The sequence below is a fragment of the Globicephala melas genome, chromosome 18 (genome assembly GCF_963455315.2).
Source record: "Globicephala melas chromosome 18, mGloMel1.2, whole genome shotgun sequence".
NCBI classification, from domain to species: Eukaryota; Metazoa; Chordata; class Mammalia; order Artiodactyla; family Delphinidae; genus Globicephala; species Globicephala melas.
The window spans coordinates 45032228-45176406 of record NC_083331.1 but is presented as its reverse complement, the minus strand read 5'-3'; the positions used below and the strand labels follow the sequence as shown (position 1 = coordinate 45176406).

At 35.1% G+C, this 144179-nt stretch overlaps 1 protein-coding gene and 1 pseudogene across 1 annotated transcript; both read right to left on the bottom strand.

The window, feature by feature from the left end:
* Window positions 1–35527: 35527 nt before the first annotated feature.
* LOC115843031 (transcription factor TFIIIB component B'' homolog) lies at window positions 35528–115223 on the bottom strand. The gene is given in 4 exon segments (XM_070044073.1): window positions 35528–35673; window positions 114197–114290; window positions 114292–115064; window positions 115067–115223. Coding segments are annotated over 4 exon segments (1170 nt in total).
* Window positions 115224–115761: 538 nt separating this feature from the next.
* LOC115843036 (heterogeneous nuclear ribonucleoprotein H3 pseudogene) lies at window positions 115762–116341 on the bottom strand (annotated as a pseudogene).
* Between the last annotated feature and the right edge of the window lie 27838 nt (window positions 116342–144179).

The following is a 144179-nucleotide window of genomic DNA, read 5'->3' as shown; positions in this document are numbered from 1 at the left end:
TTTTTAATAGTAAATTAAAGTCATACTGCAAGATTTTTCTTGAGCATTTTAGTTTTTGAAGGATGCTTTCAAAACTAACCTTTCTTTATTCTATCTCCTCTGGGTAATTATGTGTGAAATATTTTGATACAATGAGGAGGGACATTGTCTAAACAATTACTTTTTCCTGTTAGTAAACTTTGCATGACTCTATTACTCATAATCTAAATTTGGACAAAGCAATGGATATAGCAGACATTCAATACTATTCTGGATGGATATAACCCAATCTATATAGCAGTATATTTCCTGGAATTGTTTTCCAGAAAAATCATGCACTTTTCCATGAACAGTAGTTCTCATGTACAATGTTAACCGGCAGGTCAGGCATTCCTATCCTCTCATGTCATTAATACTGCTCAAAATCGGAGATTGAATTAACTTCAGTAAAATTCTAGTTAAAAAAAACAAACAGATCTGTTTAAAGAATCATCTAAATTTATAACATTAACTGTTATGATGGTTATTTAGCATTGGAATTTAATGTAATAAATTTTATTAAACGCCAACTCTGTAAGCACCTACACAGAGACTACAAAGAGAAATATAGGAATATCAAAATTAAAATGTTGTGCTCAAGAAAGTTATAATTTTATAAGGGCATATTAAATAATTAAGGCAGTGATTTTTATAACTAGTAGCTGTATAAGAAAATTAATATTTATTGAGAACTTACTATATGCCTGGTCCTGATTTTAGCACTTTAAAGTTTTTATGCTGTTTTATATGAAGGAAGTTTATATTTTCCCCACAATACAAAGAAAGGCACAGACTCAAGAGTTTAACAATTTTCTAAAATAGATCCAGTATTCAAATGTCTGTTGGAAGCCTGTGAAACACTGTGGAGCCTCACACAATATTCTGGGGATACTTACCAATACAGTTGCAAGCAAAATGTCACAGGAATTGATAGAAAAGGAAAGAAATCTACATGTTTGACCACAAGTAGTTCATGGAAGTGGTGGTACTTGATATTGGTAGGGTTTTTAACAAATTTTTATTTTATATTGAAGTATAGTTGATTTACAATGTTAGTTTCAGGTGTAGAGCAAAGTGATTTGGTTATACACATACCTATCTGATTCTTCTCTCACTTAGGTTATTACAGAATATTGAGTAGAGTTCCCTGTTCTATAGAGTAGATCCTTGTTGGTTATCTATTTTATATATAGTACTGTGTATATGTTAATCCCAACCTCCTAATTTATCTCTCCCTCCAACTTTCCCTTAGTGTGCAAGTGAGGGCACTCATTATATTTAGAAAGTGAAGACTAAACTAGAATCCAGAAGATGGAAATCTTAAGATTATTTCAGTAAACTACAAATGCTAGAGTTTTAGGGTGTCCACAGTGGAGCGGCATGTAGATGGAGCAGAAAAAAATAAATTTAGGTTGAGGAGTTTGCTTGTTGTTCATCAGGTAGGTGATATTCACTGTAGGTCATTGAGAGGAAGAATGAAATCATTGTTTATCAAGGTAAATCATAATTCCTTAGGTAGGAAATAACATGGAAAAGAAAGACACTGGAAAGAACAGACATGAGTAGAGTACATATTATTGTAAGAGTTTAGAGAAGAAGGTATTAACAAGCAGACAAATGTGAGGAATATTAGGGGAGATAGAATAAATTAAAACTAGCTAAGTATATTTTATAGATCAGGAACAGGGAGGCATTAATTAAATAATAAAAGTTGGGTCACTATAGTTGAGAGAGCAGAGGTGCCCTTGAGGGAAAAAGAGAAAACAAAATAAAGCATTTTGAGAAGATTATATTTTTAGTATTGGGTACATTTAGTTTGAGGTGAGGATAAAATACCTATGTACATTTATCTATTAAGACATTGGAGATTCTTTTAGATTTGGGCTGAAGATCTAGGCAAGGCCAAGTAACATCAATGTGGGAGGTATCTGCAGGCAAATTATCATTGAAACTCTCAAAGTGAATGGAATATCCCAAGAATCAAGTGCATAGGAAACAGAGAAAAAATTTTAAAGCACCATAAATTTAGGATTCCAGAAAACAAACAAAATCAACAGAAGAGAAAATTAGAAGCTGTGTTTCATACATAATACATATAAGCAAGATTCAAAAAGCAGAAAAATAATTGTAGCTCTCTTTCTTTACACTTAAGTGCAGTCACATATTATCTCATTTAATCTCAACATTCCTCAGAAGTAGGGCTACCATCATCCCTTTATAGAGGAGAAACTTGAAACTCTGATGAGCTAAGAAACTTCCCCTGGTCACACAGGAATGGATGGCTGAACAAAGATTCACACCAAGCAGCCTGCATCTAGATTTTATACTTTTAATTTTTATGTTATACTGTCTCTTGGTTATCAAAAAGCTTTTCATTTTCTAAATATGAATAATTGGAGATTTATAATTATTCTTGTTTATAAGTCCTTATTTTACTCTTGCTATCTTGATAAGCAAAACTGACCAAGAGACAGAGAAGGATTAAAGTGAGTTAGGAGAGATTTCAAGGTGGGGCATAATCTATGGGTGATACAGCGTCACTGAATTAAATATAGATATGGTGCTGTTAACTCCATTTTCCAAGAGTGACCTCTTATACAGCTGATATAATTTAAATTCATCATACTCCTAATCAGTACATGGAATAGTTTCTTAGCTTTAATTTATTCATGTCAAACACACAGAATTGTGGATCCTACTAAAAGGTAATTGTTTTTCTGATAGCAAAGAAACTTCATCCTTAGCATAATGACCTTTGTTATGCTTTAAGACATGTTTAATGAGTGGATTGGGGTATCTATATTTTGAGATAAGTGTTGAGAAAAGCATAATGCTCTTTACTACACTTAGAGACTCTACATGTACTCTACATCATAAACCCCTTGCTCCATTGTGCTTACAGAGGATTCAGCAACTTTTAAATAGCTCATTATACTCTGATGAGATTATACTCTGATGATAGTGAAGTTTGCTTTTGGTCAAGCTTAAAGAAAAGGACTATTCGATACTCACGTATGAGTCATACACCTAAAGAAGTAGGCTTATGCTTTTATTAACAGAAGACAGAATAGCATGGAAGCTAAGTGTGGGCTCTGGAGCCAGACAGCTTATGTTTGAATATTAGCTTTGCTGCTTACCCTAGCTATGTGATGGTAGATAAATGTTGTGTGCCCTATAGTTTTGTGTGTGTGTGTGTGTGTGTGTGAGGATTAAATTAGATTATCCATATATGATGCTTAGAATAGTGCCTGATGTGTGGTAAGTATACAGTAATCTTTCCCTTCTCTTAAAAATGAAATTTGAATGAGTATTTAAAGCATATTTGCTTAAAGTGGTACCTATTTATTCTGCCTGTGGCAAGACATAGGGTTAATTCTTTATTCCTGATGAGCTCTGTTTGAATTATTCTTACTTAGTAATTTAAATAAATTTAAAAATATTCCAATATTTTCATCACAAAAATGTATTAGAGTTTTAACCTCTTCTGTTACACAACCTTACTAATTTTAATGCTATCTTTTTCTTGTTACAATTCTCTCTTATTCTGGTTTGCAAAATTTGTCTATTTTATTGATCTTCTTCAAAGAACCAGTTTTTGGTTATATTCATGAAACCAATTTCCTTATTATCTTCTGTTCCATTATTTTTTGTATTTATCTCTATTTTTTATATTGCTTTTGCTTCTTCTTGTTCTTCAAAGTTTTGAATAATAGGTGGATTCCTTTATTTTCAGTCCATCTTAATTTGAAATTAATACACGTCTTAACATATTACAAACAATACTTTGGCTACTCATACAGCTTTTTTTTTTTTAATGGGAAACACCATTAGTTTTTGCCTGATATATAGCTTATAAAATATGCTTTTAAATATTATTTTATTGAGGTTTTCCTTTGGACTCTAAGGTCAATTTTGTAACAATTTCATGTGTTTTGAATAAATGCATTTTCTTTGACACATTCAAAATGGTCAGTGGATATATTAGTTCCACACAATTTTGTTATTCATATCTTAATATTTTTTTTAGTTTTCCTTAGTTTGGGGGTTTTGATATGTCAGTTGCAGAGGGAAATTTGTCACATCTTTCAGTATATATTATGTATTTGTCATTTGGCCCCTTTCCTTTCTCTTTTATATTTCAATATATATATTGATGAATAATAAATTTTAGCAAAATATAAAGTGTAGTCCAATTTTGACCTGAATTCTATTTTGCCTGACATTACTAGTGCTAAAATTGGTTTCTGTTAGGAAATATTTCTTGATAGGTATAGTTTTTCAAATCAATTATATTTATATGTTGAGATGTATGTAATTTTGCTTTTTTTAAACTTCTCATATATAGATTTTTATTTTCCCACATTATGAATTTTCTTTTAACAATGTTGCATAATTTGTATCTTTAATGAAGGTATGAACTCAGTCTTATTTGTTAGGATCACTCATAAATTTGGGTTTATTAACATGCTGTACTACCATTTTATTATATTTTCTTTTATGGTTTTGCATTTTTACCAGTTTTTTCCTTCTCTTTATTTTTTCTTTTCTAGTGGTTTAGGGGATGCATATCCTATTTCTAGTTTCCTTCTCACTATTTACTAACATTTAAGAGATAAATATTTTTAATCAATATATAAATAATGATCATCTATATCTTTCTTCTGAATAAGACAAGAACTTTGTTATTAACCTTCTCCCCAGACCTTCCACCCATATCCTGCCTCAAACACCAGTCATGACCATCTGGAGAGTTAGTGACAGAATTATAATAATGTTTAAACAGAGTATTATATGGAGTATTAACCTTGAGTATTTTTTTATCTGAAATATCTTTATTTTGTTGTTTTTGTTGTTTTCACATGTAAATGAAAGTTTAAGTAATTAGTAAAACTTAGGTTTAAAATTATGGTTTCTTACAAATTTGTTAAATGCTTTTTTAGAATCCTGAAAAACTTTTTTTTTCACTCTACAAGCTTTTAGGATGTTCTCTTTAACCCTGCAGTGCTGAAATATCATGATTTATCTAATTGTGTGCCTCTTCTATTAATCCTGTACAGTATTTTGTTCATCCTTCAATCTGAAGACTTGTGCTTTAGTTCTCAACTATTTTCTTCTATTATTTTATTGATTATTTTTACTCTTTTATTCCCTTTTGGGACTTTTAATTTTCTAATTATTTAAAACACATTTGAGAGCAGTTTTAAGTTCATAGCAAAACTGAGCAGAAGGTACAGAATTTTCTGTATAGACCTTGCTCCCACACACGCATAGCTTTCACTTTTATTAACATCCCCCGCCAGAGTAGTACGTTTGTTACAATCAATAAACCTGTATTGACACATTATAACCACCCTAAGTCCATAGTTTACCTTAGGGTTCTCTCTTGGTGCTGTATATTCTATGGATTTGCACAAACACATGTAATCATAATTATAGTCTTTTATAGAGGATTTTCACTGCCTTAAAATTTCTCTGTGTTTCACCTTTCATTTTTCCCCTACTCAACCCAACCCCTGGCTACCACTGATATTTTTTCTATCTCCATCATTTTGCCTTTTCCAGAACATCATATACTTAGAATCATAAAGTATGTAGACTTTTCAGACTGACTTCTTTCACTTAGTAACATGCATTTAGGATTCCTCCATGTCTTTTTATGGCTTGATAGCTCATTTCTTTTTAGTACTGAATCATATTCCACTATATGGATATACCAGAGCTTATTCATGCATTCACCTACTAAAGGACATCTTGGTGGCTTCCAAGTTTTGTCAGTGATGAAAAAAATCTGCTATAAACATCTGTATGCAAGTTTTTGTGTGGACATAAGTTTTCAACTACTTTGGGTAAATTCCCAAAGTGTGATTACTGGATCATATGTAAATATTCTTCTGGAAATTTTATGAGTTAAAGGTTAGAATAAATGATCATGCTCTCCATCCTTTCCCTGTCTGAATCTTTCTGAGATGATCTAGAAGTCTGATACACCATCAAGCATGGCTGCTAAGAGCACACACTCTGGGGTCAGATTACTTAGGATCAAATGCCAGTTAGTTCTTCTGCTTCTTAGCTGTATGACCTGAGGGTTATTATTTCATCTTTCAAGCAGAAAATTCCTTACCAGTTAAAATAAAATAAAGTGGAACTACTGTTATTTGTTATAAGTTATTGTAGAGATTAAATCAGATAATGAATATAAAGTACATAGCATAGTGCCTGTCACATAAATTTTTGATGTCTATTAACTATCATTGTTGTTGGTTGATTTTCCTGAAATTTTGGGAATTCTTAATATGGGTTAATAGTCTCTAGTGTAGATATGTGGATTATCTTTTCTGGTAATTAGTGGTTACCTAAACCATAGTCCCATTTTTTTTTTCCACATGCACTAGATCCACTGCTATAGTTTGTCTATAAATATCACAATTACTAATGCTTAGGGCAATCAGGGAAAGAAGGAGAATCTGGGCCACCTAACTACTCTAAATGCATCTCTCTGGTTTATCACCCCAAGACAGTGACACTGCTTATTGATTCAAGACCTGGTCTTTCTCCAATGTTTCTACTTTGTCATATTTCAGCCTGAATGTGTTTAGGACTCAAGTTTACTCCAGTTTTGTTCTTCAGCATATTCATATTCATAGATTTTCTAACTTTAAGAATTCATTATTTATGGACTACTGAAAATGTAATGTACTTATTTATCAGTCAGTATGGATTTGCTCTTCTTTAAAATATGCTTTCTGTTATATCATGAGATTTGGGGTAGAAGGAAGTCATTGACCCCCTTAAACCAATCTCAACTGTTTGTTGGGAGTGTCTTGAATTAAGTTTTTCAGTTTATGTTTGATGTTTTGCCCATCCTCCATGCCTAGTTTCTATGATCTATTCTAAGCAAGGGGCTCTAGTGGAAGTATACCCTTGGCTATGTGGACTTTTATCATGGTTTCCAGCCAGTCAGAGACACCAGAATTCCAACAGTGTTCCTAGGAGAGTTGTCCTGCTTGAAGACCATTACAAACCTTTTCACTTTTTGTTTCAAGAAATCAAATATTTTTCTAAACCTCTTTCCTGTCCTTCAACTCTTGCTGTTCCTCCTCATAGACAGTAATATAACTGCTTGAAATTTATTAACATTAGTTACAGCTTGAACAGGAATTAGGCCATGTTTCTTGCAACAGTACATTATAACATAGAACATAACATTTTCTTTCTTAAGCTAATCTTGAGAAAAAATACAGACATCCCTTCCATGTTGTAAAAAAATAAGCTATTTTCTAAATAATCCACTGCTATTTAGTCTTACTAAAGAATTAAAATTCCATTTAGCCAATAATTTTAAAAAGTAAAATAAAGGGACAAACACATGTTCTTTGGAGGTGTTACTTGCCAAGAACTTTAAAATATTTTATTCTTTAATGTTCAAAATAATCCTATGAAGTAAGTGTATTCTCATTTTACCAAAGAAATAGTTGAGGTTCAAAGAATATAAGTAACATGTCAAAACACCAGGAAAGGCTACAAAATGGGTCAGAGATATAAGGTCTGCTGGACAACAATGCCCATTTCACTTAATTTCACAGTTACAGATAGGCAATTAATAAATGAACCCTTTAAGCAATAGAGGTCACTTGCTTCTTTTTAAGATTTACATGAATGTCATATATTACAATATAAAATATATACATGACTACAAAATAGACTCAAAAAAGAAACGATTAGAGAGTGTGATATTTCTATATCAGGGGAGGAACTTATTGAAAATGTACACATAAATCTTTGGCCTGAGACTAAAAAGAAAATAAAATCTGTTATACATCATTCCCTTAATCTAGTTAACTTTAATGATAAAATTCTAATATGTTTAATTCATTTTTCTTTTTTAATTGAAACATAGAAAAAGATTAATAGTTTACCTACCATAATACACTTAAATTCTTCCATTTGCTTCCCTATGAAAATGCATTTTGGAATATGGGGTTAAAAGTACAATGCCTCTAAAATTAATTTGTATGATTAGGCAAGTTATGTTTTAGCTAAAGCACTGAATGAAGTAATACGTGCAAAATAGTATCATAATATTTATAGCAAACAGAGTTGAGCTTTGGTACAAAGAGGGAAATGAGATTCCCAGATCAATTTCAAACTATTGTATTGTATGAGTCATTTCAAATGTCTCTTCTGGGACTATTTAGATTGTGGGGTTCAGGGTAACTATGCCTTCCATACACATGAACCTTTTCAGGATATAATCATTAGTATATGTGGCTTATGTGATTAATCATTGGTTAAGGAAAAAATTCATTGGAAAATTGAATAATAAAAGTGCCATGTTTCTCTATAACTTGATAACATCAGTTCAAATTAGTTTGGTGGCAATTACATATATCAGTTAACACTGAAGAATGTCAACCTAGGCTATTATTTTAAAAATTGCCATAACTTGAATGGAGTCAAAATATACTCACTGAATGAGTTTAGTTTTTGAATCAGTTACAGTATATTCCTTGAAAAATAATTTATTTTGTTTTTATAAATTGTTTCCTTCACTAACTGAGCAGAGATGAATATGATATCTTCCAATCCTGGAGTATATTGTTTCAATTTAGATGGTAGAAATAAAGATGAGTTATAGGTAATCCAAAGGAAAAAAGAAACATTTTAAAGAGGAATGTTTGTCACATAGGGCAGAAGGTGAGAATGTTTATTTAAGAATTTCATTGAGAGCACCGTTGTGTTGTGATGTAAGTGATTTGAACTTTGCGCTAAAGGTAAGGTTTCCTTATCACACCTTCAAATATTTAATTTTCAAAAACCTTGAAATAAATTTAGAAATATGAATATATTGTTAACCAAAAGGTTTTTTTTCTTTTCTATAACCTAAATTATTTAACTTACATGAACACATCATTCACTATAGCATGCGTTCTAAAGTATGGAGGGAATTCTAGTTCAAATCAACCACTAGCTTCACTAAACTTAAGAAAGTGAAAGCATTCTCAAAAATAACATTGCCAGAGACTAAACTGTTAACTTCCACTTCAGCTGGCAGATCCTGTATTTTATTGTTCTTAGTGTACTAAAGCACAATTGTGTGACTGTGTTCCTTCTGGATCCTCTATAAAAATAGATATATATCTTAAAAAGCTGTCTAAGGAAGTAGAGTTTTAAGTAAACAATATAATAACCTGTCTTAAGGCTAATCAGCATTTTCAAATATCAGAAAAGAAGCAGTTGAATTGAATTTTTAGTTACTGTTTCTTTAGGTGAAACAAATACTGTCTAAATCTTTTGAACTGTAAAATAATATAGCTTATTTGAAATTCTCATAATTATAAAGGGTTAAAATTTTGTCTGTATATCTCATTTCTCCTTTTAAGTGTCTCTAGCATACACTGTAAGTGAATGGACAATACATTTATGAATACGTGGAATCACAAATAAGTTAGTAAACAGAGAAAGCATTTTGAGAAGCACTGAAATATAATAGATATGTAGATAATGACACATTTCAACTGCGAGTTTGCAATAGTTATCTTCCAAGCAAAATGTAAAAGCTTGAGTGAACAAAAGATAAAGCTAATACTATCTAATAAGAACAGACCATTATAGATCAGTGAAACTGCAAAACAGATTTGTAAGACAAGGGGCAAGCCACATTATCTAGATTAACATTTTTCCAGCTCAAGCAAGAAGGGCCACTGTAGGAAAGTAAGAACTAAGTAGTATGGCCTGCATTTAGTCAATCTGAAGAAATTATTAATTTATGGTTGTCTGTGATTTTAATGAAAATGAAAGTTGTGAGGAAAGAATTGAGAGAGATAATGTGCCGTGAAATTGAGTTTCATTTACTTAGGGGCCACCTTTTCCTTTTTTGTTGTTGTTAAAGGAAAGAAAGTTAAGGCAAAATGTCTACATTAAAATCTCACTAGGATTATGTAACCACCAAGTTAAATGGTAATCATTATATTCAAGGTAGAGTTAATGCAAAAGAAATTGAAGCCTGGATTTAGAGCTTATTGGCAAGGGCAGAGTAAAAAAAAACACCAATGGGCTGCAATTAATGTCAAAGTTATAATTATTGTCTTTATAAATATGAAGAATCCAATAGCTATTTCATCAGACATTTTATTCTTATTGTCATCATTAAATGTCCCTTTCAGTGATGCCATTGTTGGAAAGAATGTATTTCAAGAGTAAGGAGGAAGCCATAGGAGGCAAACCAAATCATCAGAATGCAACCTCTTTCTCTGACCTCAAACAAAGTGTTTCTAGAGAGTCATAAGAATGACAAGCCTTCCAGAGAATAACAGGCATATCTAGTGTAATAGTGTGGAAAGAACAACTGTTCATGAATTGAATTTTGTAGCTTCCCTCTACAAAAATAACAACTCTGTTCCAAGAATCATCTGCAAACAAGAAGTCAAGTGCTAGGTCTAAATTCCTCTTACTAATTGTAATGGGAAAAATAATGTTCAATGACTTTTCAACATCTTAGTTCTTTCATGAAAGAAAAACTTATTTTCTGATATTTTAATTTTAAGTGTTAAGAAATAATAAGAAAACATTCAAAATTGGGATAATGTCAGTGCTTATTCCCATCTTAGATGTGAAACAGTTACCTTTGCTCTAGAAAATGTTAGGTGAAGTCCACGTAATAGAATGCATACATGACACCTGATTTTTCTTGAAAAGCTTATTATAAAATATACTTTACCACATATATATTATGTCTTTTTATTAGGCATTTATTAAGTGCTGACATTGTGCTGAAGTGTTGGGAATACAAAATTAGATAAGCATTACTTCTATTATTAAGAAGCCTACATGTGTACAGATGATTTAGTGCTGAATATGGTACGTTTCTGCAAAAGAATAAAGATCTAAACGAAGCTTAGTGAATGCAGTCTTGCTTTCTAAGGTGAGAGGGAAGGATTTATGTAGGTGTGGGCATTTGAAAAGCACATTTTTGAGGTATCCAAGAGGATAGAGCATTTGAGGATGTTTATAGAAGGCAATAGAGAATGAACATTTACTACTAAATGAGAGAACTGGCATTCAGAATAGTATCCTCCAAGGATTGCCAGAGACCTATGATATTGGAAGTAATCCTTAGAAGAGTGTACTAACAAAGCTGCAGTATCAAATGAAGACTGGAATTTGAGAAATATCTATAAATCAGCCGATTTAAGACAACAGCGAAAAGTGGAGGTTGGTAGTGATGGGGTATAAATTTCCTCTCCTTGCAGAAGAAAAAGAAATGTTATCCATTTCTTGTTTATTGTATGTAAATTATCTACTGGGATTGAAGTGCAGGGAAAGCAATGTGGAAGCAAAAGCAACAAATACGTTTTACTCCATGAGGCAAAGATAACTATATTTCTCAAATGACCTAGGAGGACTCAAATAGTAGAAATTCTGGATGGTTCTGAACTCAAAGATCCAAAGCATCTAGATACCTACATGGTACTCCAATTCAGAAAAGAGAGATAGTTTGTATTGACATGTTCTTATTAACAAATTCCACATGTATTTTTTACATTTGAACAACTCTCTATATAAGATTGATATTTAAAAATCCTGTACTGACTTGGAATATTTAGCCAATGGCTAAATGTTGCTCTACTACAGCACTCCAAATTCTGGGCATTAGACCCTCCTGAAGTAATAGCTTCCCAACCCAGAAGAGAGTTGTCATGTTTGACACAATATAAGGAGCAGATGATAACCCATTTGAACAGAAAACATTCCTTTGCCTGTTTACATAAAACAAGGAGAAATAGAACCTCTCCCTTAAAATGAAAAAAAAAAAAAAAAGGTTTTGTAATACCACCTGAGTTGATCTTACTTGTAATGTGCATTGACTAAGACACAAAATCAAACAAAAAAACAAACAAACAAAAATCAGAAACTTGGCAGTAACAGAAAAATTCACAACTTGTTCCCAAACTTCCTTCATTTTCTCCTTATGCCTTATCACCTGGTAACAATCTCTTACTGCAAGAAAGAGCAGCTCCTGATTTCCTGAACAAACAATGCAGTTGGAACCTTCTCTTTCCAAAAATTCTTGAACTGAATGCTCTTTTTCAGTTTCCTACTCATCTTGAACATGTCCCTAGTGAAAACTTTCTTAGGAGTCTCTCTCAAAGTAGGAACTCTTTCTCTGTGCTTTCTTCTTTCTGAAAATGTAACCATATCATTTTTTGTTCAAGTTAGTGGTATCTAAGGTCCTTCAGCTTTTCAACCATACTTCATTCATTTTTACAGTATGGACCCATTTTTATCATTTAAAATAAGTATGCAATACATGCTAGTTGAATGCTGAAAACTAAGGAAGCCATACCATAAAAGAAGTTTCTAAAGCTCAAGATTTCTACTGCCTAGACAATTCTATGGATTTGGAACACTCATGACTCATCTTAAAATAAAAATTAAGAGTTGTCATCATTCTTTAAAGACTAAGTACATTTGTCCATCTATGAGGGCATCATAGGCTGGGAAGTGCAAACATTATTAATAGAAAGACATTCAGCAAAATATTAATGTATCTATTATTATTTCCATTACTCCACTAAGTTTCATCAATAAAACAATAGAAAATAAAAATTAAAGAAACTTTTCAATTAGAAAAATTACTAAAAAACAGTATTATTGAAGATGGGCTGAACCATTTGTCAGAAAATGATAGAACTGATTTGTATTAGCACCATGAATTTTCTTCAGAATACACTTTCTTATTGAAGAGAAAGAAATAATGAGTCTTCATTGTTCTATCTTCAGTAGGTCACATCCTAATACTAGGTTTTTAAAAAATTAATTAATTAATTAATTTTTGGCTGTGTTGGCTCTTCCTTGCTGTGCGCGGGCTTTCTCTAGTTGAGGCGAGTGGGGGCTACTCTTTGTTGCAGTGCACAGGTTTCTCATTGTGATGGCTTCCCTTGTTGCAGAGCATGGGCTCTAGGCTTGTGGGCTTCATTAGTTGTGGCTCACTGGCTCTAGAGCACAGGCTCAGTAGTTGTGGCACACGTGCTTAGTTGCTCCGCAGCACATGGGATCTTCCCAGCCCAGGGCTCGAACCCGTGTCCCCTGCATTAGCAGGCGAATTCTTAACCACCGTGCCACCAGGGAAGTCCCCTAATATGAATTTAATGTTTATATTCACACAATGGTAAATGGAAAGGAATTTCTTACACTGTTAGATATTTGAACCTAAGAGAACATTTATTACATATTACTGAGTCAAAGTGCAGGAATCTGAATCTGATGTATCTGCAGAGACCAGGAAAAAAAACCCACAGCAATTAACTTTGTTTTTCATTCTTGTATTCCATTATGAATACTTTCAAAAGGATTTCCCCTCTAGATTTGCCTACCTGCTAGAGTCCAAACACCTCTTTAAACAAAGTGGTAATAAAAAGCTTTAATAAGTGCAAGTCTTGCTGAGTGAGGAATCATTAGTGTAGAGGTGCAGAAAAATACACTTTCTTATTTGTAGAAAAGTGTCAGGAAAGCAGAGTGTGGAAATAAGAGTCATCAAAATGCAGATATAATAAGCCACTTAAATAAGCAAATCTCACACTAATGTTGTGCACTAAATCCTGTTTTCCCTAGCCTCCCCTGAAGTAGAATTTTCATTTCTTCTCCTATCTCAGCCTAAATTTTTATTTACTTTAGACTCTGGTGGAATACTTCCACCTTAGCAAGGTTCACATGTGAATAAACTGCAGAGTTTGATCTTCTAACTCTGATAATTTCTTTCTTCTTTTATAGATGTCTGTTTACAAAAGGAGCAGGGTTTTTACTCTTACTACTGGCCTTCTTAATGTTATACCTATCTTACAGAGTCTTGAGGAAAAGAAAAGCATGGCACTTGAAATTAAAGAGTTTAAGAAAAGTGATTTTACTAGCTACCCCAGGTCAGAGGCTGAGAAATGTAATTAAAATGATAACTCTAAATCATTCTAGATAAAATAAAACAAAACAAATTTTCTTAATCAAACAAGTAGCAGTATTTTGGCACCTTCATAATATCAATCAGTTTTTCATTTTATATAAATGATTGGTGCACAGAAAATGATGTTTAAATAATAGCCCATATACCTGACTACCAAAATAAATAGATATTTTTGGTCCCATCAGAGCAAGGGATAGAAAGATCTGAAAGCAAATAGTGGAGCTAAAAAAAATGCTTGAAAGGTGTTTTAAAAGATTTTTGTCATTGAGATATGTATCTGGTTGTGTGTATTAGGAGTTAATTTAAGAAAAGAGCTGAGGTAGAAATACATACCTGAGAAGAAACAATATTTATATGTATAATTCATGGAAATACATACATTTTTTCTTAGACCCGAATGGTAATTTCTTATTGGCAATTTGCAGCTGGTATTACTCTTTTTATTTTTGGGTAAAAATGGCAGAGAGAGATGAACAGAAAGGTAGCTTGAAGTTTGAAAGGGACACAATTCTCAATTTCCATGAGTTTTAGGATATATATTTATGTTACCTCTCACTTGATTAGGATACAAAATTATGAATGTCAGAATTATGAATTTGATTCTCATATAATTTTTATTTACTTTTTCTTGTTAGTCATTGATTATACAAATTTATAACTCTAAAATGTTGTAAATATTGTTCAAGAGTGACTAGACCACAGGGCACATTTAGATAGATACAATCCAACATCCTATTCTGAAAAACTGAGTGTTTATTTCCTGCTGCTTAGATAATACTAGTACTACCATTTGCATATACAGTATAATTTATTATAATGAATATCATCTATCAATTATTTATAATGTGTCAGGCACTGTGCAAAGCATTTTTTAATTCTCAGAATGATTCTCTGATATAGGTATCATAATTATTTTTTCCAATTTATGGAAGAAAAAAAAGCAGGTTAGAAACATTTTAAAATTTGAGCAATGCTGTAAAATTACTCAGTGAAAGAGCTAGGATGTGAATCTATGTTGTCCAATGTGATATCCAACCTATTGACTAGAACTATACAGCTATTGCTACCAAAAACAAATGTAAAAACAAGAAACTTTTAATAGTGCTATGAAAAGATAGCAATAGGGTAAATTCAATTATAAAGTATTAAAGATGAAAAAAACATGTTGGTAGCTCTATCTTCCAGCAATTCAACTGCAAATATAAGATATGAAAAATAATGGTTTAAAGAAGATAGTGGCTTAAAGAAGACAGAGGTTTTTATTTATTTAGTTTTTCTCTTGTAAAATAAGTGCAAAGGTAGATAGTCCAGCACTGATATGGAGGCTCTTCTGGCTGACCTCATAAATATTCTGAGTGCCTTCAGTCTTTTCTCTCTATCTATCTATCTCTATCTCTGCCTGGCTTTTATATTCAGTCTGTGGTTACAAGATGGCTGCTGAATCTCAAGCAATTACATCCACGTTCCAAGTAAGAGAGATTAAAATCAAAAAGAAATAGAGGGACTAAAACTACCTTTTGGCTAAGTCAGATACCTTTATAAGGAGTTATCTAGGAAGCCCCCATTAAAACCTTAACCAGCCTCATACAAGCCACAAGTTAGTCACGTGGCCACTGCTATCTATAATGATAGGAGTCAAACACTATTTTTCAGTGAGCATGTTTCTTATTCATTCGCCCCAAAAACGTGTGTTGGTAAAGAAGGAAGAGTGAATTTTTTTTGAGGTTTCAGACATAATTTATTATTATTACTTTTAGTAATAATAATTACTCATTAGTTATCTACTTTATACATATAAGTGTATATATGTTAGTCCAATATCCCATTCCATCCCACCCCCCTTTTTCCCCCTTGGTGTCCATACATTTGTTCTCTACATCTCTGTCTCTATTTCTGCCTTGCAAATCAGTTCATCAGTACCATTTTTCTAGATTCCACAAGTATGCGTTAATATACGATATTTGTTTTTCCCTTTCTGGCTTACTTCAGGAAGAGGGTATGTTTATCTTGTAAATAATCAACAGACTCTTCCCAATGCCTAAAATTATGGAAGTTTTATTTTAAAAACTATACATAAATATGTATGCATAACTGTATATTTGTATGTTTCATGTCTTTTTTTCTCCTCCTTAGGTAAGACCCAACAAATTGTATATTTCATTATATTTTAAATATAGTGTAAAGAAAGGATTATAAGGAAATCTAATTCTAATAAAGGAAAAAAATCTGTAAGAACTATTCTACATCCAGAAAAAGGCAACTTTCCTCAAGATCCACCGGTTCTTGGTTTCTCCAGGAGGACCCTGTTCTGACTGTCTGGGAAATCAGGAGGGCATAGCTAGGTGATGGCCAATTCAAAGTGGGATCACAGAAAAAAAGACACACTAGATTTTTAATTTTATTATTATTACTATCATTTTTTAAAAACTCGGTGAGGGAGCACTAAATTCAGATAAAATAAATACATGCAATTTAGAGTAGAGTTAACACACACACATTCTATCTTTAATAAAATTGTCACTGTAATTTTATCTATGCACACAAAGTTAACCACTTCTTGTCTCTTCTGGTTCTTTGGTTTTAGGAGAAGTTCACTCTGGATAACTTAAGCAAACAGAAAAACTTATAGGAAAATTATGAGCATAAATGAAGGAAGAGCTGAGGGAAAAAGTTTGAGAAGTCTTGAAATCAGGACAACTGTACACTTCCCAAGTTGATGATAATGGCAACTGAGGGACAGTTCTTTAAGATTAAACCAGCCCCAAGGTCTCTAGTTTTTTGTTTTTTTAAAATTTTTATTGGAATATAGTTGACTTACAATGTTGTGTTAGTTTCAGGTGCTCATTAAAGTGATTCGGTTGTACCTATATGTATAAATATATATATTCTTCTTTTTACATTCTCTTCCATTATAGGTTATTACAAGATATTGAGTACAGTTCCCTGTGCTATACAGTAAGTCCTTGTTGGTTATCTATTTTATATATTGTAGTGTGTGTATTTTAATCCCAAACTCCTAATTTTTCCCTCCTGCTTTGGTAACCATAAGTTTGTTTTCTATGTCTGTGAGTCTATTTCTGTTTTGTAAATAAATTCATTTGTATCCTTTTTTTTAAGATTCCACATACAAGGGATATCATATGATATTTGTCTTTCTTTGTCTGGCTTACTTCACTTAGTATGATAATGTCTAGGAAGTTTCAGTTCCAGGCAGAGAGAAACCAACTAGTTTATTGAGCATCATTCCTTGGTAGGGACAATCACTTGGACTGGCAGAAGGATCAGACTGCAACCAATGGAAAAAAGATGGTTCTCTAATACAAATTCACAGTGCTTTTACCTAAAGTGGCAAAAATGACTCACATTTAGTTTAGCTTCTGAAGATTTTAACTTTCTCTGAGGTAGCATAGTAAGTTTTCAGTGACTCAAAAGTGTGAATATTGGGAATATTTGGAAAAACAGAATAATAGGCCCATTGTAAAAGAATAGGTTGTCCTTACAACTTCCTTTAATGTTTAAATGCCAGGTGCTGTGGAAACTTTTTATTTGTCTTATTATATCAAGATGAAGGTCACATTTTTATGACCATTGATGTCACCCTGTTTTCCTCCTCATTCCTTGTATATTTTCAGGCACTGTGGCCAAAAATGAAAAGCACTTCCCTTCGTTTTCCTACGGGATCCCATACAACACAACAGTGGCAAAGGATCCAAATGACGTTTTCCTACTGTGAGTCTGGCACCAGAAACTATTTCATCTCTACACAAGCAGTTGCAATTGAAATTGCTTCTTGATCCACAGATATATTTATTTTCCTGTTTTCTTCTTGCTATTGCTTTTGTTTCTCTTCAAACACACAAATATAATACAGATATTTAAATTCACCTCTGAAAAGAGAGGAGGCAAGTATGCCTTTTGTATAAACTGGGTGAACATTCACATTTACAGGTCAGCTTGTTTTATTTGTAGGAATGATAGGCAGATACCAACAATGTGACCAACACTTTACTTTTCATTTCTTTATGTATTTCTCATTTTATTTCTATACACACAACTTGATGTTTTCAAGTGCATTTCCTATTTTTTCAGCCACTTCAGACAAGTTTTGCATAGGTGAAGGTTTGATAACTTCATGGCCCACTATTAAAAATTTTATGGAAATCATGAGGAAAACCTGAAAGTTAAGTTTGCTGCTGGAAAGCTATAGCAGTTGACCTTGGACCTGGAACATGTTAAAAAAACAGTGGTTATTAAGAAATTAAATTAAGGAGATGTATGAAATATATTCATAGGTAAAGACACAGAGGACCAGGGCCTGAAATATATTTATCAACATATATCATTATTAATATCTTTGCTATCTTTTTTATATCTTTTTTGTCAGAATGTTAATTCCACTAATATGATTGCTGTAGATCCTTGTAAGAGACTAGTCAAGAGCTCCTCTGGATGTATATTTCTATTCACTCATCCAAATTATAAAGAAAATCCTCAGTTATGAGAAAAATGAGATGAAATGAGATATCTGCTAAATATTTCTGCTAAAATTCTTTTTGAATTGTCTTTTTTTGAAAAAACTTTAATTGTGAATATAATGTATTTTTGGATATTTATGAAAATACAGACAGTAAATTACTTTCATGGTCTACAGATAGAAGATTATGTAAAACAAGATAAAACCTAAACAAACATGGTTAGCTGGCTCACAGTTTGAGTGAGGTCATAACCCTAAGCAATATTCTTAGATATTATCATCAGCAATACTTCAAAAATAAAGACTGAGAATTTTTCACAAAAGGTCAAAATTTATAGGAAAAATAACACACAATAAAATTGAATACACGTGCTATACTTCCTTAGTTGTAGAAAAACAAGATTCGTTCATAGAGTCACTTAGTTAACTCATGGGATTTGAGAAGCTGTGAAGAAGAACATGGAAATGCTAGGGTATAGACTTTGGCCTGGGGGATTTGAGTAGAAGCTACTCTAAGAAGAGGGCAGGGACATGGTAATGACATAAATATTTGCAAGTGGCAGTGAAAAGGGTGTGTCCCATCTCAGGCTAGTTGCTAACTACATTATTATTACACACTTAATTTGGAAGAACAAGTTCTGGAGAAGTAAAATCATACACATTCCCTGAGATGGACCTGTTTCTGAAGAACTGCTCTTGTCTGTTATACACTTACCCAATTTGCCTAGGATTCAGTGTTAACAGTTGACTGTCTTCATAAATAGGCAAATAAAAGCTCTGTGTGTGTGTGTGTGTGTGTGTGTGTGTGTGTGTATTTGGAGTGTGCTTGTGAATGCCTACGTTTAAAGCCTGTGTAAAGACTCCCTAATCCAGAGTCAGCAGATCCACATTTTACTTTTGTCAGAAGTGGTGGAGGACCTTGATGAGCCTGTTGAAAACTGTGTAGCTAGAGAAGCTCCCTGTGTAGATTAATTCAGTGCACAGCTGGGGCTAGGATGGCAAGCCCATTCTAGGGAATGAAGAACGACCGATCGGGGTGGAGCTGCCCGCCTCCCTCTCCACAATATACTAATCCTCAATTTGGCACTGCTTTAAAAGAAAAGAAATCTAAATTGAGGCCAGCTGATTTCTTACTGAATCAGCCAGCTGGATGTGGAGCCAATTTCTGCAGCTTCCACGCTGTGGTAGCCAGGAAATATTTTAATTGAAAGAACTCTATGTTGACAAATACCGAAGACAGCCTATTTATAACTTTTAACCAATATTTATGGAATTCCCTGATTTAATAACATTTCCCTTTAAACTCAATTGCAAAATAGAAAAATTGTTAAGCTAGAACCAAAGCTAAATGATGTGGAAGGATAATAAGTAAAATCAGAGTAAAGGAAAAGGAAAGAACTGGTAAAGGTTGTACACATATTAATAGGCACATGTAACTGAGGAATGACATATATATGTATATACATATATATTCAATAAAAATGGTTTCAAATTGTAATTAAAATATAATTTAAAAGATTTAATATAAAATCACCGATGCTATGATTTTCAGCACATATAGTCTTATGAGGTATGTCTAAATGATGCATATTAGCAGGGAATTTTATTTTTCTAGATAATCTGAATGACTTGGCTTTTTCATTCCCCTTTGATGAGGAACCAGCTTGTGCTTAAATAATCTTAAAACACAAACAAAATCCAATATAAATGTTCTCTTTTCTTTAACATTGGTACAGTGATTGGAAACTACAATCTTGATTATAAGGATGATATCATATTATAATCTTTAAAATATATACCCTTCATTATTAAAAATTGTGGCAGAGTTTATTTGCCTTGTTCCATAGTCAAAACTGCTTAGTTTTTGCAGTTGTTTTTTTATCAATGTTTTTTAAATGTTTAAAAGCAATGTTTTGCTTTTCAGTTATTTCTTCTTTACATAAATCTATTTTATTTTAAATAACAACTTTTTATAATATTCAGTGAGATGCACATGGTGATTTGTTTTTTCTTATAATCGGGAATATTATCATAAAGTTATTTTTCCTCAGCCAAAGAGGAGACAGGATTTGGACAATAACAATGGTTTGGAACAGGGTTCTTTCCATAATGAAATGGGAGCAAACTCCTAAGTTGATGATTTATGTTGTTCCAGATACCTGTGAATCATAAATAATCACACAGTGATATGGAATGTTGGGAAGATACTATTACTAACTTTACCTGGTTGGGAAATCTACTGTTATTTTTTCCATTACTGTTACTGATGATGGAGAGTTATCAAGTTTGGCCGTGCTGTTAGCTGTGGTATGCTGTAAGGCAGCTCTCCCTAGTGGACACTTTGCTATAACCATGCTCAGTCTATGCCTCAAGAGTAAAGAATATTCCCATGAACTTTCTGAATATCTATCTATCATCTATCTATAAATATATATATAAATAAATATCAAGGATGTTAGGTATAGTATATATACATTTAAGAATATTATCTCAAATGATAAATCAATTTTGGGGTGGAGATATTAAAAATCCAATGCTATATTAATCTCTCAAAATAGGCAAAGTATTTTTGAGCACTGTCACCCTTCATATTAGTTATTATTTATGAAAGTAACTAGTAAGAGGTGATAAGAGAAATATTTGGGTTCATTCAAGGGAGAGATAAGAGAAATATTTGGGTTCATAGAATCTGGAATAAAAACATTCACAAATAAAACCCAAGTGTAATATTTTTCAAAGTTTGGCAGAGAACTGTTGAGAATTATTTAATCATAGATGAATATGCCTGCCATAGAATTTCATAAGTAATCATATTGGGGAGATAGATGCACCTCATTACTCACTTTCCATTTTTATGAAAGGTTCATCCACGTGTGCAATGATGCATTTATAGGTTTACGCCCTCTTTGAAAAAAAAAAAGCATTTTGCATTTAAATTGCCCTTCCTATTACTAAAGAAACTCCAAGGAGAAAAGTATGAACAGTATAATGTATAGTTTGAAACAATATTACATGTTTTAATTTCTTATAATTCATTTTGTTAGTTAGGTGGTTTACTTTTCATTGTATGACATTGTGAGGTAATAATTATAGGGGAAACAATGTCTTCTATAGTACTTGAGGCAAAGTGATGGATAATGGTGTGGCCTATGGGTTACAGTCAGCTAGATAGAAACCCAACTAGGCACGTAGTCTATGTTCATTGCTATTCCTCACCTATTCTCATTTAGAATGTAAGGAGAGATTAAAAAGACATAAAAAAGAATTACTCCACGTGCAATCCTCAATATAATTTTTTCCATTCCTAGAATACCTTAACCTTTGTTCTGAAGAGGCATAGTTAAAGCAGCTACCGGGCTTTGTTCCCATGTTGTTGTCAAGGGAAGTAGAGGTGGTTAATATTATTTTGGAGACAAGGGGGAGTCTGCATCAGCCCCAAGGACTATCAAAATAATATTTAAATAGTAGCTCATATGGGCTTATTGCCTATGTAACTGTCTAAATATGTGAATAACTTAACACTACCTAAGGAAAGAAGAAATTCCATTTCCCAATCTGCCTCTGCATTTATGTAGGTTTTTAGATCTCTACTTCAATTAAAGAACAGATTAGAAGAATAGGGGTCACCCTTAAAACTGTAGCCTCTCATTCAAAGCAATACAGGAGACTCAAATTAGCATATCATTAAAAAACACCAGGAAACATAAAATTCATACTGTAAAAGATGCTCATTTCTGTACTTAAAATCCTGGGCTAGCTAATTTCTACTAAGAGAAAATGAGGAGTCAAAGAGAGGTGCATAGATAGGTTGAGAGGGGAGAGAGAAAGATTTGAGAAAGAGGAAACTGCAGAACTCAGTGGCCTGCAGTGGGGTTAGTGGAAATCTAAACCCTCTGCAGATTTCTGAGGTTGTAATTCTCATATGGAGAAACTGAAGAGAAAAACAGGAGAGTCATGTTATCCACATAGAAAGACTAGGTGACTTGGGTGCTAACACTCCTTAAAAAGGGATTTTTTTTTCTTTCTTCCTCTGTCTACATGGGTTACAAGAGCAAACTTTGCAGAGTAGCTGCAGGAAAGCAGCACGTGTTGTAGACAGGAGCCGGAAAGGACAGATGCACTAGATAGGCAAGTAGAAGCACAGTTGTCACCGTTCTTGTAAGGAAGACTTCTCCATCGTGTTTCCATGTTAAATTCTCATTTTCAGAGGCCAAATCAACATTTAAACAGAAAAAAGGAAAAAAGAATGAGATGAAGACTTGGGCTCCTCACTTGCATTTATAGTTATTTAGGATGATGTTTAACAAGTTACTATTTTATCCTTATGTTAACTTTCCCTTATCAATGCATTGCTCTTGATTGAATTTTTAATCGTTTTAAATGTGAGAAGCAATGCAGCAACTGAGCTTCATTTTATATTAATTATACATGCAGATTTGCTATTATGAAATAATTTTCTTCATTACTATTGTCAGAAAATTTAGGGTTATTGAATAGGTTCTAGATATATTTTCTAGCTACATTCATATATTCGCCCAACTGTTTAAAAAGTTATTTGATTTTAAATATAAGAATATAGCATATATATGTTTTATGACTTGTCTAAATGTCACTTAAGTTTATCATTTAATTAAATTATTAAATAAATATATATTATAACTACTTCCTTTAGAAGTGCTAGGTTTAGGAGTAATTTCTATATATCCAGTTTATTATGATTCAGAGAAATTGCAGCATTTTTTCTCTTTTCAGAAATTTATATTTTACTATATTTGTATAATACTATCTACAACAGTGGGAACATGATGATTTTTAATAATATCGACATCATGTGGGTCCAATTATTTGTGCTAAATATGGCAGGTGTAGAACTAAAGATTTGTTCACTTGCAGGGGAATAACTCTTGTTCTCATAAACCATCTTCACCATAAACTGTGTTGCTACATTTTTACTCCCATGAAAAATCCCTTGGTATTTCCTGAATCAATTGTATCCTTTCTCAAACAATGGTAAGCAGCATGATATTATTTATACAAGGTAGTGTATCCCAATGATGGCACATGCTTATAAGTATTCCTAAACAGAGATAATTGCTAAATGATTAATAAAAAATACATCTTACCAATGTTGTAAGCAAGTATTATTATTATTTTTAAATTTTTATTTATTTATTTTTGGCTGCGTTGCATCTTCGTTGCTGCGCATGTGCTTTTCTCTAGTTGCAGCGAGCAGGGGCTACTCTTTGTTGTGGTGCGCGGGCTTCTCATTGCAGTGGCTTCTCTTGTTGTGGAGTGTGGGTTCTAGGCACGTGGGCTTCAGTAGTTGTGGCACACGGGCTCAGTAGTTGTGGCTTGCGGGCTCTAGAGCACAGGCTCAGTAGTTGTGGCACGTGGGCTTAGTTGCTCCGCAGTATGTGAGATCTTCCCGGACCAGGGCTCAAACCCGTGTCACCTGAATTGGCAGGCGGATTCTTAATGACTGTGCCACCAGGGAAGTCCCAGCAAGTATTATTTTTAGATATGAATATAAAATTTCATCTGACATTTTCCAAAGATAATACAGTGCTACTATTTCACATATTTGTTAAATGTCTTGAAGTCTTTCAGTAATATTGCAGGAAAAATTTGAGAAAAAATCTAAATAGCTCTCTACAGAATTAATAATTCTATAGAATTATTAAATGAATAACTTTGTTTTGGCTATTAGTGACACTGGCCCTTTAAAGGCCAATAACACATAATCAGTCATTCCTTGACCATTCAAATAGAAATCTAAGGGTGTTTTCAGTTGAATAGTTGCATTGCAATGTGAAATGGGGTGTATCAACAGAAATAACCCTTTCATTTTACCTAATCCCAGGAAATAAAAGCTTTAGCTAATAATAACCCATCCTTACATTACAAATGTAATTTTAGTAACGGAAAACTCTGAAATAGCTGAGCACATACCATTCATCATGGAATGTCAAACAGCTATCAGTTCAAGAATAGACTTGAGGTGCCAAACTAGTAGATATGAAGGTTTATTTGCAGGTACTTTTCCTATGAAAAGCAAACAACAGTGGAAAGCTTGCCAGTCCACCTCCTTTAAAAATGTAACATTTGTGATGGAGTCAGAAATACCAAGCATTCAAAATCATACTTGATTTCTTCCCTTTCACATTTTAAAACACTTTATTGCCAGATATATTCAAAAGTAGGCAAACCAAGCTTTATTAAAAGGAGCTTCAGTACATGATCACAATTACTGTATAACCTAAGAAAACAAATTTGCTTAGAAGGCAAAAATTACTTTCTTCCATCTCATGCACAAAAGTCTCATAGATTAGTCCACTGAATAGTAAAATACTTATTTGAATTTTTTATATTTAAGTATTATCTTAATAGTTTATATGATGATACATATTATAGCAATTGACATATATCATTGGAAAATATATAAGCCTATATATATGTTGTATATATTAAACATAATATATACAATATACATATTATATATATCATATATTAAACCACAGGCTAACATTATACTCATGTGGTCTCCAAACAGCAGATGGTTAATACAAGTTTGTAGAAGTAACAAAAGTGTTTTGCCAAGATTTTCTTTTTAAAATGAGTGTCATAGATTAAAATTTTATACACACAACACTGATCCAAGTAAATATCAAGAAGGTGAATAATTAAGAAATTATGTACAGTTCAGTAGCTTTTCCACAGTCTATTTTTTTCTGTTAATTCCTTCCCACCAATGCATTGGATTTTACATGAAAATTTTTGCTTTCTTCAAAAAAATAGTTTTAGAATTTATGACCATATCCTTAAATAATATGGTTTAGTTTTGCCTGTTCTCAGAACTTGTAAAAGTGGAATCACATTGTAATTATATTTCGTGTCTTGATTTACCCTTTCAAAATTGCATTTGTAAGAGTCATCAACGTTGTTGGGTGTAGTACTAGTTGATTCATTTACTTTGCTATATATTTCACTGTGTAGCATAATTTATTTATTTATTCTATTACTGATGGACATTAAAATTGTTTCCAGTTTCAGACAATTATAAACAATGCTTCTCTGAATATTCTTTTTTACATATATCTTGGTGCATATAAGATGTATTTTTATGGTTCTATATTTGGAAACGCAATTATTTAGTGGATCATAGCATAAATATTTTTTCAACGTTATGAAATATTTCACATAAGTGTTTAAAACATTTTACCTTCTCATTAGCAGTGAGTTCTTCAGGTTAATAAAATGTTTAACAAATGCATAGCCTGTGTAACCTAATCCTCTTCTGGGTGTAAATTCTTATTATTACCCAAGGAAGTTCCCTCCTGCCTCTTTCCAGTTAATATTATCCTACATCTCCATAGAAGCATCTGTTGCTATGATTTTTCTTTGCCATAGATTAGTTATGCCTGCTCTAGAAATTCACATAAGTGGAATCCTACGATATATATTGTTTTAGGTAAAGTTTTTTCTCCTTTTACTTGGCATGTCATTTGGAGATTCACCCATATTATTGCGTGTATTTGAAGACTGGTTATTTTTATTTCTAGGTGGTATTCCATTGTGTGAATATACAAATATTTATATTGGGTTATCCATTCTCTTCCCAAGGGGCATTAGGGTTCTTTACAGTTTTGAGGCATTTGAATATAGTTGTTATGAACATTCTCTGTCAAGTATTTTTTGTTTGCTTGTTTGTTTTTTATATGTGTGGCATTAAATTTTCTTAGATAGAAACCTAGGAGTGGAATTGTTGGGCCATCAGGGAGTATTATTTATTTTTTATAAGAGAACTGCCAGCCATTTTGCATAGTGCTAGTTCTTCTTTATTCTTATCAACAGTGTATGAAAATTTGCACTACTCCATGTTCTTGCCAATGTTTGGTGTTGTCAATCTTTTAATTTTAGCCATTCTTATGGTGTGTTGTAACTCATGGTTTGAATTTTCAGTTCCCTGATGACTAATTATTTGATCATTTCTTCATGCAATTTTTGGCTGTCATACATTTTATTTTCTGAAGAGTCTATTCAAGTGTTTTACCCAGTCTTTTAAAAAATTGGGCTGTCTTTTATAGCAATAATTATAATGCCATAGACATATTTTATCTAAGATGGAAACTCTTTGACATATATACATGGCAAATATTTTTTTTCCGGATATGGCTTGTGTTTGGATTTTCTGAATGATGTTGTTTTGGTGAGCAGAAGCTTTTAATTTCTGTTTTACATTTTTAACTGATGTGATATTCATATAACATAAAATTACCCACTTTAGTGTAAAATTAAGTAGTATTCAGTACATTCAGAATGTTGTGCAGCTACCTCCTCTATCTAGTTCCAAAATATTTTCATCACTCCAAAAGAAAGCCTTGTGCTCATCGAACAGTAACTCTCTATTCCTCCCACTCTCCAGGCCCTGGAGAGACCATTAACCTGCTTTTTGTCTCTATGGGTTTAACTATTCCAGATATTTAATATAAATAGAATAATGCAATACCTGTCCCTTTGTGTCTGGTTTCTTTCATAGAGCATAAAGTTTTTGAGTTTCATCAATGTTGTTGTGCTTACGTATTCTATTTTATGACCAAATAATATTCCACTGCATGTATATATCACACTTTGTTTATTCCTTAATCAATTGATGGACACTTCATTAATTGTCATCAATTTTTTTTATGTTATGATATATAAAAATAGATAATTTAACCTATTTTCTATAAAACTCAGTATCAGGATAATCTCAGGGTTGTTTTTTTTTTTAATGTATTCATTTATTTATTTCTTCTTGGGTGCACTGGGTCTTCGTTACTGTGCGCGGGCTTTCTCTAGTTGCAGCGAGCGGGGGCTACTCTTTCGTTGTGGTGTGCAGGCTTCTTATTGCGGTGGCTTCTCTTGTTGCGGAGCATGGGCTCTAGGCGCATGGGCTTCAGTAGTTGACGCACACAGGCTTATTTGCTTCACAGCATGTGGGATCTTCCCGGACCAGTGCTCGAACCTGTGTCCCCTGCCTTGGCAGTGGATTCTTAGCCACTGCACCACGAGGGAAGCCCAGGACTATTATTCTTTTTCTCTATTTTTTAAACATTTTTATTGGAGTATAATTGCTTTACAAGAGTGTGTTAGTTTCTGCTTTATAACAAAGTGAATCAGTTATACATATACATATGTCCCCATATCTCTTCCCGCTTGCATCTTCCTCCCTCCCACGCTCCCTATCCCATCCCTCTAGGTGGTCACAAAGCACTGTGCTGATCTCCTTGTGGTATATGGCTGCTTCCCACTAGCTATCTATTTTACATTTGGTAGTGTATATATGTCCATACCACTCTCTCAGTTCGTCCCACCTTACCCTTCCCAGCCCCATATCCTCAAGTCCATTCTCTAGTAGGTCTGTGTCTCTATTCCCGTCTTGCCCCTAGGTTGTTCATGACCATTTTTTTTTTTTTTTTAGATTCCATATATATACGTTAGCATGCGGTATCTGCTTTTCTCTTTCTAATTTACTTCACTCTGTACGACAGACTCTAGGTCCATCCACCTCACTGCAAATAACTCAATTTCATTGCTTTTTATGGTGGAGTAATATTCCATTGTATATATGTCCCAATCTTCTTATTCCATTCATCTGTTGATGGACACTTAGGTTGCTTCCATGTCCTGGCTATTGTAAATAGAGCTGCAATGAACATTGTGGTAGATGACTCTTTTTGATTTATGGTTTTCTCAGGGATTGCTGGGTCGTATGGTAGTTCTATTTTTAGTTTTTTAAGGAAACTCCATACTGTTCTCCATAGCGGCTGTACCAATTCACATTCCCACCAACAGTGCAAGAGGGTTCCCTTTTCTCCACACCCTCTCCAGCATTTATTGTCTGTAGATTTTTTGATGATGGCCATTCTGACTGGTGTGAGATGATATCTCATTGTAGTTTTGATTTACATTTCTCTAATGATTAATGATGTTGAGCATTCTTTCATGTGTTTGTTGCCAATCTGTATATCTTCTTTGGAGAAATGTCTATTTAGGTCTTCTGCCCATTTTTGGATTAGGTTGTTTGTTTCTTTGTTATTGAGCTGCATGAACTGCTTATAAATTTTGGAGATTAATCCTTTGTCAGTTGCTTCATTTGCAAATATCGTCTCCCATTCTGAGCGTTGTCTTTTCGTCTTGTTTATGGTTTCCTTTGCTGTGCAAAAGCTTTTAAGTTTCATTGGTCCCATTTGTTTATTTTTGTTTTTATTTCTATTTCTCTAGGAGGTGGGGCAAAAAGGAACTTGCTGTGATTTATGTCATAGAGTGTTCTGCTTATGCTTTCCTTTAAGAGTTTGATGGTGTCTGGCCTTACATTTAGGTCTTTAATCCATTTTGAGTTTATTTTTGTGTATGGTGTTAGGGAGTGTTCTAACTTCATTCTTTTACATGTAGCTGTCCAGTTTTCCAGCACCACTTATTGAAGAAGCTGCCTTTTCTCCACTGTATATTCATGCCTCCTTTATCAAAGATAAGGTGACCATATGTGTGTGGGTTTATCTCTGGGCTTTCTATCCTGTTCCATTGATCTATATTTCTGTTTTTGTGCCAGTACCATACTGTCTTGATTACTGTAGCTTGTAGTGTAGTCTGAAGTCAGGGAGCCTGATTCCTCCAGCTCCGTCTTTCTTTCTCAAGATTGCTTTGGCTATTCGGGGTCTTTTGTGTTTCCATACAAATTGCGAAATTTTTTGTTCTAGTTCTGTGAAAAATGCCAGTGGTAGTTTCATAGGGATTGCACTGAACCTGTACATTGCTTTGGGTAGTAGACTCATTTTAACAATGTTGATTCTTCCAATACAAGAACATGGTATATCTCTCCATCTATTTGTATCATCTTTAATTTCTTTCATCAGTGTCTTATAATTTTCTTCATACAGGTAGGTCTTTTGTCTCCTTAGGTAGGTTTATGCCTAGATATTTTATTCTTTTTGTGGCAATGGTAAATGGGAGTGTTTTCTTAATTTCACTTTCAGATGTTTCACCATTAGTGTATATGCAAGAGATTTCTGTGCATTAATTTTGTATCCTGCTACTTTACCAAATTCATTGATTAGCTCTAGTAGTTTTCTGGTAACATCTTTTGTATTCTCTGTGTATAGCATCATGTCATCTGCAACAGTGACAGATTTACTTCTTCTTTTCTGATTTGGATTCCTTTTATTTCTTTTTCTTCTCTGATTGCTGTGGATAAAACTTCCAAAACTATGTGGAAAAATAGTGATGAGAGTGGGCAACCTTGTCTTGTTCCTGATCTTAGTGGAAATGGTTTCAGTTTTTCACTATTGAGAGCGATGTTGGCTGTGGGTTTGTCATATATGGCATTTATTATGTTGAGGAAAGTTCCCTCTACATAATAAAGTGATTATTTATTTAAATTTTCTTAAATTTACCAAGGCTTGATTTGTGACCCAAGATATGATCTCTCCTGGAGAATGTTTCATGAGTACTTTAGGAGAATGTGTATTCTCTTGTTTTTGTATGGAAAGTCCTGTAAATATCAATTAAGTCCATCTTGTTTAATATATCATTTAAAGCTTGTATTTCCTTTTTTATTTTCATTTTGGATGATGTGTCCATTCGTGAAAGTGGGGTGTTAAAGTCCCCTACTATGATTGTGTTACTGTCGATTTCCCCTTTTATGGCTGTTAGTATTTGCCTTATGTATTGAGGTGCTCCTGTGTTGTGTGCATACATATTTACAATTGTTATGTCTTCTTGGATTGATCCCTTGATCATTATGTAATGTCCTTCTTTGTCTCTTGTAATAGTCTTTGTCTTAAAGTCTATTTTGTCTGATTTGAGAATTGCTACTCCAGCCTTCTTTTGATTTCCATTTGCATGGAATATCTTTTTCCATCCCCTCACTTTCAGTCTGTATGTGTCCCTAGGTGTGAAGTGGGTCTCTTGTAGACAGCATATATATGGGTCTTGTTTTGTATCCATTCAGCCAGTCTGTGTCTTTCGGTTGGAGCACTTAGTCCATTTACATTTAAGGTAATTATCAATATGTATATTCCTATTACCATTTTCTTAGTCATTTTGAGTTTGTTATTGTGGGTCTTTTCCTTCTCTCATGTTTCCTGCCTAGAGAAGTTCCTTTGGCATATGTTGTAAAGCTGGTTTGGTGGTGCTGAATTCTCTTAGCTTTTGCTTGTCTGTAAAGGTTTTAATTTCTGTGTCAAATCTGAATGAGATCCTTGCTGGGTAGAGTAATCTTGTTTGTAGTTTTTCTCCTTCATCACTTTAAATATGTCCTGCCACTCCCTTCCGGCTTGCAGAGTTTCTGCTGAAAGTTCAGCTGTTAACCTTATGGGGATTCCCTTGTGTGTTATTTGTTGTTTTTCACTTGCTGCTTTTAATATTTTTTCTTTGTATTTAATTTTTGATAGTTTGATTAACATGTGTCTTGGCATTTTTCTCCTTGGATTTATCCTGTATGGGACTCTCTGTGCTTCCTGGACTTGATTAACTATTTCCTTTTCCATAATGGGAAAGTTTTCAACTGTAATCTCTTGAAATATTTTCTCAGTCCCTTTCTTTTTCTCTTCTTTTTCTGGGGCCCCTATAATTCAAATGTTGTTGCATTTAATGTTGTCCCAGTGGTCTCTGAGACTGTCCTCAATTCTGTTTTCTTTATTCTGCTCTGCAGTAGTTATTTCCACTACTTTATCTTCCAGGTCACTTATCCTTTCTTCTGCCTCAGTTATTCTGCCACTGATCCCTTCGAGAGAATTTTTAATTTCATTTATTGTGTGGTTCATCACTGTTTGTTTGCTCTTTAGTTCTTCTAGATCCTTGTTAAACGTTTCTTGTATTTTCTCTTTTCTATTTCCCAGCTGCTGGATCTTCTTTACTATCATTATTCTGAATTCTTTTTCAGGTAGACTGCCTATTTCCTTTTCATTTGTTAGGTCTGGTAGGGTTTTGCCTTGCTCCTTCATCTCCTGTGTGTTTCTCTGTCTTCTCATTTTGCTTAACTTACTGTGTTTGGGGTCTCCTTTTCACAGGCTGCAAGTTCGTAGTTCCTGTTGCTTTGGTGTCTGTCCCCAGTGGCTAAGGTTGGTTCACTGGGTTGTGTAGGCTTCCTGGTGGAGGGGATTAGTGCCTGTTCACTGACTCCTGGCTGCAGCACCAAGAGCCTTTCATCCATGTGGCTCAGAATAAAAGGGAGGAAAAAAAGAAAGAGGACAATAAAATAAAATAAAGTAAAATATAAGTATTAAAAAAAAGAATTTTTAAAAAGTAATAAAAAAAGAAAGAAAGAAGAGAGCAACCAAGCCAAAAAACAAATCCACCATTGATAACAAGTGCTAAAAGCTATACTATTTAAAAAAAAAAAAAAAAAAGACAGACAGAACCCTAGGACAAATGGTAAAAGCAAAGCTATACAGACAAAATCACACACAGAAGCATACACATACACACTCACAGAAAGAGAAAAAGGGGGAAAAAATATATATATATATATATATATATATCATTGCTCCCAATGTCCACCTCCTGAATTTGGTATGATTCATTGTCTATTCAGGTATTCCACAGATGCAGGGTACATCAAGTTGATTGTGAAGATTTAATCCGCTGCTTCTGAGGCTGCTGGGAGAGATTTCCCTTTCTCTTCTTTGCTCGCACAGCTCCCGGTGTTCAGCTTTGGATTTGGCCCTGCCTCTGCGTGTAAGTCGTCTGAGGGCGTCTGCTCTTTGGTCAGACAGGACGGGGTTAAAGGAGACGCTGATTCGGGGGCTCTGGCTTACTCAGGCTGGGGGGACGGAGGGGTATGGATGCGGGGCGAGCCTGTGGCGGCAGAGGCCGGCATGACATTGCACCAGCCTGAGGCGCACCATGCGTTCTCCCGGTGACGTTGTCCCTGGATCACGGGACCCTGGCAGTGGTGGGCTGCACAGACTCCCGGGAGGGGAGGTGTGGATCGTGACCTGTGCTTGTACACAGGCTTCTTGGTGGCTGTAGCAACAGCCTTAGCGTCTCATGCCCGTCTCCGGGGTCCGCGCTGATAGCCGCAGCTCTCGCCCGTCTCTGGAGGTCTTTTAAGCAGCGCCCTTTATCCCCTCTCCTCGCACACCAGGAAACAAAGAGGCCAGAAGAAGTCACTTGCCCCTTCGGCAGCTCCAGACTTTTTCGCGGACTCCCTCCTGGCTAGCCGTGGCACACTAACCCCTTCAGGCTGTGTTCACGCAGCCAACACCAGTCCTCTCCCTGGGATCCGACATCCGAAGCCTGAGCCTCAGCTCCCAGCCCCCGCCCGCCCCGGCGGGTGAGCAGACAAGCCTCTCGGGCTAGTGAGTGCCGGTCGACACCGATCCTCTGTGTGGGAATCTCTCCGCTTTGCCCTCCGCACCCCTGTTGCTGTGCTCTCCTCCTCGGCTCCAAAGCTTCCCCCCTCTGCCACTCGTAGTCTCTGCCTGCGAAGGAGCTCCTAGTGTGTGGAAACCTTTCCTCCTTCACAGCTCCCTCACACTGGTGCAGGTCCCGTCCCTATTTGTCTATTTTTTCTTTTTGCCCTACCCAGGTACATGGGGATTTTCTTGCCTTTGGGAGGTCTGAGGTCTTCTGCCAGCATTAAGTAGGTCTTCTGTAGGGGCTGTTCCACCTGTAGATGTATTTCTGAGGTATTTGTAGGGAGAAAGGTGATCTCTGCGTCTTACTCTTCCACTGTCTTGAAGCCGTCCCTCTCAGGGTTTTATCGTTACTGCTTTTTTCCTTGCCTTTCAGTCACAGTTTCCTATTTCTTCATGTCTTCATTATTTTTAAAATATATTCTGAGCAATATAAATGGCACACTGTAGAAAATATGATTTTTGTTATGTGTCTCTAAGAAGTTTTGATTTTCATGAAAGCAGGCACTTAACTTGGGTAGACTCATATTTCAGACTCTATCTTCCTGGAAGTAGGTGGCACCTGAGACTGCCCATTTCATTTAGTTTTATAGCTTTTCCTTTTCACAGGAAAATTTTCAAATACATTTCAGTGTTCATTCAGGGGTTTAGGTCGGTGAATGACATAACTGGATTTCAGCTCTGATACTCCTTTTTGTCCAGGGCCTTCTTGCTGTGCCAAAGTACAAAAACCATTTATTTAGGAAAGCCTTGATAAAGTGAAATTACCCAGAATTGAATGAATTTGCTAAAATTAAAATCTTTGCCTGGCCTCTAAGTTATGTAAATAGATATTTATAGTCTACTCCACCTTTCAAGTATAACTTGGGTTAACCCCTCAATTTTGCCATTGGGAAGTATGTTAAACCATCTCAATAGAAGAAGGATTTTGAATAATAGACAAAAGTGTAAGTTGTGAGAAAGTGGACAGAAAATCTGTAGTTGGTCCATACTAGTTCTCTATAAAGGTTTTGTCATAATTTTTATTCATATCACTACCCCAGAAATGTTCAAATTGTGACTTATTCAATCTCTTCTTTCAAAAGCTATTTTACATATAACTTCTTTAATTGTCATTGTGGTAAAAGAGAAAGAAAATCTGGAACACTTGTAAGTTAAATTAAAATTAAATTGATACTGACACATAATCCCATAGTAGACATGGATGACATAAGACAAACTAATTTTCACTTTCTACTTTAAATTAATGTAATAAAAGACAAAACAAGAATCAAGTAATGCCCAATGAGACTTAAAGCATAGCTTTAGGTCTAAGAAGTGTTTTCCAATTATTAGGTCATATTTTCTTTTTTTGTGTGTATTTTTATTTTATTTACTTCTCACTCTTACTCATTGGCTTACATTTCTTTTTCATAAAGAGATAATATGTGATTGTGGGGAGCATCTAGAAGTTGTATCCTTAGTTTTTATTTCAGGAATCACAAACGTTAGGTGTTGAAATTTCATTTTTTGGGAAAATGATTTCAAATTTAGTGATGAAAGGTTATATATAAAAAATGGTAAATGATAAGACAGGCAAAATTATTCCATGCTGGGGCTTCCCTTGCAGCACAGTGGTTGAGGATTTGCTTGCCAATGCAGGGGACACGAGTTCGAGCCCTGGTCTCGGAAGATCCCACATGCGGCAGAGCAACTAGGCCCGTGATCCACAACTACTGAACCTGTGCATCTGGAGCTTGTGCTCCACAACAAGAGAGGCCACGACAGTGAGAGGCCCGTGAACTGCGATGAAGAGTGGCCCCTCCTTGCCACAACTAGAGAAAGCCCTCGCACAGAAACGAAGACCCAACACAGCCAAAAATAAATTAATAAATTAAAAAATATATTCCATACTGTTAGAAATTAGGAGAGAGGGTAATCTCTTAAAGCTAGTTCAAGGGGGGCATCCCCAGTGTTAGTAATGTTCTGTATTTTTACTATATGAGCATGTAAAAGTTTGTGAGAATTCATAAATGGTGCAATTATATTTTCACTTTCTATAAGCATAAGTAAAGTGGGATATACACATGTATAGCTATATCTATATGCTGAATTAGAATAGTTGCCTGTATTAGAAGAAGCAAAAGAGAAATGTGGATTAAAGTTGGAAGGACCTTGTAATAATCAAGAAATAAATGATTTCAGGTAGACCGAAAGTGATACAAAAGGAGAGCGGAAGAAATTAATGACTTGTACTGTATTTTGAAAGTAGAATTTATAGGGCTTGATAGGTGGCATTGGGAAGAAAGAATATTGTCTCAATTGTCTCTTGGTTTTTTGGTATGACACGTCACATGACAATTTTTGAGATTATTAAAAATAAACATGGAGAATCAGCAGATTTCAAGTGGAAGATCAGTAATTTATTTTTATCTATGATCAGTTGAGATGCATGATAAAGAGATATCAAGCAATCAGTTGTACATATTAATCCAAAGTTCAAAAGGAAAGTTTAGTTTAAAATTAAAATATTTTGAATTATTGATGTCTTGATAATATATAAATGTGGGGAGTAATGAGGTTACTGTGTAGATTATGAAAGCTAAGAAGGAATAGAGTCATGGAATGAAGCCTGAGTAATTTTAAGCGAATAGGTAGAAGAAAATGAGTAATGAAGGAGACTGGCAAAGGTAGGGCAAGTATGACTTAAAGGATACCAGCTGAGGGAAAAGGATACCAGCTGAGGGAATTCCCTGGCGGTCCAGTGGTTAGGACTCCATGCTCCATGCTTTCACTGCTGAGGGTGCGGTTTCCATCCTTAATCAGGGAACTAGGATCCTGTAAGCTGCATACTGTGGCCAAAAAGTAAAAAAAAAAAAAAAAAAAAGGGAATACCATCTGAAGGTGTCATAGAAGTCAAGATAAGGGTATCTTCAAGAAAGAGGGAAAGTTAACTTTATAGAATACTGTTGAGTGGTCAGGTTCAAATGAAATATAAAAAATATTGTTCAGGGCTTCCCTGGTGGCACAGTGGTTGAGAGTCCGCCTGCCGATGCAGGGGACACGGGTTCGTGCCCCGGTCCAGGAAGATCCCACATGCCTCAGAGCGGCTGGGCCCGTGAGCCATGGCCACTGAGCCTGCGCGTCCTGAGCCTGTGCTCTGCAACGGGAGAGGCCACAACAGTGAGAGGCTCGCATACGGCAAAAAAAAAAAAAAAAAAAAAAAAAAAAAATTGTTCAGTGATCTTAGCATAAGAAAATATCTATAGCGATTTTAGCCACAGCAGATTTTAATGAAATATTGGCAATCAAATCAATATAGGAATTTATTGAAGAATGAAGGAGAGATGAAGAGAAAGCAGTGTATATAGTCAACAACTGGTTAGATTTTATAATAGAGGTAGAACAGCCATAAGAGCTTTATGTGTGATGATCAAAATAATGTTTAAATTCTGGCAGGAAAGATCCATAAAAAATGAGAAGTTGAAAATATAGGAGAGTGAAGAGATAAAGATGAGGATAGGATAGGATAGGATAGTAAGATCTGGCATCTAGAACAAATATGAAGGGTTTTGTCTTTGTTAGGAAAAGGGATAATTCTTAAATTGAAAAAAAAAAAAGGAAGGCATAGAAAATTAGTGTAATTGCAGGGGGGCCTTGTAGATTTTTGGAAGTAAGATGAGGAAGTTTCCATCTGATAGCTTCTCAGATTAGAGAATGATTGAGTGGGCGAAAGGGACAGGGATGTGGTTTAAAGAGAATGCAGACTGTATTGATTAGTCATAGTGGTGAGTAAATCCTTTGGAATAAATAGATGGAATGAAAGTAAAGTCCCTAGAGATGATGAAGGCAAGGAGCTGAGAGACCAGGCAAATGGGAGAGTGCTGAATCTTAACACTACACCACCAGGGACGGTTCAGGCAAATGGGTATTTATTTATCATGGCCTTGGAAGATCTTCATGATGATATCAAGAGTTAGGGAGAACAATCACAATTATTTTCAATGAATTGGATGTGGATAACATAGTCCATAGATGACAGCAATGAGGAGGGAGAATTGTGAAAGAGCCTAATAAACTGAAGTTCAAAAGAGTATGAATTTTCTTTATTTAATTGAAATACAGTTGATTAACAATGCTGTGTTAGTTTCTGGTGTACTGAAAAGTGATTTAATTATACATATACATATTCTTTCTTATTTTTTTTCATTATAGGCTATTATAAGATATTGAATATAGTTCCCTGTGCTATATAGTAGGACCTTGTTGTTTATCTATTTTATATATAGTAGTCTGTATCTGCTAATGCCAAACTCCTAATTTATCCCTCCCCACCTTTCCCCTTTGATAACCATAAGTTGGTTATCTATGTCTGTGAGTCTGTTTCTGTTTTGTAAATAAGTTCATTTGTATCATTTTTTAGATTTCACATATAAATATTATCATATGATGTCTTTCTCTATCTGACTTACTTCACTCAGTATGATAATCTCTAAGTCCATCCATATTGCAAATGGTATTATTTCATTCTTTTTTATGGCTGAGTAATATTCCATTTCATACATATACATTACACCTTCTTTATCCACTCATCTGTTGATGGACATTTAGGTTCCATGTCTTGACTATTGTAAGTAGTGCTGCTATGAACATTGGGGTGCATGTATCTTTTCAAATTAGAGTTTCTCTGGATGTATGCCCAGGAGTACGATTGCTAGATCATACAGTAACTCTGTTTTACTTTTTTAATGAACTTCTATACTGTTCTCCATAGTGGCTGCACCAATTTATATTCCCACCAACAGTGGAGGAGGGTTCCCTTTTCTCCATACAAAAAGGGCAGGGATTTTCATAAGACTGGGATTTCATAAGATTTTCATGATCTGGGACAATGAACAGAAGAGATAACAGTAATACCATTTTCAGACCAAATGTAAAGAAGAAAGCTTCCATTTAAGAAGCATACGAGGGGTCTTTTATGTTTCCATACAAATTGTGAAATTTTTTGTTCTAGTTCTGTGAAAAATGCCAATGGTAGTTTGACAGGGATTGAATTTAATCTGTAGATTGCTTTGGGTAGTAGAGTCATTTTCACAATGTTGATTCTTCCAATCCAAGAACATGGTATATCTCTCCATTTATTTGTATCATCTTTAATTTCTTTCATCAGTCTCTTATAATTTTCTGCATACAGGTCTTTTGTCTCCTTAGGTAGGTTTATTTCTAGATATTTTATTCTTTTTGTTGCAATGGTAAATGGGAGTGTTTTCTTGATTTCACTTTCAGACTTTTCATCATTAGTGTATAGGAATGCCAGAGACTTCTGTGCATTAATTTTGTATCCTGCTACTTTACCAAATTCATTGATTAGCTCTTGTAGTTTTCTGGTAGCATCTTTAGGATTCTCTATGCATAGTATCATGTTATCTGTAAATAGTGACAGCTTTACTTCTTCTTTTCTGATTTGGATTCCTTTTCTTTCTTTTTCTTCTCTGATTGCTGTGGCGAAAACTTCCAAAACTATGTTGAATAAGAGTGGTGAGAGTGGGCAACCTCATCTTGTTCCTGATCTTAGTGGAAATGCTTTCAGTTTTTCACCATTGAGGATGATGTTGGCTGTGGGTTTGTCATATATGGCCTTTATTATGTTGAGGAAAGTTCCCTCTATGCCTACTTTCTGGAGGGTTTTTATCATAAATGGGTGTTAAATTTTGTCGAAAGCTTTCTCTGCATCTATTGAGATGATCATATGGTTTTTCTCCTTCAATTTGTTAATATGCTGTATCACGTTGATTAATTTGCGTATATTGAGGAATCCTTGCATTCCTGGAATAAACTCCACTTGATCATGGTGTATGATCCATTTAATGTGCTGTTGGATTCTGTTTGCTAGTATTTGGTTGAGGATTTTTGCATCTATGTTCATCAGTGATATTGGCCTGTAGTTTTCTTTCTTTGTGACATCCTTGTCTGGTTTTGGTATCAGGGTGATGGTGGCCTTGTAGAATGAGTTTGGGAGTGTTCCTCCCTCTGCTATATTTTGGAAGAGTTTGAGAAGGATAGGTGTTAGCTCTTCTCTAAATGTTTGATAGAATGCACCTGTGAAGCTATCTGGTCCTGGGCTTTTGTTTGTTGGAAGATTTTTAATCACAGTCTCAATTTCAGTGCTTGTGATTGGTCTGTTCATATTTTCTATTTCTTCCTGATTCAGTCTTGGCAGGTTGTGCATTTCTAAGAATTTGTCCATTTCTTCCAGGTTGTCCATCTTATTGGCATAGAGTTGCTTGTAGTAATCTCTCATGATCTTTTGTATTTCTGCACACAAAAGACCCCGAATAGCCAAAGCAATCTTGAGAATGAAAAACGGAGCTGGAGGAGTCAGGCTCCCTGACTTCAGACTATACTACAAAGCTACAGTAATCAAGACAGTATGGTACTGGTACAAAAACAGAAAGATAGATGAATGGAACAGGATAGAAAGCCCAGAGATAAACCCATGCACATATGGTCACCTTACATTTGATAAAGGAGGCAGGAATGTACAATGGAGAAAGGACAGCTTCTTCAATAAGTGGTGCTGGGAAAACTGGACATGTACATGTAAAAATATGAGATTAGATCACTCCCTAACACCATACACAAAAATAAACTCAAAATGGATTAAAGACCTAAATGTAAGGCCAGAAACTGTCAAACTCTTAGAGAAAAACATAGGCAGGACACTCTATGACATAAATCACAGCAAGTTCCTTTTTGACCCACCTCCTAGAGAAATGGAAATAAAAACAAAAATAAACAAATGGGACCTAATGAAACTTAAAATCTTTCGCACAGCAAAGGAAACCATAACCAAGACCAAAAGACAACCCTCAGAATGGGAGAAAATATTTGTAAATGAAGCAACTGACAAAGGATTAATCTCCAAAATTTATAAGCAGCTCATGCAGCTTAATAACAAAAAAACAAACAACCCAATCCAAAAATGGGCAGAAGACCTAAATAGACATTTCTCCAAAGAAGATATACAGATTTCCAACAAACACATGAAAGAATGCTCAACATCACTAATCATTAGAGAAATGCAAATCAAAACTACAACGAGATATCATCTCACACCAGTCAGAATGACCATCATCAAAAAATCTAGAAACAATAAATGCTGGAGAGGGTGTGGAGAAAAGGGAAGCCTCTTGCACTGTTGGTGGGAATGTAAACTGATACAGCCACTGTGGAGAACAGTATGGAGGTTCCTTAAAAAACTACAAATAGAATTACCATATGACCCAGCAATCCCACTACTGGGCAAATACCCTGAGAAAACTATAATTCAAAAAGAGTCATGGACCAAAATGTTCATTGCAGCTCTATTTACAATAGCCCAGAGATGGAAACAACTAAGTGTCCATCATCGGATGAATGGATAAAGAAGATGTGGCACATATATACAATGGAATATTACTCAGCCATAAAAAGAAATGAAATTGAGCTATTTGTAATGAGGTGGATTGACCTAGAGTCTGTCATACAGAGTGAAGTAAGTCAGAAGGAGAGAGAGAAATACCGTATGCTAACACATATATATGGAATTTAAGAAAAAAACGTTGTCATGAAGAACCTAGGGGTAAAACAGGAATAAAGACACTGACCTACTAGAGAATGGACTTGAAGATATGGGGAGGGGAAAGGGTAAGCTGTGACAAAGCGAGAGAGAGGCATGGACATATATACACTACAAAACGTAAGGTAGATAGCTAGTGGGAAACAGCCGCATAGCACAGGGAGATCAGCTTGGTGCTTTGTGACCACCTGGAGAGGTGGGATAGGGAGGGTGGGAGGGAGGGAGAGGTAATAGGGAAGAGATATGGGAACATATGTATATGTATAACTGATTCATTTTGTTGTAAAGCACAAGCTAGCACACCATTGTAAAGCAATTATACTCCAATAAAGATGTTAAAAAAAAAAAAGAAGCATACAAGGAAACGGTTTTATTTGCACTCACATGTGATAGTGTTCAAAGAGTTTTAAAATGAGAAGGGTAGAAAGAGCACAGATCCAGAGTTCAGGGGATACAACAGTAGAGTGCGAGAGGGAGGCAAAAGTGGAGAGCTTGGGTCAAAGGAACAGATGCACAAAGTATTATGGGATCAGATAATGAGTTAATTATGATAGGGATGTCTTTGTTTTGGCAACAACAAAACAAAGTAGTAGTGTAAATACGCGCTTGAGGCCGCATGCATTCAGCAGTGATGATGTCTTAGACCAATGGCTCCACTATCTACATGTTTGTTTCAAACACAGGAGTTTTTTGGTGTTTGCTTATTTTCTTTTGCTTATATGTAGTCAAGAGTTCTTCACTAATAAGAGAGGAAAGAGGAAATAATAAGAAAAAGGAAAGGGTGACTGAGAATGATAAACATTGATCATGATCATAAAGAATTTAGATATTAACCACTAGTTTAACAGACCCAGCCTTCAATCTCTAGGTTGGTTTTTATGTGACTGTTGGGGCTGGCTGTAGATTGATGCTCTGTCTCTCTCTGTACAGGTGGATGTAGTTTTAGGTTGAAAAAATGTTGGAGGTTTTAGGGGACAATGTTCGTACAAATTCATGAGGAATTTTTTTTCTTCCCCGAGGGTAAAATATTGTGCTCAAATAGGATAAAGATATCACTTTAAACTCTACCTCATTCCCCAGAGAGCTTTGCAAAAACATTTTTAGCTATTCTCCAATACTTTGATTTATTTTAATGCAAAGGAAAATACATGAGTACATAGTATCTTCAAGATATAAAAAGAAAGGAGTAAGATTTAGAATTATTTTTTTAAGACAGAAACAGGAGTAAGTGGGATAATCTACGATTTAAAGCCCAAACTTCAACCAAGAATCTGACTTTTTCCCCAGCACTTGTTCAGTGGTATATATCAGTTTGACAGTGAAAGGACACTCTAATTCCTGTGTAATACCCTGGGGAGTGACATTTGTGTGGAATGTCAAGTTCTGGGAACTTGCTGTTAATTACTATGCTTTTCAAGATATTTTTAATTTAATATGAATTAGTAGATTTGTGTCAGTATCTCCTTTCTTTATATGATACAATATAATTTCCAACTTATCCCATTCTCTAACCCCCATCAAATTTCAAAGTGACCTTTTGTTGCACTGGCAGGTCTAAGATTGTATCAATTATGAATTGCAATGTATTATCAATCAAATGTTACTCATTAGGCTGCTTTTCTGCTCAGATCAAATACATTTTCAGAAGTTATAATTTTATATTTGAAAATATGATATGAAGAATTTTATTGTCCTATCAATGAATGCACATACATTTTTATTTCCACTAATATTAATGGGTAAGTTACATGTATGTGTCAAGTATAGAATAAAAAATATCTTAAATATATTCTTAAAAAAGAATATTAGATAGAGATTTATCATTAAAATTTTTGAAAGAGGATTAAAAAGTGAAATACCTTAGCAGAGTTCTAATATATACATTCTTAAAAACAATCATACCTAAAGATGTTATGGTTTTGAGAAATGCATTTTTTAATATTATAACTATTCTAGTTAGAGTCAATATGATGCTTGCTATTAATCAGTATCTCAAAATTGAAGTGAAACACTATATTTATGTTCATTTACTTAGAGGCTGAAAATTTTATTTCCGAACAAAATTGATCACTCAGACAAGATGAATGATCACAAAAATGTTGTGTTGAAAGTGTACGTTATTATAAACAGAAGTAAATAGAGGTAAGTGTATTTATTATTTTTTTTGTACAGCATTTTCTCTTTAATTCAATGTTCCTCAAAGTTTGATCTTTACCAGAATATTCTGTAAAACTTTGTAAAAAGACAGGGGAAAGGCAATCCCTCCCATTCCAGTTTCCTGTGTGTCACCTAGGGATTCACAACAAATTTTCAGAACCAGTGCTCTAAAAAACTTCTATTTGGTATAACTTCTGTATTTCTTTAACTCAGAGAAATACCTTTTCTATTTTCTTCCTCTGTTCCAACTATTTTCAAATCAATTATGCATTTTATAATAAAGGACACATTCAAATTTAGAATGTGAGGGATGCCCAAGAAACAGCACCACTACTCTCCCAGTGCCTTTACACAGCGTCATACTGCACAACTCTTTTGGATACTGAAGAGTAACAAAATGGATGAATTTGGTAAAAATGTAATCTCTCCTTTGATTATGTAAATAGATATTCAAGGCCTAATTTAGTTTTCATGTTAAAATTCCCTTACCTGATTTCTCATTTTCTATCACCTGCAAGTATCTCATCAAAAGGAAACTGGTTTCCATATTGTCTTTCTTAACAGAATGATCTGTGAAGACCTCCATGGGTGTTAAAGTTTGAGGTAGGGTAAAACTCTTCTCCGTGTCTCCAAATGCTTAGAAAGATACTATGTATGAAGTGCACAGTTTAGTAGCCCTAAATTTATTCCCCGGATGCCATGGTGTTCCCACTTGACCTACTCTCAGATACAAAACTCCTTTCTAGCAGTCAAAAGTCTTATATCTATCCTCAACCCTCAAAGCAAACCCAGGCTCTGATGTTCAGCTCTGGTATTTTGTCCAAGTGCCATGGTAAGCTTTTCCCCATAGTTCTGTGGTTTGCTTAGCCACTGATGCAGCCAACCCACACTGTCTTTTTCTGGACTTTATTCATCAGTTTCAGATGGCACTGGTTAACACTGTCTCTCTGGAAACCCTTGGTCCCTTGGTTGCAATCTCAAAACCACAGCAAGTAAGCAACTAGGAATCCATTAAAATATAAAGTGAATAAAATCATACTGTTCCTAGATTTAAAAATCTATGTAGTACCTACTGTATAACCCAGGGAACTATATTCAATATCTGGTGACAAGCCATAATGGAAATAATGTGAAAAAATGTGTATATATATGTTTCCTCGGTTTTATATATACATAACCAAGTCACTTTGCCGTACAGAAGAAATTAACACATTATATATCAACTATACATCAATAAAATTTAAAAAAAGAAAATTACAGTAGCAGCTACCATGCCAGAACAGTATTAAGTTCATAATAATCAAGTATAATTGAATCCTTACAACAAGCCAGGTTGCCATCCCCAATTTACAGGTTAGCAAACTAAGGCTCAGAGGGATTAAATAACTGTTGAAGGTCGTCCAGCTAGGCTAGTGGCCAAGCTTTGATGTGAGTCCAAGTCTCTTGAGCCAATCTCTTAAGCCTCAGAGTACACTCCAGTGTCTAAAGATGTGTGTAAGGAATGATCACGGAGGAGAAGCCAGATGGAAGGCAGCTGTCACTGTCCAGGTGAGAGTAGGGATGCCTAAGGGGGCTGTGGCAGAGGCACTGGAGAGGATGAGACAGGTGACAGCAGCTCTTTGGAGACAGAATAATAAGCAAGAAAAAAAAGAAGAAGAAAAAAAAAGGAAGAAAAAAAAAGTAAATTGAAAAGGGAAAAGAGAAGGAAAAGCAAAGGGAGAGAAGGCATGGTGAGGATCTGGCACCCTGGTCACATGAATCTATGTAAGAGACTCATGCCTTTGTTAACCTAGATGACTGTTCCACCCTCAAACAGAATTATATCAATGTTCTGAGAATGGGGGCTGGAGAATATATTCATTTCACCACTTGCTTACTACTGTGGGTCCAATAATGGATATTGCATGCTAGTCATACAGAACTGGTAAGAGGCACATCTGTGACATGTAAGTAGCATGGGCAGAGCAGTGAGGGAGTGGTTGTTTTCATGTATCCTTTTTTTTTTTTTTTTTTTTTTTTGCGGTTCACGGGCCTCTCACTGTTGTGACCTCTCCCGTTGCGGAGCACAGGCTCCGGACGCGCAGGCTCAGCGGCCGTGGCTCACGGGCCCAGCCGCTCCGCAGCATGTGGGATCTTCCTGGACCGGGGCACAAACCCTTGTCCCCTGCATCGGCAGGCGGACTCTCAACCACTGTGCCACCAGGGAAGCCCTGTTTTCATGTGTCTTTGAAAGGACGCTCTGTGCCATTCCTCCTGTACAATATATCTGAATACCCAGAGATTAATCTCCAGTAAGGAATATGATATTGCCTGTTTCTCTGCAATAGGTGTTGTCTGAATAATGCCATGTATTTATTTCTCCAGCATTTTCCTTCTTTAATGCTGCCACCACTGGTATCATGTGAAATATGGAAGGCTTTTTGTGGCTGGCAAGTCAAGGCATTATAAAATAGTGTTTTCCATTTCCTCTTGGATGTACTAGCATGAGAGGTGTTCAAGAGTTGTGTAAAAATGGGAACTATCCTTTGAGGGGCACTGAAGCAGCAGAGCTAAGGTGAAGAGCCAGAAGATTGGGAGAATTTGAGGTTGAAGCAGTTATAACATTATCATGCATTGAACCTAAAGGACAGATCAAGAATAGGAGTAGATGAGCAGGTACATACAAAAGCCAAGAGCAGAATGAGAACAATTTGAGGAATACATCCAAAAATGTGGTTCATCACATACTGTGAGCCAAGTGAATCCTTGAGTACCTCTTTACTTCCTGTCCTGTGGGAGTAAGACCTTGTGGTCAAAGGAGCCACGCTAAGTTAAGCATTCAATTTTGTCCCCTCTTAGACAATTTTGTCATTATTGGTGACTTCGGTTTCTTCTTGTCTACTGAACCCTTCTCCTTGCAGCTATTTTAGGTGATCCTCAAAGCGATTAGCTCATTGTTTTTATTTCTATTGTTTTCCTCTTTGTCAAACTCTGATTGGATCCATTAAAAATATTAGTGATGAAAATCAATGTCCTCCCCACGTGCTTTTCAGTAAATTTCAAGCACATATCTCAACATTCAAAGAACTCTTGTATCCTCTATCCACTTTTTCCCCCTCTTTTTTCCCCCAGTAGCTTCTCTGATCAAATGTTTGCTTTCTTTTTCTCCTTCTCATCTTTACTCTTTTTCCTCTTGTGTAAAGCATTTTTTTCTGCACATCTGTCAAATCCTCTGTCATTTCTCCTTTAGTTCTTTACTGCCACAGAGCTTAGACTTACACATCTAAAGACCAAGGTTGAATCAGCTGAGACTGATGAAGAATCAAAAAAACAAGACACCACACCTCCCTGGACTTGCCTTTACCATCCATTATTTTCACTGCTTTTTATTCTTTTAATCATGGGTATATTAATATCCTCATTGCTATACCTCACAGAACAGGAGACAGCATCACCCACTTAATTTAAATTTGTGGCTAATGGTTTTTACATTAAAAGTTTATTCCTTCTACATGTTCATTTCTGGGGGGAAAAAAACACAACATTTTGAAGTGCCAAGCAAAAGAAAAATGCTAAGTCAAACACAAGTAACAGAGAATCTTATCGTTGGAGTGTAATTTAATAGCATGCTAGATTTTGAGGTTTTTTTTAAAAGGTTATTCTATCAAAGCCTTTCTTACAAAAGTGTAAAAGTAAGCTAATTATATAAATGGTGTGCCTGTGGTGACTGGTATCAGAATTTGTTTCTCCTGATTTTAAGCTCATTGTTTCAGAAAATAACAGAAATTGAGTATAAAAAATATATTTTAAGTATTGTTATATTATAAACAAGTAATTTTTGAGTAATAAACTTATGAGCAAATTTCACATATTGGAGGTAAACATGAGCTGTTAGCATTATAAGCAGTGTAATGTTTGTGTTTTAAAAATAATTCTGGGCAAAATTAACTGAAAATTAATTTCACTTAGCTTAGGCAAGAATATTGTCACAAGACCCAACACTGACTAAAAAAATAATGATGAATGGCTATTTATTGAGCTGAGATGCTAGATATCAAGTAGAGTGAAGCAAGAATCAATGTAAGATAGGTTTTATTTAATATCTTCATTATGCTTGAAGATTGTAGGAACAAAAATGACAATGGATCTTCAAGGATTGATTCATGAGAAAAAGATTAAAATCGCATAGTATTTATAGATTTGCTAAAAAATGACTTGTGGGTAATGATAAATATTTACAACAATGGAGATTAATTATTCAAGGGGAGAAAACTAGATAAAAATAAGCTAATTTGTTCTCCAATTGTTTTTAGTGTGCTAGAACATAATGTATCTTCTCCAGCTCCAAATTGTAGAGAATACCATCCCTTTAAAATTGGAGGTTATAATAACAATCAGCATTCATTGAGTTATTGCTATGTGCTAGGTATTGTTCTCAAGTGCCTTACTTTTATTAACTCCATTAGCCCTCATGATAATCCTCAGATGGGCTCTATCATCTGTAATTATAGAAGATACCAAGGCACAGAATAGTAATATATAGTAATGGTAATAGTAATATGATTTTTCAAAGGTGTCACACCTTGAATGAGGTAGAAAAACTGTGGGGATAATTAACCTCTACTCTATACTGTCTGAGATTAGATTTCAAAATAACTATAAAGTTGCTGCAGGAATTATGTGGTGCCAGATATGGGAGATTTAATGGATTCCATTCAGAAAACATTTATTGAGAGCACACTACATTCTAGGAATTAACAGGAGCCACCAGACCCTGATAGAAAAATAAAATTTCAACTTGTATATTTCCTTCTCTTTCATTTTCTTTTTTCTCCAGTCTAATAGGTTTGATTATTGACCCTTACTGAATTCATGATGTTACTTAACCCCCCTCTAGCAAAACCTGCTCCCAATTAATTGCCATGTTGTAACTGATATATTAAGTCACACCAAGGGAGAAATAACAATAATAAATAGCATTTTTATTTTAATAACACATAGTCACTTTTCTTGAAGAAATAATTCATGAACCCAGTATCATTAACTATGGAGAGAGATTTTCAAGTTAGGGTCTTTCTAGGCCTATGCATGCTTATAACTTTAATAGTAAAAAAATATGACTTTCAATAAATTAGTCCTTCTTACTTGGAAATGTCTGGAATTGTTTGAACAACTCAAGCACAGTCCCAATTGGGTTCCTTTCTAAGCCACCTTGGTTATTTGATTTGGTACATTTTGTACCCCAAGTCCTGAAGGAGAAGGGAGTTATGAAATTCTTATAGAATATTATTTTTAATTGAAAGCTCCCTCTTAAAAGAGCATTTTAATTGAGATTTAATAACACCATAAAAGATAAATCTAGCTGCCATGTAATAAACAGTAATTAATTAGTTAATATCAATTAGATAGTAAAAATATTAATTTACATTTAACATCTAACTACTGTAATTTGCTATAGCTATCTTATTAAATGCTAATTAAATTCCTACATATTCTCACAAATTTAATGCCTTAATGACAATAATGTAAGTACATATTTACTGTATCTGCATTTCTGAGTTCATTACCTGGCAATGAGATTTATCTCTTTTACAGTAATTAAATATACTAAGCAAACCTCAGTAACTTTTCCTAACACATACCATAACTGTTTTATTAATTTCAAATTAAATGCTCATTTAAGGTTTTTAATCTACAGCTGCCCCAAACAATTTTCTACAGGGAGAGCGAAGGTTATTAAATGTGTAATTAAATTTTAGTTTTTAACTTTGGTTTGAAGCTTTTTAAATATGACTTTTGTTTCTCAATGCATTCAATATTAACTTTTTGATAATAATATTTATTCACATTATCTATATCTACAATTTTTTTTCCTTTGCCCTGTCTTTGTACCTTTGTTCTCCAACTACTAAGTCTATAACTATTTTTTTTTCCTCTGTTTAATACAGGTCAGCAAAGTGTTTTCTTTCTTTTTCTGTCATTGAAGAACAAAGCTTTTACTAGCAACCTCTTCAGGTATCTTTTATTTCCATTAATTACCACTCTATTGTTAGAGAAACATCCCCATCAGGAACATTTATAAAAATAAAGAAGAAGAAGAAAGAAAAGAAAGAAGACAAAGGTCCTGTGACATTTGTAAGCAAAAGTGAGTTCGGTTAGAAAGGCTGAAAGAGAAATTAAGTTCTGCCAAGGTTCCAGCCTCAGGATTGTTTTTGAAAGACTAAAAGAAAATACAGTCCTTGCATGTATCAAATGATTTAGAATCTTCAATCCTTCCAGATATGATGGGGGATGTCATAAAGACAGGAGGCGGCTGAACAGCAAGGAAAGCACATTAGCTATTAACCTTCCCCCAGCCGATCAACTTTATTTTGCAATCTTCCCTCAGAACCATTAGAATACCCTGAAGAAATAACTTTCCAATTAAAAAGGATCTCAGAGAACAAAGCCATTTTATCTCTGACTACTGGTGTTCTTTATTCCAATAATTTAAATTGGAATTGATTTTTCAATTTAGCCGTTGACTTGCTATGGACACACAGCTGAAAAGGCCGAATGGAATTGCATGGCTGAAATATTTGTCTCTGTGATGCACTTCTCATAAATTCACAGGAGCCCTTTCTTTTTTTAATGCATTTTCTTCTGCTGCCTTTGCCTTAGACAACAGCTTTTTAGCACAGCATGGGCAAACTGAGAAAACACGTCCACCATGACCTCAGGGGCCGCATCCTCCATTCCTCATAGATCTATCTCATTGTTACATCTCTTAGAAAATAAATAAATCCAATCTATCGAAAACAGCTGGGCTTCTTGAAGCCTAAATGTTTGTTTTCTAATTTACATAGGAGATTTAATTTTTTGAAAAAAGGAAAATACCCTTTTCAGTATCTTTTACCTCAAAAAATATGTTGTAGTGGAGATTGAACTCTCCCATAATTACTTTAATTGTTAGTAGCTAAAAATAATGGATTTTCAATTAACACTTGATAATTTTGAATTAAATACTCCAAGTATTAAATTGTTCTTTATTACCCTTTTATATTTTATAATAAAAGCACTAGTAATATCTAATTATTAAGACTCTTGATTAGCAGTCAGAACTTTCTTGTCTATTCACATTTCTGACCATTTGCTTTCTGTGACCTTAGATGAAATGTCATAGTCTTTGTCACCAGCTCCTTCCTGTTTCCTCACCCTGTCACTCCAGCAGGTGTCTCTACTTTCCTTTGTCTTATAGGCTCAAGTCTTGTTCTGCGATCAGTACTGATGTGAATAGCAGGTATGGAAGGAAATCCTGAGCTCAAAACATTGTTTAATTTTTACTAAACACCATATTGCTTATTACTCACACCCCTTGTGGTTTTGCTAGGCATTGTCCTTCTCAGAGCCATCCAAATGCATGAGCTCAGACCTGGCCTTGAATACTGGCATAGCAATCTCTTTTACAAAATCAAGAGCAAGAGAGAACATGGAACACGCAGAATGTAAAGGCCATAAGAACACGTTCCTTACAGGTATTTCTTACTCACCACTTTAGTCCTTATGACAAAACACTGCTTGGCACCTACTTGGTATTCAAAAATCTTCTGAATACATGAATTTCACCCTGGCTTCTGTCTGAATTTTCTTCCCTACAACCAGTTATGAATTAATGCAGGGAGAGAAAATATTTATAGTAAATATAATAAATATACTTTTGTGCTGATTGTTATAACAGAGTAGCTATTAGTTACTACTATTAAAACGTATTTTCCATAGCAGTTTGATAAGGTTTTGACATTGTTTTTTCACCTCTGGGTATTGCATGGTTTATACCACTTTTAAATTCACAGTGATTAAAATAACAACACATGGCACCATTGGTCACACGCTTATGAGAAGCATGAGTTTCTCACCAACTAACATAAGAAGTCAGCAAAAATGTTTTTACAGCATTTATTCATTTAACAAATTGATCATGTCCTGTGATGTGCTTGGCACTGTTCTGAGCACTAGGGATGCACCAACAAATATACTGGAGAGAAACTCCTATCCTTGTGGAGCTTAGTCTAATGAGAGGAAACACATAAAAACATAATTTACAAAGTGATATAGTAGGTTAAATCATTATAAGAGAAGAAACATGTAGTAGTAGGTTAAAACGTGACTAGATCAGTGTAAAGAGTTTCCCCGGTAGGGCAGGGGGCATGGCAGCAATTTAAAGAAGGATGGCCAGAAAAGGCTCTTTGTAAAGGGATTTGAGCAAAGACTTGGGGCAGGTGAGGAGAGGAGCTATGTATAACCTGGGACAAGCGCCTTCCAGGAAAAAGGAGCAGATTGCCAAGGACTCTAACCAAGAAATGTGCTTGGAAGGCTTGGCAGCCAGAAGCCAGTGTGGCTGGAGCAGAGTGAGTGAGGCTGGGAGAGTTTAGGTCAGAGGAACTGACACCAGATTCTGGCGAACCTTGTGAAGTGACTGCATACTTTATCCTGTGAAAGAATCAGAGCCACTGCTAGCTGCTCCTATTCTGACCCTACTTTGAATAAATGTAGCTTTCTCTGCAGTGACAACTGAATACACATTGTGTTGCTTTTGGTGGGGGGATGGGGGATGGATTGAGGCATTTCTCAAAGGAAGACTTGTATCTTCATTCTGATAATAAGTTTTGCAGAGATCACACCTCTTATTTTCCCATTTCCTCTTGACTCTGAACACTTACTCTGTCCAACTACATCTGTCACTCAAGAGTATGAGAAACTGTTTCCAGGCTTTCCCCACTGAAATGTACGTAGCTTGAGGACAGCCTTGTTTCTTTTCATTTATCTATTTTTTGGATCTGACACAGGATAAAGGCTCTATCAGTGTTTGATGAAATATTGAGCTTAACTGAGAATTAGCAGAAAAAGAAGAAAGAAAATTTATGGAATTAAAGCACTACTGGTTTCTTTTCACAATAACTTCAGTTCTTCCTGCTTCAATTGCCATGCTAGATTTTTGTTGTGAAAGCAATGTAGTTAGAAAACTGGAGTCTTCCTAATGTAGACAATAGTTATATTTCAAAAACTGTTCAGTATTCTCTCAGAAAATCTATTAATTTAAGATTTCCCTTACTTTGACAGCTTCAGGAAATTTGTCTGATGTCTGTATGCATTGAAATTTACCCCCACACACATAGGGAATCTCTATTTGCCTGAGTCTGAGAGAATTCTCTATTTAGTCTACAGAAAGTGAATATGAAAATTTCCTTATTCTTTTGAGGACTCTATGAAATCTCCTATCTTTAGAACATCTCTCCACTATAGAGGACAAATGGGGAAAGCAAAGAATAAGAATTTTTTACCTTCTGCACATTAATATCTGAAATAGCATAAATGCACATGTGTGTGCGTGCACACACACACACACACTTTGAAAAAATTCAGTCTCTGATTTGTTTATACTGAAACTCGTTTCCCTGTCCAACATTCAATAATGTGGACCATCAGTGGGTGGGAGGCTACTTGCTCGGCATGACATCAGCATGGCATAACATGTCACTGTAACAACTTTCATGTTACAACATTTCGTTGTACTTCATGAGACACGTTTAACTCAACCCCAAATACTGCTTTTAAAGGGTCATTTACAAACTGAGTTTTATGAATTAAAAAGAGAATCAGTTAGGAGAAACTGCATTTACATCCCCCACTGATAATTATATATCTATTTTCAGTGTATTAACCTGACCACAGGAAGTTCAACTAGAAGTAATATTAAAAAGTGGGTTTTGTTATATATCTGCTCTGTACTACAAAGGAGTAATCCTAAACCATTATGTGGAACTGAACATTCACATAAGTCTGTAATAAGCTCTTGTCTGAATCACTCATTATACAGACTCTGCTATTCTTCATCCCTGTGTTTCATAGTTGTCCTTCACATGATGGCGTCCCTGATGCAACAAATCCCATCCCCTCTTGTCTTTTCTAGCAACATTGCTCCAGCAATCTTTCCATCTCTATGCTGAATAATCATACATTTTCCCTCTTTATTGGATCGTCCTCACTATAATCCAGAGATACTAAAATTTCAACTCCAAAGCAAAATCTCTTATAACTCCGCACCCTCCTCTAGCTACTATCCTACTTCTCTGCTATTTTTCACAGCAAATTTCCTCAAAAAAGTTGTTTATAATTTCCATAACCAAACTGTTTTGTCCTATTCCATATTGCAATCAAGCTTTTGTCCCAACTACTTTACTGAAAATACTCTTGTCATGGTAATCAATGGTCTGATTTATCTTACTGACCATCAATCTTTCATACAGTTGATCACTCTTTCTTCATTAATACATTTTTTAAAAAAATTATTTATTTATTTTTGGCTGTGTTGGGTCTTCGTTTCTGTGCGAGGGCTTTCTCTAGTTGTGGCAAGCGGGGGCCACTCTTCATTGCAGTGCACGGGCCTCTCACTATCGCGGCCTCTCTTGTTGCGGAGCACAGGCTCTAGACGCGCAGGCTCAGTAGTTGTGGCTCACGGATCTAGTTGCTCCGTGGCATGTGGGATCTTCCCAGACCAGGGCTCGAACGCATGTCCCCTGCATTAGCAGGCAGATTCTCAACCACTGCGCCACCAGGGAAGCCCTAATACATTTTTTTTAAACCTCTATGCCTTCCCAGATACCACATACTCCTGGTTCCTTCTTCCTTAGTAAACACTACTCCTTGACCTTAAACATTTGGAGTAACTCAGAGCTTTTCTCTTCTTTATTTGGCTGTATTGCCTTGGTGATCAGATTATTTCTCATGGTTTTAAGTATGCTCCATACATTGATATTGCCAACCTACACTACTCACCTGGATTCTAGAATTGTATATTTAATTGCCTACTTGCCATCACTATGCAGTTTGCTATAAGGTAACTCCATATTAGCATGACCAAAATTTAACACTTGATCTATCTTTCTAGCTTAGGAGTGAGAGGTCTCATCCATAATCTCCCACATCTAAGAAAATGGTAGCTCCGTTCTTCCAGTTGCTGACAACAATGTTTGAATCATCCTTAAGTTTTCTCTCTTTACCCCACATTTAACCTGTCAGAAAATCATACTGTCTCTACCTTCAAAATATATGCAGAATCCAACCATTTACAACCTTGGATGTTGCTACACTAATGCAAGTTAACAACATCTTTCAACTTGACTATTGCAATGATCTTCTAATTGGTGTCCCTGTTCAAAGCTAGCAAACTTTTTAATATGTAAGACAGACAAGGTTTCTCTTCTGCTCAAAACTATCAAGGGTTTTCCATCTCATTTAGAGTGACAGTCAAATCCTTACAATGCCCTTAAGTTATTCTTGGTTACACTGTGCATAGCCTACATTAATGTGGTGAGAAATATGGGGCAAATTGTGAGGGAAAATACCCAAGCTGCCCAATGTACATTTAGCTACCCTGATCCTGCCTTTCTTTAGACAGTTTTGGCATGAATCTGCCTCAGGGCCATCACACTGGCTATTCCCTCTGCCTTGAAGGCGATTCTCTCACCTGCCTTAACTCATTCCATTTCCTTAAGGACTTTTTTCAAGTGCCTCTTCTCAAGTAATACCTACTTTTACCACCTTATTCAAAGTGCACTCCTTTCCCATCCACTTTCTTACATTTTATTTTCTTCATAACATTAATCACCATCTGACACACTATGAATTTTCCTTATTTATTTCATAATTACTTGTCTGCCTCACTAAGTGTAAAGTGCATGAGGGTAGAGGCATTTGTGCTCTTTTTCTTCAGGGTAAATATTTGTTGAAAGAGTAGATGATTAAATAACAGTTTCTGGCTTAAGAGCACTTATTACTATTTGCAGATTATTCATATTTATGGCTAAAATAACTTCAAAGTTTATTTTAAATAATAAGACTTTGTTTTTAATATCTTTGGAGATTTGTTTCTTCTCATGTGCTCAGTAAATGCCTGCTAAAATTTATATGCTAATCTAAGAATTATTTCTCTCTCTTTCTCTAATATTTTTACTCAAACATACATCTGCATTCTCTGTTGTAAGCTTATTTTGGTATAGAGAATCGAGTTATATTTGGGGTTGAAACAAAATATAAACTGCATTTAGGCAGAAAACTACATTTTGGCAGGTCAGGTTTTTCTCTGATAAGCTGTTCGTCACCAAATTCATGTAGACTCTGTTAAAAATTATATCCTATTAATTTTAATTAACTATTAATTTGACAACAGAACTTCAGGTTTCATTGGTTTGTTTTGGAGGCTTTTCTATAAAACTATTTATTAATTGCCTGGGGGGTTATTTAAATCATCTAATGATACATATTTGGCTCCAAAATAACAAATTCATCTAAAACCCATGAGATGAAGCTCCTTTAAGTTTAAAGTAATAATTAAATGATTCACCTGAAGAAAGGTTAATATTGTTCATCTTAAAATAAAATTACAGACAAAAATATTGTCCTATATTTCCCAACTTCTTGAGTTTTTAAGTTAACAATGAAAGCCTTTGCTTAAAGTGCAGGGAAACTTCACCAGAAATGATGCCTGAGTGTTGAATATAACCATATAATTTGAAAATGGAACTGATATACACTTTAAAAATCATATGTTCCTTGACTTTTTAGACACACTGTTATAAACAAACTTGATAGTTAATGATTGACAAAAAGTGGAGTGAAAATATCAGTCTTAATAATGTAGGTGTAAATGGCTGGTGGACAGAATTCAGGAAATAGAAGGAGAAAGAAAAGGTTGAGGGAAGGGTAGAAATATAAACATCCTCAATATATTTAATTTGAGGGAGATAAGAAATTTTATTTTAGAGGAAACAAAAAATTTTTAAAGTCTTGAAAAATTAAATTTCAGAAAAACAGAAAATATTAATAGATCTATTAGAAATTAGAAAAAGATGGTGGGTATAGTTTAAGTGATCTAAATCTCCTGTTCTTTGGGCCATAAATATGACCTCAGTCGATAAATCAGTGAACATATATATATAAATGTTTTCTAATGTTATAAAAAAATCAAGGAAAAAAAACAAGGCCAGGAGTCATTAAAAAATAGGTTTCAGGATTAAAATGGCAGAGTGGAATGAAATAATTTTCTTTCGCTTTTCACTGTCATCCTAAACATTGAAACTTTTTGTTTTCTATGTGCATACTATCATTTTGACAAACATTTTTAAAATAAAGAAAAAAGCTATGGAAAGCACATCTTTACTTAAATCACAAAATATATCCAAAACAAGAAAACGGTATTGAGGAGGAGAAACCTAGGTGCAAATATACATTAAGAGCATCCCTTTAACATGTTGTTCTCCCTTTGAGCAATGTTTGTGAATGTATGTTAAGGTGTGAATTTCCCTCAGTATTTAAATTTGTTTTAATTGTGAACTGTGTCTTTTTTCCCCAACTCTAAATGTAGAGAGAAAAAAATTCCCTACTTATTATTATGTTCACTAACTGCCAAGAAAAATATTGGATTTGGATCAGGTATCTAGCAACAGAAAGCATTAGAGTTGCTCCAAAAAAAATAATGATTTGGCAGTATATTTTTAGAAGAAAAATAGGGAATGATTTGGAAAATAAACATTAAAATAGCAAAAGTTGAAAACAGCAGCTGGATTGTTTGATCCTCAATGAACTTCTCCATTGAAGTCTGGGTGAATGATGGAAAGGAGAAGAATAAAGCAGAGCTGGGATATAAGATCAGGAGAGAAAGGAAGCTTTTATTTGCATGTTTCATCTGAGTGAACTTGAAGGCTATCATGACATTTTCCTACAGATACTTAAAAGTAAAGCTGAGTTTAGAAGGAAAAAAGAAAATTCAATGAATAAAGCTCTTTGCATAGACTCAAAATTATTCAAATCCCTAGAAGGAACTTGTACTTTTCCATTTTTTCAAAAATGAAATTTTTGAAATATCTGATGTTCTTCCCAAATAATTTTAACATACTTAAAAAAAAAGCATCAAGTAAGCAAGAAATGTCTGCTTTTACTCTGCAGAGACCTACTTGTCTACTTTAAAATGTCTGCTTTCCTAAATGTTTATTTTATTATGCTGACAATCCACTGCTATGCTGAATTTGACAGTAGTGTTAAGTGACTAGCAGGGGAGCAGAGGGATATTTTAAGACACTGAAGAATGTAAGGGGAAAGAGACTATAAGCATGTGCAGGATTATAAACATGGATGAGTTAATGCAGTTAAAGATTACCTCCCAGTGACTACCTAGAATGCCCTGGGGAACAGGGTTAGAGTACATGATTCATCTTCCTGTGAAAATGACATGGCTACTTCATATTTCCTGAGTACCTCCCATTCATTTGCTCTTTCTATCTGTAGGTATCAAAATTTGGGTTAGATTTCTAATTGCCAACTCTTGATGTCCTCTGGGTCTATAAAAATAGATCTAAGTTGTCAGCTTCCCCACCCGACCTCACCTCTGCAACCCTTCAATTTCTGTTGTAGATTATATTATTTTCCCATCACTTCTCTTCTTCTTTGTAAGTAGTTTATATATTCACACCTTTGTCATGGAACTTTTCATTGTCTTATCTCTAGACAGAGAATGCTTGTCTATTCTACTGCTGTTGAGCTTGGTCCTCTGACTCCCCTTGGCTAATGGAACGTGAGCACACATGAAGCCAAACCAAGAATAGCAGAGCTCAGGTGAATACAGGTCAGTCCAGCCAAGTCCAGTCAAGCCTAATGGACCGCAGCCAAATCCAACAGCAGCCAGCCAATCTCCTAAAAACACAGCTCTAATAGGACACGAGCAAGAAACAAATGCTTGCTGCTATAAGCCACTAAAACCTTTGGGCTGTTTGTTGGTGTAGCAAATGCTATTTCATACTGCTATTTCTGTAAGTGTTGACAGTTGATAGATACAGGAAAATAAGGTTTTAAAAATTTGCCAAGAATGAGTTTGGGATAGGGATTGATAGAGAGACATAATGATTTTTAAAACTGTCAGAAGCTGTTGCTCTTAGTTTTTATGCAAATATGAATTAACCCAAGCCCGATATCAAAGTTTCTGTTCCTAAATTCTGTTTTAGAAATCTGATGGGAAACTAATTCTATCTGAAAGTGAACCTGCCTAATACTATGTGAATTGGAAACAACACCAAGTCATGCAAATGTTGGCTTGAGGTGGATGTGAGTTTACAAACCGCTAAGATTACCTAAGTCGTCAGGGTCACAGCTTCAAGCCTTAGAGTTCTCTGTCTATACTTGGAACCCACTTCTTAGGTACTGCATGCAGTAGGAACACCTTGTGTGTTTCTCTTTACTTGTCCAGGGAATCTTTCCTTGATCCTGTACACTAAACATGAACTGTCTATGGCTACAACAGTAAGCACTTTTGTTAGTTAAGTTACAGAGCTCAACTCATTCTAGTTCTTACAAAAATAGACATTTCACTGGATCACATACTTGCAAAATCCAAAGGGGATCTGTACAAAAATAATGATCTCCCTCTCTCTCTCTCTCTCTCTCCCAAATTTCAGCTTTCCTTATCTCTCCTTCTCTTTTCATGCTGACCTCATTTTTCCCTGTCCAAGTACGACTCTCTCCATACAATGTGAAAAATAGCTGCTGAGCCCCAAGCCCACAGATGTAGGTCCGTATTCCAAAGTTAACAGACAGTTTTACTTGTTAGCTTTAGGGAAAAGTGTCAGGGCAATCTGATTGGCTCAGCATGGAACTTGTTTTCCACCTACATGACCCGCTGTGTTTGCCTTGATTGTCCCAATGAAAGCACACAGAAGGATTAATAATTTTCACTGGAAGGAGGAAAACAGGATCTTGCAAATTTTTTGCCTTTTTTTTTTTTTTTTAAATTTGAGCATCTATGTCTTTGGCCCCTGGGACTCATGTCTTTACCCCAACCCAAGTCTCTTTATTTATTTTGCTTTGCTAAATGAATTTGTCTAGCTAAAGCTATTTCTACCTTGAGGTGATGAGAAGAGTTTTAAGCTAGTTTCTGATCTTATGAAACAAGAGAGAATATGTTCATAAATAACTGTCACTAGATTCCTTGTATAAGGATAATCTATTTTTAAAAAGGATTATAAGTGTTTGGCAATTGAAAGTGAGATCCTGAGGGATTAGAATAAGAGAGATATTAGGCATTTATCAGGAAGAAGAGGAAGTACATGGAAAAGAAGCGAAAATAAAAAGTGTGCAGTGAGGCAATGGAACCAGCTTAATCGCTAAAGACTTTATGCTCTGAAGTATAATTCTTCCCTATGACCTTCAGATATTTAATAAAGTCATTAAAATCACGAAATGATTGAAATATGTGGACTGTGTGCAGAGAAAAAAGAAGGGGCTAAGTTTTGCATCTAGATGGAGGCAAGCTGAGGTGACACAGGTGGGCAACATGGGGGTCTTCGGGGAAGCAAAGAGCACAAGGAAAGTATAAACTGCGTGTAGTTTTCAGAATGGTGTGGCAGATTCGGGATTCTCTGGATTTGTAAACTTGGAGGTTGTAAAAGCTAACTTAAATCTCTGAGGAGCAAGAAAGCCATGACTGATTTCTGGGATAAAAGCTTCTAATATCAGTATCCCTATCGACTGATCAGGAAAATAATCTGAAACTTTTTGGTTCCAAGATTGCATGTATTTTAACTGCCTTTTCCTAGCACTCTATTTAGTGGAAACACCCCACAATATTGGTTGAATGACAAAGGAATCCTCTGTTGTGCACTGTATGTTGTTTCTGTCACACAGTGTCTGGTATTATCTACTCTACAGTAATGTAGTGTTTAACCTCTCAGCTTGACACACCGTTTATTTGCCATTTATTTGCTCATGATACCGCAGGTCAGGATTTTGTGTTGGGTTTGATTGCACTTACTCATACATTTGGACCTTGAGTAGAATGGAAAAGTCTGGGACTTTTGTCTCCATATCCTCTCTCATCCTCTGACATACTAGCCTAGGCTTTTTAAAAATCCATGACAGAAGGGTTCCCAGGAGCAAAAGAAGGCAAGACCCAATGTGCAAATACTTTTCAAGTCTCTGAATGGATCACAACTGTAATATCTCATTGGTCACATTAAGTTCATGCCCAAGTCCAGAATCAATGTGGATGAGGTCTACACACCATACACTGATAGCCATCAGTGTAACAATCTACCATAGAAGCCTTAGTATTATTGATTATGAAAAGTTTTGAGTCTATGCTGTGAGTTTAGTGTCTTTAATGAAGACTGAGGACCAGTGTGTGTATGTGAATTCTCTCCTGCTATCAGATAGAGGAGGAAGGTTAAACTCTTTTGTAAAAGGCTCTACTTTTGTTTAGAGTAAGAAGTGGAATTTGCCCCTGTGAAATTTATACTTTTCAAAAATGGCCACAGCAATATTCTCTTTTCACATATTCTTCCAAAACCTTGTTACTGCTCCAACAAGAAGATTAGTCTCCCCTTGCAACTGGACAGGACTTTGTGGTTGCCTCATTGGATAGAATGCAATAAAGTGGTGTTATGTGACTTTCAATCCTGGATCATAAACAATGATAGTCTCTCTCTCTCTCCATTCTCGCTCATGGAACCTAGACCCTAGGTATCATACTGCTGCAAGGAAACCTCAGCCATGTGCAGAGGTCATGTATAAAGGTTCCAACCAACTGCCCAGCTAAGGTCCTAGCCAACATCCAGCCAACCAAAAACCAGTACCAACTAACAGAAATGTAAATCAATGAACATTCAGATGATTCTAGAACATAGATTTTGAGCCACCTCATTTGATGCCAGTTGAAACAGAATTGAGCTCTCCTGACCAAGCTCTACTCAAATTGCAGATTCCTGTTTAAAATAAATGTTGATGTTGTTTTAAACAACCATGTTATAGAGCAGTTTTTTATACTGCATTAGATAGCAAGAACAGACCTCTGATCTCTTGCTATGATGTTTCTCCCTGTGCAAATCAATGAAACATTCCTAAAATTACAGTCATTCTCAAGAATACTACTTATCTCTCCATGTGTAAAATCACATAAAGTAAAAAAATACCTACATTTTACAGTGAGAATGAAGTAGTGATGCGCAAACTCAGGGCATGCATACAATAATATGAAAATGCTACTAATCAGATACAGTTAAGGGAAGAGAAGTCTTCATCTAATTAATGCAATTGTCAATTCATGATGGTTTTTCACAGTTTTTGAAATTACAAGTACAAATCAGTAAGTCAAACATCAAGCCATTGTCAAAATGAAATATTCCTCTTTAAGTGTTTGTAACTTCTAGAAATGTAATGCACAGATTTAGAAGCAATTTCAGAGATAATGTAGGTTAATGATGGAAAGTCCTTGTATGATGAAGAAAGTAACAGTACAATGAACTAAATTGACATCTTTGCTTGACATATGCCTTGTTTCATACTATGACACTTACCTTTTTATTTATTTTCTGATTTGTTAGAAAGTATGAATTATTTCTTTTTATTTATTGGGGAATCCTAGGTTTAATCTCTACTAGGTTGAACATTACTTTTAAAATGTAAAGCCTAATAATTAGTGCTGTTGAGCATTGTTTCACGTACCTCTTGGCCATCTGTATGTCTTCTTTGCTGAAATGTCTATTTAGGTCTTCTGCCCATTTTTTGATTGGGTTGTTTGTTTTTTGATATTCAGCTGCTTCATCTGTTGCTTCATCTGCAAAATATTTTCTCCCTTTGTGTGAGTTGTCTTTTCATCTTGTTTATGGTTTCCTTTGCTGTGCAAAAGTTTTTAAGTTTAATTAGGTCCCATTCACTTACTTTTGTTTTTATTTTCATTACTCTAGGAGGTGGGTCATAAAAGATCTTGCTGTGATTTATGTCGATGAGTGTTTTCCCTGTGTTTTCCTCTAAGAGTTTTATAGTGTCTAGTCTTATATTTAGGTCTTTAATCCATTTTGAGTTCATTTTTGTGTATGGTCTTAGGTAGTGTTCTACTTTCATTCTTTTACATGTAGTTGTCCAGTTTTCTCAGCACCAGTTATTGAAGAGGGTGTCTTATCTCCATTGTATATTCTTCCCTCCTTTGTCATAGATTAAGTGACCATAGGTGTGTGGGTTTATCTCTGGGCTTTCAATCTTGTGCCATTGATTTGTTTTTGTGTCAGTACCATACTGTCTTGATTACTGTAGCTTTGTAGTATAGTCTGAAGTTGGGGGAGCCTGATAGGTATCACTTCACACCAGTCAGAATGGCAGTCATCAAAAAATCTACAAACAATAAATTCTAGAGAGGGTGTGGAGAAAAGGGAACCCTCTTGCACTTTTGGTGGGAATGTAAACTGATACAGCCACTGTGGAGAACAGTATGGAGATTCTTTATAAAACTAAAAATTGAACTATTATATGACCCAGACATCCCACTACTGAGCATATACCCTGAGAAAAACATAATTCAAAAAGACACATGTACCCCAATGTTCATTGCAGCACTATTTACAATAGCCAGGACATGGAAGCAATCTAAATGTCCATCAACAGATGAATGGATAAAGAAGATGTGGTACATACATATAATGGAATATTACTCAGCCACAAAGAGAAATGAAATTGGGTAATTTGTAGAGATGTGGATGGATCTAGAGTCTGTCATACACAGTGAAGTAAGTCAGAAAGAGGAAAACAAATATGTGGAATCTAGAAAAATGGTACAGATGAACCTATTTGCAGAGTAGGAATAGAAAGGCAGACGAAGAGAACGGACATGTGGACACAGCGGGGGAACAGGGAGGGTGGAATGAATTGGGAGATTAGTCTTGACATAAATACACTACCATGTGTAAAATAGATAGCTAGTGGGAACCTCCTGTATAGCACAGGGAGCTCAGCTCAGCGCTCTGTGATGACCTAAATGGGTGGGATGGGAGGGGAGTCCAAGACGGAGGGGATATATGTATATATATAGCTGATTCACTTCACTGTACAGCAGAAACCAACACAACACTTTAAAGCAATTATACTCCAATAAAAAAATAATTAATGTTCCTACTAAAAAAAAAAGAGGGAAAGCCTAAAATACATTTGCAACTTAGAATAAGTATAAGGATCAAACAATTAAGTTATCTTTTATTGTTTTTGTGTAATCTTCAGAAATTTTAGAGAGATTGTGTCAATACAATTGGATATTTTAAACCTCTTTGGCAAGTCATTCATTTTCTTTGATGAGGCACAACCTGAATTTTCTAATATATATAGCACTTTAAGAAACCTCAGCCTTCTCACCCTAATTGGACCTATCTATATCACGGAAGCATCTAGCTAGGGAATAAATTAAACAAGTTGTATGGCATGATGTCATTGGCCTTAAACAGAGATGTTTGGCGAGGTAGAAATAAAAGTTGCTTAGACAGTGCTTCTCAAACTTCGATGTGTATACAAATCAGCTCCTGGGTTTGTTAACATGTTAATTAGATCCAGTAGACCTGGGGGGGAAACTTGAGGTTCTGACTTTCTAACGAGCTCCTAGGTGATGCCATGTTGCTGGTCACTGGACCACACTCTGAGTGGTAAATGTTTAGAGGTATTACAACAGACTCAAGTATTGCCAAAGTGAAGAATTCAGTCCAGTAGAGCAAGTAAGGGATGCTTTGCCCGAAATGCTCAGAATAATTATAAAGGAACATTGCTTCTTCAACCAGGAGCTCTAGAAAAAAGTGAGAGGTGTTTTATCAAAATCCAGACTAGTCACCTTTATCAGAAGCAAACTCAGCAGATGGTTAAGTAGATTCTGACCTTACCTGAGAAACTAGATCCTCATCTACATGGGATCTCTCAGCATTCATTTCTGTGAGTCATGTCATATATTTTCAGTATATTTATGTCTCTCTTGGTAGATACACGGATGCTCTTGACTTTCTGAGACATAGTCCCTGGGGCTCTTCTTTTTGTTGCCTCTGCTATTCCTCCTCTTCTGCCTTCTCCTCCTCATTATGTAATCTTTACAGCTGATTATCAAGTAAAAATGAAACATTGTCCTGGGTTTTACCTTTTATTTAATTTGCTTCTCACAAAACCAGAATGAGATAGGTCTTATTCTCAACATGAAAACACAGGAAATTGAGGACTAGAGAGTTCAGTTTCATGTTTAAGGTCCCATGTTATCAAGAACAGAGGAAAGTCTGAATTCCAGGTCTGAAATCCATGCCTGTCCACTCCAATCCACTTCCTTAAAGGGAGAATCTTTCTTCTTTGAGGTCCTCCATTATTTCCTTTAGCTGAAGTTTTGTGACAAAAGACCTTTGACTGAAATCTACAATTTCCCACTAGATGAGGGCAGGATAGATATAATATAGAAAATATTTTAGCATTAAAATTATTATTTACAATTAAAGTGCCTACCTATTTTCTTTAGTCAGAGGTAGAGTTTTTTCAATATTTAGACAAAAGTGTCCTGAAAACATCACAGGTGTAGGTTTTTATTCTCCATTTTATGCTTGGTGTCCAGCACACAGCTTAGTACATGTTAGATGCTAAATATTAGTTGAATAAAAAATGAGTGAATTTATTAACCAAGTTATGGATGAATATTGAATACATAAAAAAGAATTGTCTTACTTGGTCATCTATTTTGAATATTATAATAATAAAAAAGGAACACAGGTAGTTTGGTTTAAATTTTAAAGTGTAATAAAATAAAATTGGTTTCAATCCTAATACATGGTCTGAGAGAAATGCAGTATACTTGAAATTGTATTTAACATGAATACTTAGTTTGGAGCAAATAAACTTGTCTGTCCATTTGTTTTTCTAATACACATTTACACCATTAGAAATCACTGTTATGTCTACATATCTTCAGCCATTCTATTATATGAGCCTCAAATTCATGTCCCAATATAACCGTTTTTTCTGAGCTTCTGAACTTTCTTTTAGAAATCTCCAGTTGAAAATCTCTAAGCTGGTAAAAGATAAAGCTTTCAGCAGTGAACGTAATCATCTTTTTTCTATAATGTTGCTTTATTCCTTAGTATTTCCTGTCTTGATGCAAAACATAATCTTCTATATAATTGCCCAAATCAGAACACTAGGAGTTGAAGTTTTTCTCTCCAACTTCATTGCCCACATTTAATTAGTCCTACTAACTGATGTCTCTCAAATTCATTCTTTACCATCTATCCCCATGATCATTATCTTAGTTTGAAACTTTAGTGTCTCTATAGCTTTTTAAAAAAGTAAAACAAACAAACAAACCAAAAACCCACTTAACTCATCCTTCTTTATCTAGTCAGTCCTTCCTTCATAGTTCTGCCAGAATGCTCTTCCTAAACATAAGTCTGATTTTGTCTTTCCCCTTCTAAATATATCTAATCATCATAACCCTTCTAGAAACATCTCCACAAACATTTCTTGGTATACAGGCACCTTGTCATCTGAACTAAGCCCATAGTTGCAGACTCCATAAACTATCTTTTTCCTCAAGAAATATACATAATATCAATACAGGAATGTTATTCTCCATTTGTTTCATGCACTGGTACCTTTGTTCTTTCTGCCAGAAATGCTCTACTCAACTCTACTTGTCCATTACTCACTCGAAGCGTAAATGCTAGTATTACGCCATGCACACTGTTCTTCTGCCCATTTTAGAGCATTCTTTATATCCCTGTGTGACTTGGTCCATACCTGCTTAGTACTAATCTCATTGTTTTGTGATTATTTGCACACATATCTGTTCCCCTGATTTCTTACTGAAGTTATAAAATATATTGCTTGTTGTATCACTCAGAGTTTCACAAAAAAACAGAACCAGTAGGAAATATATATTAAAAGAATTATGGTAAGGAATTAGCTTACATGATTGGGAAGACGGCTAAGTCAGTCCCAAATCTGTAGCGCTCGGCGTAAAAAGGGAAGACTGGAACTCTTGGGCCCTGGCTGAAGCTGCTTTTCAGAGGTAAAATATCTTCTTCAACTTGGAAACCTGAGCTCTGTTCTTAAGGCTTTTCAATTGTTTGGATAAGGTCCAGCCAGGATATCTAGGATTATCTCGTTTATAATTATGATTATATTTACTGATTATCAACTGATGATGAACTTTAATCACATCTTCAAAATACCTTCATAACGACACTGAGATCACAGTGTGATTAAGTAAATTGTGAACTACAACCTAACCAAGTGGACACATCAAAAGACTATCACAACTGCTAATATAACTTTAATACAATCTGAAATATTTTAGGATGGGAGAACCGAAAAAAAGGAAGAGGGGCTAACTTTTGTATTTAGAATTGATTACACCTTAACTTAAAAGTGAGTAACAATTATGTAATTGATTATTTTGACATTTTTAAACTATTCAATATAGAAGATCATTGAATCATTTTTGTTAAGACTACAGTAAATAACATTTTACCAAATATTGAGTTCATTAGAATTGTTTAAAATAGTGGAATGTGTGGAGGTACATATGCAAGAAAATATGAAATATTGTCTGGTTTGATATGGTTGAGAATTAAGTATAGAATTTAAATGTAAGATGGGAAATAAACATTCATAAACAATTTTTCAAAACATTTTTCTTTGATAAAATCTTTTCACTAAAGGTATATTGATTGTGTGAATTAATTGTAAAATACACTAGTCCCCCCTTATTTGTGGTTTTGCTTTCTGCAGTTTCAGTTGCCTGTAGTCAAGTGCAATCTGAAAATATTAAATGGAAAATTCCAGAAATAAAAAAAATTCATAAATTTTAAATTGGTCATCCTTCTGAGTAACATGATGAAGCCTGCTGCCATTCCACTCCATCCTGCCCTAGGCATGAATCATCCTTTTGTCTAAAGCATCCCACCCATTAGCCGCTTAGTAGCCTTCTGGATTATGGGCTTGACTGTCTTGGTATCGTAGTGCTTGTTTTAAGTGACCCTTATTTTATTTAATAATGGCCCCAAAGCACAGGGTAGTGATGTTGGCAATTTGGACATGCCAAAGAGGAGCTACACAGTGCTCCCTTTAAGTAAAATGTGAAAGTTCTTGACTTAATAAAGAAATTGTATGCTTAGGTTGCTAAGATCTATGATAAGAATGAATCTTCTATCCATGTAATTGTGAAGAAGAAAAAAGAAATCCATGCTAGTTTTGCTGTTGCACCTCAAACTGTAAAAGTTATGGCTATGGTTACAGTGCATAATAAGTGCTTAGTTAAGATGGAATAGATATGAAATTTGTACAATAAGATATTTTGAGAGAGACCACAGTCACATAACTTTTAATACAAGATATTGTTATAATTATTTTATTATCTGTTATGTTGTTAATCTCTTATTATGCCTAATTTATAAATTAAACTTTATCAGAGACATGTACATATAAGAAAAAAACATTGAATATATGAGGTTTGGTACTACCCACAGTTTCAGGCATCCACTGGGGGTCTTGGAACATAACCCTCATGGACAAGAGGGGAATACTGTATTATCAAGATAATGACCAAAGACATTTAATTTCTAAATAAGCCTCTATTATAATAAATCATTATATATAGAAGTTCCTTTAGTAGTTAAGCATAAAATAACATTTTTAGAAGCAAATATTTATATTCTTCTTTAAAACAATGTGCACCTCACACGTGAACTTTTTTCACAGTGTAAAATTAATTTTGCACAACTAAGAATGAGTCCTGAATTACAACTTTAGGCATCAGGTAGTTAAGTAGAAACATATCAGGTCTATTTAATTTGCAAATTCAAATAATTAATGCTCTTAATTGATATTCATTATTTTTCCAAAAGATTGAAATCTTAGAAATAACAAATTTTGGCATGTATTTCATTGTTTACAAAATCTACAATTGCATACTGCATTAACATATTATTACAATACATGAATACACAAAATATAATACTAGTCAAACATATAATTTTACATGTGCTAATAATATATATCACTGCAATAATTGGTGTCACACATGATGTGCTGACCTCATACCAAAAATGTTTGAAAATAATTTGAAAAAACACCCTAAAGAAAAATAAGTTTACAACCTATGTGTTTAAAAGTTAATGTACATTTTCAGGGCATTCACAGGTAGAAGAAGGCAACAGATACAGTCCCCTAGCCTAGCACATCCATACTCATAACATCTATTTGATTTGCTTTGTCAAAACATATGAAAAATCATTAAAGTGTTTTAATAAATGTCTGCTCATTCATCTTATAAATATTAATTAGCCATGGATCAGGCAATTAAAGTTTAATCAATTTGCACTAATTAGCACCACATACTTGCATAAAAAGATAAAACCAACTCCTGCGTCTGGCTGTTATTTGCAGTTTTTGTCAAGTACTGATGAGTTTAATCTTGAAGAGAAGATTAAGAAGAAAAGAAAACAAAATAAATCAAGAAAGTAGTGTTAATTTTATTAAAATTTCACTCAAAGCTCTGGTCATGAGAATCATGGAGATAATGGCAGCAACATTACCCAGTTTTACCAAAACCTGATTCACTCCCTCCTTCCTCATAAGCCCCATTCGAAAGGGAGGGGCTCCCTATCTTCTGCTTGTGACACTGTTATATGTGTTTTATTTAACTTTCACTATGAATTCAAATCTGACTCATTTCTATTCTTTGTGACTTAAAAACTTAAAATGAACAGTCCCTGTAGTCATCGATATTAAGGATACATGTTCTTCCTTCAGAATAAACGTGAATGGTCTGTGTTGGAGGAGAAATGAAAAAGTTGCAGCCTTACCAATGAAATTGAAATGTTCATAGAATAGAAATTACATGCAACTGTTAGGCTGAGAGAGATCTCTGAAAGACTTAAAATTTGCATTCTGATCTTTTGTGGGCATTTCTTAACTGAATACATTTTTGTCCTGCATAGACTTTGAGACTAACTCCTGATTCTCTGTCTTTGACTTCCGTATTTGATTAAATAAATTACACTGCCAATCTAGTAAGGAGACATTGTACAGTGCATTTGCATTACTATTTTGTGTTTTAATAACCAGAGAAAATAAAGTGTTCCATTACTGCCTATTCATATAATTGACAAGGATTATAGGGAATGGAACTAATCTTTAATCACTGATGGAAATTTATCTTAGGCTTGGCAGGTAAAACTACATGTTTTAAGATGATTTAACATTGTACTAAAAAATAGCGCATGATTCATAAAAAAAGCTGTGCACCATTTACATGGGGATTTTTATTCAGTTTATGCAAGAATAGACCAGTGAATGGTTATTGATATTTTTCAAATAAAGTATGTATGATTCATTAAACTCCCTATTCCCCTGTGAACAAGTCACTGCTCTGCTAAGCACTCTTTGCCTACATAACCCATACAGAAAGCAAAGGCAGAAAAAGGGGGTGTCATGCTTCAATGCCTTCTTTTAAAAAAGTGCCTAAAAATGAGATCACATACAGTAACAGATAATTCTTGCAATTACCATCTGGATTTCAATACATATGATTATTCACACTATTGTTAAAAAAAGTGAATATGTTCTTTGTTAACACAGTATAAGCATGCTGGTATAGAGATATATACCTGTATTTACTTTTAAAAATAAGATTATGAATCGAATTCCTGTACTCTAGAATCTTTCTACTATGAATGAAATAATGTATGAGAAAATGCTTTTTAAATATAAATTACTATAAAAATAACATAGTTTCATGGGGTAAAGAAAGAAGATATCATGGTTATGCTTCAGTAGACTCCTTGGAAACACATTTCTTATCTTCTGACATGAACAGTATTTAAAGTCCAACCTTATATGGAGGAAAGACAGCAGAGTACAGAGGCAAGATCTGAGTCTACAACTATGTTCTGCCTCCTTCAAGGCTCAAAGTTTTAGGCCATATATTTAATCTTTCTAACTCCTTATCTTCCCCCACACAAAATACTTCATTCTCTGTTTTGTTCAACAAGTATTTATAGATTGCATATTTTTTTATAAGTTGCATTGGTAACCAAAACATGTCACTTCACAAATGATAAAAATAATTGAGTGTGTTACACCTAGAGACAGGCATCATAATTGTCTTCAATATTTAAATACCTACAATATGAAAAAGGACTTAAAACTTATTTGGTTTGATCCCAGAAGAAATGTGTAGAAGTCACAAGGAAAATAAACATTTACTTCACATAGAAAATAACCTTGAAGTCTGAATATATGCCTTTTAAATTGTTTGTCATGGGAAGAAATGAGTCCAGTTGATCCTTCGTGAAGATTTTCTTTTTGTGAGGAATGTTGCTACTGAGTAGAGTTGGAGATCTTATATAATTATAAGATTATAGGAGAAAATAAAAAAATATGATATAAATATGTAAAAAATAATGTATTTTGACAATATCCTCTCTTCATAAAACATATTTATAAATTGCTGGTTTTTACACACAAAAAATGCAAGTTTAATATCCTTATTCACTTAAGATTAACACAAATAAATTCCCATTGTCATCATTAACCTGGATCCCCAAAATAGTGCACTCTCCTTTACAAACTGGGAACCAGATATTGGTAAGTTCTCTTTTCTTTGAACTATCTTTGTATAGTATGACAAGTCAGTATTTAAAAAAAAGAAAGAAAGAAAAAAAAAGCACAACTTATATAGCACACTTTTCTGATCTTCTTTGGCTTAAAGGTATTCTCAGATTCTACATATTTCTGAGAGAAGAAAGTTTGTGTAAAAATTATGTTAGTTTTAATTTTTCTTCTCAGTCCTTCTCATCTCATTGTACATTTTTGAGAGAATATAATTGAAAAATAATTGAATCTTCATCGCTTGTTCTAGCCTACCTGACAAAATTTCCTCAGTCTGCTTATACACTATTCATTAGAGAAATGAAGACTATACAGTAGTGGAAAGCATCTCTTCTCTAGACAATTAAAAATATCATTTTTAATTATCTGGAAATAGAGTCATCAGGCATAAATTTTACAATCAGATATATATATATATATATATATATATGGCTTAAGAATGTTCAATTTTTTAAAAAATGGTATATATCTTTGAGTTTATTGATATTTTGTCCTATTCTCCAATAATATAGTTTATAGGTATTGTATATCATGATTAATTAATGAAGGTGTAAAACAACATATGAAATGGTGATGAAAGAAGTCAATAGCTTCAATGAAGAAATCTGCTTGTTATAAATTTGAATATTATAATAGTTATTTCTTATCTGGATCAAATTTAGATGCACATAAAAAATAAAGTCGTGGGGGCTTCGCTGGTGGCGTAGTGGTTGAGAGTCCGCGTGCCGACGCAGGGGACACGGGTTCGTGCCCCGTTTCGGGAAGATCCCATATGCCATGGAGCAGCTGGGCCCATGAGCCATGGCCGCTGAGCCTGCGTGTCCGGAGGCTGTGCTCCGCAATGGGAGAGGCCACAGCAGTGAGAGGCCCGCGTACCACACACACAAAAAATAATAATAAAGTTGTGTTTACCAATTTATTGATTCATTAAAGCGCTAATAATTATCTGAAGTTCTACTTATTTAGTTATCTAAGATAAACTAAATCACACCTGTAAGATGTAAGGAAGAATAATAATTTAGTAAAGAAAAAACAGAATTTTTAAGGAAAAATATTAAATACAGTATATGTATTCTCCATCTGGTAAAACAGAGAGATTAGGACAAACTCTGTTGTAATTAATTGAAGTAGAAGTGGTATTTGAGAAATGAAATAGAAAGTATGAACAGAAATGTGAATGCATTCTTCCCCAGGTGATATTTAACTTCATTTAATTGCATGTTAATAAGTATAGTGATTTTATTTTAAAAATTATGTAGTAATTAATTTATTTTTAATAAAGAGAGATTTTGACAATTTTTACATCTGACATTGAAATTACATAAGTAATTTCAACAAATGTGAAAACTTTGGTTGGAAGAAAGTATGTTTTCAGCAAAGAAAAAGAAAAAAAAGTCTCCATCAACCTACAATTACATTGAAAACCATTTATCCAGACTGGCAAATAATTATCTGAAATTTCACTGATGGTATCAAATAGCCAGGGATATTTCCAGAATTTAAAGGAAAAACATTCTTATTCACTCCTTCAGGACACAATCCATAAAATTTTCTCTAGAATTCCCTTTGTGATTATTAGAAAACCAATTACTAAGAAATCCCTTTGGTCCCCTGTAACCTTTTCTCCTACTTATGTATTGTACCCTTCCTATGTACTCCTCGTGTACTCTGTATTTTGCATTTCTTTATCATGCTTTCCCACGAGAAAACATGCCTAATTAAAACACTTGTACAGTGCCAAGAACTCTATGAAAACTCATGTGCTAGAAATGAGTGTGATGATTTTCCATCCCCATTGCATGAGAAACTACTAATGCTTAGGAGCAATTGTAATGTGAAAAAGAATATCTAATCAGGTTGTAAAGATTAGTTGGATTACTGGAACCAGGTATGATGATGGATCTTAAACTAACTTTGTTAGTTTTTTTCCTTAACGTGGTGATTAGAAAGGGGCATATTAAAATGAGACAACTTTTTATACTAAATAAAAATCTAGAAGTCGGGATAAAAATACATTTGGTAGAAGAAAAATGACTGCAATTTCCTTTCCTCCCCTTCAAGAAATAGATATAGCCTTTTTAAGTTACTATCCTGGAACTAAAATTTTACAGATTATTTACTTGAAATTTAAAACCTGTTAGGAAAAACAGTATTCTTATGGATAAATTCTGATGTTGGCCAAGTTCTGTCCAGTGGCATCTCCAATTTCCTTTTAGGCACATGTCCCCTCATAAACTTGCACCTCTCACTTGTTTAACCACACCTTTTAATTTTTTCCAGAATTCAGAAAGAATATATGGGGATTGCTTGTCTTGGTTCCATGGTGCCTAGAAACTAACCTGAGGTGGCTCAAAGAGCTGGTATGGTCATTTGGAGATATTCCTCTGGGACCTCAGTTCTTAATTTTAGCTTCTAGGCTGGAAAGTCTAGGAAGGCTTCACTCACACATCTGATATCTCAGTGTTTTCCTTATAAGATCTCTGTTACTTGACTAGGTTGGTCTTCTGAGTATGGGGGTCTCAAAGTAGTTCAACATGGTAGCTGTCTTCCACGAGGAAGAAGCAGATGTTGTCGATCCTTTTATAGGCATAAGCCAGGAATGGACACATCATTACTTCCATGATGTTCTGTTGGCTTAAACATAAACAATCCTGAACCATATTCTGTCTCTGAAAGGGAAGGATGGTAAAGAATTTGCAGCTAACCCTGACCACAAGTTACTTACATACCTCCTACTTTCTGAATGCACTCAGCCTCTCCTATGATATCCCAAAGTCTCATCTCATTAATATCATTAAATTCTAGCCTGGGAACTTATCATCTAAATTGGTCCAAGTGTGGGTTGAACATTTTTGGTGCAGTTCCTTGGGTTTAATTCCTTGGATATGACTCTTTGTGACCTGAAAACTTCATAAAATAAAGTTATCTGCCTTCCACACACAACATGCAATTATAAGGTTTGGCTAGGAAAATTTCAATAGACACTCTCATTCAAAAGAAGGAAAAAAAAAAGGACAAGGGAGATCACACAGCTATTAATAGTCCATAACATTTCTAAAATCCTGCCATGTCCTGATTAAGGCATAGCCTTGTTCCTGGAAATGGTTCTCTGTGGCTCTTTAGCTGAATCTGCTGAGCTCTCAGCTCCACTTTCTGAGTCATTCTTTCTTTTCTATAAAAAAGTAACCATGTTTGCTGCTGAGTAGCTTTCTTACCCTATTTTCTGGCCTATTTTAGGCCCTAGAAGTTCTAGGGTTTATTTTAGGTCCTAGAAGTTCTAGGGCCTAAAGGACCTATTTTCATTTTGAACTGGCTCTGTCACTTTCAGACCAAGTTGATATAATTCCTTTAAACATTTCTTGGGTCTCCTGTGTATTACATTTTAATCCATTCAGACAGAAGTGATAATCAGAAATCTCTACCTTAAACTGGGAATTAGGGTACTGTGGAACAATGTCCTTAAGATTCTTAGAAATCTTTTTCTCTCTTTTTGCAGATCTGTTAGACACTGCCATACAATTTTTTGAGAGATTAAAAAAGGGTCTTGCAGGATGACGTCATTTCTTAAGTTGAGATTCTTTTTCTAGGAAGGACTAGGGATGAGAAAGTTTTAATTTTGAACCCACCAAGTTTTAACTCAGAAATGTTTCCTCTAGGTATGACTGGAAATTGAACATCTCCTTTTTTAGTTCATCTCTCTGTAGTCATCCTTTATCACATACAGCTAAAAGAAATCCATTGCACTTTCAACACACTGAGTGGAAATTTCCTTGACCAAATTCATTAGTTCATTAGGTATATTTCTATTTTCCAGAATTTGACAACTTTTCAGCCATATGTGACATCTGTCTTCCTTTTGCCAGATTCTAATAACGGTTTCCTTACTGTCCTTCAATCTTTAATCCTCTGCTTGAAGGCCTTTAGGTCTAAGCTCTTGACAAGATCCCAAAGTTAATACTACATATTCTAGGTTTTTGTGATGGAAATACTCCTTTCCTGGTAAGAAATTCTGTGCAAGTTATCAGATCTCTTTTCTTCCCAAGAAAAGAAAACAAAAGTATATTAAAAAAAAATTAGATTTAGCTTCCATAGTTTTATGGCTTGACAGCACAGCTAGTCCATTGGAGTCTCCAAAACAGTTCGATTAGATAGTGGCTAAGATTGGAGTCATCTGAATGTTCAACTGTGTTCATAGTCCAGATTCTTTATACTTTACTCACATGATGACCTTCTCCTAACACATGCCTCTTTTATATAAGAAACATGCATAGGGAAGAAAGGGCACTGCCAGATTCTCCTCTTTAATAGCTGCCAAGCCCTCACCTTTTCCCCAAATATTTGCTGTATACATGAACTTCTGAGTCACCCAGGGATGTGTTTCTAGAAAAGCCATCAAGGCCTAGAGTGTATTTTTTAGTTTTGAAGTTTTTGTGTGTGTGTTTTGGTTGTGTTCTTACGCAAAAATATAATGAATTCATTTCTTCAATGGATTTAGGGATATTCAGATAGTCTGTTTCATCTTTGCCAGTTTGGGCAAGATTTATTTCTCAAGGAATTTGTACATATCTTCCAAGTTTTAAAATTTGTTAGCCTAAATTTATTCACACTTCCATTATTATCATTTTTATGTTTTTTAGGATCTGCAGTAGTAACCCCTCTCTCAAAATTGATATTTCTATTTTTTGTTCTTCTTTCCTTGATCATTCTAGTTAGGAGTTTACAAATTTTTAAATCTTTTTAAATGTCTAGTTTTGGGCATTGTTAATTTTCCCTATATTTATCTCTTATATTCTACTAAGTTCTGCTTTTAAATATTTAGTTTCATCTATTATTTTGACTTTATTTTGACCCTAGTTGTTTTTTGTTGTTTTGTTTTGTTTAGCTTCCTAAGGGAATTTTATTTTTTTAATTTATTTTTAAAATAAATTTGTTTATTTATTTATTTTTGGCTGCATTGGGTCTTTGTTGCTGCGTGTGGGCTGCCTCTAGTTGTGACAAGCAGGGACTACTCTTTGTTGCAGTGTTTGGGCTTCTCATTGTGGTGTCTTCTCTTGTTGTGGAGCACAGGCTCTAGGCATGCGGCCTTCAGTAGTTGTGTCACGTGGGATCAGTAGTTGTGGCTCTCGGGCTCTAGAGTGCAGGCTCAGTAGTTGTGGTGCATGGGCTTAGTTGCTCCACAGCATGTGAGACCTTCCTGGACCAGGGATTGAACCCCTGTCCCCTTCACTGGCAGGCAGATTCTTCACCACTGCACCACCAGGTAAGTCCCCTAAGGGAGTTTTAGATTATTGAGCTCAGATCTTTTTTTTTCTTTTTAAATATTACCTTTCCAAGCTATAAATTTCCCTCTTGGTACTGTTTTAGCTGCAGTCCACAAATTTTAATATATTTTATATTTATTATAATATAGTCTTTATTATTTTCTTTGTGATTTCTTAACTCACATATTATTTATAAGTATGTTGTTAAATTTTCAAAACAAAATTTGAGGGGAGTTCCACATATCTTAATTGATATTGGTTTCTAATTTAGTTCTACTGCAGTCAGAGAATAGACTCTGTATGACGCCAATAATTTTAAGTTTACTGCAACTTATTTTAATGTTCAGCATACAGTTTCTTTGGTGAATGAAGCATATACACATATTTACTTGAAAATAATTTGTATTTTGCAGTTGTTGGTTATTGAGCAAGTTCCATAAATATCAGTTAATACAAGGTGCTTAATAGTGTGGTTTAGGTAATTTGTATATTTGCTGATTCTTTATATAGTTGTTCTGTCAATTGCTGAGAGAGGTGTATTAAAATATCCTGTTATAATTGGGAAATTATCTATTTTGTGAGTTTTTGCTTCACGTATTTTCAGGCTCTATTATTAGGCACAGAACATATTCATCATAATTGTTGCTTCATCCTTATGAATTGCCATTTGCCTTTATGAAACATTTCTTTTTATCTCTAGTAATAATTTTTATCTTGAAATATATTTTCTAATATTAATATAACCACTAAAGTTGTCCTAACTTTAGTGTTTGCCAACTATGTGTTTATTCTTCCTACTTATTTTCAACTTATGTGTAACTTTTTAATTAAAGTGGCCCTGCACACAGCATATAGTTGGGTCTTACTTTTTTAATCTTTTTGGTAATCTTTGCCTTGTAATTGGAGTGTTTATATGATAACATTAAATGTAGATTCTTGTAAAGTAAGATTTAGGTCTACAATTTTACTGCTGTTCTCTGTCTCCTCTGATTTTTGTGCCTCTGTTTCCCATTTCCTGACTTCAGTTAAATTATTTGAATGATTTTAGAATTCCATTTTAATTTATCTATTTACTTTCATGTCATACTTTTAGGCATAATCTTTTATTTACAATGCTGGCACATGAGAACAACTTCAAAGAGGTGTTTTACTTTGAGGAAGAAGGACAGAATTTTTATATAGCTTTATCATGAGTGGTCAGATGAAGTTTCACAAGTTTGGGAAACAACTATTTAAAGATGGTTCCCAGGACTTCTCTGGCAGTCGAGTGGGTAATACTTCACTTTCCAGTGCAGGGGGTGCAGGTTTGATCCCTGGTCAGGGAGCTAAGATCCCACATGCCTCGTGGTCAAAAAACCAAAACATAAAACAGAAGCAATATGTAACAAATTCAATAAAGACTTTAAAAATTGTCCACATCAAAAAAAAAATCTTAAAAAGTATGAAAAGGTCGATTTAAAAAATAAAATAAAATAAATAAAGGTGGTTCCCAAATAGGGGGAAATTATTCTTGTGGCTTAGTAGCCACTTATTGGGCAATTCAGGATTATCAATAAGGATAGGAAGAATGAAGACAATGCATAGAACAGACTGAACAATTTTTAGTATGTTAGAGTCTCTTACATTACTCCACTGTATCACTTAATCTATTTCACTTTTCTTCATAGTACTATTTTCACTTTAAATATTTTACCAGTTTATTCATTTCCTTTATATTGTTTGTCTCTGCCTTTGAAATATAATCTGCATAAGAGCAGAACTGCTGTCTACCCTCTTCTCTTTGGTGTTCCCAGTGTTTACAGCATTGTCTGGCATATCATGGACTCTCCAGACATACTGCTTGAATAAAAATTGGGGGGTGTGGTAAATTATAACTGGAAAACAAATATACAGTTTTGAATGGATTTGAGGCAAATTGTGCTGTAATCGGATTTTCTTTTAAACAAAGTTTAAAAAGCAAATAACAATAAAAGAAAATGGTTCTGGTACAGAACCAGCAGTACAAAAAAATAATGTATGAGTAACTGGGTAATACACCCATTTGGCAATAGTGCAACTTTTAAATACATATTGTTGACTGTTCATAGGCCACCCAGAGTTACCATTCCACATTTCAACAACATGCTGACAGTTCTGAAAGAAAACTACTTTAAAAAAGGCATAACCCAGATGTTCCCTCATTTGACCATCTCCATCTAAGTTTAGATGTACAGAAGAGCTTAGATATATCCAGAGTAAGTCATATGAAACATGTTACCTGATCAATTTTCTAAAATAATATTTCAGGACAGTGACAGTAAGATAAGGGAAGAAAACATAGAAGAATGAAGTCCTAATTATATACATGCATCTTTTTTGACAATGGGAAATCTTTTACAGATACATTTCAAACAAAGAAAAGGAAAATAAATAATTTTGCACAAGAACTTTCACACATTCTGTACAATGTGTTTATTTTGCTGTCTTCATTCCGATAAACTCGTCATAGTTTACTTGACCATCACCATCAATATGTGCTTCCCTGATCAGACTGAATGACTGAATACTCTTTTACTACCACTTTTACATTCCCCATCATGCACAGAAACTAGAGCTTTACCATTTAGATAGATCCCTTCTCTTATAATCTCTCAATTCCCTCAATTTATAACTTCTTATAACTTGAAACCTAAATCCAGTCATCTTTCTAATCAGGAGACTATAGTTTACCAAAGGAGATAGCAAACAAGTGGGGAGGAAGAAAGAAATGAAAATAACCTACAACATACAGTCACCATGCTGCTCCTCCAAAATAGACTTGGCTCATTTCCAAGAAAGGTGGAGATTTATTTAAAAGGATCTAGGGGAATGAGAGAAGAAAGTAGATGGAGGAAGGCAATAACTTCCTCTCTCTCTCTTATACATATGAGATTTTATCTTCACGCTGAGTTTAAAATAGTTCTTTATATTTTAAAGTAAAAACAGAAAGCCACTTAGTTGCATTCCAAATTATCCATTAACATAAACTCACATTTGCATTTTAACCAAGATAATACTGTTTTTCAGTCCCAATCTTGAAGATTTCTCTTAAATTTACAATCAATTTTGAGGGAATTAATGTTTTTCTAATAGTAGTTCCCCCCTGAGAAATTTATCCTATTTCAAAGCACATTTTGAACTGTGTCATACTTCCTCTGTCTATATTCATAACTTTCTCCTCCTAGGTTTAGATTGTATAATTCCATACCTGTAACCCAGCCCTTAGGTCCTTTCTGCCTACTTTGCTTGACCATATTCAATGTCTGATATAAATACGTTTTAATTTTACCAAAAAATAAAAATATATTAAAACTGAGATACCTAATTCTAAATATGTAACTAATGTACTATTTTAGCAATTGTTGAAGGGTAAATGTGTTGCAAAACAAATTTAAGTTTAATTTGTTTTATTAACATTGATGTTGTAGATAAAAAGTTCTGTAAATAAGTTCCCAATTATTCTACTTTTGTTCAGCAAATTTCTTTACATTGTAATATTTTCTAGGTTTGATTAACCAGCTCTAAATATTTCTGAATAATTAAAACCTTTCTCTAACACATTTTCCTTCAAGTTGTATTTCTATTTGTTTACAGTCTTGATCTCAGTTTGTGACTCGCCTGCAATGTTTTCCATTATTGTGCATGGTTTGAAAATGCCTAGATGGTGATAAACATTGGGCTCCTGTGGTGTGATCAGTGTGGCGAGCATCCCTGACTTGCCTTTTAAATTTTCTCCATTTTCCCACAACTAAACAGATTTTAGTCTTGTTTACTATTAGCCTCTCACTTTAATTTTTTGTCAGCTGTGTAATGTCATTTGTTTTCAGTATAATCTTGTAATATATGATTTTCAATTTCTTCAAACTTGTAACCTATAATTATTTTCAACACACAATTGAACACTGAAGTTAGTTGATGTTAAAGTTTAGGGATAAATTCTATGTATTTTATTCATGCAACTTTTCCTGCCATCTGTGTGTGTGTGTGTGTGTGTGTGTGTGTGTGTATTTATATATATTTTGCCAAGAATAGTAATATCAGTATGCCCTAAGTGAGATAACATTTTATTTATATTCTTTTTCTTCTGATCCTATTTTATAATCCTTTTAAACAAAATTTATAAGATTCTGAGTGAGAGAGAAATATTAAGCTTTTTCTAAAGGAGGATAGCATATGAAATTTATAAAGTAGATCCAATCATGCTGCACCCTCTACTACTTCTTTCTGACATCTTCAAGCTAATCTTTCCTAAATCTTCTAACTAAATGCCACTGTTCCAAGATTTCTTCCAAAGAATTGACATCCTCCTTTGTCGGGTACCTGCATTCAAAACAAGCCAATAGTCTTTAAAATATAAAATTGGTAAGTATAATTTCAATGTTTCCCTTTGTTTCATGTTGAATTGCCTACAGCTAAAGTGCTTCAGTTTTATTAGTTAACATTACCAACTAGAAATAATATTGCAAAGTTATACTCAAGTTAGTTTTTTTTAAAAAATTAACCTCATATTTTAGCTGTTTAAAATCTGAAAGAACTAAAGCATTTCTCTCTCTCTTTCTCTCTCTCTCTCTCTCTCTCACACACACACACACACACACACACACACTGTAATTCACCACTTATAATGTTATATAGGTCATTTGCCCAAATTGTCAGGCTTAACCAGACAGATCATTTTAAATAAAAGATTATTACTGTTTTTGACCAGTCCATTTTTGCAGAGTCAAGGAAACATTCCAGCTCTACTGTGGTAAAAAATTTGTTGAACTTTGTATTATTCGGCATACCCTAATGCATTTTCTAAAATTAATGGTAGTTTACTGACTATTTAAGATGCCAAAGTAGCTCAGTGGGGTGTGATCTTTCTCCCAAGTCTTTCTGCACCACCCAATATGGGTCATTTAATTGGCAATTAGCCCATTCATGTACGCATAGCAGCTGTCAAGGAATCTTATAATTTTAGGGAATGTATCATCCTGTTTGTGGATCCCAAAGGCCTATTTGTCATAAGAATCCTTTTGAGCCATGTGCACCCAGCATTGTCTGTAAGAACCCTGGAATTTCATTAGTTAGGTAAGCACAAACTGTTAGGTTGGCAAGACAGGCAAAACCAAGATTCACAGCAGGTGTGTATCAAAAACCATCTAAGCAATAACAATAGTGTTTCCAATTAAAAGTCTCCCTACCTTCCAGCTCCAGTAATTTGTATGACTTTAGGCTTGATTCACACTATTTACAACAATTCTCTCTATATAGTACATGCACATTTAAATAATTTGACAAATCCTAGATTTATTTTTTTAAGAGTGAAGCATAAAACGTTGGGTTGACAGTTGAATGTCTTGTAACAATAAAAACAATATTATGGGGCTATTTGCAAACAATAACAAAAAACAGTACCCACAAGCTGTGACTAAAAAAAGAGAGACTTTATAGCGAGAATTTTATATTTGCTAGTAAATTTCCAGGAGTTACTTCATTGATTCCTGAGGAAACCCATAAAAGATTAAGTACTCCCATTTTATAGATGAGGAAAAATTACTCCAGATCACTCTCATCAATCAGACCCTATAGAGATGGAGGCTCCAGTGGCCTAACAATCCCCCCTGCCAGCCTGCTGGATGTATACCTATTGATGACATAGCCTGAGCAGGGCCTGAGTTTCCAGATGGGCAGCTGGACACTGCAAAGCGAGAAGGACCAGAGTCATTATGGAGCAAGAGGGTCAGAGCCAGGTTGTCAGACCAGGTCTATCTTGGTTCAGAGGCAATCATTCTAACACACTGAATTCTGATCAACTAAAAATCAAATTATTAACCAATTTAATGAACTTGCAGAATTGAAATAAATTTAAAAGTAGTTATTGATTGCATGTTATAAACCAACAGCTCTATCATATATATAAATTTTGTATATGTATATATTAGCTATTCCTCCCTTTCCAATCTTCAGTGAAGTGTTTATGTGTATATATACATATATATATATATAAGATATATATAGAGATAATTTTTTTTTTTTTTTTTTTTTTGCGGTACACGGGCCTCTCACTGTTGTGGCCTCTCCCGTTGCAGAACACAGGCTCCGGACGTGCAGGCTCAGCGGCCATGGCTCACGGGACCAGGCGCTCCACGGCATGTGGGATCTTCCCGGACCGGGACACGAACCCGTGTGCCCTGCATTGGCAGGTGGACTCTCAACCACTGAGCCACCAGGGAAGCCCAGAGAGAGAATTTTTTGAGTTTTTTGTTTATCTGTGCATGTACACTCATATTCACAAATAATAAAAAATGGCAGAATGGGGAAACAATTTCCAAGCAACATTTCTTTGGTTGAAGCAGGAGGCAGGAGCCACAGTGATCAAGAGATCGGAGACCGCCTCTCTTTCTCCATCTCCCGACTTCTAAGAATTTGAATGACTATTGGGATGGCTGTACACTTACTACAATATTTGGAGTTAAAATGTTGTTGAACTTTATGCAGACCTTGAGGGTTAAGTTGTCCAAACTAACATCTTAATTATAAATATCTTAGAAACATGCCAGTTTTAAGAAAATATTTGATGTGGTTTGTTGCTATAGACTGAATGTTTGTATCACCCAAAATTCACATGTTGAAACCTAGTCTCCAACTTGTTGGTATTTGGAGGTGGGGCCTTTTGAAGGTAATTAGGTCATGAGGATGAAGCCTTCATGTATGAGATTAAGGCGCTTATAAAGGAGGCCCCAGAAAGTTCCCTTTCCCCTTCTGCCATATGAGGACAAAGTAAAAGAAGACTGTAAACCAGAAGTGAGCCCTCACCACACACCACATCTGCCAGCACCTTGATCTTGGTGGACTACCCAGCCTCCAGAGCTGGGACAAATAAATTTCTCTTGTTACAGGTCACCCATTGAGCTGTTCTAGCAGCTCAAATGGTCTAAGAGACTTGTACATCATCTATTAATTTGCAATTTAATTGGGATTTATTATTGGATTATTATGATATTTTCTGTTGCAATAAGCAAAAATTCCCATAGGCTTTACTTTATTTGAACACATTGATAATTCTAACCCAAGGAAAACAGTTCTGTAGAAATATCCGAAAGGAGCTCTATAGACAATATAAAATTTCATAATATTGTAATTTAAGTCTATAAACGATCTGAAAAATAACAAGAGAAAATTTCATTTTTTTAAGTGCAGAATGAAACTTGCAATCTGAATCTCTTAGCAAGCTAGTACTCTCTATGCCAACTAAGCAACATGTGTGTGATAAGGCAGACCAGTGACTCCCCCCCCAACCCAAAGATGGTCACGTCCCAATCCCCAGAACCTGTGAATATATTAGGATTCATGGCAAAAAAAAAAAAAAAAAAAAAGAATTAAAGTAGCTGGTAAAATTAAGATTGCCGATCACCAGACTTTAAAGTAGGGAGGTCATCCTGGTTTACCAACTTGGGCCCAGTGTAATCACAGGGCCGTTAAAAGTGGAAGAGGAGGCAGAAGCATGTTACAGTGAGGCAGTGTGAGAAAGACTTAAGATGCTATTGCTAACTTTGAAGATAAAAGGGGACCACAAGCCAAAGAATATGGGTGGCTTCTAGAACCTGGAAAAGAGAGCAGGTTCTCCTTGAGAGCCTCCAGAACAGATCACAACCCTATGAACAACTTGATTTTAGCCCAGTGAGACCCATTTCAGATTTATGTTTCCTAGGACAGTAAGACCATACATTTGCATCGATCTGAGTCACTATGTTTGTGGCAACTTGTTACAACCGCAACAGGAAGTTGTACACTAAGTGATGTTTATTGCATAATATTACTGCTGAACATGTATTCTTTGGCTAAAGATAGAGCAATGTAGGGTGAAGTTGGAAATCTTATAGAAATATCAATTTACACTTTTTGCCTTTTTATTTCTAATATCTAAGTTTCAGAGATGGCCTTTTTGCCACTGGATAGGCATGAAGCATTACCTATTCTTACATCAATAGCTATCTCTATATGTATATACATGCTTTTAGGAAATCTCAGATAACATTATAGATTTTCACAATTTACATTCGATGTGGCCAACTTCCTACTCCATCAACTTCAGCCAAAGACATGGGTCATTAAGCTGTGTTTGTATACCATTTAAACAATGAATATACACTCAGCTTTTAGCATGGACCACTTTGAACTTGGCAATACATAATCAAAACCTAATGTCTCTTCTTACAAGTTTTATTCAATGCTAGAACTTTGGTGCCTAGTATACTGCCTACTGTGTGATTTTGTCTCTAAAATCTTTATGAACTAAATAAGTGGAGATAACCAGTGACCAGAGCACTGAAGTACTGTTGAGGCATTGTTTGTAAAGGCATCACCACAGTGCTAATGACTATCTTTTCCTTGGTTGTCCACAGCCCATTTCAGAAGCACACAAGCCTGTGCAAAGTTTTTCATTTTCACATTTTGCTGATATAAGTACTACTCAGGTACTTAAGTTCTCAGTGTCTCAAAGGTTTTTGTGAAAAACTCTTTCACTTTTCACCCATCCTTTTCTGAGCATCCTCATCTAAAACATATCCACCAGTCTGTTCAATATCTGGGCTGATCCTGTGCTATACTCACAACCACTTCCTCTCTAATGTAAGATTTTTTCTTAAAAACAAACTATTCATTTCCTCACCTTAGTAGATTTCTTTTGGGCTTACACCACTCCTTCTCTAAAATAAAGCCGTGCAGAGTAAAACCAAATTATAAACACAACTTAGGTGCAAGCTCCCATTTCTTTAGCTTCAAATGTACTCATTATTTCCACAGATAACCTTTAAAAATATTTATGTTGTAAAAAGTCTTTAACACAGAGACTGATACAAAGTAGATACTTAATAAATGTTAGTTTATCTGCTCCTTTCTATGAAGAACCATGAAATACTTTCCTACAGGAAAAAACTGCTTAGATTAATGTGAAAATATAATATTTTGAATATTTAAAGCCATAAGCCCCATAAGACAGCTATTTAACATGATTTTATAAAAGATATGTAGTTAATATGTAATAAAAATGTATATGAAGAGCAGTGGAAGAATATCAGCACGTAATATCCTAGACTTTTTAGTCCAATGGTAGAAATCTCCATAATTATTATAATTATTATAATTATGGAGATTGGGGAGATTATCATTAATGCTAATTCTCTACTAAAGTTGGTGCATCTAAAAGATAGTTTTAGCTCTAAATTACAATGAAAAATTTGAAATTGATGCTAACAATTAAATTAGTCAAAATTTCTCTAATCAATATTTAAACGATTTTTCTAAGAAAAAGACAATACAAATTTGTTTAAGGACTTGATTTTTTTTAACCTTTTTTTATTGAAGTATAGTTAATTTACAATGTTCTGTTAGTTTCAGGTGTACAGCAAAGTGATTCAGATATGTCTGTCTCTCTGTCTCTCTCTCTCTCTCTATCTATCCATCCATCTATCTATATTCTTTTTCAGATACTTTTCCATTAAAGTTATTACAAGATAGGGTTTCCCTGGTTGCATAGTTGTTGAGAGTCCACCTGCCGATGAAGGGGACACAGGTTCATACCCTGGTCCGGGAAGATCCCACATGCCGTGGAGTGGCTGGGCCCGTGAGCCATGGCCGCTGAGCCTGGGCGTCCGGAGCCTGTGTTCCGCAATGGGAGAGGCCACAACAGTGAGAGGCCCGCGAACCGTAAAAAAAAAAAAGTTATTACAAGATATTGAATATAGTTCTCTGTGTTATACAGCAGGTCCTTGTTGTTTATCTGTTTTATACATAGTAGTGTGTATATGCTAATCCCAAACTCCTAATTTATCTCTCCCGCCCTCAACCTTGCTATCCCCTTTGGTAATCATAGGTTCGTTTTCTATGTCTGTGAGTCTATTTCTGTTTTGTAAATAAGTTCATTTGTATCATTTTTTAGATTTCACATATAAGTGATATCATATAATATTTGTCTTTGTATGACTTACTTCACTTAATATGATAATCTTTAGGTCCATCTATCATGCTGCAAGTGGCATTATTTCATTCTTTTTCATGGCTGGGTAATATTCCACTATATATACCACATATTCTTTAACCATTCATCAGTTGATGGACATTTAGGTTGCTTCCATGTTTTGGCTATTGTAAATAGTGCTTCTATGAACATCAAAGTGCATGTATCTTTCCAAATTTGAGTTTTCTCCAGATATATGCCCAGGAATGGGATTGAAGGTTCATATGGTAATTCTATTTTTAGTTTTTTAAGGAACCTCCTTACTATTCTCCACAGTGGCTACACCAATTTACATTCCCACCAACAGTGTAAGAGGGTTCCTTTTTCTCCATACCCTCTCCAGCATTTATTACTTGTAGACATTTAAATTATTACCATTCTGACTGGTGTGAGGTGATACCTCATTTTAGTTTTGATTTGCATTTCTCTAGTAATTAGTGATATTGAGCATCTTTTCACGTGCCTTTTGGCCATCTTTATGTCTTCTTTGGAGAAATGTCTATTTAGGTCTTCTGCCTATTTTTTGATTGGGTTGTTTGAGTTTTTTTTGATATTAAGTTGTATGAGCTGTTTGTGTATTTTGGAAATAAATCCCTTGTTGGTAACATCATTTGGAAATATTTTCTCCCAGTCCCTAGGTTGTCTTTTCACTTTGTTTATGTTTTCCTTTGCTATGCAAAAGCTTTTAAGTTTAATTAAGTCACATTTGTTTATTTTTGTTTTTATTTCCATTACTCTAGGAGGCAGATCCAAAAAAATTTTGCTGCAATTTATGTCATAGAGTGTTCTTCCTATGTTTTCCTCTAGGAGTTTTACAGTATCTGGCCTTACATTTAGGTCTTTAATCCATTTTGAGTTTACTTTTGTGTGTGGTGTTAGAGAATGTTCTAACTTCATTCTTTTAGCTGTCCAGTTTTCCCAGCACCACTTACTGAAGAGGCAGTCTTTTTTCCATTGTATAGTCTTGCCTCCTTTGTCATAGATTAATTGACCATAAGTCCGTGGGGTTTTTTCTGGGCTTTCTATCCTGTTCCATTGATCTATTTGTCTGTTTTTGTGCCAGTAACATACTGTTTTGATTACTGTGGATTTGTAGTATAGTCTAAAGTCAGAGAGCTTGATTACTCCAGCTGCGCTCTTCTTTCTCAAGATTGTTCTGGCTCTTCAAGGTCTTTTGTGTTTCCATACAAATTAAAAAATTTTTTATTCTAGTTCTGTGAAAAATGCCTTTGGTAATTTGATAGGTATTACACTGAATCTGTAGTTTGCCTTGGGTATATGGTCATTTTAACAATATTGATTCTTCCAATCCAAGAGCACAATATATCTTCCATCTCTTTGTGTTGTCTTCAACTTCTTTCATCAGTACCTTAAGGTTTTCAAATACAGGTCTTTACCTTGTTAGTTAGATTTATTCCTAAGTATTTTATTCTTTTTGATGCCATTGTAAATAGGATTGGTTTTTAATTTCTCTTTCTTATGGTTTGTTGTTAGTGTATAGAAATGCAACAAATTTCTGTACATTAATTTTGTATCCTGAAACTTTACTGAATTCATTGATGAGTTCTAGTTGTCTTTTTGGTGGCATCTGTAGGATTTTCTATGTATAGCATCATGTCATCTGCAGTGACAGTTTTACTTCTTCCTTTCTAATTTGGATTCATTTTTTTTCTTTTTACCTTAAGTCAAGAATATTATGGTTTTGAAGAAGTGATCCCCAAATATAAAAAATATATAAAAGAAATTTTATTTAATTTCAAACTGTTTCTTCTCTTTTGTAGTTTGTCATTTGACTTTAAAAAAAGAAAAAACCCTCACAGTCAAAAAGATGTTGCCACATACAGCATTTGATTTTTTATATTCTAGTGTGATTAAGTATACTTTTTGTAAAAATGAAAAACTGATAACCAGAATATTATAATCATCGAAATTTGGTGTTTTGTAAATATGATTGTAATTTTCCTAATATTTTCAATGCCATTTAAATGTGTTTCAAAAGTTGCCTGAAATTAATCACAAAGAAAAAATAGTAACTTTTCATTGAAGATATGGTGAACACCACCTTAACTAAGTAATCAAAGTTAGTATCATTACTAACAGGAAAAATCAACATCATGTGCCTCTGGATATGATACACTGAGAAATACCCAAAATTCATGAGAAAAAGCTATATAAATCCAAACTGAGGGTCATTCTATGAAACAACTTCCCGCAATCTTCAAAAATGTGAAGGTCAGGACTGTTGAGGTACAACTGAGGAACTTTTCCAGAGTGAATGAACCCAGAGACATGTCAGCTAAATGTGCTGTGAGATGCTGAATCTGATCTTAAATCAGAAGAGAAAAATAGCTCTAAAGACATTATTTGGATAAGCTGATGACATTAAATTTGAATATGGAGTAAACTTTAGGTATAGCATTGCATCAATATTATATCTCTTAATTTTGAAAACTGTACTATTTTCATGTAAAAAAAAAATCTTTGGTCTTAGGAAATATACATGGGAGAATTTAGAGATATAGGTCACCGTGTTTCCAACTTAATCAAACAGTATTAAAAAATAAAATGCATATATCAAAAATATACAGACAAATAGGAATAAAGCAATTTGGGTAAAATGTAAACAATTAGGTGAATCTGGGTAAAAAGGGCAGAAACTCTGTACTATTCTTGCAACTTTTGTTTAAATTTGAAATTATATCAAAATGTTAAAATTACCATAAACATAGGTGCCTGGAAAATGTACATTATTTACCCTTGTAAGGTAAAACTATATATTTAAAATATAGAGTATTTTAAATATTTGATAAACCCACTTCTTTCATTAGAAAACATGTAGTGTGGATAATATGTTCCAAGACTAATTTAAGAATATGTAGTATTATTTTATATGTAGGTGATATCACAGCAAGTGATCATTTTGGTGAAAGCATTATTGTTTATGATTTTTTGGTTCTTTTACTTATTTCAAAGATTAAGGAAATAGCTCTCTTTTAGAACAGTTTTGAGTCAAGGTGAATTCAAACCAGATGTTTTAATTCCACTCCAAAATTTTCGAGACACACAGTGCATAGAGACTGTCTAAGATGTAATGACCAGCCAGAATTTCCCATTTAAGATTGGACGCTCCTGGATCAGCCTCCAAGTTAAATGTTTATTTTTCTAACTGTTTTATAGTGAAGTTTGGTTAAAGGACTTGGCACAGTGTTCTTCAGTTTAATTTTAAGCCTGACAGAAATGCTGGCCTCAGTGTGTGTATGTGTGTAATTTAGTTGCTTTGCTACTGGAAGTCTATGGAAGATTAATGAATGGTGGGGCTCGGTGGCAGTTGTGAGGGGATGCAGGATAGAGAAAACCAGCCACCATCTATTCAAAATGTCTTTTGTAGTGCTTTTAAGGAAAACAGTTATCAGCAGCAGACAAAGGCAAACAATGGCTTTAAATATTAATGTTTCTGTTGTTGCAAATAAATATTGCAATTGTGCTTCTATTATTTCAACAAATAAATATGTTTATATCATGTTGTGACCAACTGTATATTCAAATCAATTCTCCAAAAAGCAAGAAAATTACTAAGAATTTAATATCCTTAACAATATTTACTCTCAATTAGTATCTTTGGGGATATGATATATATTAAGCCCAAAGACAAGCTCTGTAAATCATCTTTTCCCTTAGAGTTAACCTTTTTCCTTAGAATCATATCCACTCCAGTTTCATACAATTTATACAGTATGAATTAATTATGTTCTCATAGATTCATTATCCTAATCTTGCCTTCAAATCTTTTCAAAACTGCCCATTTATAACTGAAATGCTATCAGTTATTTATGCTCACTCAGAAAACTCTAGGCCCATGACTTTTCAAACTTTAAGACAAATCACTTGTGGGCGGTCTTTTTAAAATACAGATTTTGATTCAGTAAGTCAGAGCTTGAACGTGATTGACAGGTGACGGCAATGGTGTTGGTCCACTCTGATGACAAGGATAGAAATGTATGTTCATGAATTTTTTGCCATTAAGAATGGTGGAGGGGTCATTCATAAAATGCTAAAAATATATATATCCCCCAAATGTTGGTGTCTACTTGGCTTAGTCTTTGCAGAGTTTCCCACTCACCCAGCCACCAAATAATAATAATAATAACAACAACAATAGTAGTAGTAGAAGAAGAAACCCTTTAATGGCATATTGGATATCATTAGTACCAGTATTGAAACAGCATTGGGTCTTTCATCAACACCTTTGGTTATATCAGAATATCATAAAAGATGTGCATAACAACTTATGCATTTTCTTTTAATTACAAAACAAAAATGTTAATCATTTTGCCCCTCTTTGATCTAAGGCCAAGCTATTTTATTTTTGTATAAGTCTGTTGATTGTATTTCCTTGTCATCTTTCATGCATAAAAGGTACTCATAATTCATTACCTTAGATTTTCAGTTTCCATTTCTTTCATGAGGATCAATAAATTAAGTAAACCTACAAAGCACTATAATTAGAAGATTTACAGTAACTTCCAATTTTTTTACAATTAGCTTGTCTACACCTAACTCAAGTGCAATTATTTTAGGAAACTTAACTTTATTTGTATTAATCCAGAGCAGTCAATATAATTTTCATAAAAACAAAAAATGCTCTTTCTCTTACATGTTGTTATTGCTGTTTACATAATGATTAATTAAGTTATACCTTCAAGGACAAATACAACCAAAATATTGAGCTCATTACTCAACATTGGTGACAAAACCATGTGTGTAAACTAGGGAGTGACCAACTAGACAAAAGGGTCCATTGTGCCATTACTATCCATGAGTTTGATTCACAGAGGATATTGAGAATGATAACAAATCAGGGAAATGGAGGATGGTTAAGAAAGTGTCTAATCTTAAAGCAAGTCCAACACAAACCTGCAACACTTAAAAAAAAATAAGGAATTTAACTTATAACCTCCAGAAATATTTCTCATAATCTCTTCTTATACTTCCAAATTCTTTTGTACATTTGGCTGATCTTTCCTTCCCACATTGTCATATTTTCTTCTCTATCACTCTCTCACCATTCCTAGTTGTTTTGTTTGTATGTATCAACCTAGTCATTCTAAATCCTCCCCTTTTCTTCCTAAATTTTACCTCTAATTTCCCTACTTCTGAATTGTAAAATATCTGGGGGGAAATGGCAAAAAGGAAGTGGTGCAGTTTAAATTTATTTCCTTGATGATAAATTGACTTTATGTCTTGCAAATATTTGTTAAATTTGTTATTTGCCTGATCAGTCAATTGTGAGCTAAGATTACACATTAATCCTTTAAGTCCCAACAGAATGAGTTAAGGTAACGCTGTTATTTGCTACTAGAGAATGCTTTCTTTGATAAGGATTATTCAAATGATACCTAGGACCAAAAGGCTATCAAAGGACTTTTTTCTCTTAATAGCACTAATATGATTACCTTAGTGACACCAACTGATAACAAGACCATGAAATATGAACAAAATATAACTAGATTTTCCACTCTTCTTTACAAAACGTGTGATTTTAGCATTCTTTATGATTTCCATCAGAGAAAGTGAATAAGAGAGCAAAACTTTTAAAAACTTAAAATACTCTATAGTCAAAAGTTCAATGAAATCATGCTAGCAAAAAATTGTCAAAAAAGTTGACCATTTAGAAAGAAAATGCATTTTCTAAATTAGCTTAATTACTAGTCATACAAAAAGCTTGGTTATAGTTTCTGTACTCAGTTTTTGCTTCACAATTTTATGATTTAGTGGAAAAAAATATAGGGTTGGAATTCTAAAACTGCTCTTATCAATTCAGGTGTTTATTAAACATAACATCAAGTAAATCACTATATCTCTTTGAAATTTACTTTTTACTCTATTTTTCAGTGATTCTAATATGGCTTCTGAAATGATTATTTTTGGAACAATATCTCTTGTAAAATATTTAAAAGCTAAAACAGGCAAAATGAGCCTCCCTGCTGGTGCAGTGGTTAAGAATCCGCCCGCCAATGCAGGGGACACGGCTTCGAGCCCTGGTCCGGGAAGATCCCACAAGCTGTGGAGCAACTCAGCCTGCGCGCCACAACTACTGAAGCCCGCGTGCCTAGAGCCCATGCTCTGCAACAAGAGAAGCCACCACAATGAGAAGCCTGTGCACCGCAACGAAGAGTATCCCCTGCTCGCCTCAACTAGAGAAAGCCTGCTCGCAGCAACAAAGACTCAACGCAGCCAAAAATAAATAAATATTTTAAAAATAAATAAAACAGGCAAAAGTGTGTAATCAACACATTAAAAAATTAATGAATGGTTTGTATATTATTACACTTAAGCAGAAATTAAGATACAAATTAGAATGTAGAAAGCAAATTGTCCTAATCATTTCTCTTTCCCTGGTGAATAGCAAGTTATTTTTATAACATTATATGTTTTATTTAATTTCTCTTTGTTAATGATTTGAAGCAATTATGAGGAAGCTTCTTCAGGTCCAAAAATTAGATATTTATAGTATTTATCAGCATATAAATTTTTATGACTTTTGCTGTACAGACACATACACGCACACACACCCCACATGCAAACACTTACAGACAGACCCACCAACTTACACATCTATAAATGGGTAATCATCTACTTTACTCATTGTTGTTTTGATCTCTTTTAAAAAATCATGCATTATTTACAGGGAACCTGTATTAGCAAAGCTGATTCAATGTGATATTCAGGTTAATTACTTTAGTCTTCTGGGGTTTTGGACCTGATTTCTATTTCAGTTGGCAAAATACAGTGAAAATTGGGATTAGTGAAACCGTTCTTGCCTGTAAATGAATTTCCAATGTAAATAGCTAAAGCAAATTGTAAAAAACAAAAACAAAGCCTGTCTACTCTAAGAGTTTATTTTTCTTTAATATAGGTATGACATTAAATAAAAGAAACCAACCGAAAGTTTTTCCCAGATTTAATATACCTTCTTACAGGAATTTTGTAAGCCAAGTCTGCTGTGTAAATGCCCTAATTGAGATATAGAATTTTAATTGAAATCTCAACATAAGAGATAAGAATGAGTGGCTATAGTTATTCTTTTTTTTTTAGTTATTTCTGAGATATACATTTTAAAGTAATAACTAGAATTATGACTTATAACATTATACCAGATCATATAAGATTTTTAGAAATTACATGTAATGTCTGAAACATTTATATTAACATATTTCCATACAAATAACCCAATGAAAGTTTAGTATTAGTTGTTTTGTTTGTTTGTTTGTTTATACTGCAGGTTCTTATTAGTCATCAATTTTATACACATCAATGTATACATGTCAATGCCAATATAGTTATTCTTATCTTACCTTTCCACAACAAAACTTATTGTGTAACAGTTGGATAAAATGAATGTAAAAAGTTCTAAAAATATAAGCTAGCAGTTAGTGTCAATAAACAGCTTAGCTAACTCATGCTGCTTAAGCTCATACTACAAAAATATGGACATGAGGCAAAACTGATCCCTGGTACTCTCCTGTCCCTTACAAAGATCAAGTCATCTTGGTGTATCCCTCAGAAGGCTATCTATTTGACCACAGTCACTCAATATCAGTGGGACTTGCTTAAAATTTTAAAACTGCCTATACTCTTGCCAATTTACCCAATAATGTTCTTTAGAGCAAAAAGATGCCTGTAGTGAACAGAATTCCCCTCTGCCTCCCACCCCACACACACCTGCCTTTAAAGATGTTCTGGGTAATGACTGGAACCTGTGAATATATTTCCTTACATAGCAAAATGTGATTAAGGTTAGGGAATTTGAAGTGAGAGTGAGACAGGAAGGAAGGGGACAGGGCACAACTATTAAAAGAATGACACAACCATTAAAAAGAAAAGGATACCACAAAAACCAATTAGAACCTCCTAGGCTGAAGATGGAGGAAAATTCTACTTCCAGTAGACATTGAGCCTCATTATATGCTCATTGTAATGCCTTAGCATACTAAATGACACCCCCATAGGCACCAGGACAGTTCTGAGCCCAACCATAAAAGGCCAAAAAGTGGATGATGCCTCAGTTCCTGAAAATCCCCACCCCTTCTCCAAGTGAGTTAGAATATTCCTCTGAAATTACCCAGCCCATAAAAATTAACCACTTCCACACCTTGGGACGCTCTCACTTTCTGAGAAGACCTCATGCCCTGGGGCTGCCTCTTGCCTTCCGAGATAGCCCACACTGTCTATAGAATGTGTATCTCTCTAAATAAACCTGTTTTCACTTTACTATGACTTGCTCTTGAATTCTTCCCTGTGCAAAGCCAAGGACCCTCACTCGACATGGCCCATCCTAGGGACTCACCCAAGACCTGGGACATGATCATCCTCTCTCTCCTCAATTTTCGCTACAAAAAGAATATTAACCTGAACGACCCAGGTAAACTCAACCTAATCTCACGAATCCTTAACAGTGGAGAACCTTTTCCAGCTGTGGTCAGAGAGTAAGAGATGGCAGCAGGAGAAGGATTTAACTTTGACCACATCCAGTTGCTGATTCTGAGATGTAGGCGGCTGTGTGTAAGGAACTACATTCTGCCAACAACTGAATGAACAAGGAACTGGATCCTCCCCTAGAGCCTTCAAAAAGGAAAAAGCATTGCCAATACCTTGACTTTGGCTGGGATGAACCTGTGTTGGAATTCTGACCTATAGAAGATAATAAATTTAAGGCACTCTAAGCCACTAAGTTTGTGGTAGTTTATATGGCAGCAAATGAAACCTAATAAAATTCAAAATCACGTGCTCCATTTAACTGCCATATATCTTTAGTTGACTTTATTTTGTAAGTTGCTCAGTCTTTTACTGACTTTCATGAACTTAAACACTTTTGAAGATTGCAGGCAGATTAGAATGCCTTTCAATGTGGGTTTGTCTTAAATGTCCACATGATTAGATTTAGGTACAGTGCATTTGGCAGAATACCACAGAAGTGATACAATAGTTCTTCCCATTGCATTTATCAGATGGAGAATGATTTTGATTTTCGCCACTACTGATGATATTCACTCTGACTGAGTATTGTACTGTCTTCCAGGCTTCTCGAACTGGGAATTTACTGTTGTTCCTTTGGTAATTCATAAGAGTTTTGTAAGGAGTACTTAGAAATATGTAATTATCACATCTGTCAGCAAACTTTCAATTTATTCATTTATTTATTTATTGTTAAGAGTGGACTTTAGGTTTCTTTTTTTAATTCAAAGGTTACAATCATTATTTATTTAAATGCCACCATAGCCCTTCAGTAGATGTTCTCATTACTGTTCTGGGTCTTCCGGCTGTGAGGACACTCTTCTTACACCACTTGGGCACCAGCACTCCAGACCATGTCCCCCTGTGGGCATGCCTTTTACTCTTCTTGGGCTCTGATATTCTTCACCAGGCTGACCCTTCATATGGATACCCACCTAACTCTACTGTGCTCTGACTTCTGATTTTCAAAAATTTTAAATCTAGGTTAAGACTTCATTTGCTCTTCATGAAACCCAATAACTTGGGTTTGAAAATAAATAAGTTATTGGAACATGGTTTCATGATAGCTTGATATCAATTGTGAAGTGTTATGAATAAAAACTGATTATTAATTATTCATTTTTGTGAGTAGGGGAGTTGTTTTTAGTTTTGTTCATTTGTTCTATAGAAGTAGAGCAGAAATTTTCAAATGTGCATATGTGATAAATACATTAAATGCTAGGAAATTTCATTACTTTGCATTCAGGTAAACTAAGTAAGAAAATGTATGTCAAGTTTTATTCACCTCATTAGTTTACTTAAAATGCTAACATACAACACAGAAAAATCAGTAGAGCTGATGAGTTGAAATGAAAAGTCTTTAAATGTTAAGCCAGAAAGCCAGGTTTCATACACACCTTCTAATTTACTTTGGGCAAATTAATTAGTCTAAATCTGTTTCCTCATTTGTAAATAGAAGAAGAATAATCTCTACCTTGTTCACTTTACAATCAGTGGGAAGAGAATAAGATTTGGAGTCAGATAATTTTGGATTTGGATCTCTGTTTTAATACCAATAGTTAAGTGAATTTTCACAAATTGTTTAGTTTTTCTAATCTTGCATTCAGTCATCAGTAACATGGCTATAATAATGGCTACCTCAGAGATCTGAAGTAGGAATGAAATGGGATAATGATTATTAACACCTACACCAGTGATTGTTAGGTCATAGAGCATCTGACACAGTGTCAACAATTAGGAAAAAAAGAGAGATGTTATATACAAAATTTTGTTGTGAATTATACAATGCAACTTATACATTATTTAATTGGTTCTCTTTAAAATGATTTACTAATACTTTGTATTTCTCCTTTTGTTATTACCACAAGTGTAATAATTTATTTTCTAGGTTTTTTTTTTAACATCTTTATTGGAGTATAATTGCTTTACAATGGTGTGTTAGTTTCTGCTTTATAACAAAGTGAATCAGTTATACATATACATATGTTCCCATATCTCTAGTTATTTTTAAGCTTTTATTTCCTATTAGACTATATGGAAAAAAGAACTAACTGTGCTCCTACAGTATCCTAGTATTCACCTATAAGATTTTATTAGAGGTATTTGTGTTCATCTGTATCTTCCTTTACTAGAGTAAACTCTCTCAAGAAGTACCTGGCATAATGTTTGACTCCTGAGTGTCAAATGGATGTTGAATGAAGGAATGAAAAAAAGTATGAAATTCACATATGTTAATAAAAGCAGGCAGCCATACTGTGTCTCCTTTTCAACCATATTTCCAGTTCAAATATACTGATCTTAGAATTACCTAATGAAGCCATAGATTAATTGTCTTTTAAAAAATCTGCTTGAATAGTAGAAAGTGCGCTTTATAAGAACTTCAAACTACTTTTGAATATGGTAAAATTATTAATTTCTCATTAAATAAAACTGAATTCACTTTCATTAAGAGAGAGAAAAACAGAAAGTTGAAATTAATGTTGTTCTTCACTTTACCGTAATGTGTTAATGTTTTAACTGAATGTTTAGGACTGGATTAAGGAACTGTGTCAAACTGAAAACTACAAGAAAGGAGAAGTTTGAAAAGTGAATTTGTGATTTTCATTGATAATTTTCATTAATGTCTCCCATATGGTTAAAACTGTCAAATCTTAATAATTGTGTTATTACTATAAGAAATGTTTATATTTTCTCTTGCTCGTAAATTTTCCCCCACCAGGTTGTGAAAATCTTCCAATTTTTTATTAGATTTTTAATCTGGAAAAAGGATTATATGCCAAATTATTGAATAGGGACATATAGCATTGGCCCAGGAGAGTAAATAATCTGATACTCAAGAGGTAGGGTTGAGGAGAGTGCAGTGTTTTTGGTATCTAAGTGGATATTGTAATTTTTAGAAATGCAGCTAGACTGAGAACTTAGACTCACTAATGGGTAAAAGAGGTAAAAGCAGCACTAGAATAATCTTACAAATATTTAAAGACATCATTTGGCCAGTGGAGCCTTTTTAAATGGACTTTGTAGTCCATCTAAAATAATAATAGTTAACAAAGCTTGGAATTTGATTTAAAAACTGATCCAAAGCAACAGGCACAAGAGGAAAGATGACAAAAGATCCCTGAGTGTCCAACACTACAGAATGGCATGTAGTATTTTAGGGACAGTGGGCTAAAGAATTAGAATGGCCCAGGAAAAATTCAAGGCCATTTCTCACTATACCTCTTCATCTTTCTACTAAGACTGGCGTGTTAAGTATCTTACAGATAATCTAAGCTATGCTCTGGTGGTGTTTTTTGGACGTTAGTTACCTGGAAATTACCAACCTTCCCAAAAGGTTAGTACCAGATATTTCACTATTAGTTTTACCTTGGCTTGAATCATTATTGCACAGGATATGTTAGTGAAAGAATAATAATACTTTCAAGCTGTTGTTAGGCAATTGAACTTTAAAAGGAATATTTCTGAAGTACTGAAAATGTTAGCAGTGGAGAAAATGAGAGTATGAGGTTTCCAACGTTTTTTACCTGAAATATTTAGTTTCCTCTGAAAAACCTTTCAAATTCTTAAAAATGGAAACCTGTTAATATCGCTTCCCTGCTTTATACCCTACCATGACTTTTCATTGAACAGAATAAAAATTGTCATCTGGCTTCCATCTGCTCTTCTGTTTCCATGTAGCCATTTCCACACACACTCTGAAAGCCAGTTTCGATAAACTGCTTACTGCTCTCTCTATGCATTTTATGTAATGTTCTCTCAACTGTAAATGACCCATTTCTTTACCTGGTGAGCAAGGACCCACAGAAAAATCCTCCACTCTAATGTCAGCACCTCTGTGAATCTTTGGCGGCTCTGGAAGAGTTAGGTGATCTCTTCCTCGTGGCTCCTATGTCTCTAATGACATTGCTGTAGTAATGTTTATATGTTCATCCCTTTCATTAGTCTGTCAGTTCCTCAGAAGGAGAGATCATGTTCTATACCTCCATGATTCTCTAGTGCCTGGATATAGCAAGCCTTTTATAAATCATTGATGAACAATGAATGAGTGAAAGACAAGAAGAAAAATATTACTGCTATATTTAAAGTAGATGACCAACAAGGACCTACTGTATAGCACAGGGAACTCTGCTCAATATTCTGTAATAACCTAAATGGGAAAAGAATTTAAAAAAGAATAGATACATGTATATGAATAACTGAATCACTTTGCTGTACACCTGAAATTAATATGGCATTGTTACTCAACTGCACTCCAATATAAAATAAAAATTGAAAAAAGAAATATTACTCAAATTTCAAACAGAATGACAATTCATTTACTTGATGATTTTTTTTAGGGACAACTAATCTAAGTTTCCTTACATAACCACTTTCCCTTTGCCAGGTAAGAAGAGTAGAATTTAAATGATGCCATTACATTCGACACACCCTAACCCTAATGGTTACGGTGAGTTGTTATCACTTGAACATAGGGCTTCACTCTTTCTTTTAAACTTTGTCACACCTTCATATCTGTAGCCTGGTCCACCCCTTTACAATTGAAGAACGCCTGAGTGATTTTGTTTTCTTATATATTTTTAAGATCTACCATTTATAATTTATTATTTTCTTTCTTGCACATATGTAACGTCATCTATAATGTTTTTCATCAATTTCTTTTGTATCTAGCCCTCGAATGATGTTAACATTAAGGTAAATAATTAATATAATTTTGCACAAACACTATGGAAACTTTGAGTTCATGGATATACAATTTGTTATCTTCTGCAGAGTTTGACAGAAATATTTTATTTTCATGTTAACACAGTAGACAGTTGCTTGAACAAAAATGACCTTTTCATATCATGAGGTCTTCAAATCCTCTACTGTGATTCAGTTTTTCATACTACACCTGCTGAGTTTCTAATGCAAACTATCACAGTGTGTGGTCCCTTCTACTGTAAACATGAATTCTTTCTCATTGTGATTTCATATCTTCAGCACTGATTATAATGATTCTTTGTCAGCTCAAAGCTGTCAACTTTGTTCTCAAAGGACTGCAATCTTAGCTAAAAAAAATACAGATAGCTAGTCACAGGGAATTAAATGTGGTCCAGTGCTCTCAAATATAAAAGACAAAAGGGAAACAAATATTTCTCTTCTCTCTTAATGACAAAAAAAAAAAACGTGTATAATTTTGATTTTGTCCTATCATCTTATGAATGAAATTCAATATTTTAATAAAGTAGTTGACATCACTTTTATTTATTTTCTTTTTACCACAGCAGTTTTCTAGATACAAGCCATTTATAGTTATCCTTCTGTTTAATCCTCCTTACCACATTTCCCTTTTCATAAAAAGTGATAAAATACACAAACATTCAACTGCCTGATTACCCAAATACCTCTGCTAATTTGCCAAGGTTAGCAGAAATGGGGCGTACAGTATATTGTTGGCTATGCATGGCTGAAGGGTGGAGAAACAGCACAAGGCTATATATTTCACACTCCATAAACAAAATGGTGAAACACACACTAGAAAGGTACAATACTTATCTAATCTAAATTCAGGCAACATCAGTAGCTTTGATCTCTATTAGGTTAAATCACTGTCTCTTCAAGGAATGACCAAATCATTAACCCAACAAACCAGTTGATGAAAACACTCATATATATGAATACTGAGTAAGCAATGTTTCTGATGCAGTGAAAAATAACTCCACATAATTGAACAGAACACTTATGGCTGAAGTCGCTCCAAAGCTTTATCACTTCTTTCATCTATTTGTCCACTCATACAAAAAAAAAGTGTATTTAATATCTATGAACACAGTGCTAGGCACTGAAATAACAAACATAAAAAACAATTTCTGATACTCTGAAGCTTATGGTTTAGTGTGAAAAGCCGGCCATATAAACAAATAAATAAAACAGAACATTGATAAGACTTGTATCTAAGTCATAACAAATGACCCCCAAATCGTAGTGGTTTATAAAAACTAAGGCTGTCATCTCCACAACTAAGGCTGTGGTTTTCCTCTAGGTCATTTTCACTATGGAACTTGAGCTAAAGGAACAGCCTCTCTGTGGAATATTTCTGACTTTAAACTTCCTGCCTGGAAGGGATACATGTCAATTCCACTTATATTTTACTGGCCAGACCAAATAACATGACCAAGACTAACAACAACCTGGTGGAAAAGAATAATTCTCCTTTCGTAAGGTTAAAGAAAAAAAAATTGAGAATAATCATGCAGCTGTTATATTACTTTAAAGGAAGAATAGACCACAAGCTTTTGGAAGATAGTGTGCTAATCAGTGCTAATTCTGGAAGAAACTCGTGTAGGGAGGGCTTCACAGAGGAGGTGATAGTTGAAGCAGGTCTGGTACATTAATGTACCCTGTCAAATATTACCTTCTCTCACATCATTAAATAGGGAAAAATTAATTCTTTACAGAGATTCAGAGGAAGTCTTGGAGGCATAAATTGAGAATAGCATGCTTGGGTAACAGTGAGAAGCTCAGGACTGGAAATAGAATATTTCACAGAAGGAAAAAATAGTAACATGAGGCCAGGTAATAAACATTTTTGAAGACTAGACTATAGGGATTAGAATAGATTACAATTGGCTTTGAGGAGTCAAAGGAGATATTTAAACAAGAAAGGGACATGGACTTAACCAGACCCTCTGGTCTCATAGGGACATGTGATGTAGGGGGCAGTTAGAAAGTATCCTCAGGAAGTAGATGTAGGTCTGAAATAGGGGAGACAGAGTAGGACTGAGAAAGGGTGAATTATTCATTCTTGGAAAGTTTTAATTATTCAAACACATTAGTTATCATATGGGACCTTAGCTAATCAGTCATTGGAATTGAAGTAAAAGTGATTAAATACAGGAAAGAAAAGATATTTATTCAGTGACTCCAACCAATGTTAAGCATTATGATATTAAAATATTGTTAATTTTTAAATTATAAAGTATATTTTAAAATTGCGATAAAATAGATTACATGAAATTTACCATTATAACCATTTTTCAGCATACATATCAGTGGCATTAAGTATATTCACATTGCTGTGCAACCGTTGCCACCATATATCCATAGGACATCTTTTGTCTTGCAAAACTGAAACTCTGTATCCATATTACAACAACTCCCTATGACCCCCCTCTCCCCAGTCCCTGGCAACCCCCATCCTACTTTCTGTATCTGTGAATTCAGCTACCCTAAGTATGTCATATGAGTATTTTAATGGTTTTGAAAGAAAAATTAACTAGGAATAATTCTATGAAGTATATATATTCTACTATATCACTCTAATTATAATAAACAATTTATGAAATTATGAAATTTACTGTCTCAGTGGTCCCATGGTCCCACTAGCTTGTAAAACTTATGTTACTCAAAATAACAATAATACTCAAAATAATAATACTCATAACTTATATTTATTATAGAAAAGATACAATAAAGGAACATCCAGGAAAAGATACATAGGCAAAGACTGAAGTAGTCAAACATGGGCTTTCTTGTCCTTCCTCCAAAGATGTATCTTTTTTCTCTACAATCAAAATGCAGGGAATTGTGTGAGCTGTCCTTGCCCAGGAAAGCCTGCTTAGACTTTGGGTTCAAATTTCTTAAAAGGAGCTGGTCACCTACCTACCATGTGACCAGCCATGGTGCAAACCCCAATCCAGGCATCACAGGCACAGCCCTGAATCTTTGTGTTCACTCTGAACAGCTAACAACCTGGTCCATCTTGATGTACCGCTTTGGGTAAATAGAATAGCATCATCTGCCGGCAACTACAGGAAAATTCCAGTTGACTACTTCTCAGAGTTTGACTAAGTGTGATCACCATGGCTACAGGGATAAGCAAGAACAGAATAAAACAGACCTGCTGCAATACATTTTTCCTCACATATACATATTTTATTTTTTAATATTTGCAAATACTCAACATCTAACAGCTTCCTGATTTCCAATTTCAGTATAGTCATCTATAGTAAATAATAATGAATCAAAAATCTTTGAAATAGTTTTTTATATATATTAGATCTTTAGAAAACTCTTTTGCATTTCTAACATTATATATAAGGTACATGTAAATCAATGGAACCTCAACCACTAATTAGAGACAAACTTTTCTCCTTAATTTATAGTTATTCCAATCAAAAATCTTTTTGTATAGGTCAATGTTCCCTGTGGAATTTAGAGACTTGCAAAGAGGTAACGTGCACATAAAGAACAATTCTGGGTGCAGAAGTTTAGGTGAGTAGTGTTGGCACAATAGTCCTTGGAGCCTCAAATTTCAAAATTATGCCACTGAGTCTTCCCACATTACTCTACATAAAAATTGCTTCTCTTTTCTAACCAGCCTACCATTTTAGCTTCTCCCTGTAATACCTCCTTAAGGTGAAATAAACATCCACTTTCAGCAAATTGGCTCGTAATTTACTCACAAATATAGGTTTTGGGGAAAAATTAAAGTAGAATACTGGATCGTACTTACTTTCTCCTTTTGTAGAAGCTGTTTAATTTAATTCTGGTTGGTAAAACAAATTTTATACAATTTCAGTCTTTTAAAATATATCCACACTTGTGTTGTCCAACATGTAGGCCATCCAGTTGAATATGTCATACACAATTTTAAAAAATTATATCCTGCAGTCTTTGGGTGAATTGTTTTAAAATATCAGTTTTTACAGTTTATCAATTTGGTTAATAATGTTGTTCAGTCTTCTATATCCTTGCTGATTTTTGCCTAGTTTTGTCTAGGTGTTTTATAAACTATTTAGAGTGAGGAATATTGATGAATTTCCTATTTCTACTTTCAATTCTATCAGCTTTTGCTTCAAATATTTTGGGCTCAGTCGTTAGGTGTATAAACATCTATATGTTCTTCATGGGTTTATCCTTATGTCATTATGAATGTCACTCTTTTTCTATAGTAATATTTCTTGTCCTAAAGTCTATTTTATCCCATATTAATATAGCGACTCCAGCTCTACTATGGACGTTCTTGGCTATATATCACATATCTATCTCTATCTCTATCTCTATATGTAGCCATCCTTTTGACTTTCAACTTACTTATTTCTCTTATATAAGTATTAGTAATTACATTTCGAGAAAGGCACAACTTGTTGAATGGCAATGTGTTACCACAAAATATGTTACTTACACTCACGATTCCACATATGACCCTGAAATGTCTTCCTTCTTTTTATTTTCAACAAAATCAGACTATGTATGGCAGGTGCTGCATTGCTTTTTTCATAAAGGAACTTGGCAGAAACTGAGTCATGGGCTCTCCTCCCAACAAGAAGAATTATGTGTCAGACCCAAGGACAACCATGACATTGAAGTAGACGATGAATTAGGGCCAGATCACTTAAGTGATGTGCTGTGTTTAGAAGGATGATAGTTGATCTAAAATTCAAAAGCAAAGTACGATACTACAACGGGTTTATCAGAAATAGCAGACAGAAAACAGAAAGAGGAGGGGAATAAACTCACGATTCAGACTATTTTCATTAAATATCATGTTCTTCCTGCTGAATTTCCTAGTGCTAAGTATGTTTGGACAGATCCTCCTGTAGGGAGAACTCAGTGTTCTGAAATGCTGCATAATTTAATACATTTATTTTAATTTATAAAATAAATTTAGACTGACTCATCCAAACTTCATATTTAAGAACTTAAGGATTGTATCTACTAAATGTAGAAAGTCTCTTCTCTCCACAATTCTGTTACGTAGAGAAGGAAACCATGGTTATGAATCATGTGACCAACTGAGATGGCTTGGAACTCTATATTACCATATTTAAGTTCTTATTATGGACACTAAATAGATTTTAGAGAAGAAGTTTAAAAAGAAAGAAAGGAGTTGTAAAGTGTTCACTCTAACCCCCTGATAATAGGGCGATGGCTGGGACTGAAAGAAAAGAAAAATACAAGAGCATACACACTGGGATGCAGATTATTCTAATTGCTTCAGTAGCAAGCATATACAAAAGGATGCTAATTCTGATCTTCCTCCTTATACCTCCCTGTTCCAAGTTGGAAAATATACTAAGAAAGATATTTGAATTCTAGCCAGTAAGTAATGAGAACAAAGTAGGAAATGATATTCAAACATTTGGTTGTCTTAGAGGAGATGGAGTCTCTATTATTCCTATGAATTCTTCTCAAGTCAGAAGACTTCAAACCTTCTTTCCTGTGCATGCTGTGATTTTCTAGATACATCAATATGAGGCTCATTACTTTATAGGCACAATAGATAAAGACATAGGGTAGTTAAAGTTTTTAATTTGAAAAATAAACTAACATTATATCACATAATTTATGGGAAATATGCAATGTATTTTATTGACTGCATGTAGACTTGGAAATACGATTTATATGAATTTGCCATTTCAGCATGATGAATTGATTGTCACATTGAGGATTATGAAATTAGCTGGAAGAACAGATGATTAACCACCACAGACTTTTGGCTAGTGAAGTTTTACCTTCTGATTTTTGCACATTAATAAAACATACTTCAGCATATGGGACTATTTTGGCAATAGAGCCACTATCAATTTAATCATCTCAAACAAGAAACCAATGTGTAAGTTGCAAATGTTGCAGACACAAAAACCAGTTACTAAGAACAATTGAGTATTATTCTTCTAGTCATATTAATTACAGCTGAAACAAACCTTGACGAGCTAAGAAAACATAGCACAACTTTACTATTTAGTAGGGGAAAAAAAAAGAATCAATATAACCATTAATTGCATAAATAGCAATAAATACTTTGGCTGCTGTCCAGGAAATGTACAAACTGAGAGAATTTTTCGTACTGCTGGTTTCATTACACAGATCATAGTCACAGTAAAGCGGGCAGTGGACTGCTGTTCAATAAATTAAATTTAATGTTATTCAATTATGATCATCGCGCTCAGATATAATACTAATAGGAATGTCAACCACGATTACATTTTCAGATTTATGTAAAATGATTCAAATGCTATTTGCTATCCCTCAGATACAAGGTTCATCCGGTTGTTTATGCAGTTGGTCGATATTGATCGTGCACAGCAAGTAGCGTAGCAGAGGCCCAATGGCAGGGATATATAGCATCCCTTGTGCCAGCCGCCAGGGTGCCATGCCAAGCACCAGGGGCAGCATGCCAAGTCATCAAGTGGATAGCGCACCTCTGCAAAGCTGCCTTGTTGTTTTCTTACAATATTTTTTTTTGAATTGTTCACATGTGCCATGAATAATTCTTGCCAACATTACCCAGCATGAAACAGAAATGAAGGCACAGAAATGTCTTTCTTAGAGAATTCTTTTCAGAGCTAAATGAATCTAGTGAAGATATCCGTGTAGCATCATTATATGTTGTTATGTATGGCTGGGGCTGTGTCATTTAGCAAAGTATCACTCAGTAGGCTGAGCAGCTGGTGTATATGATTTTGTATACCACCTGCAAAAAAGGATGCCCAACCATGCAATCAACCACCTGGCCAAGAGAGGAGGGTAGCTAAACACTACTTTGTTGTTGCGCCCACATTTTCAGAAAGTTTGAGAACATAAACAGACATAGGCAGAATGAATATTGTACAAGATAAGGTTTGTTAAAGCTTTTCTGTTCCATAAAGCATATAGTGCCTGCTGTTCAGAGTACTGTTGAACAGATTTGCTTTATTTCTAATGAAGGTGTCTGGGCATTTTCCTGGCACAAATGGAGTAGAATTATGTACTTAAAACAATATTTTAGAACAACAACACAATATATCGCCACTTCAATTGCACTGCAACAGATTGGAAAAAATGAAAATAGATATAAACTGAAACTCAGTAATGACTTAGCGTCATTACTATGGGTGAATCATTCATTTAGGAGAATCTTGCCTAGCCTCAAACAACCCGTATGTCTAGCAACTTCCACTGGATGCCTTTCTGCCTAAAACATGTGTTTATTATAATCATCTCCATGCCATTACTCATGAGGAAAATACAGGTGGCCTCTTTACTTATTTGGCCGTAAGTGAATATGAGAGTAATTTGATTGTAAACTAATCTTTCTCTCACCAGGTTTTTGATGTCAGCAATGTCAATCTCATTATCTCACCTTTTCACTGGCTCAGCACTAGATCTCTTTCTGTGGCCATACACCTTTTAAAACTCCAGTCCCTCATTGTTTGACAGATTTCTGGAGGAAGAACTAATAACTAGATGAAGGTATTCAACATGAAACAAAGGAAGTTGCTGCTTACAGACCTAGGTCTCTGGCTCTCATCATCTCTGTGGCTATGAGTTTAATCTCATTAGACTCTCCCTTTGTCTCTTTTTAATATAGAAGGACTGATTTGGGACTTGTTGACTCGATCCCAACTCCTTAAGTAAAAAATTCTAGACTTTTGAACACTTATAGAAGTTCTGCTGGGTAATATTAGTTTTTGACTGAGATATCTCTTCATTTTGAGACAGCTTGGTTATCCCCTATCTCAGTTTTTTCCCCAATCTTTCACTTGAAGAGAAGACTCTCACATGAGAGCTTTTAAAATTATTGTTGCAAATTTAAAAATAGGAATTTATTTTATTAAATTAAATAATTTATTTAAAAATAAAAATAAAATTGTGTGAATATATGGAGGTTTTTGCCAATCACTACAAATTGCACCTGTTTTTCCCTTCTCTTTCCTCTTGGAAAAAGAAAGCAAAGGGGAAGAAAAAATAGAGCTTTTAAAACCTATTAAAAATGCACTGTGATTTATTGTACTATTCACTACAAGTCAAGATGTTCTTGGAACAAAAGAAATGCTTTCTATATACTGAATCATCAAAGAAAAAAGGGCAATGTGATTTCCATATTTCACCAACATCATACTGCTCATGAACAAGATAAATTTAAAGTTCCAAGAAAAGGAAGAGTTTATTTGTGTCTTAGCTAGGCTGGTACACAGATTTATATTAAAATTAAAATTTTTCATTATACAAATCAATAATAATGTTATTTTGGTACAAGAATTATTGAATTTATTTAACTTGGATAGAAGTAATTTTTAAAATTTTTTGCTTCAAAATCAAAACAATTCTTGCAATAATGATAAATTAGTTTCATTAAAATTGTTTTAAATATGAATGGAAAATAATATTTTGGTATTTGATTCTTTTATGAAACTTTTAAGTATATTTGGAAAGTCTTGGGGGATATGATTCTACTTTCTATAAGTTTTATTATATTTAAACAAATCGAATATTTCTGATGAAAACTTACCATTGGAATTGAGATATGCTGTAAGTGGAAAATCATGCTGGATTTTGAAGAGGTAGTAAAAACAATGTAAAATATATGTTTAATATTTTATATTGATTCTATTTGGAAATGAGAGTATTTTGTACACATTGGATAGATAAAACATAATACTAAAGTTCATTTCCCTATTGTTTTTTACTTTTTATGTGGCTACTAGAAAAGTCAAATTACATATATAGAGTTCACATTACATTTCTATTGGACAGCATAGAGGTCTGACATATATTTTCACATCAATAAATTCAACCAATCCAAATCTATGTGTTTTCTTTTATGGTCTTGTATTCTATCAATGACTCACACAATATTGTGAAATTTTTTGCCAATGTATATTAGCATAATCTTGCATTTCTCATTATGTGTAAATGTCGGGTCCCCTGGGACATGGCACGCTGACATCTGACTCTGGTGAAGGCCCTACAGAGGCGCTGACAGGTGGGGTGGGGTGTTGAAGGCAAGCTGAATCAGATAAATCCTTTAAACTATCAATATTCTCAATATCAGCCTTTAATTCTTTTCCAGTGTGTGCTCCAATTAGTATTTAAGATAACAGAAGGCTCTCTGAATATGCTGTAATTTCTCAACCCAGAGCATCTGGCTCTGATTGTCTTTTAGGGCAGTCATAGAAACTTCCTTCTTTCTACTATGCCTTTAGTCAAGAACTTAAGATTTAAAGCCTATCCTGTTATAGCAACTTTAAACTTTCCAGTGGATGAAACAGTCATTCACTCTCATGGTCTTACTACAGTCTTCATTCTCAGCACGGTGGTGTGGCAGCATGCATTTGGTCTGCCAAAGGGGAATCAAGAGGGAAAATTTAGGCAACTTATTTACAGCTTTCATGTACAAACTACTGGTACTCTACCTGGAAGTAAATGAATATGCTGTTTTCAAGACCAACTAGGCACCAAGCCCAAATTCCAATCACTAGAGTGGTGTTACCAGTTACTATATTATGTGAGTTTCAGTGACAGAATCTACTCTAGATAGTTTAAAAAGAAAGAAATTTAACAGAGGGAATTAATTAGGTGTTTAAAATTGTTGGGTGATATAGTATAGAATCTGGGAACGACTGCCAGAACAATGTCTCCGAATTGACTTCCCAAAGGAGCTCCAAGCTCTATCACTTCTGAAATCTGGGGAATCAAGAAGCTATCATCACAACTTCAGACTTCTGGATTACATTGTCACTGTTGGGACCTCAGCTATAAAAGAAATATCTGCCTGAGGTTTTGTGAGCCACCTGCAGTGTTTGTTTATACCACTTTCCAACAAGAAACTTAGAACCAGACGAGTCAATCTGTGAGCAGAGGCTGCAGAAATTTTGCCGCAAAAGGCTAATAAAAAGAACATTATTATAAAGCAAGTCTGTACATAGCAAGAACATTTATTACAATTCTAAACTTTTATGACCTAGTGATGTATCCTTAAAACACATAGCTCAAAAAGAGATATAATCACAAGGAAAAACAGACAAATGTACCATCATAATAGATAATTTTAATGTACCTCTCTTCAGCAGTTGATAGGTCAAGCAGACAAAAAAATCTGTAAGAACAATGTAATTAACAAGCTTGATTGGACATATATAATTCTGAAAAGTAATAAATAAGAAGGATAGTTTAAATTAATATAAGATATATGTAAGAGAGAGACAGTATCTCTAACTTCCAACATTGTTTGCTATACAAAAATTCTTTGAAAGATTATCCTGGAATAAAGGGCAGTTAGTGCCTTGCTTACAGGAAGTAAAGAAATTCAAAAGACTCCTAGAGAATTTTCTCTCAACAATGACCCCGCTGAAAGATGGCAGTTTCAGATTGTTTTAAAGTCATAGCATCAAATGTAATGTATATGTTGCCTCTGAGATCCTAAAAGATTTACCACAAGTATTTTGACTTTTTCTTTCTCCTTAGGAGCATACAAGTGCACCAACTTGTCTTTCACCTTTGAGGGGATAACGATATTGCAGTAGTGTTTAGAATTCTCTCTTTACCTTCACTCTTGCCAAAATTCCCAGGCTCGTTGACTTTGGGCTTGGCCACGTAACTTGTTTTGTCCAGTGGAAGGTAAGCTCACTTTAAATATGCTTGTATGGACTTGCCTGGTTTTGCCTCGCCCTCTAGCTATCCTGCTCTGCACCTTGAAAAATTAAAACATCATAAATAGTGATTGCTTCTTCAGCTTTAGTCCTGAAATGAAAGCTATGAAGAGCTGACCTGAGCCTGATCTACAGCCTGAAACAGAGATATTACACCCACCCCACAGGGTGCAAGAAAGAAATGTGTGTGTAGAAGACCACTGAGATTTTAGAACTCTTTTTACGCAGAATATGTTGTTATGCCCCAGACCACTGGACATCCAAAATATTTATTTAGGTACAGATTCCTGAGTTTTCATGGGAATTATCTCCTATGTTGCTCCAAATAAAGAATTTTTCAGAATTTTTGCTCCCAAACTGGGTATGACTTTCAGTGCTCAAATCTAGTTCCTTACTTGGAATCTGTGTGACATTTCTCTTCACCTCAGTCATACGCATATGAGAACTAAAACCTGTGCCTGTGAATTGTAGCTCCCTAAGCAGGGAAACTAAATTGCAACCTTAAGATCTCCTAATTAAAAGGGAGAATTCACTAACAATATCTGTTAAAATGAAGCTTTTAAAATTGCTAAGCCAGTTCCTGGGTGATTGCTTCAAGTTCTAAAATGAAAATCTTCTAATCTTCCAATTCAAAGTAGAAACATTTTATTTCCAAACTGTTTTCATATGCCCCTTTATATTTAAAAGTATTACTACAAGAATACTATAAAATAATCAAGAAGAGAATATTAGTAGCTCCATTTTACATATAAAGAACAATGAGGAATCAAATTATAAACTGATAAGAAAAGTAACATGCTAAAGTTTGTTCCAACGTGAGCATGGGAAATGTTCCTTAGATATCGGGAAATTTTCTTTTTTTAGAAAACCACTCTGTCAATAGAGAAAACTCTAATTTTCAAATAACGTTTTGAGAAAAATTACTCTGAATGAAACTTATTTATGGTTACATAAAAGACTTCAATTTTCTGAAATAAGCTCATTGTAACGTATTTTTTGTGATAGGCTGGAGTTTACAAATATTTATATATATTAAGATATATATATGTATACATATATATATCTTGAGAATTTGCAAAAGGTTAATAAATATTCATTATGTATGACCTAAAGAGCTCAGATAAAATAAGGATAATTGACTTGTAAATAACTAATGTCAGTAAGGACCCACCTGCTATTACTTGATCATACCGTATTCTACAACAAAACAGCCATGTAAGGGTCATTACTGATAAGAGTGTCAAATTGGCCGATTTAATGCTACTCAGGGCTTACTTTATCTATATAACTGTCTCAGATAAGAATTGCAAGCTAATAATAATTACATTAGTGTCAGAACTGTAGGGACACCTATGGTTTATTTAGTAGGGAAAGATAGTTTTAATGTTCTAAATTGAATTTTACTGTCTATTTTGAGATAGTTAAAATAGCATATGTAAAATATTCAACCACCCATTAATGGTTGATATCTGAGAAATACAAAAGTGCTTGAAATATTTTAATGTGTACTGCTACCTCAGCCCAACTGCTTGTCAAAGGGTATGTGATGGTGTAAATATATTATTGATACATCTAAATAAAGTTACTATATTTTCATGAAGTAAAATTTAAATGTCTCATTTTTTTTAAAGTTACAAATCATTTATACTTCTGTGGATTTAAAACATTCACTCCTTTTACTAGCATGTTGCATTCTCCAAATTCATTTGTCTAAGGGAAAAAGCTTTACAGAAGTAAATTTGTAATAATAAGCATCAAAATAATGTGTTTTATGTATAATTATCATTTTCAGATAATACGCACGCACACTCAAAATCTGTGTTTGACACTGAGCCATCAGAATCAATTATGGAACAGTAAAAAAATACAGAAAACTGAGTACAACCTCAAAGCTATTTTTAAAAATGGAGCCTTGCCATCTGTATATTTTTAAGTTCCTAATTTTTCAAAGGCAGTTAAGAGTCTCCAGTATATACATTACTCTAATGAACAAAGAAATAAGCACCTTAAAAATATCTGGGGCTTCCCTGGTGGTGCAGTGGTTAAGAATCCGCCTGCCAACACAGGGGACACGAGTTCATGCCCTGGTCTGGGAAGATCCCACGTGCCACGGAGCAACAAAGTCCGTGCGCCACAACTACTGAGCCTGTGCTCTAGAGCTGGCAAGCCATGACTACTGAAGCCCACATGCCACAACTACTGAAGCCTGCGTGCCTAGAGCCTGTGCTCGGCAACGAGAGAAGCCACAGCAATGAGAAACCCTCACACCGCAATGAAGAGTAGCCCCCGCTTGCCGCAACTAGAGAAAGCCCGCATGCAGCAACGAAGACCCAACGCCGCCAATAAATAAATAAATAAATAATAAATAAATAAATAAAATAAATCTAAAAAAAAATCTGTCATCACCACAACAATAGTAATTTTTTGGTTTTGAAACATGTCTTTAAAATGTTTTTAACATTTTGTTATAACAATTTGTTATTACATCTTCATTCATAGTAGAAACCTTTATAGAACAGCAGGAAATATATAAAAAGAGACTTCATATAAGCATGTGATCAATTGATCGTTAGCATGAATCTATGCTAACTAATCTAGCATAGCAGTGAGTAGGAATTGTAGAGCACATTTGGAGAAAGTTTCTCTTTTCTATATGGAATGAAAACTTTTGGAGTTGATGACCAAGGGAGACTTTGTTCCCATTGCTACATTAGATAATATGTCAATCGTTAGAAAGACTAAATGCAACGATGTCTAAAGCAACCCATTTTAGCTTTATATCTTTTGTTTGAAACTCAGCTTTTCAAATCTGTTAGAACAACTGGTCAAACTGACAGGGACATGCCTAGCCAGGAACCACCAAGTAACAGAGCAGCATATGGACACTGTGCTTTATAATTCACAAAGCATTTTACCACACATGATATCATTTCTTCCTCACACCAACCCAGATACATTGGTAGGTCAAATATTATATTCTGCAAGTTCAAAGGTAGAAGCAGAATGAGAGAATTTAAGTGATTCTCACATGGACACACAGTTTATGGTAGCAGATTCAGGATGTAGACAGAAGTTTTCAAATATTAATTACAGACTTCTTTCTGTTACATGTACTCTTGTGAGAAGGTTGAAAACATATATTTCATCAAGATATAATGTATATCACAATTTTGTTAAATGTCAAATATGTGAAAATTCTTCTAGATGAATTCATACTGGCTATGAACTTATTTTGCGTTTAGATCAATCAACATCCTGAAATATCTATTCCACAGGGCATGATGGGGTCAAATGAGTATACAATGGGCTTCCTACTTTGATGGTAATTATGTTAGTGGTATGATAAACCATATAGGGAGTAGGATAACTTGCAGCCTTTTAACAAACAAATATTGGAAATAGTTCTAAAAGCAAAAAATGAACATGGTAAAAGATAAAGACCTAGGTGTTTCTCTGTAAGTGTGTATATATTTTTTCTCACTTACATGGTGCCTGATATGCCAAGTTCCAACTGAATCCCCAAAATGCAATAAAACAGTGAACATTACTATTCATTACTACTCCTCCATTCAAGAAGCTTAGAATCTAGTAATGGACACCAATATTAATCAAATAAGCATTTTCCATTCAAGTATTCGTTCATTCAGGTACTATTTAAAGAACCCTTATGAATGAGAAGTTATTCTCAGTGCTGCAGATAAGGTTGTGTAAATATAGGTGCCATTGCACAGATATGAAGTGATAGAACTGGGACACCATACATCCTGCAAATGGAACACACAACTCCATCTGCCTGAAAGCAGAGGTCTTGTGAACAATTAACCATGTCCCGAGCCTTCTTCATCTACCTAGAAAATGCCAACTGAAGCTAGAAATTTATTTGAAGTTTCTTATTTAGTTCAAAAATATATGCAATTTTGCATTATTTAATAATATATAAATATGTATTTATACCATATAGCAACAACTTATTACTAATATACTGTAATACGATGAAGACATTAGTTTTCACTTGGTCCCAGTGTTCTTTTTTTGGTTTTTTTTGTTTTTTTTTCGGTACGCGGGCCTCTCAGTGTTGTGGCCTCTCCCATTGTGGAGCACAGGCTCTGGACGCGCAGGCTCAGCGGCCATGGCTCACGGGCCCAGCCGCTATGCGGCATGTGGGATCTTCCCAGACCGGGGCACGAACCCTTGTCCCCTGCATCGGCAGGCGGACTCTCAACCACTGAGCCACCAGGGAAGCCCGGCCCCAGTGTTTTAAGTAAAATTGATTATTGGAGCAGATGTTCTACTGAGACTTATTTGGGGAATAGTAAGCAATTATTTCAACTGCAGCATTATTTTAAAATATTTTAAAAATAAAACTAAAACTGGAGATATAGATAAGAAACTGTTCTGAAGACCCATGAATACAACAGCAAAGTAATATTGTATTTAGAGAGGACTTATTACGTTCTTGTTCACATTATTAGAGCTATTAATATCTACCTTGCAGAACAGTAATGAGATCATCTAGATAAATGTACCTTTCAGAGTATAGAACATATAATAGGAAATCAACAAATATTAAGATATATATTCTTTTTAAAATTTTATTTTATTATTTTTTAAAATTTATTTATTTATTTGTTTCTTTTATTTTTGGTTGTGTTGGGTCTTCGTAGCTGCACGCAGGCTTTCTCTAGTTGTGGTGAGCAGGGGCTACTCTTCGTTGTGGTGCACGGGCTTCTCATTGCAGTGGCTTCTCTTGTTGCAGAGCACGGGCTCTAGGCATGCAGTCTTCAGTAGTTGTGGCACGTGGGCTCAGTAGTTGTCACTTGCAGGCTCTAGAGCGCAGGCACAGTAGTTGTGGCACACAGGATTACTTGCTCCGCGGCATGTGGAATCTTCCCGGACCAGGGCTTGAACCCGTGTCCCCTGCATTGGCAGGCAGATTCTTAACCACTGCACTACCAGGGAAGCTCTTAATTTCTATCCTGGCTCTGTGAGTAAAAAGCTGTCCAATCATAGAAAAGTCAGTTCCTACCATGCTGATGGCTAAAAAAACACATATCTGTTTCTTTATTTGACCATGGTTTAGAGTAATAGTTTTTCCTAAAGCTGGAGTATGTAGTTGTAGAACCACGCTCAAATATGGGGTCATTTTCCTCAACAACACAGGGGCCTTTCATCCTTAAAACTTCTACAGTTAAACTTTCTTCATCCAAAATAATAGAACCATCTTCTGCCACTTTTACTTGAGGAACCAGCAATGACCCATCATCCATCTCCTCTTCTATTTCTTCATTATCTTCACCATCAGGAGTACTCTTACCTTCTTGCTCTCTTGTCTGGACTGGTGTCAATGATTTTTCAGTTTTCTTTTCTTGCTCCAGTAAAGAACTCATTGGATTGTTATCTGGCAGGTAATATATGAAGTCTCTCATAGTCATTTTGGAACGATCTGGTGGCCTCTGACTTTCATTTACAGCATATTTGTTTTTCCATTGCTTCTTCTCTTTCCTCAATTCTTCTTTTAACATTTCTCTCAGTTTCTGGGCTTTATATATTCGATATCTGTCTGAGCATGGCTGTTTCTCTTTTGTTAGAACAGGATGTGTCCGTGGAGCTTCTTGATTAACTGTAGACAAAGGATGAGGTTCTGAAGGAACACTGACACTAGGTTTAACCAGACTAAAAGTAGTTGATACTCGCTTTCTTCTCTGTGAAACGGTAGAGGAAGATTTACTGGATTCTTCAACATCCTTCCCACCATCTGTCTTTTCATCACTGCTCTTGGGAGCCTTTTCTCGGGGCTCCGCTTCCCCGCAATCCACCGGGGCACATCTGTGGATTCCGCTGGCTTCGTGACAGAGGCCGCTGCAGGCTTCGGCGGCCTGGGAGCCTCTCGTTCACGCTGTGGATTGAGGGCGGTGGAGCCCCTGGGGCCTGCTGCAGGCCTGACATTGGGCTTCACGCTAAGGCGTTCCCTGCGGAACATGGCGGAGCCAGGGGCCGGGGGAGGCGACTCCACGGCCGCTCTCAACCCCGAGCCCCGGCCGCTGCCGGGAGAGGGCTTTAGGAACTACGCCCTTCCCACAAAGACACACCAACAGCCCAGCGGGCAGTTACCGCAGTTTCACGCCTCCGCCGCCGCCTCCGATCTCCCGCCGCCGCCTCTCCTTCATGACCCTGCTACACTAATAGCTAAATTTCTCCCGGTACCTTGTTCAAGATATATATTCTTGACTGCTTTTACAGTAGTTCAGTTTAGAAGTGATGAGGGCCATATAACATACTTATTTTCTTTTTTTTTTATATGAAATTTTACTTTTAAGTCAACGTATGCAATAATTAAAACCTACAGAAAAATTTTTTTCATCACAATCTGTTGCTTTTTCAAATAATACTTTGAAAACATATTCCTTCAGTCAGTATAAAGTTCCTAAAATACAAAAGAAGTTAAATCTGTAAGAAAGCTTAGTAGACCAGATGCTGTGGTCAGAACTCTGTACATTTGGTGGCTATGCTTCGGTACATCACACACCATTCACCTCATCCTTGCCATCTTGCCCATGGTAACCTCCACTGCATCCACCACCACCTAAGCCAACAGGAATACTGTATCTTCCATTGTAAGTTGTTCATCATTCCCATTCTCCCCATAGATACATAATCTCCCTTTTTATACATTCCATCTCTGCCATAGCATCCCATTCCAGAATCTCCCATTCCAAAGCCACCTCAGGACTAGAATTCAAGAAGAATTCAATGTATTGATGTTGTATGTTACTCATATCTTTAGACATGGCGAGCTACTGCAACTTCATGTGTCATAAACTGTACATCTGCTTCTCTGGTTGCTCTGCCATCAGCTCCAATATCAGTATAAACTAGTATTGGATTTAGTGCTGGGAAGAAATTAGCAATGTCATCTTCAATTGAATGAAAATGTAATCTTCTCATATATACAATATGACCACCATGAAAATCTGAACTTACATTAGCAGCTCCACCATAGCCTGGAACTCCCATACCTCTTCCATCTCTCATTCTATCATCAAAGCCATCATGCCCATAACCAGAATTATTATAGCCACCATAGTCATCACAACCTCCATAACCAGGGTATTAGGGAAGAAAAAGCCAGGACAGATGCCAGAGATAAAACAAATATATTATTTTTGTCATCCATCTCCCACCCCCGGCGCAGTATGATAGCATTGATGAATATTTGATCTGGAACAAATCACCCCTTTCATCTCACTGGTAATTTTACATAGCCAGAAAAAGCTGCCGAAATGTTAAAATATGAAGTATGAAAATATGACAGATAGTAAGCAGGATAGTGTTAATGAGATATACAACCCTACAAAATTTTGATACAAATATAAAATGGTCTTTGACAGTTATTTTAAAAAATAAAATTGCAATTCTTAACTAAGAGAGAATATAGTTGGACTTTTGAAAGTGCAGCAATCAGGTTGCACAGGATTTGAACTCCTGTGCATCACATAACTCAATGTTGTAGAAACCTGGATTGAGTCTTGTCTTTTATTTTTTATAATATTTTATATTTTATACTACTGGGATCATCTAACTTACTCATATCTAGGCTCAAGCAGCGTTATTTCTTCAATATTTCTCCATCCTTCATATAAAAATATATATAGTATACACACACACACACACACACACACACACACACACACACACACATATATTTTACGGTACGCGGGCCTCTCACTGTTGTGGCCTCTCTCGTTGCGGAGCACAGGCTCCGGACGCGCAGGCTCAGCGGCCATGGCTTACGGGCCCAGCCGCTCCACGGCCTGTGGGATCCTCCTGGACCGGGGCATGAAGCCGTGTCCCCTGAATCGGCAGGCGGACTCTCAACCACTGCACCACCAGGGAAGCCCACACATATATATATATATATATATATATATATATATATATATATATATATATATATATATATATATATATATATATATTTATTGGTTTCCCTTCTAACATTTTTAGAACATTGGTATTTTTTTCTCTTCATTTGATTTTCTCTTACTATGTGGCTCCAGATTTTATCTTTAATCTCAAATTATCCTATTAGAGGAGAGAACAAAGAATTCAAATATCTTTCCTTTTTGCCAATTTAGATTTCCAAATGAACAATAGTTTACAAGAACTCAGGTACTGGAACTTAAGCAGAATCCATTAATTTCTCAAAGAAAGTTTCCTTCATATGAGAAAGCTCTTCCTCTTATCTCTAAAAATTGGTGTCCTCAATATTTTGGAGACCAACATAGAGCTGAAGGGTACAGAGCATTTTCTAAAATTGGGTTTCTGTGTGTGTGTGTGTGTGTGTGTGTGTGGTGTGTGTGTTGTGTTGTGTGTGCATACACGCATGTACTCATTTGTGCCTCTTTGGGGTGGTAAAATATTTTCTTTCTCCTTTACAAATAAAAATGTCTTATTCTAAAGAAGATAAATAAACTATCAAATGCAATGTGATGTTTTTGTTAAAATAATAAGCAACAGAAGCAGACAGAAATAAATATTTCTCATGGAGGTAAAATATATACAACTATGAAATCATAAATATACTGGGGAATTATAATATGAATTTGTAAATTGTATGCAAATAGCTTGAAACCAGATCTATAAAGACATAAATAAAGCAACAAGACTGAAAGGTTTATATGTTGGCTTGTTTATAGAGTAGCACAAACATTTTTCTTTTTTAATTGGCAATTAATTTTCGGCAGCCATCTAGGTACTTTCATGTCAAATTACTTTTCTTACACTAAACAAGATTAGGCATCCAAGCAGCAAAGCACTTACATGAAAAGTGAGAAACTGACTGTCAAGTAGATATTTCCCACCTATAACCAATTAAAATGTTTCTTTTTTGATGAATGACTGTGGTAATTTCACATTTTGTATTTTACCTAAGTATGTACCTGTGTAACATCTCAGTTCACAAGGGTTAAAAAAGATGTGTGTTGATATTTCTGCTATTTCTTTCACACAATTTACCTTTAGAATGAAACGAAGGAGCATTTTAAAAAAACACAAAGCTTTCTTATGCTACTGTACACAAAAATACATCAACAGTACATGTATATGTATGTTTAACTGTATATATATATATATGTAAGTGTGAGTAAGTATATATACATATACTTGTTTTTAAGCAATGATTAAACTTCCAGAAATATTTCCATCAAATGATTTTTAGCCTCTCAGTTTCTTGTAGATTATCATTTTACATTGAAATGTAAAGATGCCTGTATTTAAAAATTAGAACCCTGACACATAAGGTAAAAAAGTAATGTATTATTGATAATCTTCGAGTAAATGACATAAAAAGGAAAATATTGATTTTTTGGAAGATGTCTCATTTCTCTTACTTCACGGAAGACTGATGCAGGTTCATGAGCCTGTCAATATTATTTGAATTAATGCATATTCCTTACTATTGATTGCTTTAACAGTGATTGTCATAGCTGATTTATGGGCACTTATGCCTGTTAAATATTTTAAGAAGTAAATATCAGATTTGTATATATAAGTAGATTGACTTGAATAAACAACAGGGTTGGATGTTAACATTACGCCTTTTGATTTAATCCATATTATAATACATTATGCGAGATGTATTTTTAAGATAGCAGCAAAAATTCACTAAAAGTTGATATTAGATCACATTGCTTACTAGAATTAAGTGCAGAATTCTCTCTAAGAATAAAAAAAAAATTAAATTTGAGGTAACAATTCTCATGACACATGGAAATTTATCTAACATCTATGAGAAAAATCAAACAAAAATATAAAATTTGCCTATCCTTTTACTATACTTAAAATGGATTTGTTCCTATTGCTTAGAATAGATCAGAATATAGGATTACAATTCTTAGTTTCAGTTTGCTATGGTGACTGATACCCAATATTTCCCAAATAATTGAAAGAAGGTGTGATGAAGTGGGAAGCAAAGAGGGGGTCTATATATATATGTCATCCTATATTTAGCATGAGTATCTATCTCTGACTTGAGATATGATATATAATAACTATAGTTATTTACCAAGGAAACTACTTTAAAAAAATTATTGAAGTATCATATATGTACCATAAATATTTTTTTTTACTTATAGAGTTGTGCAAATATTACCATGTTCTAACTTTAGAAGACTTCCATTACCTCCAAAAGATACCTGGTGCCCACTGCAGTCACTTCCTGTTTCCAACTCCAGTCCCAGAGTTGGTATTACTAATATACTTACTGTCTCTAAAGATTTACTTTTTCTGGACATTTCACATAAATAAAATCATACAAAACGGGGTCTTTTGCATCGGGCTTCTTTCATTTAGCACTTTATTTTAGAGGTTCATCCATGCTGCAACATGTATCAATATTTTATTCATTCTTTATTGCCAAATACTATTCCATTGTAGGGATAACCACAACTTTTTATACATTCATCAGCTGAGGGATGTTTGCATTGTTTCCACTTTTGGGCTATTACAAATATTGTTACTATGATCATTCATGTAAAAATCTTTATATGGACATACTTTTTCATTTCTCTTATGTAGTCTAGGTGTGGAATTACTGGATCATATGGTAAATTTATGCTAAACTTTTATGAAACTGCCAAACTATTTTCCAAGTGGCTGCACCATTTTACATTCTTACTGACAATGTATGAAAGTTCTAATTTTGTTACATCCTTGACAATATGTTGTTGTTGTTTTTTTATGGTACGAGGGCCTCTCACTGCTGTGGCCTCTCCCGTTGCGGAGCACAGGCTCCGGACGCACAGGCTCAGCGGCCATGGCTCACGGGCCCAGCCGCTCCGCGGCATGTGGGATCCTCGCGGACCGGGGCACAAACCCGTGTCCCCTGCATCGGCAGGCGGACTCTCAACCACTGCGCCACCAGGGAAGCCCGACAATATGTTTTATCTGTCGTTTTGACTGTAGCTATCCTAGTAGATGTGAAATGTTAAATCACTGTGGTTTTGATTTGCATTTCCCTAATAGCTAACATCGTTGTGCATCTTTTCATGAGCTTATTAACCATTGCACGTCCTTGTTGAGAAATGACTATTCAAATCATCTGCCTGGGTTTAAATTGCACTATCTGTCTTTTTGTGTGCTTGGTATTATATCTAAGAAATCATTGTCTAACTAAGAAATCATTATCTAATCCAAGGTCACAAGAACTTATGTATTCCTCTAAAGGTTTTATACTGTTATCTTTTACCTTTAGATCTACAATCCATTTTGAGTGAATTTTTTTCTTTTATGGTGTGAGGTAGGAGTCCAAATTCATTCTTTTGCATGTAGATATTGTCTCAGCACCATTTGTTGAAAACACTATTGTTTCCTCATTGAATTGCCTTTTTTTCCACGTGTACATGTCACATTTTCCTCTTTTGGGGCATGCCTCATAACTTCTCTTGAAAATTGGACATTTTAGATAATATATTGTAACACTTCAGGATCTTAACTCTCCCTGATCCTGAGGGTTGCTATTGTTTGTTTAATTACTATTTATTTGCTTAGTAAGTTGGCGGAACTAACTCTATGAAGTCTATTTCCATTGCAATGTGCTGTCTCTGACAACCCAGCTCAGGTGGTCTTTATCTTTTTTACCTGATTACCCAGAAATTGTCCCGGGTCAGCATAAGTCACTTATTGGTCAAAAGATGTGCTTAAGTCCCCTTGGCCTGTTAGACATTTGCCTTTTGCAATTCAATGCATGTATGGTTAGAGGCTGCTTCCACAGTTCAAAGAGTGTATTACATGTTTGCACCCCGACCTGACCTCATTCATTCCAGAAGGAGTAGCATGGATTTTCCCTGTATGATCACTTTTTAGACCACTTGGGAATTCACACAGTTTTCCAGTCTGCCTAGGATGGGTGTGATTTTATTTTTAAACCTGGCTTATTAATAATTACTTTTTGTCATAGTAGTTTACTGTCCAGCCAATGTTTGGTTAGAAGTCGTGCTTAAGCCCTTAGTTTCAGTGAGGCTTCTGCCCTTAGCTATGTGTGTGACTTGGGGAATGTTTTAATTTCTGTCTTCTGCTCTGATTGCTCCTTGGTTGGTTCAACCTGAAGTGTGTGCAGAGTGTTGCTGTACTCTGGGGTTAGATGTGATCCCTGGTTCTCTCTGTTAAACTTGTGACTGCTCCATGATCTCAACTTTTTGCTACTGGTAAAGCTATGTGCACCCTTCTAGCTGCTCTCAGCCAAGATCACTGTTGTTTGTGACATCTCCCCTTTCTCTCACAGGCACAGGATTCTTCACATTCTTCCAAATAAAATCAATTCCTCAGGCAGGACTGGGAAGTTTTTTTGTCCTCTAGTGTGTCTTATACCCTATAGGGTATAACCTTTGCATAATTGCACAAGATCTGGGACCAGGGACAATGACCCATTTCTCCTGGAGTTACACCCTTGCTCTAAGACCAGGTGCTTGGCAGAGGGTGGAGAGTGTTCCCTAGTCTTCTTGGCTTTTCCCTTCCCTGGAACCTCCACCCTAGAAGCAAGGTGAAGTGGGGGTGAATGGGGCCCAGTATTCTGGTTTTCTGGTGCCTGTGCTTTTGCTGAGAGAGTGGGAACTTGGGGATAGAAGGGAGCCTTGGCCCTCTTGGCCATGTGGGCCCAAGATACAGCTTCAGCAATGTAGAGTTGAGGAAAATGAGAAATACCAGGAGTCTAGCCATCTCGTGACAATATAATTTCTTAGACTGGAAACCAGAAGGAGAGGCAGCCTGTACGATGAAGGTTTTGGAGTGTGGGGAGGCAATGGGTTGTGGCTCAAATGCCACAGACCCTCATTGTTATTACTTAAAATTTAGTAGATTTTATTGAATGAATATTTTTCCACTTGCTGTATGCCCTTAGGATAATTTACAGAGACTTAAATTAGTTTTTTTTTTAAATAAAATTTTCTGTATATAAATGGTTGTTTTGTTGGGTAGAGAGTCTATTGTGCTTCTTATTCCGCAATTCCAGAAGAAGTCAGTCTCTCAAGCAACTTACTTCTAAAGATAACTACATTGTTTCTATTTTCAAAAGCCAAAATATTCATTTAGGGGCATAAACACTTTAGGGACTCATATTACAAGCTTCTGTAAATATTCCTAAATACATTCAAATGTTTCTGTTAAAATTACTATCATGATGATTAAAATTGCAAAATGACGGCCCTTTATCAACCATTATAAGACACATGATGTCATTATAGCAATTTTTTTTCTAAAGAGTCTTCATTTAATTGTTTTTGATAAAATATCATTTGCTATCACCAACACCAAAATCACTGTTAGCATAAACTTTAATTGATAATTTATAGTCTAATTGCTAATCCCATTCTGCACTAATTTATAATTCTACCTATGTCATAAATATGAATGGATAGTTTCCAATCATATACTATCATGCATTTGTTAAAGGACTTCCTTTAATTACTTCCATTATTCCTGATCCTGTGGTGTAGGTGGGAGAAATTTGGGTAACCCTTTGGATGCTACCACTGTTTTATGTGTCAAAATTGGATTAGATACTATGCATAATGCAAATAACCATGTAATTATTTTGAATTTACAATGTATTTACTATGTAATTGCATAGTAAGTACCATATAATTACAAGATGATTACATGATTACTTCTGCCTTTTACCCAGCTTTAAAAGCAAAAGTTTTTGTTGCAATTACTATTGGCATTTATTGGTAAGTGTTACATAGTAGGGAACAAAATATTTATCATATAATCAACCAAGCAAGCAACTGTTATTGACTCTTTTCAGTTGCAAAATTACACCTAAAAGTTATTGCAGTGAACCTAAAAACGTTCTAAAAAATGAAGTTTATCAATTAAAAACTGGTGTTGCACTTGAGGAGTTAAACATGAATACAGTGCACAATCTGATATCTCTAAAACAGCTGATTATTGTGTACACCATTCTGTTTAACTATTGTGATTGTGCATTTTTAATTGAAGCTTTGACTTTCTGGTTGATTTTTTAAATATTTCAAGAAAATCTTAATTGGCCAATATGAGGAGAAACTCAAGATGTAAAAGTGAATATAATACCTAAAAACACCCATACATATCATAATAAAACATATTATGACTTTAAAAAATTCATGACATACATTTTATAACATTATAAAACATAAGTATTTTATATTAAAGCAGTATTAGTGTTACAGGAAAGTTGAGGAAATAGTACAGAGTTTCTACATGCCCTACATACCCAGTTTCCACTATTATTAACATTGTGTGTTATTTTGGTGCATTTTTTACAATAAATGAACTAATAGTGATACACTATTATGAGCTAAAGTTCATAATTTATTCTGATTTCCTTAGTTTGTACCAAATGTTCTTTTTCTGTTCTAGGATCTCATTCATGACACCACATTACATTCAGTAGTCATGACTTTTAGGCTTCTCTTGGCTAAACAAGTTTCTCAGATTTTCCTTGTTTTTGATGACATTGACAGTTTGGAGGAGTGTTCATTAGGTATTTGTAGAATATCCCACAATTGGGATTTGTTTAATGTTTTTCTCATGATTAGACAGTAACTATGTGTGTTTGGAAGGAAGACCACAGGGCAAAGTGCTAATACCATCACATCATATCAAGAGTACATAATACAGGGCTTCCCTGGTGGCGCAGTGGTTGAGAGTCCGCCTGCCAATGCAGGGGACGTGGGTTCGTGCCCCGGTCCGGGAAGATTTCACAGGCCTCAGAGTGGCTGGGCCCGTGAGCCATGGCCGCTGAGCCTGCGCGTCCAGAGCCTGTGCTCCGCAACGGGAGAGGCCACAACAGTGAGAGGCCCGCATGCCGCAAAAAGAGTACATAATACAAGCGTGATTTATCATTGTTTGTGTTAACCTTGATCGCCTGGTTGAGGCTGTATATGTCAGAGTTCTCAGCTATGAAGAGACAGCCCTTTATCAACCAAAACTTTATCAACTTTTCTCCTTTCCATGAATTTCTACTGTTGGAAGAAATTCACTATGCACAACTCACGATTAAGCATAGGGAAGCTATGCTCTACTTCTTTAAAGGCAGAATATCTACACAAATTATCTGAAATTCTTCTGCATGGTAGATATATCCATTCTCCTCCACTTAGTTATTTATTCAATCATTTATTTACATCAGTATGGACTCATGCATATTTCTTTTATACTTTGGGTTATAATCTAACAATGCATTATTTTATTGCTCAAATTCTTCCAACTTTGGCCCTTGGAAGCTCTCACAATTAGCTCCTGGGTTCCTTTGACATACTGGATATTGTGAAAGTTACAAGCAATTATGTATAAAGTTGCTATATGCATTTGTATGCAGATTTTTATGTGGACATTAGTTATCAGATCTGTCGGGTAAATATCTAGAACAGTGATTGCTGGACTAACTATAATTAGTTCTTTTTTTCTTTCTTTCTTTTGCGGTACGCGGGCTTCTAACTGTTGTGGCCTCTCCCGTTGTGGAGCACAGGCTCTGGACGCGCAGGCTCAGCGGCCATGGCTCACGGGCCCAGCTGCTCCGTGGCATGTGGGATCTTCCCGGACCGGGGCATGAACCCGTGTCCCCTGCATCGGCAGGTGGACTCTCAACCACTGAGCCACCAGGGAAGTCCTATAATTAGTTTTTTAAGAAACTGACAAGCTGTCTTCCAAAGTGGCTGTATATTTTATATTGGCACCAGTAATGAATGTGGGTTCCTCTTGCACCACATTGCTGTCAGCCATTGGAATTGTATTTTCTTGGATTTTGTCATTGTAATCAATATACAGTGGTATTTCATTGTTGTTTTAATTTGCAATTATTAATAACAAATTATATTGCACATCTTTTCATATTCTTACTTCCCATCTATATGTCTTCTTTGGTAACATATGTGTTAGATCAGTTGTGCATTTTTAAATTAAGTTGTTTATCTTCTTGTTGTGTTTTAAGAGTTGCTTATATAATTTTTATACATTCTTTTATCTAACGTGTGATTTTGAAATATTTTCTCACAATCTGTGGTTGCATTTTGTTTTTCTTAACAGGCTTTTGCTGCAAAGGAGTTTTTAACTTAAATAAATGTAAGTGATCAACTTTTTCTTTCACAGATGGTGACTTTGGTGTTGCATCTATATTATTTTGCTAGGCGTGTTCTAACAATGTACCACAACCTGAGTGGCTTTAACAACAAAATGTATTGTCTCACAGTTCTAGAGTCTAGAAATCCAAGATCAAGGGGTCAGAAGGGCCACAGTTCCTCAGAAAGTGCTGCGGAAGGATGTGCTCCAGTCCTCTCTCTTGGTTTCTGGTAGTTCTTCGGCTTGTGGTGGCTTAACTCCCATCTTCACTTGGCATTCTCCCTGTGTCCAAATTTTCTCTTTATATAAGGACACCAATCCTATTGAATTAGGGGCTCACCTTACTCCAGAATGACCGCATCTTTACTTAAACAATTGTATTTTCCACACCCCTATTTTTTTTTTTTTCCAGTACGCGGGCCTCTCACTGTTGTGGCCTCTCCCGTTGCGGAGCACAGGCTCCGGATGCGCAGGCTCAGCGGCCATGGCTCACGGGCCCAGCCGCTCCACGGCACGTGGGATCTTCCTGACCGGGGCACGAACCCTCGTCCCCTGCATCGGCAGCCGGACTCTCAACCACTGCGCACCAGGGAAGCCCCACACCCCTATTTTTAAATAAGACCATATTCTGAGGTGCTGGGGAATAGGACTTTAACATGAATTCGGGGGGACTCAATATAACCCATAACAGTCTCTGAAACTCATCGCCAGTCTCATGGTCACCTAGAACTTCTCCTATGTTTTCCTCCAGAAGTTTGGTAGTATTTCATTTAACATTTAGGTCCATGATACATTTTTAATAACTTTTTTGAAAATTGTAACATTTATTTATTTTTGCATGTGGGCTTCCAATTATTACAGCACCACTTGTTGAAAAGATTACACATTGAATTACCTTGTCTCCTTTGTCAAAATTTAGTTGAATATATTTGTGTGGATGTTGTGGGTGTTTCTCTGGACCCTCTACTCTGTTCCATTGATCTTTGTGTCTATTCTTTCGCCAATGCCATGCTCTCTTGATTGTGATACCTTTAAAGTAAGTCTTGAAATCAGCTTGTGTAAGTCCTCCAACATTTTTGTTTTTCAGTATTATATTGGCTAGTCTAAGTATTTTGTTTTTCGGGATGAATTGTAGAATCAGGTAAATTTTCCCAAGTACATGATAGGATTTGTTGAAAATTTCAGCAATAAGAACTAAAAGGACAAGTTCTTGACCTTGCTCTCTCTCTGTGGCTAATATGTAATTCCTTGTCTGAGTGACTCAGCTATAGGACATGGAAACTTCTGCCTTCTAGGAATAAGGAAGGAGTGGCTTCCCTCTCCCACAGTTGATGTCTTAGATAAGAAAAAATAGAAAGTACCATGGTGCAAGCCTTTTTAGTGAAGAGTCCTGCTTCTGCTGACAGAGGCTGCATTGTTCACTGAAGTATTGTCTTTTTCTGTAGCTGTTGAGTGCTGCTTGCTTACACCTGGAGAAGCTTGAAAACCTAGGCAGTGCATTTCAATATTAAGGTACATACAAATCACCAAAAGATATTGTTGAAAAGAGTATTCTAATTCAATATGTCTGGAGTGGACCATGCTTTTGCATCTCTAACAAGTTCTCAAGTAATGCTACTGCTATTCTATGAACCACACTTTGAGTAGCAGAGAGCTAGAGAAATTTTTCTCAAACTTGAGCATATACAAAATGACTTGTTAATATAAAGAGTCTTGGGCTTCATCCCCAGACTGATTCATTAGGTCTGAGAAGGGTCCTTTGAATTTGAATTTCTGACAAATTCCCCGGTTATGTTAAGGCTGATGATCTGGGAACCACAATTTGAAAAACACTGACCCAGAATTCTAACACAACCACTCCAAAATGGAAAAGTACCAGAGTTCTAGCCTATTTGGCAGGTTGGAGAAAAAAACAAAACAAAATCTTCTCCCTACACCTCACCACTTATTGACTCATCTGTTGTCCAGGTGGTCCAAAGTGTGATTTATGAAATGTAAACAAATCAACAGGAAAAAGAAAATAAAGTAGATTCCATCTTGGCGGAAAATGGCTATATTCTTCTGCAACTGCCAATTGGTTCCTGAATACTTCTCTCTGTCTTTCACATTTTATACACAATTATTCACAAATCCACTTGGCACTGCATTCCAAATATATACAGAGTTTAACCACTTCCTACCATCTCCACTGCTAATACCTTGAACTAGACAACACATTCTTTAATCTGATGTTACCATACCTGCTAACATGCCTCTTTGCTTTCCCCTATGTCTCTCCACAGTCTATTCTCAATATCACCTCAGAGTGATCCATTTAAAACATCAGACAGATCACATCACTGCTCTGTTCAAAAAATGTCAGTGGCTCTTTACCACACTCAGTAAACTGACTTCTTATTAAGTCCCACAAGACTCCCTACCACCTGGCACCCTGTTACTTATCTAACCACCACCCTTCTACCCTTCCCTCGTGCTCATTCTGGTCCTCAAAGCAGTTAGCCATGCTCCTGGCCTTAGGTCTTTGGTGTTTCCTTTACTTGCTTCTCCAAAAAATCCACAAGGGTTGCTCCCTCACCTAATTCAGGCCTTTGATCCAATATCACCTTTACAATCAGACCGTTATTGACTGCCCTATAGTAGTAACTACCTCTCTCTCCGTACTTCTTTCCCTCCCTTAATTTATATTTCTTCATAGCACTTAATATTATCTGACATGAAATATATTTTTCTTATTTCTTATCTACAGTATCATAATGTAATATAAGCTGTAAGAAAGAACTTTTTTGGTGGGATGGAACTTTTTTGTTCATTGCTGCTGTAGGCCTAAAACCTGTGGGAGTACTTGACAGTTCAAAACAAAAATCCAAAGGATTGGGCATTATCAGTGAGAATAAAAAATATGTATGAAAGCAAAATCCAGAGAGTCTTACAACTGAATAATAAAAGTTCAATGGAAATGAAAAGACTATAGAAAAAGTAATCAATAGATATATAAATACTGCACTATAAATGAATGTATAAACTAACAATAAAGAGAAAATTCTAGAAGTTTGTTGTCAGACAAAATAGGTTACCTACCAAGAATGAGAACCAGACAGCCATTGCTTTTAAACTGATATTTAAATTACATGGACCAATGTTTATGGACTTATAATAGAAATGGTTGTATTTCTAGAAGACTGTGCATGTTTTTGTGAGGGAAACAAAAAGCATCTGAGGGAGTCCCCCACTTGTGGTGGAGACTGCTGACTTCTTCCATGTCACTGCATTTATATCTGGGCCCAGGACACTTCCCTACCACTCGGGTTAGCTGAAGCCTGTGACTAGGTTCTTGACAGTGAGATAGGAACAGATGTGAAATGTACTAGGTACGCGGCTTAAGATGCTTGGATGTGCTTTGTTCACCACACTCTCTTCCTTTCTCAGTTTCTACCACCTAGAAAACTCAATGCCCAGGCGTATTTAAAAAGAAACTGGGTCACTGATCAAATGCAGTAAAGAATAAACCTGCCCCCAAAGGAGGGGTTCTTGCTTCTTAGCTTAAATGGGCAGATCTAGTTCCAGGCAAGATCAAGGAAGAGAAACACATATGGGTGCATATCTAGGTATATTTCTGAAATCTAAGGAGAAAGTAATAAAACAATAAAACTTTTAGTATTTTGGCCACTATATTTTGAGAATCTTTCCCATTGTAAAGTATATCCTTCCTCCAAAACAATGCATTACCCATTTACCTTTCCTATAACGTTTACCTAATCAAGTATTTCAAGGGAAGAAAGAGTAACTTTCACTTCTTAATATACCTCTCTAATGTTGTAACGATGAGTTATTTTTTAGTTTTTTTTTTTTCCCAATCATAATATTGATTGTAGAAGAAACTGAAAAAGCCATAATTCAGTATGGGATGTTGAGTCAAATAATTTAGCTGAATTGGTTATTAAAAAAAGAGAAAATAGCCAAAAAAATCAATAATTTTCAGAATGCTGGGGGGGGGGTTGCCCTAGAATACTTTGTATAGACTGTTCCCTCAATCTGTCAGCTTGAAATGACTTTTCCTTCTTTTTCTTTTTGTTCTATGTATATTTTTCTCATGCTACAAGACTCAATTCAAATATCACCTTCCACAAAATTCTGTCCAGACTTCATTATAACTTATATAGCACATGATTTTATGATAATCTATCTAAATGTTACCTTCTCCCTCTAGGCTGTGAAAATGTTGAATACAAGAAATGTGTCCTGTGTTGTTATTTAATGAAGAAATACTATTTATAATTATATCGACTAAGAGATGGACTTGACCATGTGCAGCTAGCCAAAATTAATAAGATAAAGGGTAGATGGAAAATGTAAATTCTTATGTTTGGGCTCAAAATAGCAATATTACAAGGGCAGGAAGAGAGAGGCCTGACTTAACCACAGTTCATATAAAATAGCTTATGAGATTTTGTTAACAACACAGCATGTGAGTCAACAAAGTAACATGGCTGCCAAAACAAGCAATAAACACAATGAAAATGTTTCACTTTGCCAGGCTCAATAAACATTATTTTGCTGTTCTGATGGTCTCTAATTAGGATAATTAAGAACTGAAGTGTCAACATTTGCTCATCTACTAATTTCCTGATTGTTCATGGACTTTAACAACTCCGCATTTTGTTGCTCTGCATTCTACCACTCTGGTCTTTTTACATTGCCTAATAAAGATCTATGACTCACTCTTAGCTGCTTTGATGTATGTATTAGACAGTTTCCATCAATGCCCATGTAGACGATGTGATAAGATATGCAGTCATAAGAACTAGCGAGAAGTATTAGGAATTTTGCCTTAATAGCAGTTGTATTTTCAGCCAAACAGTGGCTTTAATACTTTCTGATAAGCACTAAATTTGATATAATAAGTAGAAAGTATTTATAGACAGGCTACAAAGTTGTTTAAACAGGGTTTAATGGAAAAGTAGGTAATGAAAAGTCTTAGAAAATTTCCTCAAAATTACAGATTGAAAAGCAAATTAGAGAGATTGTCTACCTGTGACATTTAAGCATAGGAAATCTACACACTTATGTATGTATCTCAAAAGTGACAGTATCTCTAATGTCTAATCATTGGTTAGATTGCATAATGCTGCTCAACTTACAAATCATTTTTCTATATAAAAACATTTCATTATACTATTAACATAATCTTTTATCATGAAGATAAAGAATAACTCTTCCAACTTTATTTTTCCTCAAATTGCAGGTAAATGTCTTATCTCAAATCAAGGTGAAAAGTGTCTCATCTCCTGACTGTTTCAATGTGTGCCTGTTTCCTTCACCTGAGCTCATATGCAACTTGATGTTCCTCTTATCATTAAAAACACAAATCCTTTATTTCCCCAGATCTGTTGCCTCCATCCCAGATGTAATGTCTTAGATCAAGTTCCTGAGAAGCAAAGCCTGAATCAGGGGTCTGAGTGCACATAATTTATTGAGGGAGAACTTTTCAAGAAAACTGTAGTGGACTAAGATAAGGAAGGGGAAGGTGCCACGTAAAAATGTGGGTTCGGGTCAAGCCTAGTCTTTGCCTGAACTGCTTGGTGGAAGGTGGGAAGCTAGGAGAACAAACTGTTCTGCTACACTATCTACATTTGAAGCAAGAGGTTCAGCATTTAAGTTCCCATATTAGGAAGTCACTCACTGTGAGCTTCCCTCAGGTTTGGGCAGGTGTGTATAACTTCTGGTGTAAGGTAGCTCCAATCAGACAAGAACAATTTTCCATAGAAGGAATGGTATCTACTATTTTGTAGCAGTTAATACAGCAGCTAGAAATGAACAATGAACACAAAACTCAGAAAGGAAATCTGGATGGGGCATCATTCAGGCATAGCTTACCTAGAATTCTCTGGTCAAAATTCCTGCGACAACTTACAATAGTAGAGTTACTGGGAAAACTACAGTCCACTGACATGGATCCTGCAGTTAGTACCAGGGCTGTAACTAGCACTATCGCTTCCCTTTTTTACTCCTCCTTCCAGATTCCCCTCACTCTTGGATAAAACTTTTGCTGGACTAGAGACTGGCAAAATAGGATGACTCAGACCCCAGTCTTGCAGATTTTTGGTACCTGGGCCTCAGGTTACCATGCACTTATCAGGTGTAGATGCTGTAATTACTCACTTACAGTTAAAATTGGCCATGTGAATACCACCAGTTGCCTCAATGGCAACTGAATATCAAATACATTTCTTCCTCTCCTAATTATAAAACAACAATCCTACCTAATAATCAGGGTCAATTATCTCTGCCAGACTGTATGCTGACATAAGAAGCCCAAAGTTACCCTATATTAGTCCTAGATTTAGTCTTACTATATCCCTTGTTAGAAGGATCATTCCTCTGAGAATGAAAATGTCTGGACTCACAGATCTTAGAGTTTTAGGGAAAAGACTCATGAATTATCAAGTGGATACCTAGAGGGATAGGTAAATGCGGTGTTATGGGCTGAATTGTGGTCCCCCAGAAGCCCTAAGCCCCAGTACTTCAGAATGTTGCTGTTTGGGGCATAAGGACTTTAATAAGGCAATTTTGAGGCTGGTAAGGGGGGGGCCCTAATCTAATCTGACTAGCAGTTTTATAAAAAAGAGGAGATTTGGACACAAAAAGGGATAACAAGGATGTGTGTGCCCTATGAAAAAACTATGTGAGGACATAGCAAGAATGTGGCCACCTACAAGCCAAGGACAGAGTCCTTAGAAGAAACCAGACCTGCTCATAACTTGATCTTAGACTTCTACCATCCAGAACAGTGAAAAATAAATGTCTATTTTTTAAGTCACCCAGTCTGTAATATTCTTTACCACAGCCCTATCGTGGGCCCAATTTTGCTTTCACAACTTTTGTTCCAGACACACATTCTATCTCTTGGGGTTACAATGACACATAATGCTTATATTTTAAGGACTATACCTCATTCTAAAGATTAGCACCCTTTCTTTGCAGGGTATTATTTCTTCATTTTTTAGGAGTTTAGTCTACTGTTCTTTCAGGCAAGGATCTTCAGGATAAGGTGGTGTGTAGCGGATCCCATGCTTGTGAGTGTACTGCCATATTAACTTCACTGTAAAATAAGTCCCTTGGTGCAAGGTGACATGATGTGATATACCATGTCAATGAGAAATAACACTTGCAGAATGGTAGAATGAGGAGATCTGCAAAATATCTCCCCACAAAAACAATAAACAGAACAAATTTCTCAAAAATAACCATTTTGGTTCTCTGAAATTTAAAAAAATACAAAAAAATTGTGAAACATGTATTTAAGTTAAGAAAAATTACCAAAACTTATGTAAAAACAGTGGCAATCTATGGGGTTTTGCCATAAGACAGATCCCACTCCTCTCTCCCCAAATTCCCTAACCCTGCTCCCAAACTATCAGAAATAGTGTTCTAGGAGCTGAGAAAGCCATAAAAACTATCAATTTTATTGCTAGACAGCATCAACCTGATTAACAGCAGAGCACACAAAATCTCCATGACCAAGATCATTACTGAAAACTTTATTGATCTTGATGGCAACCAACCTTGCAGCTACTTGAAGATGGGATACTGGTGGGGTTAAGCAACAGATGAGCAGACATGCTAGGAATTTATCAAGAAGATCTGGAGAATGAGACAGCCATAGTGGGCTTGATAAGCTACCACATATCCTAGGTGGTTTCAAAGGCTGTGCATATATATTCACAAGGATGTACAAAAACTTAGGAGAAACTGGAGAGGGCTCTAGTTATCTCCATGTTCCTGGATGAACATGAGGCCATGTGCATGTGCATAGAAGACATGACAAGACCCAAAAAAGGTAAAAACTGGGACAGATTTGTAAACTGTCTGAAATATGAATTACAGCTCAATCTTTACCCACATGTGTCACAAAGAGTGGAAACTTTACTGAATCAAGGTGTTTAAAGTACTATCTCTGGCTAGACATTTCTTGACTATTAAGTTATACTAGCCCACATGTGACCACTAGGATCTCAAGCTTAATAAGAAAAATAAACAAATAAATAGATAAATTAAAAAGAGAGATCACTGGTTACATACTGCAGAACAGGCGAACTCTGCAGAATTAGTTCAGGTAAGTGGATACAAATATTAACTAATAAACAACAAGAACTTGCAGATTCAGTAGGGATGAGCACCAGAATCTAGAGTTGCTACAACATATTACTTAAAATGTTGAGTTTTCAACAACATATTGTAAAACATGTAAAGAAACAGGAATATGTGACACATATATAAGAAAAAAATCAATATAAACTATTATTTATACAAGTCCAGATGTTGAACTTCACAAAGATGTTAAAGAAGCTGTTATAATATGTTCAGGGAACTAAAGGAAATCATGTTTAAAGAATTAAAAAGAAGTATGGCAATCACTCATCAAAGAGTGAATACCAATAAAGAGATAGAAATTATAGAAAAGAAGCCAGTGGGAATTCTAGTGTTAAAAGTGCAAATATTGAAATGAAAAATGCACCAGAAATATCTAAACTGAAGACACAAAATTTGAAAATCAAGAAAGAAAGAAGAAACTCTAAAGAAATGAAAATAATTATAAGGAAATAATATAAACAAGTTTAAAATTACTAGAAAGAATCAAATTACCAAAACTGACTCAAGAAGAAATAGAAAATCTGAATACATCTGTAACAAGTAAAGAAATTAAACTAGTAGTTAAAAATCTTACATGATGGGATTAGTCCATTTATAAAAGAGGCCACAGAGAGTTTTCTCTCTCCTTCCACCATTTGAGGACACAACAAGACGACAGCTATCTATGAACCTGGAAGTGGACTCTCACAAGACACCAAATCTGCTGGTAACTTGGTCTTGAACTACCCAGCCTCCAGAAGTATAAGAAATAAATTTCTGTTGTTTATAAGTCACCCAGTCTATGGTATTCTATTATAACAGCCTGAAGAGCTAAGGGTGTGGCCAGGCAACCATTTGTTAAGGAGATTAGTGTGGGTGTGAATCATGGTCCTAAACAGCCATCTCAACAGAAGCCAGGTTCCATTCTTCCAGATAAGGGAATAATGACCCAGAAGGTGATTCAGAGGTCACTGGGTCTACCACTTTCAGTTTAAAAAGGGAGGACAATTGATTGCCTTGTTTTCAACAGGCTAGGTGACTTCTGCCCTAAGCCATAGGGGTGAGGCTGTTCAGAGTCTTGGTGCCCAATCGCTGCCCAGAAAGCTGAAGGAGTAGGACACTTAACTCAGTGGGTCCAGATGGTGACAGCATCTCCTCTAGTGTGTCCAGAAGGCAGGACCTTGACCTGGATGGAAAGGCAGAGCATAATGCCAAAGAGGATTATTCTGGAGCCCTAAGATCTCATATGGCATTTGCCTTGTAGTTGGACTTACTTGGGACATGTTATCCCTTATTTCTTTCCTATATCTCTCTTTTGGAATAAGAATGTCTATCCTATGCCTGTCCAACAATTGTATTTTCAAAGCACATAACATTTTATTTCATAGGTTCACATCTGGAGAGCAAATTGCTTCAGGATGAACCCTACCTTGAGTCTCACCCATATCTGATTTGGATGATATTTAGATGAGGCTTTGGATTTTAGGCTTTAAAGTTGATGCTGGAATGAGTTAAGATTTGGGGGGCTATTGAGATGTATTTAATGTGTTTTGCATGTGAGAATAACATAAATTTGTGAGGTGGATGAAATCTTTGTGTCTCCCCAAAATTCATGTGTTGAAATCCTAATCTCAATGTAATAATATTAAGAGGCAAGGCCTTCAGGAGGTGATTAGATCATGAGGATGGAGACCCCATGGATGGGATTATTGCCTCTATAAGAGAGGTCTCAGAGAGCTCCCTCACTCCTGCCATGTAAGGCCACAGTGAGAACACAACCATCTGTAAACCAGGAAGTAGGGCCTCACCAGACACTGAATCTGCTGGCACCTTGGTCTTGGACTTCCCAGTCTCCAGAACTGTGAGAGATATATTTCTGTTCTTTATAAGACACCCAGTTTGTGGTATTCTGTTATAATACCCTGAAAGGACTAAGATACATCATCTTTTACAGTTTGGGATCTAGAAGCATTCTTTTTTCCAAATCCTGAAAAACTGCAAGAATCTGATCTCCATCATTCCTTTACTACTTTGTTTCCAAATTAAACAATTCTCATACAAGTTTTTCTTTTCCTTCTAATAACTACTGGCTAACCAAACCAATGTCATGTGTTCAGATTCTTATTTCAGTATGACCCAACTTTAAGGTACCAATGTTTATTATTTAATGAAGGTAGTACTAGCTACTGAAACAGATGAATTCCTAAATTTCAGTGGCTTAATGTAATAAAAGTTTCACATATGCTCACAATAAGTCCATAGTATGCAGTGGAGAAAACTCCATTCATTTATAGGGACAGAGACTGGCAGAATCTGACAGCTTCATCATATTTGGCAAACAATTAAACTGTCCCTGCCAGTTTTCTTTCTGAAATGCAAATCTAATCATATCATTTTCCTGGTTGAAATCCTTACTATGAATCCCTTATTACACTGAGAATAAAATCCAAGCTCCTTCACATGACATACAAAGATTTCATTCTTTTGAATTCTTCTACCTATCACACAAAATATATGGAGTATATTAATACCCAGGAGTACTGAGCTGCCTAAATGAACCTGCATTTTCAATCTTTTTTCCTTATCATATAATATTTCCTCTTTTGGGGATGCTCTTCTCCTCCATTACTACCAGGCACCATCATATTCATCATACAGAATTCAACTCACATGTCATCTCCTCTTGATTACATCTTCAAAATCCACATAAACAGGTTCTAATCAATTCTTCTTTGTGCAACGTATTGAAATTGGTTTTGAGTTTACATTTAAAATGAACCATTCTATACGTTTAAGGTTTTTTTGTTTTTTTTTTTACATCTTTATTGGAGTATAATTGCTTTACAATGGTGTGTTGGTTTCTGCTTTATAACAAAGTGAATCAGTTGTACATATACATATGTTCCCATATCTCTTCCCTCATGCGTATCCCTCCCTCCCACCCTCCCTATTCCACCCCTCCAGGCGGTCACAAAGCACCGAGCTGATCTCCCTGTGCTATGTGGCTGCTTCCCACTAGCTATCTACCTTACATTTGGTAGTGTATATATGTCCATGCCTCTCTCTCGCTTTGTCACAGCTTACCCTTTCCCCTCCCCACATTCTCAAGTCCATTCTCTAGTAAGTCTGTGTCTTTATTCCTGTATTACCCTTAGGTTCTTCATGACATTTTTTTCCCTTAAATTCCACATATATGTGTTAGCATATGGTATTTGTCTTTCTCTTTCTGACTTACTTCACTCTGTATGACAGACTCTAGGTCTATCCACCTCATTACAAATAGCTCAATTTCATTTCTTTTTATGGCTGAGTAATATTCCATTGTATATATGTGCTACATCTTCTTTATCCATTCATCCGATGATGGACACTTAAGTTGTTTAAATCTCCGGGCTATTGTAAATAGAGCTGCAATGAACATTTTGGTACATGATACTTTTTGAATTATGGTTTTCTCAGGGTATATGCCCGGGAGTGGGATTGCTGGGTCATATGGTAGTTCTATTTGTAGTTTTTTAAGGAACCTCCATACTGTTCTCCAAAGTGGTTGTATCAATTTACATTCCCACCAACAGTGCAAGAGGGTTCCCTTTTCTCCACACTCTCTCCAGCATTTATTGTTTCTAGATTTTATGACGATGGCCATTCTGACTGGTGTGAGATGATATCTCATTGTAGTTTTGATTTACATTTCTCTAATGATTAATGATGTTGAGCATTCTTTCATGTGTTTGTTGGTAGTCTGCATATCTTCTTTGGAGAAATGTCTATTTAGGTCTTCTGCCCATTTTTGGATTGGGTTGTTTGTTTTTTTGTTATTGAGCTGCATATAAATGTTGGAGATTAATCCTTTGTCAGTTGCTTCATTTGCAAATAATTTCTCTCATTCTGAGGGTAGTCTTTTGGTCTTGTTTATGGTTTCCTTCAAAGCAAAAGCTTTGAAGTTTCATTAGGTTCCATTTGTTTATTTTTGGTTTTATTTCCATTTTTCTAGGAGGTAGGTCAAAAAGGATCTTGCTGTGATTTATGTCATAGAGTGTTCTGCCTATGTTTTCCTCTAAGAGTTTAATAGCTTCTGGCCTTACATTTAGGTCTTTAATCCATTTTGAGCTTATTTTTGTGTATGGTGTTAGGGAGTGATCTAATCTCATATTTTTACATGTACATGTCCAGTTTTCCCAGCACCACTTATTGAAGAAGCTGTCCTTTCTCCATTGTACATTCCTGCCTCCTTTATCAAATGTAAGGTGACCATATGTGCATGGGTTTATCTCTGGGCTTTCTATCCTGTTCCATTCATCTATCTTTCTGTTTTTGTACCAGTACCATACTGTCTTGATTACTGTAGCTTTGTAGTATAGTCTGAAGTCAGGGAGCCTGATTCCTCCAGCTCCGTTTTTCATTCTCAAGATTGCTTTGGCTATTTGGGGTCTTTTGTGTTTCCATACAAATTGTGAAATTTTTGTTCTACTTCTGTGAAAAATGACAGTGGTAGTTTGATAGGGATTGCATTGTATTTGTAGATTGCTTGGGGTATTAGAGTCATTTTCACAATATTGATTCTTCCAATCCAAGAACATGATATATCTCTCCATCTATTTGTATCATCTTTAATTTCTTTCATCAGTTTCTTATAATTTTCTGCATACAGGTCTTTTGTCTCCTTAGGTAGGTTTATTCCTAGATATTTTATTCTTTTTGTTGCAATGGTAAATGGGAGTGTTTTCTTGATTTCACTTTCAGATGTTTCATCATTAGTGTATAAGAATGCCAGAGATTTCTCTGCATTAATTTTGTATCCTGCTACTTTACCAAATTCATTGATTAGCTCTAGTAGCTTTCTGGTAGCATCTTTAGGATTCTCTATGTATAGTATCATGTCATCTGCAAACAGTGACAGCTTTACTTCTTCTTTTCTGATTTGGATTCCTTTTATTTCCTTTTCTTCTCTGATTGCTGTGGCTAAAACGTCCAAAACTGTGTTGAATAAGAGTGGTGAGAGTGGGCAACCTTGTCTTGTTCTGATCTTAGTGGAAATTTTTTCAGTTTTTCACCATTGAGGACGATGTTGGCTGTGAGTTTGTCACATATGGCCTTTATTATGTTGAGGAAAGTTCCCTCTATGCCTACTTTCTGCAGGGTTTTTATCATAAATGGGTGTTGAATATTGTTGAAAGCTTTCTCTGCATCTATTGAGATGATCATATGGTTTTTCAATTTGTTAATATGGTGTATCACATTGATTGATTTGTGTATATTGAAGAATCCTTGAATTCCTGGAATAAACCCCACTTGGTCATGGTGTATGATCCGTTTGTTGTGCTGTTGGATTCTGTTTGCTAGCATTTTGTTGAGGATTTTTGCATCTATGTTCACCAGTGATATTGGCCTGTAGTTTCCTTTCTTTGTTACATCCTTGTCTGGTTTTGGTATCAAAGTGATCGTAGCCTCGTAGAAAGAGTTTGGGAGTGTTCCTCCCTTTGCTATATTTTGGAAGAGTTTGAGAAGGATAGGTGTTAGCTCTTCTCTATACCTTTTTATAATATGTTTTTATTCTTATGTTTACCTCAATACCTAGTATAGTGAGTATAGTGAAAGAGGCCAGAAAGATAATTATTGAAATATATTACATGCTTAGCACTTTCTGAGACACATTATAGGAACAGTGGCTCATTCTGCACTAAAAGGTTTTTCTTGTTTTTTTTTTTTGGTGGTACGCAGGCCTCTCACTGTTGTGGCCTCTCTCATTGCGGAGTACGGGCTCCAGACGCGTAGGCTCCGAACGCGCAGGCTCAGCGGCTCCGCGGCATGTGGGATCCTCCCAGACCGCGGCATGAACCCGTGTCCCCTGCATCGGCAGGCAGACTCTCAACCACTGCGCCACCAGGGAAGCCCTAAAAGTTTTAATATTTTTAAGACCTATGAATTAAAATGACTATGATTCAGAATACTTAGGTTTATAAATAGAAATAAAAGACCATTTGTATTTTATCTGACCCCATGGTAATTTTTTTTAGAATTCAATGCCCCTTTCTTGGTTTATTTTTCTGAATAAAGAGGCTTCTTTGTTTTCTTGTTGCAATTTTCTTTCATTTTTCTGATAAATTGTAAAATTTAAACCTGTTGATGTTATAATAGATATTTGTATATGTGGTATATTTTAACATGATTTTGAAGCACTTTTCCTTTCTGCTTGCTTCAGACAAGTAAATTCAAGTTCAGAATAGGGCTGGGTCACTGAGATTTGGTTGTATTTGAATTTCATTTGATTTTAGAAATACATTGATCTGGCTTCTCCTATGTATAAAAGCTGTGTTAGACTTTTAGAGAGATGAAATTGCACAGGCATATCGTCTCCTGCCTTCACGCAGCTATAGTAGAGACAGTGTTAGATTAGAGGTTTATGGAACATGAGTGGCCTTTGTCTTTGGTATTTCCAGAGATGACTTTCTGTGACTCATGCTTTCAATTTTCTACCTCTAGAATGTTAATTACCTGGGTTTTCATTAATTACTTGGATGCCGTGTAGCAAAGATTTTCCTTTAAAACCATCATTCTGTGATTGAGCTTCTTGGTTTTTATCCTCAAATTAGTGCCAGTAAAATCAAGACAAACACTGAAAGGATCTGTGGTCAACACTGTGGTCCTTGTCTCTGAAGTGCCCAGTGTCTGATGGTAGGTGATAGAAGAAAGGTACACTCTGAATTCGAGGGGCCTGACTTTCCTTAGCCAACTATGTAGTGTCTGAGGGAATGAATCTCTGAACCTCTATTATATCAATGTATATCTTGAAGATTCAATGAACAGTGACTGAATTTCAATAAATGAGAAACTATATAAAAGTGCTATGCATATATCCCAACAACGTTAGAGATTTTTGAAAGTTGACAGTCACTGCAATTCCTTCTTGGAATTAACATGAATTAGATGCTAAATGGATGAATGAATGAATATTAAATAACAAAATTCTTGTTCACGTATTTCTAGTTCTCCCTCTGAACGAGAAATTGCTCATCAATAAGTGTTCTTTGACTTGCAGTTTTTTCTGTGTCAATATGCATGACGATAATATACAAATAAATCACACCAAAGTTTCTTTTTTTTTTTCTCATTTCTTTCTGAGGGCATGCTATAGACACAAATTCAGCTATTGAATAACATTTCTGTATTAAGAATACAATCACCTGTGAATAACTATGGTTTATTCTTTTCAAATATATACAGTGTTCCCAATAAAATCCTTTGAAATAACCCATTTGAACCAGAGGTCCTCAATGACTATATTTCCTTTAGATTTGTTTTTAAATATGACATTAAACGTGTAAAGGGAAACCAGGTGATTGTTAAATCAATTAATCAAAAATCAATTATTTAATGAATAATCTTTCCTCAGAAAAACTAAGCTTATTTTTCTGTTACACATAAATCACAATGGAATTGATGTTGACAGTTCTTAACGTTTATGTTCTTCTTTGCATTTTTCAACATATTTCACCCTTTATTATGCTATTTAGTCATCTCAGCAGCCAGGCAAGAAATATTTTCTCCTTGTGGCTGAGGAAACATATATTTAAGGACTCTAAATGATTTTTTTAAATTATAGAGTAAATTGTAGTGTAAGGAATCAAACTCACATCCTCTGATTCCAAGGCGTCAATATTTAAACAAAATAAAACAAACAAAGAACTTCGAAAGCTAACACCAGGAAGAGACTGGTACTCTCATTCCCTGAGGCTTCGAGGATGAAGACTAAGTCCTGCCAGTTCTAACTGTCCCATTTATTCAAAGACATAGAATAGAAAGCTCAGAAATCTTTGGGGACCCACTCCAAAGGCACCGGATTTGGCACTGGGAGCATCCCTAAAGCACAGATTGGATCAGGAGCAAGGAAAAGGATGCGTTTTCAGTGTACCACTTGTATTTTAAGGCCTTTTTTATTATAATTTTATCAGTGTTTTCAGCAGCTTCACAGATCAGGACAAACCCAAGCATAGAGACCTTTGGGATAGGGCTTATGGCAAGTTGAAGTTTGGCCTATGGACACCAAAGCATCTTCCTGGGTTGTAAAAATAATAAAAACGAGTCAGATGAGGCATCTGAGGATAGTAAATCTAAAGTCTGGAACTCTGCCAAAAGATGCAATAGAAACAGCTACATCTCTCCCAACTCTGCTGTTTGCCTTGTTGTTGCCAAATTCACCAGTGTAATGTCCATTAAAATAACATCTTTGGGAAAATAGTACAGTGTCATTGTTGTATACGAGAGCGAGAAAAACAGAAGGAAGAAAATGACTCTTGTGACAATCTCTAACTGAGCAACTATGGGGAATCAAAACTTCTAAGAGAAAAAATAATTCATTATTAGAAGATGGGTAAAAGGACGAAGACTATCTCAGATCAAAATAAGTTTAATCATTGAATTTAATCACATTCAAAGACCAAGAGTGAAATGGATCATCATTTCATTGATTTATGATTCAGTTATTTTCTTCATTCTTCAAAGCAATAATGTAGAAACTATTGTGAATTAATGTGTGATGAGAATTCTCACTAATGACTTGATAGGCTCGCAATTCAGCATCCTCTGGTTTTTCAACATTGGTCACATAATTTTCATATGTTGGTGGAGTCCTGTCTTACCTTTAGCCAATTATTTCCTGGAAAAGCAAGATAAGGAGATTTAGGTTAGTAACTCATAACATCACTGGTGACAGTTTGCTCTTGGATCTGCCCTCTCTTTCCTCAGAGCCACCATCCTCTCTTGTTCCCCAGTGACTGATATTTTCCTGAATTTTTACCCTTCAAATTAGCCCTGCTGTGAGATCGCTGATGTGTGCCTCTGACCATCTATCCTCCTTCTCCACAATAACATATCTTGCATTTGGACACAGTTTAGGTTTTTGAAAACTGTTTCTACCCAAATTCCATTTTTCAAACTACATTCAAATTATCCCCTAATTTTTACACCTATAACTGCCCTCCTGTGACCTGATATTGACATATTCCCAGAGATTTGGTTTTCTTCCCAGTCCTGATCTTCCACAGGGTGACCCCTCTAGATAAGCCTTATTTCTGATCCCCTATTATCCAGGTGATGAATGGATGTATTTTCCTTGCCAGGTAAAATAGTACATGTGATGGTTAATTTTCTGTGTCAACTTGACTGGGCCACAAGATGCCTAGATATTTGGTCAAAAATTATTCTGGGTATTTCTATAATGGTGTTTTGGATGAGATTATCATTTAAATTAGTGGACTTTTAGTAAAGCAGACTGTACTTACAATGTGGGTGGGCCTCATCCAATTGGTTGAAGGCCTCAATAGAACAAAACTAAGACCTCCCCTAAGAAAGAGAATTCTTCAGCTGACTGCCTTTGAACTTCCTTCATCTGCAACATCAGTTCTTCATTTACGGCCTTCAGACTCAAACTGGAACATCAGCTCTCCTGGGTCTCCAACCTGCTTGAGGTTTTGGACTTTCCAGTCTCCACAGTCATGTAAGCCATTTACTTAATAAATCTTTTTTCCACATCCATGCATATCCAAATTTTTCTGTTTCTCTGGAGAACTTTGACTGATACAGTACCATTTGTTTAACCATCTATTCATAAAGAACAATACTATCATCATTAAAGAACAATACTATAATCATATGGAAAGCCTTAAAAATTAAAACTGTACACACCCTTTTATTTTCATGTTCACTCCCCTCTGGCTTTTTAATCTTGGTCCATACTGATATATTTTTATGAAATTGTCAGATTTCTTGGCAATTTACATTGTTATGTTATTACAGATGACTTATAAGTATTCCACTCAACATTATATCATAATAACTCACATTAGATAGTTTTATCACAATTATAGTTTATTATAAATAGAAATAACTTATAATTTTGAAAAATGTTAATTAAAAATTTTAAGTTAAAAAATTGACAATAAGCATGTATACATATATAATCCAATAAATGGAATTAATAGGTGAAAAGTTTTAAGCATGAATAATTACCTTCTAAAAACTGTTATATTTTATGATTGTGTAATTAGAGATGGTCCCAACTGATAATGGTTTAACATAAGATTTTCTCTTTACAACTGTGTGAAGGCAATAGGCCTCCAGTGGAAACCATATTTCCCATTCTGAATTTTGATATTTTCCTGGGGTAGTGATGTGCAGTACTATATATACTCTCTTGTGATGTCTGGCAGCTGCAGCAAGACTTAGCTCTCCAAGTCAGTCAGGTGATCATGAGGGTAAACAACCAATACACTTACAACCATTCTGTATTCATACAACCATTCTGTTTTTCACTTTCCATACAGCATTCAATAAATTACCTGAGATATTCAACACTTTATTATACAATAGGCTTTGTGTTAGGTGATTTTGACCAAGTGTAGGCTAACGTAAGTGTCCTGAGCACCTTTAAGGTGGGCTAGGCTAAGCTATGATGTCCAGTGGGTTAGGTGTATTAAATGCATTTTGATTATGATATTTTCAACTTATGATGGGTTTATCAGATGTAATCCCATAGTAAGTTAAGGAACATCTGTATATATAAAGCTATCAACAGGATATAAATATTTATGTTACATACAACACTAGTGTATATAATATATTGTCACCTAGAAAATTCTTATTAATTTAAAATTTTGTTTTTATTATATTAGGGAATGTTGAATTTTGTCACAAGTAGGATGTAAAACAA